Source organism: Cnephaeus nilssonii (genome assembly GCF_951640355.1).
Source record: "Cnephaeus nilssonii genome assembly, chromosome: 2".
In the NCBI taxonomy this organism is placed as follows: Eukaryota; Metazoa; Chordata; class Mammalia; order Chiroptera; family Vespertilionidae; genus Cnephaeus; species Cnephaeus nilssonii.
The window spans coordinates 72,000,525-72,144,703 of record NC_137073.1 but is presented as its reverse complement, the minus strand read 5'-3'; the positions used below and the strand labels follow the sequence as shown (position 1 = coordinate 72,144,703).

Below are 144,179 nucleotides of genomic sequence, written 5' to 3'. Positions count from 1 at the left end.
GCTCATGTCTGCAGAGGATTCTTAGGGAGGATCCCCCAGAAAGTGCTTCAATTTTTCTTGCCTGGAACCAAAGCATCTTGATAAAGAATTTATCTGATTTCATCCCTTCACTTCATGAGGAAACTAAGTGGGTTTTGCCTAAAGTCACCCAGCAGGAGGGAACAGATAGGCAAGAGCTCGGGTTCCCTCCGTCTCTCTTTAGGTTCTTCTCACCAGACTGACAATGGCTGGGCGCAGGGCACAGGAGCTCTGCCCACAGCTTCCAAAACTTGTCTTCTCCCCATTTTGGGTGCTGAAAGCTAAAAAGAATCTTCAATGTCTCTGATATAGTCCATTGTCTTCCTCTGCTCTTTGGGCCTGAGTTACTGAGCACCTACTAGGAAAATAGCTCTGTGCTAGACTGAGAGGGTTTTGGCAACCAGAGACATGGGCCCAACTCTCGGCCCTCAACCTCTGCCCAAAGTTGTGCTATTGTGCAAGTCCGGCTGCCATAATGGCTGGCACCTCCAGGGAGTGATACCTTCAGAGGGATTGGGACATCCTCGCTCTCCTCACCTCCTCAGGGCCCTTCCTTGTGACCATGCCTCTTCTTTTCAAAGCTATTCTCTGGGCACAGGCTTGCGTCAGTTCTCACCCAGACATATATCAGTAGCCTTCTATCAGTTCTTACATCCTTCCTCCCTCCCATTTTAGGAGATGTTTATGAGAGCAGGTCATGTCATACTGACTTTTCTCACCTTCCGTAGCTTCCCATGCCAATGGAAGGAAGTCAAACCTAGAAGCCAGAGACTTCCCAACCTTTACATCTGGCCTTAATTTCTATTCCATGATGCCTCTATCTCTCTCTCCCTCTCTGTTCCTTTCTTTCCCTCCCTCCCTCTCCCCATCTCTTCCCCTCTCTTCCCCCATCTCTCTCTCTCTCTCTCTCTCTCTCTCTCTCTCTCTCTCTCTCTCTCTCTCTCTCTCTCATTGTGCTTTCCATCCTCCCCTCCCCTCAGCACATCATGCTCTTTTCACTGAGTCTGTGTTTAGTCAGCTTCCTAAGGATTCCTTCAGTTGATTCCCTTTCTCATTTCTCCTTTAGAAAGTCTTTTGCATCTCAGGAGTTGAGTTCAGACTTCTTGCTTAAAGAATTCTCTGCTCCTTTCCTCCTCTCCTGGTGGTCTCTCCTGGCTGCTCCCACAGCAATTGCTAATGACCTTCTTGTGCTAATGCTTCCTTTCTGTTTGCAGGAGCATCAGTCCTGGGCATGAACTCTTTCTCTCACTGAATTGTAAGTGGTTGCAAGACAGGAACCATGTCTTATCATCTCTGGGTCCCACCCACAATGCCTAGGACTCAGTGCTCAATGAGAATGTGTTGGATTCTTCCATTCAACAAATATTTATTGAATATAGAACAATAAGCATATCAGCCTGGATTGGGTGCCAGTTCTGACCATTTTTCTCATTTTCTACCAAGAGACTATGGTTCTCCTCTGTCCCCCACTTCTTTCCACTCTGTAGATTCACACATTGCCCTCTCCTGGCTTAATCAAATCTTAACATTTTGTTACAATTATTTCCTATACTATAAAGAAATAAAACATTTGTCCTGGCTGAGTGGCTCCATTGATCGTCCCATACACCAAAAGACTGCGTATTTGATTTTTGTTTGGAGTATGTATGGGAGGCAACCCACATGGAGTGAAGAAACGCCTGGACAAGAGCCCCCTTAACTGTGGGCCACTGCCTTTAATATACCCTTTCAGTTGGGGGGGAGACCATAGAGCTTCTGGCATCTGTCCTTCAGGCCTGGGGAGGAGACTCCCTCTCACCTCCACACAGCGTGGACTTCTTCATACAACCTTGGCAGCAAACTAATGTGGGGTCATCTCCCTGTAGCTCTCCAACTAGACCTGTAGATTGGTCTGGCTGCTTATGTATCCTTCATCCACAATAGCAGATTAAGTTTGCATATTTTCAAATTTTATATAAATTGTGTGCTATTGTTGTATATATCATTCTGCACATTGCTGGGTTTTTCCCCCTCAGTTTATGTTTTAAAGGTTTATAACCATATTAAATAGGTGGGAGTGAGCTGGGAGAGGTCAATGGGGGGAAAAGGAGACATATGTAATACTTTCAACAATAAGGAATTTTTTTTAAATCTCAAAAACATATTCCACTATATGCATATAGCAAAAGATGTATCTTTTTTTTCTTGGTGAAAAATTACCCCATTTTAAAATTCTGACAATGCCGCAGTGAACATGCTTGTGTGAGTCTGTTAATATGTGTGGCGTTTCCACTTTTCTCACTTTACGCTTTATGATAACCTGATGGGTGTGTGAAATGGTGTCTCCTTGTGGTTACAATTTGTATTGTTTTCTGACAAGAAGGAGTCAATCCATTGAGGCAGGAGGTCAGCAAACTTCTTCTGTAAAGGACTAGATAGTAAATATTTTAGACCATTCTCCCTCTGTCACAATATCTGACCCTGCCCTAGTAGCACAGTAAGCAGCCACAGATATTCATTCATAAGCTAATGGGTATGTTCAATTAAACATTATTTACAATTATAGGCAGCCAGCTAGCAGGCTGCAGTTTTCTGACCCTTGTTCAAGAGACGCTCTCTGATAAACACAAATCAGTAGAAAAATTGGCAAGTTCCATGCAGGCACTATATAAGACAATGCACAATGGCCAATCAATATACAAACAGCTTAGTCTTTCAAGGCACCAGTTTGTGATTAAATTTCCTCCTTGACACAGGCTCAGAAAGCCTTCAGGTACTTCTACCATGGTAGGAAGCAGACATGCAAATGAGACCAGTGATTACAGTCTCCTGGGCAGCTCTCACCACCCAGAATGAGGGAGTGTACTTTTTCTATTCTTCATTTACCCTGAAACTACCCAAGACCCTCCTTGGCACCCTCAGATGCATGTAAAAAAAAAAAGTATCCGGTAAAAACACTGCTAAGAGACAGAAAATTTCCAGACCGTTCTTCCTGAAGGTTAAAGTCTTTCTTTATGCAAGGAGAATCAGACAATGGGGTAACAGAACAGAGGCAAAGAGATTTCCAGAGGCTGTCCTGCTTGGTCAGCTGTAATGTGTTTCCTCTGAACATTGCTGACACCATACATTTTCAATGACTTGAGCTTAAAGAGAGTTTACCATTAGAAAAACATCCCACTACCCTGAAGTGTGATCAGTGCGGAAACTAATAGCTGCAGAGTTTGCAAAACACTCCATCTTCCTTGGATTAAGTCTGCAACTGGGAAAACAATGGGAACAGATGATTCACCATCAGGGTTAACAAGCAGACTTGAGAGGAACTGAACTTCTGCCTGACACACTAATGGAGGATGCCCGGGCCCTGCCCCTGGGCAGATGGGAGGACCCTGATTATGTTGGTGCTAAAAGCAGAGAAGGACCCCAAGGAATAGGGCTTTAAAATGCAGGCCTATCTCATCAGCTAAGACAATGTTAGTCCATTAGTCCTGCTCTAACATCTGGGATTCTTTCAGGCCTTCGTTATATAAAATGTCAGCTGGGTGACACGGCAGATGCTGCAGGCCATGTCCAGCTCAGGTGCAGAAGATTGGAACATAGTTCACCCCATTCCCCCAAGAAACCCATTCTCCATGCCATAAATTACCACTGTAGGATGACCCTCTCATCCTCACCCCAATGTCTCACTGAGCCTTTAATAAAATCAACTCTTCCAGCTTCTGTCTGGAGCCTTTTTCTTGGTGAAGGCTCAGATATGGCTAACACCATAGGGTCAAGACATCACCATTCTCTCCATCCTTTCCCTCCTTCCATCACCCATCAGCTCTCCAACCTACATTGGAGCCAACATCAGAAGCCCTCCTGCAAACCACCTTAGACAAAGTGACACCACACAGGGCTGCCTCCTAGCTCAAGAGGCAAAGCCAGATATGCTAGAACATCAGTTTGAGTTCAAGGTTAAAGATCCACATCAGTTAAGAAAATGACACAGCAACAGCTCACTGGACTGAAGCAAAGGTTTCTGAATTACTCAAAAGCCTATCCTATCTAATAAAAGTAATATGCAAATTGACCGCACCTCCACTACACTCACAAGCCACGCCCACCAGCCAATCAGGAGCGAGTATGCAAATTAACCCAACCAAGATGGCTGCGGCCACGGAGAGAGCAGGAGGCTTGGGTTTCCCCGGCAATGGAGGAAGCCAAACTTTCCGCCTGCCCTGGCCTGCCTTGGCCTCCGCTTAAGGCTACAAAGTTTTAATTATAGAAGATAAATAAATCCCAACAAAAATGGCTGCGGCCATGGAGCAAGCAGGAGGCTTGGCTCCGCTGAAGGCTACAAAGTTTCAATTATAGAAGATAAATAAATCCCAGATACCAGGGCCTCCGCTTGGGTCGCTGGGGGGCGTGGCCTGCCTGCAAACCACCACAGGCCCCTTGCCCAGGCCTCCCCACGCCTCAAGGGAACCCCCTCCCTGATCCAGGACACCCTTCAGGGCAAACCAGCTGGCCCCCACCCATGCAACAGGCCTCTATCCTATCTAATCCTATCTAATAAAAGAATAATATGCAAATTGACCATCACTCAAACACACAAGATGGCTGCCCCCTTGTGGTCAAAGATGACTGCCCCCATGTGGACACAAGATGGCCACCACAAGATGGCCAGCAGGGGAGGGCAGTTGGCAGGGACCAGGCCTGCAAGGGAGGGCAGTTGTGGGCGATCAGGCCAGCAGGGGAGGGCAGTTGGGAGGGATCAGGCCTGCAAGGGAGGGCAGTTGGGGGCGATCAAGCCTGCAGGGGAGGGCAGTTAGGGGTGACCAGGCCGGCAGAGGAGGGAAGTTGGGGGCAACCGGGCTTGCAGGGAAGGGCAATTGGGGGGACCCATGCCTGCAGGGGAGAGCAGTTGGGAGGGACCAGGCCTGCAGGGGAGGGTAGTTAGGGGCAAACAGGCTGGCAGGGGAGCAGTTAGGCATCAATCAGGCTGGCAGCGGAGTGGTTAGGGGGTGATCAGGCTGGCAGGCAGAAGCGGTTAGGGGCAATCAGGAAGGCAGGCAGGCGAGCAGTTGCGAGCCAGCAGTCCTGGATTGTGAGAGGGATGTCCTACCAGGATCGGGCCTAAATGGGCAGTCAGACATCCCTGGAGGGGTCCCAGATTGGAGAGGGTGCAGGCTGGGCTGAGGGACACACACCCCCGTGCACGAATTTCATGCACCGGGCCTCTAGTATTTCATAATTTTAAAGAAATATATTTACTCACTTATTCATAGCAAACATTTTTTATTCATTTACTGCCAGGAAAACATACATGGAGCAAGCATGCCTTCACTTCCCACACCCTGGCACATGGCAGACATTGTTACTCAATCAGGTACTTCTCCACTGAATCTGGATGAGAGAGGACCTGTCTCAAAATTGCATTCCAGCCCTAGCCAGTTTGGCTCAGTGGATAGAGCGTTGGCTTACAGATCAAAGGGTCCCAGGTTCAATTCTGGTCAAGGGGGCGTACCTCAGTTGCAAGCTCCTCCCTGGCCCAGGCCCTGGTTGGGGCACATGCAGGAGGCAACCAATTGATGTGTTTCTCTCACATTGGTGTTTCTCTCTGTCTTTCCCTTTCTCTTCCACTCTAAAATCAATGGAAAAATATCCTTGGGTAAGGATTAAAAAAAAAATTGCATTCCAGGCAATCATTACCAATTAATAGGGTTTGAGCTATGAAATAAGACCAATTTGCCATTCCTAATCAGTGGCACACTGGGGACATTAGAGCCTGATGTCAAGATGAGTAAAAATAAGATGCTCACCTTTGAGCTACAGCTGTGTAGCCAGACACATGGTATCTAACTATCAGTTCATATTTTGAGGAAGAAGGGCAGTGGTAGTCAGGGTAGGATGAATTGAGGAGGTGATATTCACATAAAAACAGTGGGAAGGGTAGGACAGTTCAGGTAGACAGAGCAGCACAAAGAATGTCCTCATGAATGTCCACGGTGTGTTGGGGAATGCCCATTGGTGATGGATTGTAGCACGCAAGAGGGGAAGTTGGAAATGTAGGCTGAAGCAGAACTTTGAGGGGCCTAGGAGATTGAATGTCAATCAGAAGACATTGAGGAGACAGCTGAAAGTTTCTGAATGCACTTGCTTTGTGATGAACTTTCTGCACTGGACTTACATGTTGCATTTCACCTTAGACCAGTGAGACCTTTGCCTGAGACCAGCACCCTCCAAGGGCTGGATTTGAGAGCCAACAGTGTAGAGAAGTAGCCAGGGCCTAGGGGCAAATTCCTGCCTCAACCCCTGACCCCAAGACCCATCCCAGGCAACTAGAGGGGAAACCACTACCAAGGGAATAAAAAGGAGATGTGTTGCTACCTTCTGAGCCGGAAACTGGAATTTGTTTTTCTGGGAATAAAACAGACGTATGAAATGGTGGTTTATTCAAGTTGGAATATCAGGAATAGTCAGGTACTTCGGGTAAAGTTATCCTATATAATAAAAGGCTAATATGCAAATAGACCAAACGGTGGAATGACCAGTCGCTATGATGTGCACTGACCACCAGGGAGCAGACGCTCAGTGCAGGAGCTGCCCCCTGGTGGTCAGTGCGCTCCCACAGTGGGGAGCGACGCTCAGCCAGAAGCCAGACTCATGGCTGGTGAGTGCAGTGGCGGTGGTGGGAGCCTCTCCTGCCTGCATGGCAGCGCTAAGGATGTCCGAGGGCTCCCAGACTGCAAGAAGGTGCAGGCTGGCCTGAGGGGACCCTCCCCCCCCCCCCCCCCAGTGCACGAATTTCATGCACCGGGACTCTAGTATATTAAATAAGCTTCTCTAGGATGACCTGGGAATTTCTCCACTTATACCATTGTTTCTGTCTGGAAGTATATATGTTTCCAAACAAATAACTTGGAAATTAATTTGGAACACAGTCTGATCAGGAGTGGGAGGCACTCTGTATTTTTATTGGTCTCCTGGTCCCTTTGGATTAAACATGCAGCATTGTGCTTATCCCAGATGCAACTATTGATTGATGTTTAAGTGACACCTTTTCAGTAATGAGCTGAGAGTACTTCCTGGAAAGGTGTGCTCTTGTCTGTCTGGGACACCTGCCTGGATGGTGGAAAGGTCTCAGCTGGGAGTTAGGAGCCTCAGGTTCTAGTTCTGAAGCTGCCATACATTAGCTTTGTAGGAAGCTGCCATACACTGGCTGTGAGCAAGGGTGAGTGGCTGTGCTACACCTCTGAGGTCCTTCCATTGCCAACATCTGATGATTTATGACTTTATGGCAACTAGATCACAGATGATGAGAGAAACTTTCCATAGCTCCCTTTTCTGGTCAAAATGCAGTGGGAAGAGTCCAACCACTTTATTAGGATGTCTTTATTTTTATGACTTTTCCAACAAATGCATTGCTTTCTTTAGTTGGCCTGGGTTTCGAGGACATCAACTTGGCTATTACATCCACAAATGCTCTTGACAACAGGCAACAGAGGATGTGGGAGCTAGGAGCTTTGAAAGGTCTATAACTTACAGTTCCTGTTGGGATTTTGATTTGATGAATCTGTTTCACTTTAATAAATTACTGAGGTTTCTCTTTCTCCTAAATCTTTTCTTGTGTCTTTGTTCCAAAGCAGGCCAAAGAATATGCTCTAGAAATTGTCCATCTCCCTGTTTTGAAGGTGAAAGATTGCCATTGCCGGGTGTCACCCTGAAAAGGTGACCTCTCCTATGAGATGTTTCTGTGGTTCCAGGCCTACTGTGAGCATTGCCTTTGACTTGGCAAAGGATGTCATCATTGAAAGGATATTTATAGCCCAGAACAGCTGTTCATAGACAGCTTAGGTTTAGCAAACGCCATCACATTTGCAGACTCAGTCCCAATAGCCCCAAAGAAAGTGTGATGACCCAAGTGTGTGACTGATGAGTGAGTGAAGAGTGACCACTAGTCCAGGGTTTCACAGAAATCACCAACTGGACATTTGATTATACTCTCCTCTCCTAGCTGGCCTAATGCAGCAGAGAGTACTTCTTAAATGCAAAAACCGAAAGGATAGTCTAAAACTGTCTAGGTTCCTGTCCTGGTCTAGCACTCGGGAAATCAAGGGATCAGGTGATAACAGTGAAGTAATAATAACAATAACAATAGTAGCAACTTACATTTATTTGCATCTTATTATGTGGTACATAATATACTAGATACTTAACAAAACTGTTAACGCCTGTTTACAGGTGAGGAAAAAGAGATTGTATAATTTGCCAAAGAACTTGATAGCTAAGAAATTACAGACCTGGAATTTACACCCAGGTCCACCTGGAGAAAAGGCTCATTTTATTCCACTGTGGCTCATGGATCAAAATCTTGACCTAGAGACATGGGTGTGGGTATGTGTAACTGTCCTGACTCCTTCTCTCTTACAGATCCTTGCTAAGGTTCTTTAACAGCCTGTCCTTAATTCTGCTAAAACAATTGCCACCTTCTCAGCCTGTTCCCACCTGCACAAAGACCGAATTTCTTTTCTTGGTCTTTCCTCTGTGTCTCTGGGAACATCCAAGTGGTGGCACCGGAAGTCACAGCACCCATAACTCACGTAGCTTGTGCTTTGGTGTCTCTCTGCTGTCTCGATGGGCTATGTGATGCGCTCTGTAACTTCCACTGACCTGCCAAAGTTCCTGCGTGGTGCTAAACCACCTGTCTGTGGCCTCTAACAGACATTGGGGCATCCTTTCTCCAGCAGCTTATGGGGCCCCTTGGTATCTCTGCCTACCCCAGGCCTCTCTGGCTGGAAGAAAGAGTCCTCTACCTCCTATGTCCTGCTCTCTGCGTGCTTCATTTCGCCTGTGTGTGGGAGGGGTGGGAAGATGCAGACCAGTAGCACCTTGACCGGCCAACTCTGGGGTTACAGTTCTTTCTGTTTCTCCACGCAGTCCTCAATCCAGGGCATATAAGCCTCCCAGGGCAGGATAAGAATGGTTCGTGTAGTGGGTGCTGTGCTCAGTGGACTGGGCCAGGGCTGCTTCCTCGGTTAAAGGAAGTTTTTCTCCCAGGTCCCTGGTCCTTCCCTGTAATTTGTGTACATACTTATCTGTATATGAACCCGCCGGCTCCTGGGCCTGTGGAAATCAGGAAATATGGCCAGAGGGAGTGAGGTGGTATTTCCTAACACACACTGGGTGTCCAAGTCTCAGGAGAGAAAGGGAGGTGTGTCTCTGGGCTGAATAAAGTGTTGAGCTATCTATCTGTTGTGGTTTAATCCCTGTTTACTTCTTTTTTCCCTGTTTACTTCTTTTACTGCCTCCTTCCCCCCTCCCTGATTCAAGCAGATAATGGCTAACTCTGTGCTCATGCCCCATGGGAGGTTTGTGGCAGGGCACAGGGCAAAGACTTTCCCTCCAAGCTTTGGAAACAAAAGCCTGAGTACTTAGTAAAAGAAGATTTTTAAAAAAAGACAGATTGTTTTGAAGACACAGGGAAGGAAAGAAGCAATTTCCCCAAATTAGAACTATCTTCTGTTCAGCTAGGAGGAGGCGAAGATGGAGGTGACAGAGAGGAGTTGTAAGCCCTGCTGCCTGGGAATGATGTCAGCATGGCTCGAAGGCACTTCTGCAGAGTTGCTGGTGGCTGGGTGTAGGGGCAGGAGGGAGTCCCACGTGGCCAGCAGCACAGACTGGCTAGACCGAGGGGGCCAAGCAGGTTGGGCAAGGGCAGGACTGCCTCCAAGATAAATTGTGTAGATAGAAAAGGGGGACCAGCCCCCGCACTCCCACCCCAGAGGCCTAGGCACTGCCCATGCTCCAGAGACACTGGCACAATAACCAAAAAGAAGGGACCCCAGGAAAGACTGAGGTTATGCGTTGTTCGTTTCTTTTTTGCTGTCAGCCAGGCATTGGAAATGAAGTTGTTATAAAAAATGAAGAAAGTTATTCTTACACCTCAGTTTGTAGCCTGGGCGCCGTGGCCGCTGTCGCCCGTCTCTGCACCTCTTGCGTTAACCTAGGAGAGGAAGGCTGTGCTCACACTCTGGCCCCAACACTTGGCGAGACTCAGACCTTGTGTCCTGAACCCAAGAATAAGTAGCCTTGACCATAAATGCCTTCATATTGTGCTTTCTTTTCCACTTCGATAATGATTCAGGGAAATAACTTTCAATGGAAAGCATTCAGTAAACACTGTTGAGTTTTTCCAGGACCTTGAACTTCAGAGGGATGTCACAAAGGCATCTTCAGAGACGCTGAGCGCTTGTAAGGCTGGGAAAACAAGCGCCCATAAAGAAAAGGCCTAATTCAACATTGCAAAGCCCTGTGTTTCCTGCCTTGTAACTGTGATGAAGGGTATGGTTTTGTTTTTAAACAACACCTAATCTTTAAAATGACTCTGCCGAGAAGCCCGGCATTTTTTTCCAGAATATGCCCACTGTGTATATTAAATTGACTAAACATTCAGAAGAAGGAACACAGATCAGACCCAGGAGAGTCTATTGTTCAGTGGAAGTACGAGAAAGGGAGATGTTACCAATACTGAAAATACACTCAGCTTCTGATTAAAATTCCAGATCCAGGCCCATGCAGGCCTCTCAGGAACACTCAAACCATTGGAAATAAAATGGAAAAAAGCGATTACCGACTGGCATCAGCATCTATTTGTTTAATGAACATTACATGGCCTGGATCCTATTACTAATGTTTCTCTCCTTTGACATATGCCCGCTGATGAAAGAAAGTTCTTTTTTGGTTGCAAAGTGGCCTTCAGAAGTTGGATGCTCTGAGCGATGACAAAGGCAACATCTTTTTCTTCTTGCTCACGAGGAGAGTTCTGGCAGTTTCCAACAGGTCGTAAACACATGAAATGCTAGTGGCTTGTTAGATGCTTTTCTTAAAGTTGAAAACATTTTTAAAATAAATCTTCCTTATGTCTACTTTTTTCCACATTCTCAACTCTGACATTCAAGTGCACTTCACAAACTGACATGGATTAACATTTGAAACCAAATTCAGAAAACTTTCATGGGTCCAGACTTGACTGACCCTTAGAGAATTTGCAAGGGGTTAGGCTAGGAGGCCACAGGAAAGCTTATCTTAGCGTTCTTACAAACAGATGGATGAATACTGTAAGTAATATCCTATATAAAAAAGGTTAATATGCAAATCGACTGAATGGTGGAATGACCGGTCACTATGACACGCACTGATCACCAGGGGGCAGACACTCAATGCAGGAGCTGCCCTCTGGTGGTCAGTGTGCTCCCACAGGGGCAGCGCCGCTCAGCCAGAAGCCAGGCTCATGGCTGGCGAGCGTAGTGGTAGTGGTGGGAGCCTCTGCCGCCTCCACAGCAGTGCTAAGGATGCCTGACTGCTGGCTTAGGCCTGCTCCCCATGGCAGGACATCCCCTGAGGGCTCCCGGACTGCAAGAAGGTGCAGGCCAGGCTGAGGGACCCCTCTGAGTGCACGAATTTCGTGCACCGGGCCTTTAGTTGTTAATAATAATGTTTACTTGAGAGCAATTGACATAGTTTTTAGATATCCCCCAGCAATTAGCTGTTTTGAAGTTGTCTGTGTTTTGGTTGTTCAATTAGAGCACTGACATTCACTGGCTCCTTCTGGAAAGGGTCTCAGGGTTGGTTTCCCTGATATCACTCCTCCGTGGGTTTCAACTGGCTCCCGGGACACATCTGTTCAAGTTCCTTTGTAGGCTCTTCTTCCTCACCCACCTGCCTAACTGGTGGAATTACTCAAGGTCCCATCCATGGACTTCTTTTTTTTTCTCACTCTCCACAAACTTGCTGGGTTATATCAACCACAAGGGCTTTACTTATGATGATGCTCACATTTATGTTTCCAGCCCTGATTGCCGAAAGCCAATTCCAGCATGTCAGCAGGGCTGAATCATCTGGAAATGGCTGAGGGCATTTCCCCAAACCTGAAAGGGATGCACAAATGATTGCTTGCTCCAGACAGCTGAGGGCATTTCAATCTACATGTTATTGCCTCCTACTGGCCAAACACCTGAACAGCCAAAGGCAATTCCTCCAATCTGACAATGGATTCTGTATACCAAACCCTGGCCTTTGATGTCTGTCTAACTTTGCCTTAGGACAATTTGTGTGAATAAAAAGCAAGGGGTCCTGAGACAAGGGAGAACTTAGTTCCTTTAGCTAAGTCTTCTCAGGCTCCCCATAATGCCTTCCAAAATTATGTTTCATCTCTGGACTCTTATTTAATTTACACACAGCACCTTCTCCAGATTCCTGAACCCTTCTAGATGCTGGATCAAGAGCCCTGGCATTACCTGACATCTTCCCTGAGCTCCCTCATGAAGCTATCTCAGTGGGTGGCCTCACAATCTACTGCTAGCCTAAACCTGAAACCTGGACACTGTCCTTAATTCCTCCCCCATCAGTATCCTAATATCACCTTAACCATCCACTGTCTCTCTCCCACTGTCACCAACTTATTCCTGCCATCATCATTTCTTGCCTGGATTTCCATAACAATCTCTTAACTGGTACATCTGCTTCCAGTACATTCCCTGCCACCTCACCCCTGAGACCAGAGGGATCTTTCTAGAGTACAAGTCTTAGATGTCATTACTCTGCTAAAATCACTTAATCAGGTCACTGCTCTCAGGATAAAGTCCAAACTTTGTACAGCCTAACAAGGGCCTTTGTGATGGAGACCATCATCTCTCACCATAATCTCCTCTATTTTTGCACACCTGACTGAATGTGCTCTGTTTACATCTTCTTTCCTCTCTGCTTAGAGTACCTTTGTTCCTCATCCCTACGCTCTCCTGGATCTATTAAGCTTTTGGTTAAGACATTACCTCATGCCCTGGCCAGGTGGCTCGGTTGGTTGGAGCATCATCCCCCACATCAAAAGGTTGTGGGTTCAATCCCCATTCAGGGCACATATGGGAGGCAACCAATCGATGTTTCTCTCTCACATCAATGTTTCTCTCTCTCTTTCTCTTCCTCCCTCTTCCTTTCTCTCTAAAATCAATAAAAATATATCCTTGGGTGAGGAAGAAAAAAACAAAGAAATCACCTCCACTGAGAAGCTTTCTCTGTCTTCCCCAAACCTCTCCTATGTGCTCCCAAGTGCTCCTTGTACTTCCCATGTCACAGCATTTAACATGCTGAATTGCAATAGCAGGTTTACTCATCAGTTTTCTCCAATGAACTACAAATACCTTCAAGGAGAGACATGTCTTGTTCATTATCTCCCCAATGATCAGTCCATTCTAGATGCTCAGTAAATATTTGAAAGGTAAATGGATACAATTATCTTAAAAATCTCTTTCTCAGTTTCCTGATTCTAAATTATGAACAAAGAAGATCTCATCAGCCCAACATGGGTCAGTTTCTACCCCTGGTCAAATGAGCTGAGTTGAGGTTGTGAGGGGAGGGGTGGACTCTCTTAGAAAAGAGTGTGGGGTAGAAGCAATGGAAGCATGCTGACTAGAATTATACAATGTCCTTCACTGAAATAATAAAACTACATTTTATTTTAAAATCATACATTGTACATCTTCCCCTAATCCCTACAGCCTCCTCCCGTTAGTTCATTATAAGGAAGTGAAACTGTACTTTCATGATAGCACATACAATAAAATTTCTATAATCACTTCTCAATAGTCACTCATCTATCCAGTCACAAATATTAGTAAGTGCCAACTATGGGCTAAGCTAGGTATTGGATCAATAGTGGGGAAAAACAAAATCCTTATTCTCATGGTGCTTATTTTTTAACATACACTAATGTATAATTACCAATTATTAAATTTACTATGAAAGAAAATAATAGGGTGATAGAGAAAATAATTGGGGGATGTGATTCAGATATGGGGATCATGGAAGACTTCTCTGAAAAAAATTACATTTAAGCTCAGACCTCGCTTCTTTATGAAGAATGACTGAAGGTACTGAGTTAAGGAAGGTAGGGAGGGCAAGAGTAGAATTGGAGACCTCAAGGTATTATTATGGCAATCTCAGCAAAAAGCTAGAATACTGGTAATGGAAGAGTAGATGGATTCAGGACATGTTTGGAGATGGAACTGTTTGCACTTCTGATAAGTTGGAACAGAGGGAGATGCCAAGAATAACAGTTGGTGTAGAGTTTAAGCATGTGGATCCTGATGTCAGATAATCTGCGTTTAAATCCTAGTTCCACCATTAGTAAGCTGTGTAACCTTGGGCAAATTACTTAACCTCTCTGTGTTTTCGTTTCCTGATCTGCAAAGCAGATGATAATAGTAGAAGTTCCCTTACAGATTTGTTAGAAAGATTAGACTGGTTGTTATATGTAAAACATTTAAGACATTGTCTGGTCTATTAGTAGGTTTTCTTACAAACTAAGAAAGAGGAAAATTTTCAGGTCTCTGACTTTAGCAGTGGAGTAATGCAGCTGAGATTTGTCGAGATGGGAAAGACCAGTGGAGGAAGAGATTTTGTCAGAGTGAATATCAGAGTTCAGCTTTAGATACAAGTTTGGGATTGCTGCAGACTTTTTGGACATCTTTGGATAGGAGTCTGGTCTTAGAAGAGATCCCAGGGCTGGAGATGTCAGTCTGTGAGACTTCAAAATTTTAAAGACCAAGAATAAAAAAGACAAACAAAGGAAAGTGTGTAAAGTGAGTGAGTAAAGTGTAATAACAGGGCCAAGGACTGAGTCATGACACTTCTCACAGCTGAGCAGAGAAGAAGCCGACAAATGATTTAGGCACATGCACTCACATTAGACAGTGGAACAAAAACATAAGGAACTGAAACAAAGGACCTCCCTTCCATCTCTAGTTAATGGAGCCTAAAAATCTAATTCTTGGTTTAGTCTAGTTAAATTGATTTTGTGGCCTCTTCTGTTACTCATTTTAAAGCCAAAGATTGAAAATAAAATATGGGGCATTTGGAGATTTAGGTGCTTTTGGTGGCTGGATCTTCAAATGGTGGTGAGAACAGAAGGCAGGACATAGTTAAACTTGAACCAGATGATGAAATGTCTTACAAACTGTTAAGGAGCTTACCATAGATTTTATAACAACGAGAAGCCATTAAAAGGTATTAAACAAGCCCTAGCTGGTTTGGCTCAGTGGATAGTGCATTGGCCTGAAGACTGAAGGGTCCCAGGTTCAATTCCGGCCAAGGGCACATGCCCAGGTTGCAGGCTCAGTCCCCAGTGGGGGGTGTGCAGGAGGCAGCCGATCAATGATTCTCTCTCATCATTGATTTTTCTATCTCTCTCTCCACTCTCCCTTCCTCGCTGAAATATATATATATATGTATACACACACACACACACACACACACACACACACACACACACACACACACAAATATAAATATATATATATATATATATATATATATATATATATATATATATATATTAGAGGCTCGGTGCACGAAATTCGTGCACGGAGGGGGGGCATGTCCCTCAGCCCAGCCTGCACCCTCTTCAATCTGGGACCCCTCGAGGGATGTCCGACTGCCCGTTTAGGCCCGATCCCGGTAGGATCGGGCCTAAACGGGCAGTCGGACATCCCTCTCACAATCCAGGACTGCTGGCTCCCAACTGATCACCTGCCTGCCTTCCTGATTGCCCCTAACCGCTTCTGCCTGCCAGCCTGATCACCCCCTAACCACTCCGCTGCCAGCCTGATTGATGGCTAACTGCTCCCCAGCCAGCCTGTTTGCCCCCAACTTCCCTCCTCTGCCGGCCTGGTCACCCCTAACTGCCCTCCCCTGCAGGGTTGACCACCTCCAACTGCCCTCCCTTGAAGGCCTGGTGCCTCCCAACTGCCCTCCCCTGCTGGCCATCTTGTGTCCACATGGGGGCAGGATCTTTGACCACATGGGGGCAGCTATATTGTGTGTTGCAGTGGTGGTCAATCTGCATATTACTCTTTTATTAGATAGGATAGAGGCCTGGTGCATGGGTGGGGGCTGACTGGTTTGCCCTGAAGGGTGGGGGTTCCCTTGGGGCGTGGGGTGGCCTGAGCGAAGGGCCTGTGGTTTGCAGGCTGGCCACGCCCCCTGGCGACCCAAGAGGAGGCCCTGGTATCTGGAATTTATTTACCTTCTACAATTGAAACTTTGTAGCCTGGAGCAAAGACAAGCCTGGGGCTCCCTCCTCAGCCAGCAGCAATTTCTGTTGGAGTTAATTCACCTTCTATAATTGAAACTTTGTAGCCTTGAGTGGAGGCTTAGGCCGGCAACAGGATGGCTTCTTTTGTTACCGCAGAAACCCAAGCCTCCCTCCCGCTCTCGGTGGCTGTAGCCATCTTGGTTGGGTATATTTGCATATTTGCTCCTGATTGGCTGGTGGCGTGGCTTGGCTGGTGGGCGTGGCTTAGGCATAGTGAAGGTGTGGTCAATTTGCATATTACTCTATTATTAGGTAGGATATATGTATTTTTTTAAAGTGAATCATGATCATTTTGCATTTTAGAAAGATCACTTTTGAGCAGAGTAGAGAATGGTTTGGAAAGGAGCAAAACCAGAAGCCTGGAGGCCAGTGCTGTACCTGCAGCAGGATAGAAAAGGCCATCAGGGACGAAGAGCCCGTCAGATTGGAGCGATGACCACAGTGAGGAACAGATGGGGCTAGGTGATTGAGTAAATAGAGAGGGCTAGAGAGGAGAAGACACCCAGGCTTCTGATTACTTTTCAGACTAGTTTGCGCCTTTAAACATTTCCCAAACATGTACTTATGCTTTACACAGCATCCTCAATGCTTTCTGGAACGATAACCCTTTAATTTTCAAATATGTTCACATCCTGTCCCCCGATGAATGCACACAGTCATTAAGTAGCTCAAATGGAAAATAAACATGCAGATTGACTTCATTTAGGCTCAGTTCTCTGGGCCCCAGGCCTGGGTAGAGGAAACTAATTCTATTACCTAAACCACAGAGGCTGAAATCCTCCAGACAAGGAAGTAAATACCCCAGTGATTGACTTGGTCTCTGCATCATTTAGCTTAACTAAATATAAAAGTGTTAATATGCTAGACCTTATTTACAAAAGAAAATAATTTAGCTCATCATTATGAGAAAAAGCCCATGTTTCAAATAGCATTATTTTTGTAATAAGCAAAAAGTCCTCTGACAAATTCTGTTTAATCCATTCAGATCCCTGTTAATAGGGAAGATTTTCTGATGACCTAGCCCAACACTGGTGGCTGCATGCTGACTTGATTTGCAGCTATACATAAATATACATACATAATAGATGGCTGGACGCTCAAGGGCCCAGGTGAAGGCATTTTTACTTCTAGATATCTTTCCCATCTCTATCTTGCTGTTTACAATTATCCTATTCATCATTCTTTTCTTCTCACACTTCCCAATCCTCTCCTGCTGGCCTCTCATGAATCTATTCCTATCCAGCACTCCACTGAAACTTCTCATCAAGGTCACAGATGACCTCCGTTTTGCTAAATCCATTGGTCAAGTCTCAGTCCCTGTCTTAAATTACCCATCAGCTGTATTCACTGCAGTCAATCACTCCCTCTTTCTTGGCACACATTCTTCATGAGGCCTCAAGAACACTACATTCTTTTGATTTTCCTCCGATCTCATTGCTGCTTCTCTCCCTGATCTTTTAGTATTCACAATATCCCTGGACTCATTTCTTAGTTTTCTTCTCTTCTCTATGACTTAAACCCCCTTCCTTGATGATCTCATTCTGTCTCATGGTTTTAAATAACATCTTTACCAGTATCCTGATGACTCTTCTATGTGTATCTCCAAATTTGTATCTCCTGAACTCCAGGCTCATATCTACTCAAGTGTTTACTCATCATCTCCACTTGGATGTTTGAGACACCACAAACTCAACCTTTCAAACACAGAACTCCTAATCCTCCTCAAAAGCTATTCTACTCTGTCTTCCCTGTCTCAGTTGATGGCAACTTGATCCATCCAGTGCTCATGTCAAAAGTCTTAAAGTCACTTGACTTCTCTCTTTCTCTCACAACTCATATTTAATCAGTCAAGAAAACTTGTTGATAGTACCTGCAGAATATATCCGGAATCTAATCCTTCTTACCACTGCTAATTCACTTGAACTACTGCAATCTCTTAGTAGCTACGGTACTATAACATAGTCACAACTTGTCTTCCTGCTTATACCCTATCCCTAGTGCCAAAGCTCAAGTAATCCTTTAAAAAAGTAATGGTGATATCACCTCTTTACTCAAAACATTGTAAAAGCCAAAGGCTTACAAATGCCTACAAGTTCTTACCTGGTCTGCTCTCAGCCCTAAGCTCACTAACCTCATCTTTTTTACTTTCCCCTTTGCTCATTCCCTGTTTATCAGACATGCCAGCAAGCCTTACCTTGGGACCATTACTCCACCTGTACCCAATGCCTAGAAAGCTCTCTGTCAGATATCTGAAACCCAACACTTCTTTCAAGTCTTTGTTCAAACATCATCTTCACAATTGAAGTCTACCCTGCCATATTTAATACTGTCACTTGCCACCAACCCAGCACTCCTAACCTTCTTATCCTGCTTTATTTTTTTCTTTTCCATAACATTTATCACTTTCTACTATATCATCTGCTTATTAATTAGGTTCATTATTAATTGCCTCCTCTGCTATAATTTAAGTACCACAGGGACAGAGACCTGTGTTTTGTTCATTGGTATATCCTCGGTACCAAGAACAGTGCCTGGAACATAGGAGGCACTTAGTAAATACTTGTTGAATGAATTTTTTAGCCATAGGGTTCCTATTACAGGCAAATATTATTGGGACAGGTGACACATTTAGCTTCAAGCTTCCAATTGAGCCACTAACATATCTCATAAGCTAGAACTGGAACTGCAAGTGACATCTCTCCTTTCCAGCTCACTCCTTCAACATATTCTTTGCACCAGTGTTCTGGTCTTCTCCTCAGGATGGGGAATGGGTACAGTCAACATCACTTGCTTAGGTTTGTCCTCCCTAGAATAATTTGGTCCTTTTCCTCTTCATTTCTCTGGGGTCCTCATTCTGACCCAGTTCTGCAAGTCCATATAAGTGAAAAAATGAGAAGTGGTGGCTCCATTAAAAAAAAAAAAAAAGGAGATTCCTAAATTAGGCCAAATCTATAGCCTTGAACAAATCTGATTTAGCTTATTGACATCTAGAGAAAATACAAATGACCACTAGACTTTTATAACAAGAGAGAAGGATAAGGGGTAGTAGGAAACCCAAGCAAAGAGCTGGGATGGGAGCTCTGTGCTGCTAGAGGTTACATGAGGGCACTGGAAGCAAGAGGGAGATGAGCATGGATGGAAGGAATGGACCACCTCATGGGGCAGCCATGGTGAGACACAGATCTTATTTTGGCTTAAGCTGGACTCCTGTGTTAACTCACCAAATGTTTTATGGGGCCACCATAGTGCTGCTGGATAGCCTGGAGGAAGCTGCTCCAAGAATTCATGGAAACACCCACTGAAGGAGAAATGCCCGTGTAGAAATGTAGCAAATAATCTTTCTTACTAAAGCTTTTCTGAAGATTCCAGGCCACTTCCACAGTGCTCTCTATACTATAACACTCTAATAACCATATGGATCAACTAAAGAGGGGCTGAGTTCTTGCTTCATTAAGTGCTGAGATCTTGCGCATAATGAGTCCTCAAAAACTGTGCTTCTTACACAGCACTGAATTTAACCCTGGCCCAAAAAAAGAAATCAACACTGAAAAGATCAAATCATAGTAGTGGGCATGTGTAGGCATTCGATAACCATTAGCTCCTGCTTCCTACCTCTCTTGTTCTCCTCTGGTACCCACCTCCCCCCGCCCCCCAACCTCCTTTGAAATGACTATGTTCCTTGTTTGTCTCGTTCCTAGTGTATCTGTATTTCTTATTTGGCCCCAGATGTCAGATTGGCTTGCATTACTCCAGGATGAATCATTTGATTTCCTGTCCATGTTCCTAACCTTTCCAGCTCCTCTTGTATCATTTCTCAGTCATCCCTGCTGTTTACAATACCTCTCAATTTAAAGCCATCTGCAAATCTCATTAACGAACCACTGATCCCTCTTCCCCACAATCACAGGACATGTTGAATAAAACAAGACCTAACATCAATTCTCTTCCTTCCATTTGAGGTACTAGAGCCCTAAGTTACTTTAACTTATTACCATTTTTAATATGACTATATTATGCATTTGCTCCTATTCTCTGCAAATCTAATGTGAAAATCGGGATTAATCATTTTTAAATTGTTATTCACTTTACAAAAAATTTAATACCTTTAAGTAGTCATATATTTCTGAGTACTCTTACTCTTTACTTTACAAAAAAAAAAATCACTCAACTTTTCAAGGCTAGGTATAGACTTGAATATAGGTAATGTCCTTTCGCCACTTCAGTTTATAAGAAATTGCTCTTTAGTAGAGTTTTGAGAATAAAACTTGAATTCTTCTATTTTAATAGTGAGCTTCTGAGGAACCCACCACTTTTATCACTGCTGATTCACTGGATCTTGGCTTCAACTTTTCTCACTCCTTTTCCTGATATACTAAAAATGTTTTCAAATCCTATCTAGTCTTCCTTCCTCAAAAACTTTTTGAACCTTTTCAATGTTCCAAGCACTGTGCTAGGTGTGGGGATAATAGAGCTCCATCTTTTATGATGTTCTTGGTCCAGGAAAGAACCTGAGGGAAATAACACTGTTGGCACCTGCCATATTCTGGATCTGTGGTGTGTTGTCCCATTTAGACCACATGGAAGCCCCATTTTACAGATAAGAAAACAGGTGGCAGAGAAGTCCAGAGACTTACCTTTTATGTGGAATATGAATAGACAAGTCACAGAAATACAAATGGACGACAGCCATATAGGGAAACATATTCAACCTTACTATCAAATAAATGCAAAATAAATAAATAAAAATATTATATTTTACCTATGAAGTTGGTGAAGAGAGAAGGAATGTGTGAAGCTGGTGGGATTGCAGTAATAAGACTCCTCCATAGGGCTGCAGAGAATATAAAGTAGTTCAATCTTCCTGAAAAACAATTTAATATGTAGCAAGGACCATTACAAGAGGAACTTACTTTAATGTCCCTCACAAGGGAATGAAATAAACAATGCTACATTTATACAATAAAATTACACATAGCTTTTAATAATCATATAGAATATATAATGACCTACAAAATTTTCTGAACACTAAGTGAAAAAGCATATTACAGAATAGTACATACTATGGGATTACAATATATACAGGGTTGTTTATGTGTGCAAGTATATATATTAAAAAAAAAAAGACTGGAAGCATAGATACCCATATATTAACAGGGGATTTTCATAAGAGGTGGAATGGGGCTCTTTCTATTAGTATCTTCTAAATTTTATCATTAAAGAAAAACACATAAAAATGTTCATTCAGATTCAGTTATCCCACTGCATTGCAATAAACAGTAATGCAGACTACAAATCAAGTAACTTGCTCATATCACCATTTTGGTAGCTTGTGTTAAGCCTGGCTTTCAACTCTAAAGTACACTGTCTTTCTACATACCATTCTTCATCTCCATAGTTCCAATTATATCATACCTAAAGTTCTTTTCCTCTTAATTTTTACACCTGCTATACCTCTTCTCACCTTTTTCTAAACCATTCCAACAGTAAAATAGTCACCCTCTGAATTAGTTGCTATATGTAATATAAAATGTAAAACATCTTCATTAGATAGATGAAAAAGGAAATTTCCTCCCTCATGATAAAACTGGGACAACCCAAATCAGAATAGGCACAATCTGACAGTCTTCAAATAAGTCAGTTTGCTTCTTGCATTTAAAATAAAACTGAAATCTGTTTGGCCTTAACTGTGATATTTGGTAAGTGCCATCTTTCTACACAAAAAGATTTTTTAACTTTTTCAAAGTGGGAATTCTTGAAAGGATCACCTTTCCCAAACTAGGATCTGAGCAACCAATCCTTAATTGTATTCACACATGTTAACATTTTCCTATTCTTTTCACTCCCTTACTAAAGAAGTAGGGTAAATGTAATAGCCTCTCTCCCACTTGGAAGAGTACTTTTGGAGCCTTGAGTTGGCTGTGTTAGAAATTAGAAATGTCTTTGATGATGCACAGCTGTCTTCATTTCTTAATCACACAGGTCTAACACATTCCAGGAGGCTGACTAATGTACCTGGAGAAAGGGACCCTAGTTTCTCATTCTTTCTCCTGAAGTCTTGTCAGATCAAGAAGGGACCAGTTTCTCCTTTGCTCTACAATTGGAAACTCTCTTACAAGATGATATTGAGTCAGACAGATCCTTACATTCCCCACCACCACCTCCTTCTTGTTCTCCTATCCAGTTCTCTCACACATATGGGCAGCACTCCGTGATCTCACTGGTTCCCTTGATCTCATATCTTTCTGCTGTGGAGATTAACTTAGGACAAGATCCCAATATGGCAAAACTTAAGTTTTCCTACCAATAGCTTCTATTATTGGCAAAGTAAAAACAGAGCACTGTTTATCTTGTAGCCTACCATCACTGGACAAGTAGTTACCCAGGAATTTCTGAGCACTGAAAATGGTTCCAGACCAAAGTCAAGCCTCTGAGCTGGGCAATTAAGAACCAAAGTTTCTGAAGTTCTTTGTTCTCTGGTTCTCTGGTTTGTGACTCCAAATAGTTGTCTTCCCTCAAAAGAATTCCATTATTCCATGATACTATTCTTTCCTACTCTTTTGCAGGATAAGTGACCATTGTCAACCACCTCAATCCACCCAAGGACCGTTCATCTGGAACCCAAAGTTCATAAGCAATTAAGATTTGTGTTCTTTAGGGATAGCTGGTATGTCATGTGAGAAAAATACGTACTTACCTGAACAGCTCTACTTGGAAGATGCATTTTACTATATGTAAATTATACCTCAATTTATTTTTTTAAATATATTTTATTGATTTTTTACAGAGAGGAAGGGAGAGATAGTTAGAAACATCAATGAGAGAGAAACATCGATCAGCTGCCTCCTGCACGCCCCCTACTGGAGATGTGCCCGCAACCAAGGTACGTGCCCTTGACCGAAATCGAACCTGGGACCTTTCAGTCTCCAGGCTGACGCTCTATCCACTGAGCCAAACCGGTTTCGGCTATACCTCAATTTAATAAAATACATTCTAATGAAGATACTCATCCTCTCAGGGAACCTGCCCTTACTTGACTAACAGCTCTACCACGGTTCTCTATACCCATATATCCTACCCTGGCCGATGCTGCTCAATGGTTGAGCTTCGACCTATGAACCAGGAGGTCACATGCCCAGGTTGCAGGCTCAGTCCCTAGTAGGGAGCATGCAGGAGGCAGCCAATCCATTATTCTCTCTCATCATTGATGTTTCTATCTGTCTCTCCCTCTCTCTTACTCTCTCCGAAATCAATAAAAACATTTTTTTTAAAAAAGCAGAAAAAAACATATCTTCCCCACTAACTAAAATTGCACTGTTTTTCTCAGTGTATGTTTTCCATTCAATTACCTGGGACATTGCTGGACTATCTAGGTGGGCAAAATGGAAACTTTTCAAAAAACGTATACAGCCAAAGGGATGAGATAACTGTAGCCCTGAGAAGTTGTGTGAGTTGTCTGAGGTCATGCACATACCAGTGGCCTAGGGAGCAGGCCTCTAACCTCACTTGGCCTGGGTGGAAAGAGCACAAGTGATCTCAATGCACCACAGAAGAATAAACATTTTATAAAGAACAATCCCCTATCTAGCTCAGTCCCAACACTGAGTAACTGTTTCAACCACCCAAAAATTCACCTCAAGGAATAAATAACATCAAGTCAGGATTTAAAAAACATCCAGGCAACTTGAGATTTTATTGTGAAAACAGTTATTGTGACATTATATCCAGTTTCTCATTTATCAGAATAAATTCTTTACAACATTATCTTCATCACCACTTCTGGGCATTTATACATAGTCTCTGAGTAAAATATACTCACACTAGACAAAGTTAGAACATTGAAATTATGACCAAAATTACTTATTTTAAGATTGTTTATAACAAAACCATAGTATTTTTACTGGAACTGATTTTTAAAATGTTTACCATTCAAAGATAAGCTTGGTGGAACAAAGCCAATAAGTATGTATACACATATATTTCTTACTTATCTTCTTTGCTGTCCTTCTTCCAGAAAGCTAAAGTTACATTCCAAACACCTCAAATTTCCACTTCAAGACAAACAGTAAAATGGAAAGACATTACTTCCTATTTTACAAAATAAGACATAAAGTCAAAAGAGAAATAAAACTCATCTTTATGCAATTAACATAAAAGCTTGAGTACACCCTTCCATCGCCAAGAAATAAAGATGCCAGCATTGCAAAAGGAGCCATCAGTGCAAAAAACGAATGGCCAGCACTACCTTCTCAGTAGTTCAGGACTCGCTAAAGACTGATGCAAATTCTGGCATGTAATTTTCCTTGATCTCCAAGGATCTGGGATATATAAACTCAATGATTAAATGGCATTTCTCTGACTTTGCATGAGGAAAACTGAAGAATCAGAACAAAGGTTCAACTGCTTTTCACATGGCTAGATGTTCCCCATTACACAACTCAAAACCCAAAGGCAAGCTTTCCATCAAATGCACTCCAAAGCATGGCAGGTGTTCCGAATCTGCAACTGTACACGCTACAGAAGACAAACAAAAGCATCCTTGTACCTGATGAGTAATCTGGTTTTATACTGGAAATGAAATCAAACATATTTAGTCCTCTGAAATTTGGAGGCTAGTGAGGTTTAAAATTTTGGGGATATAGAAACTGCTGAGAATTTAATAAGAACTGTAAACCCTCATGCCAGAAAATTCACACAAAAAATACACAATTCTTATTTAGACTATGTTTTCAGGAATGTCTATCACAACTTGAAAACATTAACCTTCCTTTGCTTTGTTCCTAAAGCAACTAAACTTTCTAGGACACTGTGTGTGTATGTGTATACTAGGTGTACCAGTTAATAATGCGGATTTTTTTCCATAGATGGAGTTACACATATGTTGATATATATGCAATTTGATATGTATGCTATTTTGTTGTATTGACAGCAAATATTCAAATTTAAAACTTCATATGTCAAATTTTCTGAAGGTGTTAACATCATAGATATTTTTACGCTTAAAAATGTCGAATTTCATGCCAAAAAAAAGAGCATTTGTGGGAAGCTTTAATTCATTACTTTTATTTTGAAGAAAAAGTTATTGTATACTTCGGGAAGCTTATGGTGAACATGCTCCATCTCAAGATACTTGTGAATGCTGGCTTAAACACTTTAAAAGTGATGATTTCAATGTGAAAGACAAAGAACGTCCAGGTCAGCCAAAAAAGTTTGAAGACCAACAATTACAAGCATTATTGGTTGAAGTTGCGTGTCAAACTCAAAAACAACTTGCAGAAAGATTAAACGTTGTTCAGCAAACAATTTCCGATCATTTACAAGTAATGGGAAAGATTTTAAACGAAGGAAAATGGGTGCCACATCAACTGAACGAAAGACGAATGGAAAACCGAAAAGTCATCAGTAAAATGTTGCTTCAATGGCACGAAAGAGTCTTTTTTACATAGAATTGTGACTGGCGATGAAAAGTGGATTTATTTTGAGAATCCCAAATGCACAAAATCATGGGTTGATCCAGGTCAACCATCAACATCAACTGCAAGGCCAAATCGCTTGGGAAAGAAGACAATGCTCTGTGTTTGATGGGATCAGGAAGGTGTGGTGTATTATGAGCTTCTAAAACCAGATGAAACCATTAATACTGATCGCTACCGACAACAAATAATCAATTGGAACCACACTTTGATCGTGAAATGACCAGAATGGGCCAGAAGACACGGCAAAGTAATTTTGCTTCATGATCACTCACCATCACACACTTCAAAACCAGTTAAAGACACATTAAAAGATCTTGCCTGGGAAGTATTAACCCACCCGCCATATTCACCAGACCTTGCTCCTTCAGATTACCACTTGTTCTGATCTATGGCACATGTACTTTCTGAGCAGCACTTCAAAACGTACGAAGAAGTGGAAAATTGGGTCTCTGAATGCTTTGCCTCAAAACAAGAAAAGTTCTATTGGGACGGTATCCACAAATTACCTGAAAGATGGGAGAATGTGTAGCTAGCAATGGACATTACTTTTAATGAAGCACTTTTGATGTTTCTCTTGAAATTATCATGTTTTCTTTGATTATAAAATCCGTCATTATTAACCAGTACACCTAGTACATACTTACATATGTGCGTGTGTATACATACTTATGTGTGTGTATATTTTATCCAATATAATAAAAGGGTAATATGCAAACTGACCCTAAGGGCAGAAAGACCACAACGACCGCTCAACCATTCACTATGAGGCGCACTGACCACCTCTTGGTCCCTTTCCCTGGACGGCAGGCTCTGATTGCCTGATGGCAAACAGGGAACTGGAGGTGGGTGATGGTGGGCAGCCATGGAAGATGGCCCTGATCGCAGGCCAGGCCTAGGGATTGTACCCGTGCATGAATTTTGTGCACTGGGCCTCTAGTATATATATAAAATAACTAGCTTGTATGTGACTTTAGTGCTATAAATACCACCAAAACCGGTTTGGAAGATTGTTCTGGAATTCCAAGTTGATTTCCTCTGTCTCTTAGATACCTATGAACTGGTTAGGTTTCTGAAATCACCAGTTCACAAGCAGACTGGGATTCTAGAGAAAGGGGCTCAACTGGCCAGGGGTCTACCATGTGCCTACCTAACCAACCAGCACACCCACAGCCACCCATCTCTCAATTTACGGTCCCAGGGAGTCCTGACCTGTCTCTTCCCATGTACCACCATTCATTAGAGCAGCGGTTGCCAACCGGTAGTCTGTGAGGTCCGAAAGGTTGGCAACCACAGGTATAAGGAAACCTTTGGACAGTGGTCACCAACTGGTGGTCCATGGACCACGGGTCCATGAGGTCCAAAAGGTTGGTGACCACTGCATTAGAGGGGCACCAATGGGAAACCTTCACAATGAGCACAAACACCCAAAACATTATAGGGCAGCATTTCCCTAAGTGTATTTCTCAGAACACAAATCTCACAAGACACCTATTTAAAGAAATCCACATAAAAATAAAATACAGGTACTCCTTGGAGATTGAAACCACACAATAGCCTACCAAAGGTTCTGAAAGGCCTGCAGTTACTTAACTTTGTCTAACCTGACACTTCCCAAATTTATTTGACTTTGTTTATATAATAACGATATATTCTGCCAAAATACACCTTTAGGAACTACTTCTCCAAGAAACTAAAAGATGTCTTTTAAAAAATCTTACAGTATAATTTCAAATCAATAATGAAGATACAAAACTTATTTTCCTGTATAAAGAAACTACTTTGTTTTGCTCTGAATACTTTTCTATCAAAACAAAATAAAAAAAACCATTCTCCTCTCTATTTAAAAACGTCCAACTCAAAGTTACCCTTTCTTGTGTCATTGTTCAGGAATGTTAATTCTCATCATTGGCCCCTTCATCTAGAACAAATATCTGCTGTCTATTTTTGATTCTGAGATTACCTCTCTACCTCAGTCACAATAGTTTTAAGTCTAGGGCAGGTAATCTGCATCCCAACTACATCCCAACAAGAGTTTGGGCTAAATTATTTTGCAAACCCTTAAAAAAGTATGAAAACATTGAGATGCAAATTCCACAGAACTGAACAAGAAGAAAGGCAAAAGATATCATTCCTAACACCAACAACATATATAAAAGACCATCCTCACAACCCAAATTATACTCTGTGGCTGTGCTCAGGATTTCAATTAATAAATAAGAAAACCAAGACAAAGTCAATTACTAAATCCCTGTGAGCCTAAACAAAAAGCATGCAGGCCTGCTGCACCTTCTTCATTAGAGCGTGGCCCCAGTTCGTTTCCTAACTCTGTGCGTTAAGAGAGGTAACACATGCAAAGCAAAGGACTACCACCTGGAGACACGGAACTGTTTTCAAAATACTTTATCCTCAAGAGTAAACCCAGGTACCATAGGAAGAAAAAGATTAAAAAGTTTGTCTTTTTTATGCCTTTTTCATACAAATCATAAAAGATGACAGTTGATATGGGATCTTTATCACGTGGGAATTACCTGACAATTTTCTAATACTATACCACAAACAAATATAAACACAAACATAGTCCCTTTTACATTCTCCTCCACCATCACCTCCAAAAGAAAGTAGGTCACAGCATTTTGTGACAGGCTGATCACAAGCTCTCTGTCCAGTCTGGAAAGCTGTTCCTAGGTGTGCAGCATCTCTGCGGTGGTTTGTGCTCAGTGATAGCTTCCTAATATCTCACTGGCTTATACCAAAAGAGCTCAACTAAGTAAACCAACATATAAATTTTTACCTCTCTAAACTACATTTTGCATCTTAGGAGAAGTAGTCTGGAAGCATCATGGCCTATGTAGTGTAAGGCTAAAGGCAGTACAGAGCAGGAATGACCAAAAGGAAATAAATCATATTTAGTCATCTTCTTTACTAAGAAAGGACAAATACTTGTTACTGTTAGAGTTGGTATAGCTCTTTCTCCCACAAATTTTTTATTTTTTTAAATTTTAATTTTTATTGTCCTGTGTTACATGTGTTTGACAATTGTAAGCCACTTCAAATGCTTTTTGGAAGTTTTAATACAAATCATAATGAAAATGACGAACCCTGACTGAAGCATAAACAGATGTCAGGTCAATGTGCTAACCAACCTCCTCCAACATACATCAGTCCTAGAGGACAACACAGAGCCCTCTGGTCATGATTTCCAATATAGAATATTCATATGGATTTCGGATTGCTGGAAACTAAAGAAGATTAATGCATAATGTGTGCACACTCACTCTCTCCCACCTGTTGCAAAACTTATATGAAATTCATTAGTTACTTTCCCTAAATGCATCCAAAGAGATGAACAAGATATTGAAGACCACCTTGTTTCTCACTTTCAAGAAGAAATATTTACAAGGACTTAAAGACTCCTACATAAATAGCTACTGAAATACAGAACAAATTGAGAGGATGCAGATCAAACACAGCTGAGCTCACATGAGACAAGTCTTAACTGCAAAGCTGTTTTCTTAGCCTGTGGGTTTCTGCAGGACGAGATAAGGTTTGCTGAGCACCATAGTAATCTTTTAAGACACTAATCAAACACATGGTCCTATATTTTAAAAATCCCAGAAGTGGTTTTAGGACAACAGAAGCACCTCAGCCACTAAAGTAAGATTCTGTTATAAGTAAAATTACTTGCACAGCAAATCCTTTAACAGTTCAGCATCCAATAAATAGAAAATATGCTTTAAAATGTACTGCTATTCCCAATTATTCCACTGGACCCTTCAACTATAGTTAAACTACATAAAAAAATAATTAGTTGTCATGAAACTTTTAACTACATGATATGCTTATTATGAAAGAGCACTGGAGTGAGCCTAGCATGATGAACTTGGACCGGCACACAGTAGGTACTTCTATTACTCTAGTGGGGTTCCTTTTCAGTAGTGCCTAAGGGGCAAATTTCAATAAAACTTTACAGTCTGGCATAATAACGATGCGCAACATATTCAGTTCTCCTGAAATCAATTCCAGAAAGAGATGACCAGAGTTAAAGATATACTAAAATACAAAGGTCTAAAGTTGCCACATTCACCCAATAAACTAAAAGAGCCCTTACTAACATAGATTGAACATGTCAGCAAATACTAATGTAATACTGAAGTGCATATAGTCAGATATATATTTATATAACCACTTTTAATATTTACATAAGGTACTAACCCCCCCAAACAATTAGTCTTATGAGAGCATACTTAAAAAGCACATTCCTCATTGCTTTTTATAATTAAATACAGGCTCTTCTATGGAAGTAAGTAGAATATTAGGATAATATATTTTTCCTAACGTCTAAAATAGGCATCAAATTTCTAAATAGAAGAAAAAGGCCTCAGCCATAGGACCACATATTAGTTATTCATACTGGTTTAAGAAAACTAAAATTAATAAATTAGCTTGAATAAATTAAGAGTGCACATTCAGAACAGAATTGTAGCTTTTGGTCAGCAACATGTGAACCATGTTTTAGCACAACAGAAGCACCTCAGCCACTAAAATAAGATTCTCTTATAAGTAATTTTTCCTTGCAAAAGGCAAAAATCTGCCAAGATTAAGACCGGTTGTTGTTGTTTTTAAATATATACAGTACATTATGTTTTCTTTTCCTCTCAAGTTCATTTAGTATTTATTTTGGTAGTATTTAAAGTGCATTGCCAGCTAAAAGACAAGCTTCCTAATTTAAAAAAATAGATGTCACAGAAAGTTTCTCTTGCTTTAGAGTCTTCCTCATACCTATTAGCAGCATTTTCTTTTTGTTTTCACACAATTAGTATAAGAGATTACTGCAATGATCATATGACTTTGGACACAAAGCAGGCTGTCTGTCAGGGTGATAGCCGTTGTAAGGAATTGCTTTCTTCTTCTGCTGGAGTCAATTTAAGTGTTGGCAGTTTCCGAGGAGGAAGTTGAGGGCTTTGGCGAAGATTGTCATCCATCTGTGGAAAGCACAAAAGGTACATCTGACTAATGGCTGTGGCACCCCTTATGTGGACTGCGGCTCCCCATCCAAACTATAGCCTAGAAGAGTACAGAACCATATGTCTCTAAAACTGCCAGAAAACCTTTTCCTTGCAAATAATCTCTCAAGAATTCTAAATGTCATACCTCAAATACCAGCTGACTCGGTATATGTAAAAAAGCCATATAGCTCATCCTTGGTGCCTTCACAATATTATAGTAAATCCACAAAATGAATGTTCTATTTAACTCAACCATAGCATGACTTGGTTTAAGAGGTCTTCTAATAGTAAAAGCAATACTTCTGTTATTAAGCTCCACAGTTTACACAGTTTGTACATATACAATATTTCATTTGTTCTTCCCAACATCATTGTGAAGGGAAAAAAACAGATACAATCACTCCCTATTTTACAGATTAGCAAAATGAAGCTCAGAATGGTTAAGGAATTTGCCTTCAGTTGCAAAGCTAGTATCAGAGCTGACATTTGAACCTAAGTCTTCTAGAGAAACAAATTAATATGGAGCACATTGAAAACATGTCCAAGGGTTTCAGACTTACCCTAAGGAGTACATTAGCATCCCTGGAAACACTAGGAAAGGGATTATTTAGAACTGAGTCAGATCTTAGAAAACTGCCTTTAACCAGAGCACCCTGCAAACAGGGCTCTAGCCTCCAGTCCTGGAGCGGAGCTCACTGTCAGTTTCACTTCAAAAAGACAGCTGCCATCAAAGATTCAAAGCCAACAGAATATAGCATCTTTTTACCCACTTGATATGCACGCTTTTTAGAGTTTTGAACAAAACTTCCCCTTATCTTCTCAAGATGCTCTTATAAAGCAGAGTGCAAATATTTCAGCAGAGGTATATGGGACTTATAGTACAGGAAAGAGAATAAAAGATTAACTTTTAATCTGCCAATGAAAAGAGTATCTCCAGTGAACTCTTTGAATCAATTGTGTTAAGATATCTTCTTTTCCTTGCCAAAACTAAGTTCCTGAAACAGAACTCCTAAAAAAAAAACAAACAAAAAAAAAAACCCTCTAGATTTTCTGTCCAAACAGTGAGCAATAGTAGCCATTAGGATTTGTTGCTCTAATGGCTTGTAGCAATCAGTGAAGCGAACTGAACATCAGGTATGAAGGGATGGAGCAGTGCTGAAATAGGGTCAGAAAACTTTCATATATTGATGATGACCCAAGATGAAGTGTACATGAATTTGCCCCATACAGAAAATGGAAACTATACTGGACAGCATTCACTTAGCAGATAAGTGTCTATAATAGTTTCAGTAATCTTTCCATTATCCATACTTAACAGAATATCTTTCCTCTCATGAGAGTTACTGGTTTGGACAAAGAATTAAAACAAACTAGGCTTTTACTTAGCTTACCCAAACTTTAGTAATGAACTCTTACAATTTTACTGCTCTGTTTTACTCACTTCTCAAGTTCTAACACATAAAATACAATAAAAAGAAACAGAACTGTCATTCTAGAGAGTGGCAGTTATAAACCTAGCATTACTAGTAATGGATACATAATCTCATCCATGAGTTAGATGGCTGACTAACTACAAAGCCCATGCTGGATTCCAATTTCTAGGGTTCAAATAACCTCTCTAACTCTTGTCACCTGAATGACCTTGGGCAGGTGACATAAGCTACTCTTGAAGCTTCAGTATCTTCATCTGTAAAATGGGAATGATAGAGGACTTGTAAACATAGATTAAATGAGATAATTCATATAAAGCTAATACAACATAGTGCCTCTTACTGCTAGACAGTGTTATTAGTGTACACTGCCCCATTAGTTTGTGAAAGAATTAAGTATTATCCATTTGTTTAAGGATAAAAGCAAGTTTATCAGACACTTGCAGGAGGGGGGTGGGGGAGGTAGAAATGCATAACTCTCTTGTAATTTCCCATTAGAATCACCCTTGAAATTTTTATTGTTGGCTCTCTTGCCTACCCAGTTCCTCAATATCTCTCTCACCAAATGAATACCCCAAAATGGCAAAATATCCACACTGATAAAAAAAAATTGTGGACCACATTTAGAACAGAGAAGGACAGGAAGGAGAAAATATAAAGCAGTCCATGTGGAAGAAAGAACAAGACATCATAATACAATTAACAAGAAAAGATAAGCACAGATGCTTCCAATCTCAAATATTAACTTAGAGACAAGCAGACAAGCAAGCAAGAAGTATTTTTGTCTTTTTTTTTTTTTTAAGCCAGGCTTTTGGTCTCCTAATTTGAAAAATACTAATTGTGTGGTAAAAGTAAACCAAATACCATCATCAGATCTTTCCCTAAAGTTATCAGGCCACTTCTGACTTCAAAATACTATATTATACTATACAACTTTAGTAAATGTATATTTAAACAGCTTTCTGAAAAAAATTAACTCTTTTTAAAGGTAAAGTTAATTCATAACCCAAATTACAATATTAACTACAGAAAGGGAAATACTAAATTACTACTTTAAAAAACGATTGAAGTAAACTTGACCTTTTCAATCAAGTTGGATTCCTTATTTACAAGCTGTGTGAGTTTCTGCAGATTTGCATCTACCGTTTCTTGTCCAGCAGGAGAGATGCCTAAGAAGCCAGGGACAGAAATCAGTAAGACAGGAAAATTTGAAAGCCTTTAAAGCTGTTTAGATTAAAAGAATTTTGAGTCTATCCACCCTCCCAAGTGGCCCACCCTCCAAAAAAAGGCAGAGAAAAACCATTCTGCATTCAAAGGCAAACTTAAGTGGGAAAGCAATGCTCCAAAACCAAACCGTAAACAAAAGCACTAAATTTGTCCACAGAGTAGACAAAGTAACAAAGTTGGCCAAGTGGGTTGCAGCTAGCCAAAGTAATTAGTAAAAAAGCATAGCCTCTTCATTTCCTTCTCAGATTTAAGTAGTGCCTTTCCCCCAACCATTCCAAATATGTTTTTAGTTACTATTTGGATAGCTTTCTAAGGCAGTGACTCCAAACAGGTATCCATCCACCTGACACCCAAAGTATTTGGAGGCACTTAAAAAAGAATACAGATTCCTGGGATCTATCCCTAAGAACTCTAATTTGGTAAATCTGATAGATGACCCAAGCTTTTGTATTTGTCCTGTAGACAGGTTTGCCAACCACTGCTTCAAAGTAACGAAGTTGCCTGGCCAGCTGTGGTTCAGTGGTTGAGCATTGACTTATGAACCAGAAGGTCACAGTTTCGTTCCTAGTCAGGACATATGCCCGGATTGCAGGCTCGATCCCCAATGTAGGGCGTGCAGGAGGCAGCTGATCAATGATTCTCTCATCATTGTTTCTGTTTCTCTCTCTCTCTCTCCCTCTCCCTTCCTCTCTGAAATCAACAAAAATATATATTTTTAAAAAGGACAATTTCTGCCAAGTCTCCCAATACAAATTTAGTATCCCAATCACTTAAGCATAAGGCCTTACACTCCTAACAAATCATTTCCTAAATGACAGGTGCCCTCCCTCTGTTTACTATACCTCCAGTCTGATGCAATCAGTTTTCAAGTAGTAGAATCATAGGGGTGTACCTCACCAAAATCAATCTGCTACTGATTTCTGTTCACGCAGGAAAATGCTAGAAGCAACATTTAAAGTAATTGCCCATTTGCATTAGGAAAAATGCTATCTAAAAACACCTCAATAAATATCTGTAGTTTAAACTGTTTGAAGAAAATGACCCACTTCAAAGGGGCAATATTTAAAGAAGAACAAGAAGCAAGCAATGTATAAAATCCAAAAGAATAGGGGAAAAGGCAAATATTCATTCCTCTATTTAAATAAGAACATATGGGAATAAAAATAAAGTTGGAGAAATGCAACTTTTTGAAGCGCTATAAACCAGCATTTAAAGACAATACACAAATTTCTTTAATAAGTAATGAATCTTGCTTATGTGTCCTTAGGAGAATTTGCAAATCCTCTATACAAACAAAGATCAGCTGGACAGGGGCCGCCTTACCTCCAAGGCTAAGCCTAAAATAAGTGTTTAGGATGTCATCACAAAAGCGACACAGGTTGGAGAGCTGTTTCAAATGTTCTTGTAACTGAACTTTAGGGAAGCGTACTTTATAAAGAGGTGCGAGAAAACCAAACACATAGGCATCCAAGGTAGAAGGCCTAAAAATAAATTCAGGATTTTTTAAAATCACATAAGAAAATATTAACTTGGGATTATAAAAAAATTTTCTCAAATATATTAATCAATTCTGAAGTATACAATTTAGTGTTTTAAAAGGTTAACTATCCATTATAACATAATAATGATGCAAGTAGAATTTTACTCAGTTGTTTTTTAATACTCTCACCATTTATTTTATTTAGAAGAAAATTCAGTTGCAAATTAAGATGCATTTTTACTCACGAGTATTATGTAGTAACTGGAGACAGGATGGAAATAGTCTTAGATGTTTTCAATACACATATGCAGTATATTAAGTCAATGTTAGATTACCACCAACAGAAGGTTTCCCCATAGTAAAAAACCATTAAATGTTTTTAAAGTGAAAAAGTCACTTTTGGGGGAGTGGGAAGACAAGAGGACTTGCTTTAAATAATTGCTCATAGAATATATGCACACAAAACATCAGAATGATTTTTAAGAGAATGCACTCACGTATCTCCAAAGAAAAACTGAGATGTTCCCAATCTGTTTGACAGAAGATTTAGGCACTCCTTGGCATCTCTGTATATCTAATAAGGATGACATTACATCTCAGAAGTAGGACAGATACTCTAGAACTCCTTTTTAGGTAGGTATCTATGGATTAGTTCATCTCTGCGATCTCTCTTGTCCCTCCTCAGGAGGGCCCTAGCTCTGACAGTAATCTCGACCATACCTGTGCTTCCACTTCTCGGAGGTGGTAGAGGGGAGGCTCTCCTCTGGTCAGGAGAATCCTAGTCAGTGCTCCCTTAGACATTCTTCCAGGAAGGATCAAACTCAAGGGAAAGGGAATTCGTGAAGCAAACCATGGCTTTGTCACCGTAAAGTAATTGTCAGTCTCAACCCAGAATGTGTGAAGCTGCAAAAGAAGAAACACTGTAATTATGTTCTTTAATTAAAAGGTCACTCTATTGATGTGCAAGTTTTTCATAAATATCTTTGTATAAAATGACTTCATACAGATTTTCCAGTTAGAACAACTCAAGGATTAAACAAGATTTTAAATTGTTGGTTACTATATCTCAGGCACCCAGAACCAGGCCTATTACATAGTAGGTGCTCAATAAATATTTGCTGAATGAATGGATTATAGTTCACCCAATTCTATATATGGAACAACAAACTCCACCTCCCATAAAGAATTTTTATTTCCAAAATGACATTATTTTTCACTTTATTGTTTTTCATACTAGCTGAATGTCTAACAGAATCCAGTTTCACAGGAACATGAAAGAATCAAGATTAATACATAAGTGAAATTTCCTCTCGTAAGCCCTTTTCATTATTTTTCTTCTGAACAGACTAAGTGTATTTTTGGTAGATCATTAAGATATTGTAATATTAAGCAATGCTCACCACTGCAGGAAGAAGTTTCTCTTCAAGGAGAGCAATGTAAGCCAGGGTATCTGCCCCTTGTCTTGCTGAGAGTTCATAATCAGCATTATATTTCTATTAAAAAGTATAAAATAAACAGAACACCTCAGACGTCAAGAGTATCCCCAAATAGTGAAGCTAAATAAACTAGGATTCCTATTTATTCTTCCACAAAAATGGTAAACATGATATTAAAAGGGGGAAAAAGAAATACAAATTTAGTAACAAATGCTACTTAATGCAAATGTACAGTATCATGCACACAGTAAAGTCAATAACTTATGATTTGTTATTCACTACTACTATTTCAGTAATTGTTAATGACCAGTTTAGTACCAACTTATTAAAAGAAGCTATTATTATTTTTGTTAACAGTAAGGATAAAGTTCTAACTGGTTACATTTTTCCCCAATGAAAAAAGAAAAACTTCCAATTTAGAAAAATTCTAAATTTTGTTGCTGTGAGATTTCTTTAAAAGAAAAAAACAATGGCCCTGGTTCATGTGGCTAGTTGTCCCATACACCAAGTGGCAAGTTCAATTCCCAGTCAGGGCACATACCCAGGTTGCCAGGTTAGGGGTTCAATCCCTAATAGGGGTGCATGTGGAAGGCAGACAATCAATGTTTCTCTCTCACATTGTTGTTTCTTTCTCTTTCTCTCTCTCCCTCCTCCACCTCTCTCCCTTCCTCTCTCTAAAAAAAAAAAAAAAAAAAAAAAAAATCACTAGAAAAAATTTAAAGTATTGGCAAAATCAATGATAACTTTTGCATTTATATGTCTTAACATATTTATACATTTTTAACACATTATAAAAATCTTTACATGTTCAAATATCTTGACTACAGTACTGCATGAAACATTTAACTATAACTATCAGTTAAGTGTTTTTTGAAAACTAAAATAAATAGTTGCTAGTTGGTGGGACTTCAGATGTCATTCTTAGCACAAAATGTGTAGCAAGTATGTAACTAAATTGACAATCATGTAAATAAGTGTAATAGCAAAGATGGCTAAATTGAATCTGCTTATATCTAAACTTCAATAAAATCCAAGAAAAGTGCATGAAAATATAAGTGGACTATACCTCACTTTATAACTTTCAAATCACAGTATAACTCATGACTTGAAAGTCTTTTTATATTAAACTCCAGGTATCCTCAGGTGTCTACTAACTTAGCAAAAAATATTTTTTTAAAAATCTGCAAACCTTACGATGTGTTTTTTTAAAGCAACATGCAGGGATCAACAATCTACTTCTTCAAAGAGAACCACCCACCTGTTTTCTTAAAAAGTTCAGTATTTTTGCTGGTTGAGAGACAATCTTGTCTTCAGTGGTCAAAATTGGTACATCTCCTATAATCAAAAAAACGGTCTACATACAAGGAAACATTTTGATCTCCTCTTAAGATATTCCAATCCTCTAAAAACTATACCAATTGCACATTTGAAGGGGGAAATGAGTAAGCTCATCTTAGTTTTTTGCAATTTCACAAAGAGCAGTTGGATAGAACATTTTCATTTCTCATCATTTCCACTGATTTGGCTTGCACTTTTAAGTATTATTCAGAATGATCAAATCATAAGCAAAGCACAGCCAAGGTCATGGTAAAAAAAACAAAAACAAAAAAACCACCTAAAATCCCAAGGTACTCCATGGCTGTATGCCTCAGCGCTGTAAAGGGGGTGGTGGGGGGAGGAGGGGACTTAAAGAAGGTAGAAGGGGTGTTAAAAGTTTACACTGTACCTCTTGAACCTCTCCAGGTGTTATCTATGACACTGACTTTCAAGGGTGCGCCAGAAAATTTGGCGTAAGCCTGAAACAGAGTTTGCAATAAAACATTTTAGACTGAGTACGTAATGCAAATCTGCAGAGCTGCTTTACTTCACAGCCGGGTTCCGAAGACCGAACCTCTGGACAAGGGGGCGCGTCCCTTCCCCGATCTCTAGCCCAGGGAGCACGCGCGCCACTGCCCGGCTTTCGGGAACCTTGTTCTTTCCCAAAGGATCCGGCGGGGACGAGGGGGGCGGGGGAGGATGCGGCGCGGGCCCCGCTTCGGGCTCTCACTCCACCGCCCAGATAGCTTTGCAAGGATGAGATTAGCTCGGGAGCCAGGAGGAAAAGCGGGAGGCCTCCCGCCACGCCTCGGTGGGGTCACAGGCCAGGTGTAACTCGGCTGCAGGAGCCCAGGGCGGTCCAGCGCCCGGCCCTCCTCAGCCCGCAGGGAACCGCTCCAGGCCGCCGGCGCCCGGCCCGGCCAGCTCCGCGCCTCTGGCCCCGCCCCTTCCGGCCCGCCCCCGGCCCGAGCAGCGGCCTCACCATGACCACCAAGGACTCGCTGTGGACCGACGGGAGCCCCCAGCCCCCTCCCCAGCAACTGAGCTCCAAGGGGGCCGCCATCTTGCCGGGGCCAACCTCTCCTATCCCGGAAGTACTTCTGCCGCCCAGTTTCCGGCAGGTGAAAGTGAGGGGCGGGGCTAGGGAGGGAAAGGGTCCCTTTGGGCTCTGCAGAGGTACCGAAAGGACCACAGGTGGGTTAAAAGCACGCTTAGAATCAGCTTGGCCTGGGGCTTAGGAGTCCTGGGCCTTCAGTCAGACCCATCAGTCACTGTATAAATATTTATTGGCTGCCTAAGGTATCCCAAACCCTTTGAACCTTACTACCCTGGGCCTAAACTAACCTGTTTGTAAAATAGGTAAAACAGCTTATTCATAAGAGTGTTGTGTTTAAAATTATGACAGGGGGAAGCAAATTTGGCATACAGTAGGCACTTAATAATTGCTCAACCCCTTCACCCATATATTTGGCCTCTGCCTCTTTCCACGCCCAATCTCAATTATGTCATCCTCCTGTTAATTTGCCCCACCCTACTGGAAAGTAACCCTGTTCCTGAAATTTGTCAGGTGAATTCTGCCTTATTTCAGGATGAATTATGTTTGTTCCTTGCCATTGCTCCCTCAAAAATGAGCTTAACTGTCACTTTCCCAGGGATGATTTTACAAAGTTACGGACTTCTAGGTTCCTGCAGCCCCTTGTACATATTTCAATTGTAGCTTCTATCCCTAGATATAGACCTTTTGCTTTTCACTTCAGGAAGCTCTTAAGACGGGACAAGGCTGGCTTCATACTAGTAGAAGTGAGACCTGTGCATTCGAATAGGGCCCTGTGCTTAAAAGGACCCAACTTCCTTAATATTCCGCTGTTATCATGATATTCTTAATAATTTTGAAAAAGGGACTCCGCATTTTTATTTTCAACTGGGCCCTGCAAATCACATAGCCAGTTGTGTCTGTGAGCCTAATGGGCATGAACTAAGTGTTTCTGGAACATCAACTAACAATTCCTCAGAAAATTGTTAAAAAGAGAAGATAGGTCTTGAGAATGCCATGATCCTAACATGCTTATGGGGTCCTGGAGTTAGGACTTGGGTGCTACGTCTTTTTTTCTAGAAAGCACAGTAGTCTTTCTGGAATACCCTCCCAGTCATTCCTCTCAGTTTTCTTGCTTACCTCTGCCCAGCTGAGATAGATGGGTCCCCTTCAACAATTGAGAGTGCAAAACAAACCTCGGCAAATTTTCATAAAGTTACAATTCAGCAAATAATTGTAGGCACTCCCTTACTGTTTACATATCCATCTAAATTACAGTGTCAGCCTGCTAAAATTTTTTTGTCATGTTTCAAAGGCAAGAGTTCTCAGAAATAGGAAGGAAAAAGTATGTCAAAGGTGGAAATCCATTAGTAATATGGTGTAATTGGGAGATAGTTGTATATATATTATTAAAACTAAATATCAAAACATTTATTGTGCAACTACTGTGTCCAAGACACTGTGAGGCTCTGGGAGAATACAGAGATAAATAAGTCACCAATTCTATCCTCAGGAGTTTATAGTGTACAAAGGAGACATACAACTAGGTGTAACAAGTCATGTTATCATGAGTGAAGTTAGAGATATGAATAAAATTTTATGAAAGCACAAAGCAGGAATGATGCCTCCACTGTGAGACTAGTGGAGGCTCTCTCCTCAGTTTTCAGTAAACAGAAGGCAATCCAACTTTCAGATTCAAGTAATGGGACTTCCCTGTTTTGAAGATCAAAATTCCAAGGCATAAAGTTCAGAATTCATATATTACAATCATGCATTTTAAATATCATACACAGAGAATGTGGCTTCCCAGAGTCTTGTTTGTAGGGTGGAGGGGGTTGGAAATGGATGCATATTCCTTGTGGATACATAATTCCTCAGTTCAGCCTTCTTCCTTATTGATGCTGTTACATATGTCAACTTCATTCGTTTTAAAGAAAAATTAAATTTCTTCTCTTAGCATTGAATTAAGACAGAGAATAGCATGCTGTTGCATCTAATGGGAGAATCCTTCTCACAGGTTTATTTGTGCCTGTTTAATAGCAGTCTTTTATTGCTGCAATTCCTTTTGAGAATCTATATTTGCTAGATTAAAGTTAAAACCAGAGTGCTGCTGATTTCACAACCAGGTTGAATATTGTTCCAGGGAACCACACAGAAAGCTGAAACCTTCAGGAATTACGCCTGGTATGGGTAGTTGGCCCCTGTGTCTTTTTCTGGCTGCTAAAGAGTATTGTTCAGAGTTCATCAAAATCATTTCAGATTTCTGCCAGGAAGCATACTATCTGCAAAACATTCATGTATGAGTGGGATGACCTGAATCACAGCTTTTTAATGAGTATTCCAGACAATGTTTTCCCTGCAAAAGAACTATTATTTTTCAAGAGATGGACAATAAAAATGACTGCATGTAGTCATAGTCATCTAAACTCAGGAGACCTGACCTTGGCTTCTATTCCTACCCCTCATGTATTTCTTAACTTGGGAGCCATGGTGCAGGTTCTACTAGGATCTGTTTAACTGGGTGATTGAGCACCTGTGAAATGGTGCTATAGGCAAAGATGAAAGGTTTGTGGCAGTGCTCATGTAGTATGATCCCTTATGGAGAAGTTGAACTAGAGAGCCTTGAAGGGCCCTTTCAACTCTAAACTTCTATAATTCAATTCCGTGTTTAGATATAGAATTCTTGGGAAGGAAAAAAGCAAGCACTGAGTGCAAGTCAGGACAGCTGGTTTCCTGACTGAGTCTCCAATTAGCTATATGAATTTGTGCCAATCATTTTATCTTTAGTCTTCAACTTATTCACTTAAAAAGCAAAGGTGTGGAGGGTTTTTTTTAGCTGTGAAATACTATCCTTCTATGTGCAATGAACATTTAATAATAGATGATATTCATGGAGCAATTTCTATATACCAGAAATTGTTTGAAGTATCCAAAATAACTCATTGGATATTTATAATGACTCCATGTGGTAGGTACTATTATGTTCCTGTATTTCCAGGAAAGGAAATTAAGGCATAAAGATGTTCATTAACTTGTCAAGGTCACCTAGCTAATAGGTGATAAAACCAGGATGTAAATCCAGCCAGTCTGGGCTTACACTCTTAACCACTATGTCATACTGCCTATAGACTTCTATGTAATTCATTAAAAATCCTAGTTTCACTCAAACTGGAGTTATCAATGCCATAATATTGCCATTATTACTTGTTTGGGTAGTATTAAGCCATTAAACAAGTTCACTAAGCAACTTCTGTATTTGCAGCACACTGTAGGCTATCAGGGAATAAAAATGCATGTTCATAGTTGATAAAACAAGGCCTACACATTTGAAGTAACTGTAGATGGTTGGGAGGTACCATTTTGTCAAGCAGATCACAAGTCTAGTGTGGTTTTAGACAAAGGCTTTCATGTGCTGCAATGCTTGGCAAAAGCCTAGGGGACGAATTAGGACTTTAGCTGACCTTGAAGGATGGGTACATTGGATTTAGATTGGCACAGAGGAAGGCATTCCACATGGACTACGCTGCAGGAGCCAAGGCATAGAGATGGAATGACTATGGGAAAGAATCTGAAGATAAGTAAATGGATGCTGGATTCAATAAAAAATTTGGAGAATGATCAGAAAAACTGTTGATTGATTAACCTGAGAACCAGACGTGGTGATAGTGGATGGCCTGGGTATATAGAGTTTTGAGAAGGTAAAAAAGAAGAATAAACATCCAAATACAATATTAATGGATTCACATTTTCATAGATGAAAGATGGAATGCTATTGTTGCATAGACAATATGAACCCATAAATTGTATTAAATTAAGCAAAATGTTGTGATAAATGAAGAAATGCTGCTGCATAGTGTTAGAAGAAAGTTACCTGGCACCCTTGCACTGAGCATTTTTCATTGACTAGGTTGTTACAAATCAAACTGCAAGGGATCCCATAGCTACTCCCCACTCCAGGAAAAAATAATAAAAAACTGCAAGGGATAACTGAAGAAATTGGTATTAGAGATAGGGACGGGTGTAAGATCACGAGGAATATGACACAGATAAAGGAAGGAAAGATAATGGACAGGAACAGAAGATCCAAAATAAAGTTTTTGCAGGAGATGACAGAGTAAATCTGCATACATTGAAGGCAAAATTGGCTACTTGTGGACAAAAGCCTTAAGATGCCAGAGAGAACAGGGATGGGGTCCTAGAAATTACCCTACAAGTTGAAAGGCTGAGATCAGTAGCTTGAGCAGTGGAGCTGGCATTGAAAATGAGAGACGTGCTTTCTCTCTGACACTGGAGGAAGTTTCAAGGGGAGCATGGGATGCTGAGTTAGCGCAAATCAGTTACCTGCAAATTTCCCTGTTACATTAGGAAAACTTCTTAAAAGCCTGAGAGAAAGAGATTTGGGCTTTGAAAGAGAGAGAATAATTTAGAGAATGTGCCAGGGAGTTAGTAAAAAATGAGTGCAAGAATTGCTGACGGTGGCAAAGGTTAAATTTAAATTAGTATGAAGGAGATAAATCAAGTGAGAACCATAGGCAGGCTAATAATTAGGTGCCCTTTCAAACAGATATTCTTTAAATATTTATTCAACCTTTTTAAAAAAATGGAAATGAAGTTAGCAGAATGTAACAGGATCGATTTGCATTTTACCAATTCTGTCTGTTAGAAGTCCTATGCGGTGACCTGTGCTTAGTATCCCTTAAAGTTGGGTCCTGAGAACCATGTAGGGAAGAGGGAGGAAAAGGTCCTAGGAATTGACAGAGATGGAATCTGTAACTTCAGCAGCGGGGCTCAGCCATCTGTAAGTCTAGCTAAGGTAGCACAGTTGTGTGGAATCCTCCTATGGTGCTGTGCTGTCCAGAAGTTTAAGTGGGGAGCCAGGTTCATTTACTCATTTGGTATCAATGTTATCAGGCAGTGATATAGATTAAAAGTGATTCATTTTGCTCCTCTAGCATAGTAAGCCTGTTGTCTGTATTTTGTATTAAAAAGAATTAAATGAAACAAAAATAATATCTTCTGATATAGTGATCAACTTATGTAAAAACAGGAATATTATATTTTAAAAGTGAGGATGGTAAAGGGTCCTAAGTGGAAATAAGGTTTCTATACTTCATTCAAAGTGATAAAACACATCATATACCAGTAGACTGTGATAAGTTATATGTGTATATTGTAATACCTAGAGCAACCATTAAGAAAGCTATACAAAATGACATAGTCAAAACCACTAAATAAATCAAAATAGATTTCTAAGAAATGTTCAAATAACCCACATGAAAGAGAGAGAGAAAATGGAATAATTAATTGACTAGCAGGGATCGAACAGAAAACAATAAAATGACAGATTTAAACTCTACAAAAATCACTAATTTCTGCAAGTGTAAATGGTCTAAATACATCAATTAAAAGACAGATTGGCAGAGTGAATGAAAAACAAACAAACATGCTATCTACAAGAAACTTCAAATATAATTACATAGACAGGTTAAAGATAAAGGATGGAAAAGCTATACCATGCAAACAATGATCAGGAAAGAAAAGTAAGAGTTGGCATATTAATATCAGATGAAGTAGACTTCAGAGCAAAGAAAACAACTGCTGGAGACAAGAGGGTCTCATATAACAATAAATGGGCCAATCCACCAAGAAGTCATAGCAATCCTAAATGTGTGAACTAAACAACAGTGCTTCAAAGTACATGAAGCAAAAACTGATAGAAGTGAAAGAATAAATAGAAAAATTATGGTTACAATTATGCCCCACTCTCAGCAATTGATGGAATTACTATACATAAAATAAGCAAAGCTCTAGATAAATTAAACAACAGGATCTAATGGACATTTATCAAATGTTATATCCAACAGCAGAACACTCATTCTAAGAGCTCATGGAACATTCATCAGGGTAGTCCATATACTGAGTCATAAAGCAAACCACAAAAGAAATTTTTAATAAAATAATGCAAAATATATTCTTTGACCATACTAGAATCAAGCTAGAAATAAGTAACAGAAAGACAACAGTAAACTCTCAAACACTTGAAAATTCAACAACATACTCGTAATAATCAATGGGTCAAAGACAAAGTCTCAAAGGAAAAAAAATACAAATAATTAAATAATGGAAATACAACAAATTCTATTAAGAGAATGAAAACATAAGCCACAGACTGGAAAAAAATATTTGCAAAACACAGATGTATTAAAGGACTTGTATCCAAACATATACAAAGAACTCAGAAGGCCCCACAAGAAAATAAACAACCAAATTTAAAACTGGGGGAAAAGATGTGAACAGACACCTCATCAAAGAGGATCTACAGATGGACTAAGCATATTTAAAAATGCTCAACATCATTTGTCACTAGGGAATTGCAAATTAAAGCAACAATGAGATGTCACTATACACCTGTTGGAATGGCTAAAATGGAAAAAGAAAAGAACAAAAACCTGATAATGGCAACTGATTTACAAGAGTGTGGAGCAACAGGAACACTCATTCACTGCTGGCATGAATACAAAACTGCAAGACAGTTTGGCAATTTCTCCTGAAGCTAAACATTGTCTTACTATATGTTTTAAGTTGAATTCCCCTCCCCCACCCCCCCTACCCCCGCAAAAGGTACGCTGAAGTCTTAACCCCTAGTACCTGTAATGTGACCTTATTTGGAAATAGGATTTTGCAGATGCAATCAAGTTACGATAAGATCATACTGAATTAGAATAGACCCAAATCCAATTACTGTTGTCATAAGGAGAAGGAGACACAGACATGTACAGAGAGAAGATAGCCATGTAAAGATGGAGGCAGAGCCCAGCCGGTATGGCTCAGTGGTTGAGTGTTGCCCTATGAACCAGGAGGTTATGGTTTTAATTCCCAGTCAAGGGCACATGCTGGGTTGAAGGCTTGATCCTATGTGGCACCTGCAGGAGGCAGCCGATCAATGATTCTCTCTCATCATTGATGTTTTTCTCTCTCTCTCCCTCTCCCTTCCTCTCTGAAATCAATAAAAATATATTTTTTAAAAGAAGAGGGAGGCATAAATTGGAGTGATGTACCAACAAGCCAAGGAATACCAAGGAATGTGACAACCACTAGAAGCTAAGAGCTTTATTGTGCTGAGCACATGAGTACAAGAAATATCCAGAGACTTCAACCAGATGGCAACTAAAAATGTGGACCATTTATCTTCATGAACCTTTGTATTTAGGACATCTTTTCATTAGCAGGCCCTGAGATTTAAATGTTTTCCCAGAAGTACTGCTGAGTGATATTCAGCTGACCACTGAGTGATGTTCAGCTGACCACATGGCTCTCCACAATTGGTAATGATGAATAAGATGTACAGCTGGGGTTAAGGAGCTCTCCAGGACACAATTTTAGCACTAGATAAATTCCTGGAATTGATTCTACCTTGGGAATCATCCATATGATCTACAACTAATCCAGCATCCTCTATTTTGGCTAAGGACACATTTCAGAGTTTTCTTAAAGAAAAAGAAATGCTATGTTTGAATGTATATACAGAGGTGAGCAAAAGTAGGTGTACAGTTGTGAGTACACCAAACAGTTTATTCTTGTATTATTATTTTTTATTTATTATATTATTTATTTGTATTACAACTGTAAGCATACTTTTGCCCATGACTGTATATTCAAATATATTACATATATTCAATTCAATGGAGGAAATACAAATGAATTTATAGGTATACTAGAGGCCCAGTGCACGAAATTCGTGCCCTCAGGGGGGAGTACCTCAGCCCAGCCTGCACCCTCTCACAGTCTGGGAGCCCTTGGGGGATATCTGGCTAATGGTGGGCCTAAGCCGACAGTCAGACATCCTTAACACTGCCTTGGAGGCAGAAGAGGCTCCCGCCATCGCCGTTGTGCTCACCAGCTATGAGCCCAGCTTCTGGCTGAGCAGCGCTCCCCCTGTGGAAGCACAGTAACCACCAGGGGACAGCTCCTGCATTGAGCATCTGCCCTTTAGTGGTCAGTGCACATCATAGTGACCGGTCGTTCTGCCGTTCAGTCTATTTGCATATTAGCCTTTTATTATATAGGACTATAGGCCCAGTGCATGGATTCGTGCAACAGTGGGGTCCCTTGGCCTGACCTGCGGGGATCAGCTGAAACCAGCAGTCCTACATCCCCCAAGGGATATAGTAGTGCGCAAAGCAACAGGTGGCCGGAGAGGAGCCCAAGCCCGGGCTGGGTGCCACACCGCTCCCACTCATCCCGGCCCTGCTGCGCCCGCCACTGCCGCCGCTTGGTAAGCTCGCTGCCACTCCACTGTGGTCTCCATGCGCCCGTCCTAGGGTGATACCAGCGCACCCATGATTGAGAAGTGGCCACAGGCTCATGCCCAGTCAGTCTCGATGCTGGTCCCAATCCTGGTCCCAGTCCGGATTGGAGAGGGGTGCACAAGGGGAGTGTCCATGGGAGAGGCTCGCACCGCCGCAGCTGCGCTCGCCAACCATGAGCCTGGCGTCTGGCACCCGTTGGTCAGCTGAGTGGTGCCCTACTGTGGAAGCGCACTGATCACCAAGGGGCAGCTCCTGCATTGAGTGTCTGCCCCCGGTGGCCAGTGCACATCATAGCTACTGGTCAAACAGTCGAACGATCAACCGGTCACTTAGGCTTTTATATATATAGATATGTATAATGTACATATACACTTATGTTATATATAATATAATTATAATTACATCTTACATAACATTTTATATACTTATATGACATAATTATACTATATTTAATATATTAATTATATATTATAATATAATTATGATATTAAATATAATTATGTTTGTAAAGTATATTATGCAATAATTTATATGTATATAATTTCTTTATGTTTCTTTTAGTGAATTAGTCCCATTTACTAAGAATAAAACACATTAAATTCACAAGCCTCATTTTTAATGGTGGCAATTAAAAAGTTATGAACAAAGTATAATTTGCTGAAATGTTTGAAAATTAGTTTGTAAAATAATCCTAGTTATTTCCAGAACTTAAGTCATTCCATGGTTGTTCAGTTTTGAGGGAGCTGTAGCAACTTTTCCAGATTAATAGGCTACCAGTAATAATGGAGATCAAATAGGCACTGCCTTGTGAAATCCTGCCATCTGGATAAGTGGGGTTCATTACTGAGGCATTCTTCACTTTATACATAAGTTGTTTTTATTTTTTTAAGTTAATATCTGTGTGTTTATTTTATTTTTTTAATATATATTTTATGATTTCAGAGAGGAAGGGAAAGGGAGAGATAGAAACATCAATGATAAATCATTGATTGGCCGCCTCCTGCACATGCCCTACTGGGGATGGAGCCTGCAACCCGGGCACATGCCCTTGACTGAAATCAAACCTGGGGCCCTTCAGTGCACAGGCCAGCACTCTATCCACTGAGCCAAACCAGCTAGGGCTATACATAAATTGTTTTAAATAGCAAACTCGCCTAGCATTTAGAAATTACATATATATAATTCTATCTATACACAATTATATCAGTTGTGTAAGATGACACACAACTGGTCTAAAACCCACTTTATTCCTATTGAAATGTCAACCATTACATCAATGCTTTAAATGTCATCTTAGACTAAAAGGCATTAGTGGATATTTTGAGTAATGGAAGTGATTTAGAAAGATGAAAGAGTCCAATGAGTTTGAAATGGTGTCACAGGGCAGTTTTACATCTAGATTGTTCACAACTCTTAAAATCTTCTGCTTCCCATAGTCATCAAGGTATTGAAGCAACAACATTAGAATCAAGCCAAAGTTATATTGAATAGGTATATAAGAGAAAGGAATATATGTTGACCACTTGGTGAAATGTCTCTGTATGTAAATACTTGTGAATTACTATTAATTTTGTATTACTGTATCTACTCACACCATATGGTAGCCCACACATAAATGTGCCCCTGGTTTTCTATTTCAAATGCAGAACTAAGTCTTATATCCTCACAGCCCTCAGCAAGCACATAATAGATGCTCATAGTTGATGGAGTTCCCTTAAAGGGGAGGGAGGGACACAAAACATGTTCAACTATTTAAAAAACAGAACTTGTATTGCCTATTCAGTTTGCAATGTCTGACTCATCCATTGCTTCCCATCACAATGTCTACCACTCCTTATAGTGGTTTCCACTGACGTCTGTTCTATCTTTCCATTGCATCTTCTCCCCCACTTTTGGAATCTTCCTTCTTTTGCTGATCCCTGTCTCCATAAGGTATATTCATCCTTTTGCTTCCCAATACTTCTTTCTGTCACCATAGCCTTCCATTTCACACCTCTGATTTCCATCATAAGTATGGGACAGTAAGACTATTACATGAATAAACACCATTTCCCCCTCTTTATTGGAGTAGATAATCAAGTGACCTTGAACTTGCATCCAAGACTAATTAAATACTGAAAACCAACAGGATAAAGGAGCATGAGCAAGGCAAGTCCAGAGGGGATTCTCTTGGGTATATTTTCCACTGCGGAACAGTGACTCATTATAGCCAGAGTGGTGCTTCAAGAACATGTATGTGTGTACAAGGGTGGGTGGAGGAAGGCTTACAAGGCAGGAATTGTTGTAGAACTTCTTCAGGCAAAAGAAATATTCCCAGAGGATCTTCATTTTGAAAATTTTATTTTTGCTGATCTTTTTATGTGTAGATGTATTCATTATTACATGGACCTGTTTTTAAAACAGTTGTCTCTTTACATTTATTTTTCTTCAAGATAATTTGTATCTTTAGCACAATATTAAAATATTACTCTATAATTCAAGGTCATATTTGCACTGAATAAATTAGCTTAATTTTAGTGTCACATTGACTAGGAATATTAAGTATATGAGCACATGCTCCTAGTGCTTGGAGCACCCGTGGAATTGCTAGGTGATCTTTGGATGTATTGGCATAAACAACCTCTTCAGAGGAAGGAAGATGTTGTTTCTTGACTTTCCTTGAGTTACAGAGTAAATTCCTCATGATTATTTGAAACATGAAGAATGAAGTACTTCTTGAATATGTGACAAATAAGAAGAAACTCTAGGCATTCTAGAGAGTGGGGAATTGCTTAGCATTTAAAGAGATTCTAAAATATTACAGGCCTACAAATTGGTTGCATAGACGTTAATTTCAATCTGAAATGCAATAAATAATGTTCATTAGACATAAAAAAAGATAATTTGTATTTGCAGATATGGCCAACAGTTTATAAAAATTAACACAGACCAGTTGACTCTCAATTAAACTGCTCATCTGGTCCATAAGTATCTTTCTTCTATTTGGATTTCATAAGCCAAATGGTGTCTTAAAATTGGCAAATGTACTCCCAATTCTGTTGAACATATTGAACATATTTTTCTATGGAAAATGTTATGAGTACAAAAACAACATCTAGAGGTGACTGTCAATATATATTTTCTTTGCATGAACTTTGTATTTGTTTCTACGTTTTAAAAATACCTTAGGAGAAAACCAAGATGGCGGCATAGGGTAAACACCTAATTGTTGCCTACCACAACAATTTTGAAACTACAACTGGAAAACAGAGCGGACATCGTCCAGAACCACCAGAAAGCTGGCTGAGTGGATGCTCTACAACTAGAATAAAAGAGAAAGGGACGCTGAGCTTCGGGAGCTGTGGGGGTGCAGAGATCTGTGAGCGCAGAGAGGGCGGGCAGCTTAATACACAACTGGCTTGCTCAAGGCGCGCGGAGAGGGCGGGCACCAAGTGCGCAGCTGGCTTTCTTGTTCGGGAGGAAAACAAAGCCTCCCTATTACACTGATTTCCAGCGCCGGTTGGGGAGAGGCCGGCCTGTCTGGCAGCAGGCGAAACTCAAGAGCAGCCTTCTCTCAGAGGGGGCAGCCATTTAGCGGGATATGGAAAACAAGGCCCTCTTAGGGCGGGGCTGACAGGAAATCAAAGCTTGTCTGCACCAACCTGAGACCCCGCCCCATCCAAGCCAAGCACAGAAGCCCCCCCAGTGGCTAGCTTTCTCGTTCGGGAGAAAAACAAAACCTCCCGACCGCACTGATATCCAGCTCCGGTCGGGAGAAGCCGGCCTGTCTGGCAACAGGCGAAACTTGAGAGCAGCCTTCTCTCAGCAGCCATCACTGAGGGACATTAGGGCGGGGCTGAAGGGAAACCAAAGCTTGTCTGCACCACCCTGAGACTCTGCCCCATCCAAGCTGAGCACAGAAGCCCTCCCAGTGGAGACAGTGCTGATACTCACAGCCAATGAGCTTGGAGATCAACTCCCCCCCCCCCCCCCCCCCCCGTGATACCAACAACAAGCAAGGCTTAACTACAACAAGACTGCACATACAGCCCACAAAGGGGTGCACCAAGAGGGTCCACCACAGGTAACTGGGGAGGCTGAGCTACTGGGCTCTGCTAAGACACCTAACACACAAAGCAACTCCATCAACTCAGGGAAGCAGCTAAAATGCGGAGACAAAGAGGCAGGCCATAATTAAAGGAAATGGAGGAAATCAAAAGACTGGATATAGAGTTCAAAACCATGTTTATAAGGTTTTTCAAGAATTTCCTAGAAAAGGCCGATAAATTAAATGAGAACCTCGAGGATATGAAAAGGGATCAACTAGAAATTAAGCATACACTGGCTGAAATAAAAAATATTATACAGAGACCTAAAAGCAGACTAGAGGATCACAAGAATCAAGTCAAAGATTTGGAATACCAAGAAGCAAAAAACACTCCTCTGAAAAAGCAAAAAGCAAAAAGAATACAAAAAGTTGAAGATAGTGTAAGAAGCCTCTGGGACAACTTCAAGCGTACCAACATAAGAATTATGGGGGTCCCAGAAGAAGAGAGAGAGCAAGATACTGAAAACCTATTTGAAGAAATAGTGACAGAAAACTTCCCCCACCTGATGAAAGAAATAGACCTACAAGTCCAGAAAGCACACAGAACCCCAAACAAAAGGAATCCAAAGAGGACCACACCAAGACACATCATAATTAAAATTCCAAGAGCAAAAGACAAAGAGAGAATATTAAAAGCAGCAAGAGAAAAACAGTTAGTTACCTATAAGGGAGCACCCATACGATTGTCAGCTGATTTCTCAACAGAAACTATGCAGGCCAGACGGGAATGGCAAGAAATATTCAAAGTGGTGAATTGCAAGAACCTACAACCAAGATTACTCTACCCAGCAAAGCTATCATTCAGAATTGAAGGCCAGATAAAGAACTTCACAAATAAGAAAAAGCTAAAGGAGTTCATCACCACCAAACCAGAATTATATGAAATGCTGAAAGGTATTCTTTAAGAAGAGGAAGAAGAAGATAAAGATAAAAATTATGAACAACAAATAGGTAACTATCAACAAGTGAATCTAAAAACCAAGAGAATAAAAAATCTGATGAACAGTACTAACTGGTGAATATAATAGAATCAGGGGCATAGAAAGGGAGTGGACTGACAATTTTCAGGGGAAAAGGGGAGTGGGGGGTGCGGGAAGAGACTGAACAAAAAGCGTACACCTATGGAGGAGGACACTGGGGGCGGGGTAAGGGCAGAGGGTGGTGTAGGAACCTGGTGGAGGGGAGCTATGGGGGGGGGGGGGAGAGGAACAATTGTAATAATCTGAACAATAAAGATTTATTAAAAAATAAATAAATAAATAAAAATACCTTAGGAAAAAGTTGGCTAATAGAATTAGCAGTAAAATTATTGGATTCCTTCTCACAATAACTCTAGGGATAGTATTATACTCGTTTTATATATCTATCTCTTTCAGTTTAACAAACATTTTTTGAGTTTACTAAAAGCTGGCACTAGTGATACCAAGATAAGTAAGATGTAGTTCTTGTCACTGAATGGTTTATTGAAGAAAATAATATAACATCCATTCTGTGTGGTTCATGCTGGTGGGGTAAGTTCAGGGTGTTATGAGATTATGGAGGAAGGATAATTCACCCATCTGCAGAGGGCTTGGAGATGAAGCAGTGTCAGGTAAGCTCCCTGCAGGCAGCTGACCAGGGGAGGAGTTCTCGGCAGACGTAATAGCTTCAGTAAATCCATGGGGCAGAGAAATAGTGTATGTGGTTTCAACATTCAAGAGGGCAAAGTGAGCAGTAAATAACGATGAAAAATAAGGCCACGTAGTCAGAAGCCTATGTAGCCATCCTAGGGAATTTGGACTTGGAGGCACTAAGAGTAAATATCTTACCCCGAAAAGTCATTACATGAGGATTTTTTTTTACCCAGTTCTGTTTGTCTCCAAAATCTATACTTTCTACACTAAATCATACTTACTTCATGGACATTCTCAAAATTAACTATTTACCAAAGGTGTAAATAAAATCATATTGTAACGAGGAAAAGAATACTAATTTGGAAAATAATATTATTTGGGAAAAGCTAGTATTATAATCCTACTTTCAACATTCTTTGAACTTTGAGTCGTTGATTATACATCTTTTACTCTCCTATTTTATGCCATACTATGCACTCTATTTGGTTTTGTTAACTGTCATTAATATTAAAATAGCAAACTCTCCAGCGTCTAATATTGGACTTACACTTCGTGCCTGCACAATAGGCACACAGCTCTTTGAACATCCAGCTACTGCCTTCAGTAGCTGCCTGACATAGATGTGCACCTGAGACTAGACCTTCACATCAAGGGCACTTCCTTCAAGGCACATCTACTGGGCCTGATGGGAGCAGAGGTCTCTCCCAGTCCTGGCATCCGGGATTGACATTCCCTCAACGGATGTCAGGGGAGGCCCAGTTGCTAAGGATGACTCTGCTGCCCCTAAACCATTAGCATTTCCCAAGCAGGAACAGAGGCCCAAGGACTATGCCCTCGGCTGTGTTTACCAGTCATCCTGACCCAGGAGGGCGGGGAAGTACCCCTCTGGATGACCTCTTGCTCTACCCTAATGTCAATGGTCTTCATCCTTTTTTACCAAGTCATTTAAATAGAAAGGGTGCAGAAACAGTGAACTATAATCACTTGGTGCGGAGCAGAGAGAGAACATTTTATATTCAAGAATAAATTGTCCAAGCAGTAAATGTCATTGGGGTGAGTCCTATAATGAGTCAGGAGAAAAACAGGACAGTTGAGAAACTCTAGAAGGAGAAAAAAAGGAAAGCCTGAGAACTAAACAAAAGAGCATTAAATGCATACAGATTCAGAAAAAGACGTCTGCACACAATTGCATTGATGGGGAAGCCTAACTGGTAGATGCCCCTGCCCAGGAGGTGGGTGGAGGAACTATTATTTCAATGAAAGTTCATTGCAAAACTTTGTTTCATATTTCTCTTTAGAAGTTTAATTAAATGTCCTGATTCTTATCATAAAACCAGGGAATGTAATTTTTTCAGTAAGAACAAGTTTGGTGTGTGTGGTGTTTGTTTTTTTTTTTTTTTTTTAACACTTTGTGTTATAGCCTGTAACAGGTGAATGAGCTGCAAGTTAAATATTGTGGTTAATTCCTGGGATGAAGAATGAAGACTGGAATTTTCAGGAGAGAGATAGAGAAAGGGCTTCAATGATTTGTTGTAGCTGAATAGTAGGAATGAATGTTTGTTATATTATTCCTTACACCTTTATAAATGCCTGAAACATTTCATAACTTTCAAAAAGTGAATTGGAGATTGGGGCAATATTTAGGGAAAGGAGAGAGGGAGCAAGACAGGTGTCAAAGGGGTAGGAGATGAGACCAAGAGAAGAAATAAGGGAGAGAGAAAAGGAGAAGGGGAGATTTTGGACCCCCTTTGCTTTGTGAAGGGTTAGGTTACAGGTCACACCATGCTGTTTGCTAGGTATTTGACCTATCAACTATTGCCCTGATTGAATAAGCTCTCTAACCATTTCTCACCAAATACGAGGTCAAGCAGCTGCCCATGGCACTCTGATCTCTACAACCCAGACACAAAAGAAGTTCCTCCAAAGAAGAAAAAATGGATAGCAAATGCAATTCCCTCAAAAAGAAAAGAAAAGAAACAACGAACATATAGTAAGTATGAGTGAACCTAAAGCAGCTCTAAACTAGTCCCTTTGGGGGCAGAAGCAGATGCCTTAGCCAAGTTCAAAGTGAAATCCTGTATCCCTCAGGACCCCTTTCTTGCCATTACATATAATTTACATGCAAGTTGTCTGCATGGTTAATCTTCTTCTGTAGCATCTGGTGTTTATAATCAGAAACAGATTGGTGAGAGATTTTGGAGTTCTTCATATATTGTGGGTTTTAAACATTTCTCTTCAAGTCTGTTTATTTAAAAGTTAAAAGTGCAGCTGAGTACAGGGAGATATGTGATGGGAAGTAGGGGGACAGGTCATTCATACTTGGGGCTCCCCTAATGTGGCATAATTGAATCACAGCCAGAGAGGCAAAAATAAAGGAAACTAAAAATGATAACTCTTTTAAAGGACTTTGAAAACCTTCCAGCTTAGCTTCCTCACTTTCTACCCACAGCAGGTAGCTTCCACAAGGAACCCTAACTATAACAGCTGAGCTGAAATTGGAGTTAGGTCTTTTGAAGTGTTGTTCAGGGTTGTCTTAGGGTTTTGGTTTTCTCCCCAAATTGAAAAAATGGAAAAGTTTTAGGGATCAGCACTGCATTTGACTGGCCTGGGGAAATCAGGACTCTATACCTCGGGGCTAATGCTTTCAAATGTTGGTGACATGGTGCAATTCATCATGTTCATTCTCAAGCACAGGTCTGGGACCCTGTCAGACACATCATGCAGGCTAGGCCTTGGCAGGACACCAGATTGGACCCTTTTTGCTTCTCACCTGCTGGAGTTTCCCTTTCTCAATGGCCTGTGGATTTGACTTAGAAATTCAGAAAAATCTAGAGATAAACAAATAGATGAAATATGAGAGAAGTGTTTACCCATTGGGGCAAAGCTGCAACTTGGAGCATTTTATGTATGTGGTAAATAAAAAGTAATAATCAATTAAAATTAGAATAATAATGACAGCTCAGAAATGACAGTGACTAAACGAAGTTCATGTGGGAAAGTTGCCCTAGATAAATTTTGGTGTAACAAAATTCCGGTGAGTTTTCCTTGTTGTTTTTCTTAGCTCCTTGTGTGAATATTTATTTTAGTGCCTCAATATTACTAAACAGAAAATTCATAAAATAGTATGAATGTCTTCCTTGTTAATGTAATATTCTCCAGCTTTTTCTATATTGGCATAAAGTAATACATTATGGATTTCTTAAAGTTTAGCAGCTTGTGACTCCATATGTAATAAAAATAAGTATAGATAAAGGTTAATGTAATTAGTAAATTGGCAGTTATCTGAATTAACTATTCTTTACATTTTAATTTAGCAGACATGACATATTGTGATTACTTTAAGTCATCTTTAGTATGATATTCCTAAACCACAAAGCATCTTCAACTTTGTAAAGAGAGCCTGGCTAGGGAGGAGGGGCACTAGATGTGAATTCTGGTGAGTTGTAGTCTGGGCCAGGTTCTGCCGTGTGTTGGCCTGAGCGGGTCACTTCATTCCCTGAGCTTCAGAGTCCTGTTTTACGTTATGAGGGGCACCGATCCCCCTTCTGCCTGGCTGGCGCAGAGCTGCAAGAATCCAGAGAGATGGCACATGTGAAACTTGTTTGTAACCTGGAGCACTATGTACACGTTTATACTTTGTGGCATTGTTTTTCAAGTGAAGGGTTTTGTATGCATTTTCATTTTCCTGAAAAATAATAGTTTCCAGAAAATGAACTTGGAAACTCCTTTTTTGTTGTTATAGCTATAAAATATCAAGAGGTTTCAATTCCCAGTTTGGTCAACTCTCCTCTGCTCTAGTTCTTTTTGGAGCTTGACCTCTTCCCTCAGATTCTCTCATCCGTCACAGTCAGATCGGAAACTGTTCCTCCCACTGGCGCTCAACACCACCCTGCTGGCACGGTCCACCGAGAAAATGTCTGAAGTGGAAATGGCTGAGGAAGGATTCTAACTACAGTTGCAAAGCTGGCTTAGAATGAAGGAGGCATGCCAGTCATTCATTCGGGAAATGTTTACTGGGCACCAACTATGCGCCAGGCATGCTTCTGGGGTCACAAACAAACAAAACAGGCAAAAAGGCCTTCTCTCATGGAGCTTACCTTCCACAATATGAGACCAAGGACATCCAAGTCCCAGGAGGATCAGATAGGAGGGAGAATGAATGATGCCCAATGAGTAACAGCATGAAGCCCAGGAGGTGTTCATCCTTATTCATAGCTCCACAGCCCATAGACATGCACAGACCCAGACTTGACCATGTTGGGACTGGATACTAATAGGCAGTAATCAAGCTTATTTTTTCTTATGCATTTCATTGACATATATAATAACATGGTTTTAAAAGACTAAATTAATTTAACAGTAGTAGTTTTTTTTCTTGTGTGAATATTTATTTTAGTGCCTCAATGCTACTAAACAGAAAATGCAGAAAATAGTATAAATGTCTTCCTTTTTGAGTAATAGTTAGTGTCATTTACCACTGGTGCATCTGCGACCTTAAAAGGAGAGCCTTCATGCTGTCCTGAGTTACCAAAAGCAGAGCTTGGTGCCAGGGCATCCTTGCATCTCCCGGAATTCGTCTGTACCATGAAGCCAGGTGGCTAGTGTTCAAGGTTAGCTCCCCCTAAGAAGCAGACATCCCTCTGCTACCCACTATGTGTGCCCGTTCTGTAGGACTCAGCAGCTACCCAGATCCTGGTTCTCAGTCAAGTTCGGATTCAACGCTAGAATCCTGTCAATTGACACAGTTCTTGAGGTCCATCTGCTTCAGGGGCCCATCTTATCTGTGAGTGAAACTGAAGCTCAGAGAATTGATGAGAAGCCCAGAGTGAGCCAATGGCAGAACCTCAACCAGAATTCAAGTCTTCCAACCTCAGCTCATGTTGACATAACATTTATTTTTATGAAAGACAAATATTATAGTTTGGGTCTTATTGTCACTTTTCTTCTGGTGATGTGAATGGTATATTGGATTTTATCTGAGACTAGAGGCCCGGTGCATGGATTTATGCACCGATGGGGTCCCTTGGCCTGGCCTGCACCCTCTCGCAATCCAGGACCCCTTGGGGGATGTCGGAGAGCCGGCTTCAGGGCCGAGGAGGGACTGCGGGAGGGACCACAGGAGGAACCTCGGGAGGGCTCCAGGGCGTGTCCAGCCTGTCTCGCCCAGTCCCAATCAGCCGGAGCCCAACAGCAAGCTAACCTATGAGTTGGAGCGTCTGCACCCTGGTGGTCAGTGCGCATCATAGCGACTGGTTGAATGGTCGAATGGTTGGACACTTAGCATATTAGGCTTTTATTATATAGGATTATCAGTACTGATTATTCATATTCTTCTCAAATAATAACTACCGTACTTAGTTTTATTTTGAGGTTGAAGAAGGCAATAGGTGCTCCTGCAAAAAAAGAAATTGAAAGACCCTGATTTGTATATTTGGGGTAAGATCTTAGGACAAATTGGGCCTAGGTCCAGAATAAATGTGGACCATTCCTATCAGAACATAAGAGCATAAAAATGTTTACTATATCACATCAATGTTAACAAAAATCAGATTGATAGACTTTTCAAAGAAGAAACTAAAGATAATCTCAGGCTGTGTTCATAGTAATATAGTCTTTCTGAAAGATAATTAGCTTGTTTACATACCACATTAACATAATAGATTTTTTAAATCAGTGAGCATCTTTTAATTAAAATCTGTGCTTTAAATGAAGATATAAAAGCAGTTCCACAGTGAAAAACTAAGGCAAATGTCTCCATCTAAGGTAGGTCTGCCAGATAAAATACAAGATGCCCAGGTTAATTTGAATTTCATATGAATAACATAATTTTTTTCATATAAGTAAAAACCAAAAATCTAACTCAGCTTCCTGTATTTTCACTTCCTAAATATGGCAACTATAATCTAAGGGGGCAAATTTTGCTTCCAAATACCGCTCCTGAATAAAATCCAAAGTATATGATAGCCAAGTAATTTGGAAAATAATTTTATATCTCACTGAAGCAGGGTTCCCTGACCGAGGCACAACTGACATTTGGGGCCAGATAATTCTCTCTTTTTTTAAAATATAGTTATTTATTTATTTATTTATTTATTTATTTCAGAGAGGAATGGAGAGGGAGAGAGAGACAGAAACATCAATGATGAGAGAGAGTCATGGATTGGCTGCCTCCTACATGCCCCACACTGGGATCAATCCTGCAACCAGGCATATGCCCTGACTGGGAATCAAACCGTGACCTCCTGGTTTATAGATCAACATTCAACCACTGAGCCACACTAGCTGGGCAGGGGCCAGATAATTCTTTGTTGTGAGGCTGTTCTATGTATTGCAGGATGTTCAGCAGCATCCCTGGCCTCTACTCAGGAGATGCCAGTACCATCCCTCAGTTGTAACAACCAGAAATATCTACAGACATTGCCAGGTTACCCCTGGAGTCAGGTTATGCTGTTTGAGGACCACTGTTATGAGGGAGGAAACTTAAGTAAGTGTGATACATGTACTTTAACAGAAAACTAGCCTGTTCTGGACTTGAAGACAGAAGAGAAAGCCATACTCTGTTCTCATTTTATGTATGTATGAATGAATGTATATATTTATTATTTTTTAATCCTCACCTGAGGATATTTTTCCATTGATTTTTAGAGAGAGTGGAAGAGAGAGGGAAAGACAGAGAGAAATATTAATGTGAGAGAAACCCAATGATTGGTTGCCTCCTGCATGCGTCCCATCTAGGGCCTGAGCCAGGGAGGATCCTGCAATTGAGATACGTGCCCTTGATCAGAATCAAACCTGCAGTCTGACACTCTATCCACTGAGCCTAACCGGCTAGGGCTCTGGTTTCATTTTACAGCACCTTGGGAGAGACACCAATGAGAACTGATGGGAAGTGGTTGAGAGGTTGAAAAGCTGGTGGATGTGGGATTGTTTTGCAATCTGAGGCACTGTTAGAGAAGGTCCTGCTTTTCTAGGGCTTTGAGAAGAAAAGGCCGTAGGAAGTACTTGTGAGAAGGCTCAGGTTCCCATCATAGTCTCATCCAGGCTCTGAAAGAACAGTTAGTACAGAGTCTGCTGATTTCTGGAAAAGGAGTGTTTTATTTGGATAGCAATAAGTGAAATTCCAACCTAGACCACCTAGCTGAATAATCATGCATGTGTGTCCAAAACAAACAAATTGCCAAGAGATGTGTAGAGAACCAGAGTAGGAAACTGTTTACAACATGATTTTCAGAAAACAATTTGACAGGGAATTTTGCTAAAGTGCTGTTGCTTTTATTTTCCCCAAGAAAACATATGAATTTAGTTTGCTGTCTAAACCAAAAAGGTAATGTGGTTATGCATATTATGGAGAAGTTTTTAAAGCATTACCTTTCAAGTCCTTGTGACTCTAATTACTGTTCTTTGGTTATATATAGAGAGTCGCTATTCATTCCTTCCTGCAAGGACTTTTCAGCTCTAATCCTATTTTCCACTCAAATTCTGCATGGCTGCCAGATTGGAGTGAAAAATCAAATCCACTTCCAGTGAAGAGAGACTCAAAAGAATAGTAGTTCAAAGAAAATTCCAAAGAAAATGCATGAATTTCTTATTCTGCCTTTATTAGTTTGAAATCTACAACTTCATATTTTGTGAGGATAATGCAAAAAAAATTTTTTTGAGTCATTCTAATTTTGCTTCCTGCATGCCCTCTACCCACAACCTGGGCATGTGTCCTGACCAGGAATCAAACCAGTGACCTCTTAGTTCATGGGTCAGTGTTCAACCACTGAGCCACACCATCCAGGCTAACTGAGTCTAACTAAATGTAAGAGATATATATTCCTATTATGCCAAGGCAATTCTGCTGTAAGGGTGAAGAAACTCAGTTCTTGTCCTCAGTTTTTTCTTTAGGCAAACAATATAAATGATGCCTAAAGATGCAGCAAAGACCAATTGCCCTTAAGATAAAATCCAGAATCCTTACAGCAGTCTATAAGGTTCTAAATTATCTGATAGGAATAGATAATTTTCCCCAACTCCTAGGGTAAGATCCTCTAATATACAGACCCAAAAATAGAATAGCTCAAATAAGACAAAGTTGACTAATCCCTCTCATGACAGGTTAGAAGTATGCAGATGGTCAGTGGTCCAGGGTTCATGGGGAGCTTGATCCATGAATTCATCCACTGACCCAAATACTTTCTATCTTGTTGCTCTGAAGTCATTCTCCTTATCCATATGTTCAAAGCTGGCTCACCACCACCCTCCTTGTGTTCCAACCTGTAGAAAGGTAAGCGGAGAGGTGGGCAAGTAGTGTTCTTTTAAAGATGTGTTACAGGGTGAGTTTCCTAGGAAACAGACTCTGTGGTGTGTATTAGTGTATAGGAGGTTCCTTAGGGAGTACTCCTGAGATCAACACCTGTGGGGGGCAGAGAGAAGGGGGGAGGAAGCCTAATTGAGCAGAGGGAGAAGTTAAGCCACAGGATAGTCTTAAGGTCTCAACTGACCTTTGGGGGAACACTGATGAAGACATGGCCCTTAGAGTTGGGATTTGAATTTGGGCCTTTGTGTCCCTTGACCAGCCTCAAGCTACTCCAGGAAGGGGGCATGGCCTTGGATGAGTCAGTCTCAGCCTCTAGACAATATGCTCAGCTATTGGGGAAGAAGGGGAGAGTGGATATTGGGGAACAGTCACAAGAGGGAAGGAAAATCGTTGCTTCAGTTTGTTCAGTTTATTGACTATTTTAAATCTAAAACTATTTTATCGAGGAAGCTACCCACAAAGCCCAGAGGCAGAAAGAGAGCTAAAAATGGGGCAAGAACTGAGAGGTGATGTCTTGAGTAATGATGACTACACACAACTTAGCTAGATTTTTGGAATGAGCCATCACAGATTCCCCAGAGCTCTGTAGGAAGGGGTTCCTGCTCCCTCCAACCCCAAGTCACGAGGAGAACCGAATGAAGCAGTATCTGACTTTGAGCTCTATTTCTATTTCTACCTCTGGAATTAGATGCTTTTCTAAGACCTTCTACATATCAGAGCAAGTCACTTAATGTAGAAAATAAAAGGTACTGAAATATGATTCTGCTTCTATAAAGAAAACAGTAATTATATTGACCAAAATCAGATAGCACTAATACAAATTTATTAGGTTGTATTAGTGGTACGTGGGTATTTGACATAATAATTGTGTGTGGAAAGAAAGGAAACTAAGAAAAGCTTACTAGTAAATGCCTGCTTCCCCTCTTTCTAAACAGAACAGCCGGACAAGTTCCTGCCACTGACTGGACCAGGGATTGGAACCTTTTCTGAAAAGCGCCATCTATAGGCTAAGCACAAGGAGATCAGCAGCCTCCGAAGAAGCCCGGTAATAAAACTCTTACCAATCGCAGCCCTGTGTTAAGTAGCATGGGACCAAACAGCCACTGATCCTCTCGTGAATTTGGAATATGACAGAGAGAGGAGCCAGTATGCAGGAACAGGGAGTCATAGTAAAACTATAGAGACAAAAACCGAGGGAGATGAGGGACCAATTTCTGACTTCTACAATGGCCAATGGGCTCCTGAAAGTGCTTTGTTTTCTTCTCTGAGGGCAAATTCCAACCACAGGTTGAAGCTAAGATGCTTATGAAGCCCCAGGGCTTCTTACTGAGATAGCCCCCCACCACCCAAGGCTGAGGATCCCTGTGCTTCTCTTGCCCCAGCATCCTGACCTCCAGCATCCATCACTTGAAGCCATCTGAGTGACTCCACAGCTAATAACTTAAACATGCCTAGTGAGAAAGTCTCCATCCCCACCTACAAGTTTACAGCTCAGGAAACTTCATTCCTACTGAAGTTGTGGTGTTAATATTTTCAGATTAAAAGGTATCTTTAGGAAATCTCCAGTTGGTCTTTCCACCGGGACCTCATCCTAGACTCTCCTGCACAGCCCTCGACTCTGCCAAAGATCCTCTCTCCTCTCCCCTCTGCCTAGTCCCCCTCCTCCCACACACACCAGTGCTGGCATCCATGGGACTCCTTAGCTGCATATGAAGGGGCCTACGTAGAGTCCTATCTATGTCCACCTCTGGGATTACCCATAGTCAAGCACATGGGATGGGGCGGGAGGGGGGTGGGTGGGAATTCCACAGGCCTGGGTCTAAATCTTAGCAGTGAGGCCTAGGAAAAATCATGTATCCGCCCCAAGCCTCCAACCCCTCATTTGTAAAATAGGAACATAATAAAAGTATGGACTTTGGTAAGAATTAAGTGAGGTAAAATTAGCTCTTGGCACAGGGCCTAGAATATAGTAGGTACCCAATAAATGACAGCCGTAGCAGTAGCTACCCCATAAATAAGCCTATTTGGAGGAAATTTACCCTAAGGTAAGATGAAAGTGAACTTGACCCAGTAATAAAACGTCACAAGTAGAGATTCTGAATATAGATTGGTGCCCAGCTCTTAGCGCTGTCTCCTGGCCCAGCTTCCCAGTAATTCATTGTCAAACCCCATAGAGAGGTGGGGTTATAAGTAAATTATGAACAGAGCTGTTTCATTAAAAACTCATGGAAGCTTTTGGGTGTTATAAGGCAGTGTTACTTTGGCACCGCCACAACTTCCTAACTATACATACTCCACCTAACCAGGAAAGAGTCAAGTCTCTCAAACTGCACTTCAAAATGCTGCACAGCTTTGGAATCTCACAGGATCCAAAGCATCAGAGGGTACTCAGCAGATTGGCACTGGTATCCAGCAGACATGACTATGGTCCCCAGCTGATGGGACAACAGTGCCTAGTAGACATGAGTATGGCTCCCAACAGATAGAATAATGACCTCCAACAGGCATGACTGCAGTCCCCGCAGGCATGACAGTGATCCCTAGCAGGAGTGCTGGTATCACCAGAAAGAGCGCTGGTCTTTCCTCCCAGTCTGCTGCTGACTCTCTGGGGGAAGCAAATGAGCACCTGTGAACCTCAGCCTATCCATGTATAGAAAGGAGGGGAGAGACTGTACTCATAACTGAGAGGCCCTTTCTTTGATGATTTTATTCCATCACTTCCAGATTCAGATAAAACCAAGGGCTTCCTCACACTCCTTCCCTGTTGAAATGTGTAACTCCCAAGAACTTGGAAATGTTAGCATTCTGGTACGTCATCTTTTTGGGTTTTTTTTTGTACATCATCTTTTTTTTTTTTAATATATTTTATTGAATTTTTACAGAGAGGAAAGGAGAGGGACAGAGAGCTAGAAACATCGATGAGAGAGAAACATCGACCAGCTGCCTCTTGCACACCCCCTACCGGGGATGTGCCCGCAACCAATGTACATGCCCTTGACCGGAATCAAACCTGGGACCTTTCAGTCCGCAGACCGACGCTCTATCCACTGAGCCAAACCGGTTTCGGCTGTACATCATCTTTTAAGGGAAACTTTATATCCTTTAAAATACTAGTAATTAAAATTCAATACTCAACCTTAGAACATTATCTTAATTTAGATGAGAAAAGATGAAGCAAGGAAAAGGTGTTACCCTATCATGGTTTTATTTTTGGCATTAAAACAAAGATCCAATAGGAGATGGGCAAGTTTTGTTTCTTAGTGCTGAGTTGGTGGCAGCAAAAGCTAAGTAGGACTTGACTATCTAAGGTATGAACTTCTCCTAAGTGACCTAAGTATCAAATGCAGCCTAGATGAAGGATGCCCAGTGGCTTGCATGGCCTGGTCACAAGCAGGAGACCTTCTGTAAAGGTCTACAAGTCCCTGGGGAGATAGGAGGGCACATTCTAAAGGGCTGAAGCTTGCCTCACTGTTGGGGGTGGGAGTGAGATAATCAGCAATCCCCCCACCACCACTGCCTCCTGCATGCCCCCTACTGGGGATCAAAACTGAAACCCAGGCATGTGCCCTTTCCTCCTGGTTCATAGGTCGATGCTCATCCACTGAGCCACACCAGCCGGGCCATCATGTGTTTTATTGAAACAACATCATTCTCATCATTAGTAAAATGAGTGCTGATTGTTGACAGTCATGAAGCAGGTCCCCGGGAGGCCAGGTGTCACAGGGAAGACTGGCAGACTCCTTTTCATGGCGAAAGCACCAGAGAACAGGCTGGGGATTCAGTCTCAGAGCTGAAATTCTTCTCCTGTCAGTGTGTGAGGGAGGCTGAGGAATCATCAGCAGACTAACACTATTGTCATTAAATGGTGTCTCTTCCGAGGTGAACATCAGCAGCAGCAAGTCCTAGACAAGCTACAAGGAAGCCAATTTAACCGAAAGTTGCTCGGCAAGCAAAAAGGCTGATGTTTCATTGGGTCAGCTTATAATTACCTGATGCATCCACTTGCACCATGTGGCCTGTCTTCCTCTTGGACCAGAAGGGTTGTGTTTGGGGCCGGGACAACCTTTCCCTGGACAGTACTTGCATGTCCACCACCAGCTTTTGCCTCACTGACTCTATCCATGCTACCATTCCCAGACATCAGTGTATGACCAAGTCCCTTTCTGACGGAGACAGGCTTTCCTTAGTTGTGTTAAAACCTTTCATGAGGACAGGTTAAAGTCAAGTCTCTGCATTGCATGAGATGTGACTGCATACTGGGTTACCCATTACATGTGCTCAGCTGGCAAAAGGCTATTTCCTTCCATAGCCTCATTCTCAGGGTCACCCCATTGTTGCCCTCCTCCCACGTAACACCTATACTGTAGTCTTAAAATGTCATTTTGTTTTATTTCATTTCATTTTTATTTTCTATGTTCTTTAGAATGTCTCCACTGATTTTTTTGAGTGGGATTGCTCTGGAAAAGGTTGTTATATTTAGCATAAGTTGAATCAAGTGAGATGACAAATTCAATTGCCATAATCAGCTTTAATATATCAAAGGAGAGCAGATTATTTCCCCATTTCAATTTCAGAGACAAAACTGTGTCCATAAATGATGAACAAATACACTTACATTACTACTACTAGCTCTAAAAGTTGGTCAGTAAAGTATTACAACATGAGGTAATAAGTTTTCATTTCTCTTTTTCATAATAGATTTTGCTTGTCTTGTTAGAGGTTTGCACTAGCAGCTGCTAGAAACCCACCAACTTGGACAAATTGCTTTTAATTCCAACCTTGGATGAACTGATTCAAATAGGATGGATTAATCTATTCCACACTCTCTGTGCTGCTGCTAATGAAGAAGACTACTGAGCAAATGAAATATCTCTCACATTTTCTTTTGTATTGTTGTTGGGCTTGGGATGCTCCAGACCAAGCTACTCTATGAGGTTGTGACACTTCCCTTAACACAAGCCTCCACTTAACAACCAGGGAAAACCTTTCCCCTGGATAGCTGAGTAGATTATCATCCGTTTCTTCAGTTGCATGAGCTCCACCTCAACTGATAAACAGGAATATTTATAAAGAAAAATAGAGAAATAAAGGAAAAGTAAGCAAACGTTATCTATTGTGCAACAAGCAAACCTCAGGATCATAGCATTCCATGATACCTCACAGCCCATGACTACAATAGAATAATTATTCCCCAGTGTCAATGGCAGGTTATTTTTATTCCGGGTCCTTACTTGGCCTGAACCAGTCCCCCAAATTCTCTATTTTTCTGATCTGTATTGTGACCAACATATCTGGCTGGACCTGTATACAAAGAGTTACCCAGGAGTGAGATTTCTCTGTGTTTATATATAGTAACACAGCTTCCACCCTGATTTGGAAGCTCAATTTTTGCCCTAGGTTACCACGGGAGCCAAAAGCACTAATTCTGCTTGCAGTCAGGGTACTTAAAATTTCCTCTAAGCCCTACTGTCCTTCCTTTTTTTAACAAGAGGGTTTGGTGCCACCTTTCTCAGAGAACACACTCTAATTGTTCAAAGATTGTCATGGCAACCTACTGCTTCCCCACTCCTCTCATTTAGGCTCTGGGCAATAGATTTTTAAGAAGCCAATTACAAATAGTAATACCTGAATGAGAGAGAGAGAGAGAGAGAGAGAGAGAGAGAGAGAGAGAGAGAGAAAGGAGGAGGAGGAGGAGGAGGAGGAGGAGGAGGAGGAGGAGGAGGAGGAGGAGGAGGAGGAGGAGGAGACAGGGGGAGGAGACAGGGGAGAAGGAGAAGGAGAAGGAGGAGAATTAAACAACTATGTGCCGGCACTTGTTTAAATATTTATATTTATTCTCTCACCTAATAAGTGCTATTGGCATCTTTACTCACCTTACAACAGGTACCATTAGCATCTCCATCTTACAAATGACACCCCATCTAAGGAATAGGGCCATTAAGTAGCCTCCCAAGGACATACAGTGATGGAGCTAGGATCACAGCCAGATAGTATGGCTACAGAGCCTGCTGCATTCCTGCTCATTTTCATCAGCCCTTTGCAGAAATACTTCAAATTCACAGCATCCTTGGAATTGGCTTCAGGAAACTGAAGTAGATCCCCAACCCTGGAATAAACAACTGCTGTTAAGTGAGAGCCACAGTATGTAAGGCACCATCCCAGACCTAATTCTCATACAACTCACACAGTAGGTGTCATTACCATGTCCCAGTGAGGAAACTGAGATATCACCTGCTCCCCAGACAGGAGTTTAGGGGACCTCCCCAAGGCCATACGCCTAGTAAATGACAGGTGGTATGGCTCTGTGTGCCCTTTCTCCTGATTAGACAAGCATCCCTCCATGGACAAGGCTGGCCCTGACATACTGTGCTGGTGACCACAGCCATTTTTGAATGGTCTTTGAAAAGTGTAGAGGAAGAACAAGCAAATACTAGACTACTGAGTTTTTGGCTTCACATAATCTATTAGGAAGAAATCAGTTAAATTCACAACAAGAAATTCATTGAGGGCCTCCCTTCACCTAGTCTGAGCAGGAAGCAGGGTTGGTGCATTGATCAGATGCCCATTCTCCCCAGGGCTCTGCAGCAGAGGAGAAGGGAGCTGGGCTGGGTCAGGGACCTGAGAGTGCATCCAGGCTCTGGCATTTCCTTGGGAAGCTGTTCACCCTCCCTGACCTTTCGTTTTCTAGACTGTACAATGGGAATTAGGACCATCCTCACTGTTGTGTAATTAGGTGAGATCACATATAAGTCAGGGCTCTATATCCGAGATATTTAAAGTTGATTGCTATTATTAATTAGGCTAGCTACTAAGATGCTTCCACAGAAAAGAGAAAAAGATGGTGTGGCCCTAGCTGGTTTGGCTCAGTGGATAGAGTGTCGGCCTGCGGACTGCAGGGTCCCAGGTTCGATTCCAGTCAAGGGCATCTGCTCAGGTTGCAGACTCAATCTCCAGTAGGGGACATGCAGAAGGCAGCTGATCAATGATTCTCTCTTATCATTGATATTTCTATCTCTTTCTCTCCCTCCCCCTTCCTCTTTAAATCAATAAAAATATATTTTAAAAAGAAAGGTTTCACTCTCCTTTAAGAGAAAAAAAAGATGGTATGTGTGTGCGCATGTGTGCTTATGCATGTACATGCATATATGTATATATGCATGCATGAATGTGTGTACAGTCCATATGTATAAGTAAGTTATGTTGTACAAATGAAAATGAAAAAGACTAGCTGATGAAGTGTGCTAGGGCCAGTCTGCAGGCTCCTGATTTTGGCTGCCACACTCTCAGGTTTGCAGACAATGTTGAAAGCTTGCTGCTGTGACCAAGATAAGAGGAACAGTAACCCTGGAAGGACTAGCACACGGCCTGTTACCCCACCGCCACGCCTCAGTCTTTAGTTAAGGTGGCAATGGCATGGATTTACACATTACACACAGTTTCATTCTTATAAATTACTTTCAGAATTACTGCAATCGTAGGCGTAGGCATTTAGGGAGCTGCAATGGACACGGAGCTCCACCCACAGGGCCCTGGGAAGTGAGAGCTTATATTCCAGGGAGTGCGGGGATGGGGATGGGGGTGAAAGATGGAAGTATTAAATGGGACATGGGACTCTGACGGGTACTTTAAAAGGAATGATCACTCAGTCCCCCTGGATGAAATAAGCTTGTCCTTGAGGGATCCTTTACTGCCTTCCTACCTTTCCCCCCATAGTCCTTCCTCACCCCCTTTCTCTCTTTCTGTTCCCCAGTTCCTCTGCTGTATTTCCTCACCTCTGTTTTTTCTGCTAAAACTTTTACTTTATTGGATTTGTCATGCCTATTTTCCTTACCTGCTGTCAATCTTTGACTGCAGCAATGAAAATAATCAAATCACTAGCAACCATATCCACACTGAGAATTGCTTTTACGAAGGGACATGTCAGAACTTCATAAGGTAATCTCTTTCTGAGAATTGTATACGTTGGATTTTTAATTGACATGTATGATAAAACTGCAATGCCTTGTGCCCCTCAAGTCATAGATCTGAGTACAAAATAGGTGGGTAAGGAATGGAATATCAGCAACAAGGGAGTCCACTAGTGTTTGCTTCCTCTTCCCACCTGCTTTTCTGCTTAATGAGTAAGTCTAACATAATGGATAGGATTGCCAGAAAACGTAGGGTCTAGAATAGGGGTCAGCAACTTATTCTGTAAAGAGCCAGAGAGTTAATATTCTAGGCCTTCGCAGGCCATACGATCTCTGTTGCAAACATTCAACTTGGTGGTTATGCCACAAAAATAGCCATAGACCAGTGAACATAGCTGTGTTTCAATAAAACCTACTGACAGACCTTAAAACTGGAATTTTACATGATTTTCACATGTTGGAAATCATACTTTAAAAACATATTTTTCCAACTATTTAAAAATGTAAAAACTATTGCTAGCTTGCTGACTCTGCAGAAACAGGCCGTGGGCCAGATTTGACCTGTGTGCCACAATGGGCCAATCCCTAGTCCAGAACATTTTATATATTAAGTGTATTCTTTATATTAAACCCATTGAAATTGAAGTTATTTGTCTCTTTTTGCCCATCCACTTCCCCTAAGTCTGTTAACTTTTTTTAAAATATATTTTTATTGATTTCAGAGAGAGAAAGAGAGAGAGAAATATCAATGATGAGAATCATTGATTGTCTCCTACATGCCCCACACAGGGGATCAAGCCCACAACCTGGGCATGTACCCTGACCAGGAATTGAACTATGACCTCCTGGTTCATAGGTCAACACTCAACCCCTGAGCCACGCAGCCAAGCTGTTAAGTTTTCCTCCACACTTCCCTCCTATTCTGACTTAGCAGTACATCACTCTCATCTACCTTCACTTATTTGTTTTTTCTCCCTATAAACCTCACAAGAGAATGACAAAGACCCACCTGTAAGCACCCAGCACTGTGGTGGGCATAACACAGTGCAAGACACAGCCTGTGGCTGACCATGTTGGCACGGTCAGTTCTCCATTCTCTTCTCCCCCTTCCTTCCTAGTCCAGTCCAGTCCCACAACAGAAGCTGAAAGCATCAGTCCTCACTTTCCCAATCCTTCCTGGCAGACAAGACGTGGGGATGTCTGTGACCCACTGTGACCTGAGGAGAAGTCTGTTTGGGTGTTTCTTGGAATGGGTTTCCTCTGTGAAGGGTGTGGTGGGGGGGGCGGGGTGAGAGAAAGAGAGACAGAGAACAAGCCTGACCCTTTCCTTGTTTTCTACTCTTGGATGCTGTCATGTAAAGAGATGATGTCTGGAGCTGCAGCAGCCACCTTGCATCCCGAGGGGAGTCCAAAAGCTGACCCAGAGGCATGATATTGTTAATTCACTGAGCTACTACTACAACGCTCTGGACTGCATGTTATAGGAGATAATAAACCCCTGGTGTGGGAATTCTGTTACTGTCTTACACAGACAGCCTTCATTTTTGTAAAGCTTATATTGTTAGAGGGTTGATGTGATACATAAAATGCAAAACTATTAGAGGAAAACACAAAATAGTTTTAGTGCCCCTTGATTAAGAGAAAGCACATATCAACTATTCCCTCCTCGGCAGCCCTAACCTATCTACATCAAAATATGTTCATATCTCTCCTAGTAGTTCCTGGCCTATCTCCACCTTCCACTTCACAGGCAAGCTTCTTGAAAGTTATTTTACTTCATTATTACTCTTACTATCTCCACTTCCTATCCTATCGTCCTCATTCCTCAAATGGCAGTACTCTGCTTTTCTTTCATCCACACTGCTCCATCAACCTGCTTTCAACAGAGTCACCAATGACTTCTGTGCTGCCTACCCAAGCACGGTTTTTACCTCTTATCTTGTTTGACCTCTCCACAGTGTGGATACTATTCACCAGGCCTCCCTGACACCGTACTTGGTTGATTTTCTTTTCCATCTTTTCATCTTTATTGCTGGCTTCTCCTTATCGACTCGTCTCTGAATGTTAGTGTTCCTCAGTGTTCTTTCCTCATCTTACACACTCTTCTCAATTAGTCTCATCTATCCCTATGGCTTTAGTTGCTACCTATAAATTAATGATGCCCACACCTATACACCTCTCTCCCATGTAACTAAATGCCTAATGGACAGCTCCATTTGAATGTGTTGATGATGCCTTAAACTCAACATGGCCAAGCCAAATCATCACCTCCCCCTCATATCTCAGGGAATGGCACTACAACATGCCACGCTGCCCAGGTCAGAACCCCAGACATCAGGATGGGTATCTTGACGTCTCCCTCCTTGGTCTTGCACATAACATGCATTCCCTCGGCTTGCAATGTTCTCCCCTTACTCTGTCACATGGAGAATGCCTCCTCGTCCTTCACGACCCAAATGAAGAGGCAGCTCTTCTAGGAAGCCTCTTCCAACGCTCTCTGCCTATAAGTTGCTTTCTTCTCAGCATTTCCTTCTTTCTTAGGACATATGTCTATGACAGCTTTTATCATATTGTTTATATCACCTGCTTGTCTGAGTAGACTATGAGCTGGAGAACAAGAACTGTCTCACTTATCTTTCTATGCAGGGCACAGTCTAGAAGGTTGTCAATAAATATTTGTTGAATTAATTAATGAATGGACACGTAGTAATTATTTGTTGGATAATTGATTACATTAATGAGAAAAACATTATAATTAAGCTTTTATGCCTGATAGGAAAATATTCTAACACAACACCTTTGTCAATGATTGGATAGCAAACCCACATAATTTTTTTTAAATATATTTTATTGATTTTTTACAGAGAGGAAGAGAGAGGGATAGAAAGTTAGAAACATCAATGAGAGAGAAACATAGATCAGCTGCCTCCTGCACACCCACTACTGGGGATGTGCCCGCAACCAAGGTACATGCCCTTGACCAGAATTGAACCTGGGACCCCTGAGTCCGCAGGCCGACGCTCTATCCACTGAGCCAAACCGGTTTCGGCATAATTTTTACATTTAAGATTGAAAAAAACTGAAGATATCCAGATCAGCTGCTTTAGGGCTCATTTGTAATTAGCAGTACTGAGTTTCCTGATGACAGTTAACTACTAAAACCTTTCATGTGTTAGTTCTTTCAGTTAGGTTAAACATTGCCCTGAGGAATTCAAGTAATATTATTCATTTGCTTACAAACCTTTTCCCCCTTAGATTAACTTCAATCCAATTCAAATCAAATTAGCCCAAATTCAAAACTCCAAATGAATAGAATTTTAGCACATTCTGCAAGTTTGCTTTATATCTCATTATTTCATTGCACTCTGCATCATACTTTCGTAGCAGATACATTCACACATCTGGCACTAAATTGGGTGGTTTTCCTGGCTTAGTAATCATTATTATCACTGGACATTGCAGGAACTGCCATGTGGATGGATTAATGTATCCTTTAATGAAGGAGAGTAGTCACTTTAAGAAATGCTAATTGTCAAAATGCTCTCTGGACTTCTAGTTCGGTAGGCATAGTTACTATTTGTAACAAATGTCCTCACAATTGCATTTCTGGTTATTTTTCTAAGGAACATTTGCACCGTTTTTTAATAAAGTATATTAAAGAAGTTTCATGAGAGGTTTTGGTTAGAAACATGCACACCCTCTATCTCCTTCATGCTCTCCTATGTAGACATGCCGTGGCTCATTTCATACGGTGACTTCAGTGTAATGTGGCATCAAATGAAACCTGGATTCTAATTATGTTAGACCTCAAATGGAAAAGAGCTCTGAAAATAGCTGGGAAATCTCCAGGTCATTAGCTGTAAGTAGAATCATAATTGGTGAGGGGTTACTCTAGCACAGTTTGGAAATAAGCTGATGAGTTAATCTTCCTGTTTGTGGCAGATAGCGTCTGAAACTTTGAAAGAAATTACTTGAGACATAAAGGCAGGGATAGAAATACTTTGCTGGATCTTCTCTTTCGTCAAGATTGTTTCAGAGGGAAAAGTTTGCCATTGTTCTGAAAAAAAATTTTTTTTTTAATTCTAGTTAATCCACATTATTTTGGGGAGCTTTGCCTAGGAGGAAAACTAATTTCTTATGTTCCTTCCCTCTTTTTCAGGTCCTACTCCCATACGGATCTTTTGGGAGGCTGGAACCCAAGTGGGCAGACAGGAATGGAATGGAAAATAAACTCTCCAGAAAGCACCACCACCCTGGAAACGGTTCTGTCCGAATGGGTTCTTTGAGAGGTGTTCCGTTTCCATCAAAAACGCAAAAACTTTCAAACGTTCACTGTTCAGGTCTCAGAACCAGCGGGGGAAAATGTTCAACATTTGAGGTCTTCAAAAGAAAGCTTGAAGAAACGAAAGAAACAGATTGCTCTCTGGACCACTTCAGGAGAGAGTTCCTGGAGAGCCTTCAGGGTTCGTTCCGAAGGGAAACCAAGATGAGCCTTAAAAGTCTGTCCAAACGATGTTCTCAGACAAAAGGAGTACAGGAGACGGGAGTCTGATGGTGCCCAAAGCTAGGCGTCAGTGTCCTTTCTTCCCCCCTTCTCCTCCTTCATCTCCACCCGGTCCTGCGCGCCTCCCCCAGCCCCCTGCGGCCCATCCTCTGCTCCCCCTCCTAAGCCCCTGGGGGTCCCAGGGGCCTCCACGCCCAGCAGCGGACCCAGAAGGTCCCGGGCTTCTGCGCGTCCGCACACTCACGCCTCCCTCTCCGCTGCCCTGCTCCTCGCTCCGGCCGCCCCCTCTTCCCGGCAAAGGGGAATCCCAGCCAAGGGGGCCGCCCCAGCCGCGGCCCTCCCCCTCCTCCCGGGGACCCGCCGGGCCATAAAGAGCCGGGCCGGGCCGCCCAGCCCGGCAGCCAGCGCACCAGCTCCGCGCAGCGCCCGGACGCCAGCGCCGCCCCCGACGGCACCGTGGACGCCGGCCCCGCACCAGCCCCGCAGCGCGCACCCTTCACCTGCGCCGCCCGCCCAGGGTCCCTCGCAGACCCGCGCGCCGCCCGGGGACACCGAGGCAGGGCCGCCGCCGCCGTCGCTCCCGGTCGCCCGCGGGGAGCAGGGAGAGCCGACATGCTGGCCCCGCGCGGAGCCGCCCTCCTGCTGCTGCACCTGGCCCTGCAGCCCTGGCTGGGGGCCGGCGCCCAGGCGCCCCAGGGTAAGTGGGCGCGAGGCGAGGCGAGGCGGGGCGGCCGGCCCAGACCCCCTTTCGCGGAGCCCAGCGCCGTCCCGCGTCCGCTGGGGCGAGTGGAGGGACCAGCGGGGCGGCGTGGCTCCCGGGGCCTCGCTGGGCACCTCTCTGTCCCTCTGGGGCCCAAGTCAAAGCATTCTGGGTATAGTATTGCTGAGACTCCGTTATCCACCAATGAAATCAATTCCGTAAACTATAGTTCCAAAACTTATTTTCAGTCTAGGCAAAAACGTGGGGTTTTCTCCAAAGCTGACCCACCACATGGCTCTCGACCTCTAACATGCCCCGCCTGGAGTGGGGTGAAACCCGGGTTCTGTCCCCTGAGTCTCAGTCCAGCTGGCCCACCCTCTCCCTTGCCCCCTAAATCCTTCCGTGGGGCCAGAGCAGTGTTCACCCAGATAGTCTGAGACCGACCTCCCAGAGAAAGGCGCAGCATTATTCCATTGGCCCCGCCACTCGCCTTTTTCTGCTCTAACTTTGCTTGGACCCCAAAACCTCCTTAGGGGGTTGGCTTCGTCTCTTGATTCCTAAGATAAACAGAACAGGAAGGGCTGAGAAATCCATCTTTCTCTATGAAGAAGTAAACATTCGATAAATACAATAATTGAAAAGACATCTGGATAAACCTCAAACCTCTCTGTGAGATGGGGTGAAAATAACCATTAGGCAAAAAGCACTTAAGCTTTAACAGATTTTTTTTCTGTGTTTGGTAAAGGCCGAAAGGAAGAAATTGTTTCAGCAAGAAAAGATCTTAGGTGATGGCCTTCATCTGTTTGAAATTGGTGCCCTGGGTGATTTATTACTGATTAAGGAAATACAGCTGGAAGAGACACAACTCAAAACTTACTCCTCACTAAGCTAGAATGAAGCTTGCCTGTGAGGGCACTCTCTAACCCCTTCCCCTCCATTGCAGTAATCACCCGCTTAAACTTTGCATTTCACCAAATAATGCATTTTGATTCCAGATCAGGCAACCAGGATTGTGGTTTTAGGGGATACTGTACTGCTTTTAGTTTGCATAGATATATTTGAAATGCTATAGTTTATACTATTTATTCATTGTGACCTTGCTTCTAAGAAGGTAAGAAAAAGCTTTTTTAAAAAAATTGAAGTATAATTGACATATTAATTTCAGGTGTATATTCAAAAATTGTAATATTGAAAAATGATCACCACAATAAGTCTATTTAATACCCATCACCATACATAATTACAGATTTTTTTTCTTGTGATGACAACTTTTAAAATCTACTCCCTGAGTAACTTTCAAACATGGTACAGTATTATTAGCTGTAGTCACCGTGCTGTACGTTACATCCCAGGACTTATTTGTTTTATAACTGGAAGTTTTTACCTTTTGGTCCCCTTCACCCATTTCACCTCCTCCCCCACCCAGACCTCTGGCAACCACAAATCTGTTCTCAGTATCTATGAGCTTGGTTTTTTATTTTTTTGGTTCCACATATAAGTGAGATCATACAGTATTTGTCTTTCTCTGTCTGATTTATTTCACTTAGCATAATACCCTCTAGGCCCACCTATGTTGTCACAAATGGAAGATTTCCTTTTGATGACTGAATAATATTCCATTGTATATGTATATCAGATTTTCTGTATCCAATCATCCATTTGTGATACTTAGGTTGTTTCTGTATCTCAGCTGTTGTAAATAATGCTGCAATGAACATGGGAGTGCATATATCTTTTTAAGTTAGTGTTTTTGTGTTTGTTTTTAGATAAGTACCCAGAAGTAGAGATGCTCAATCATATAGTAGTTCTATTTTTAAATTTGAGGAACCTTCAACCTGCACCAAGTTACATTTCCACCAATGGTGCATAGGGTTCCCTTTGCTCCATGTCCTCACTGACTGTTTCTTATTTTTTAATTAGCCTTTCTAACAGGTGTGAAGGGATAGCTCATTATGGTTTTGATTTGCATTTCATTACTAATGTTGAACAGCTTCACATATACCCATTGACCATCTGTATATCTTCTTCGATTTTCTGCCCATTTTTAAATCGGATTGGGTTGTTTTGTTTTTTGCATGAGTCCTTTATATATTTTAGATATTAACTCCTTGTCAGATATATGATCTGCAATATGTTCTCACATTTAATAAGTTGCTGTTTCATTTTGTTGATAAATCTCCTTTGCTGTGAAGAATCTTTTTTTTTTTTATGAGAAAGTTAGTTTTTTAAAATCCTCACCCAAGGATATGTTATTGATTTTAGAGAGAGAGGAACAAGGAGGAGAGAGAAAGAGAAAAAGAAATGTTGATGTGAGAAACATCTATCAGTTGCCTCCTATATACACTCTAACCCAGTGATGGCGAACCTATGACATGCGTGTCAGCACTGACACGCGTAGTAGCCATTTCTGATGACACGCGGCCGCATGCCGAGGATGAATCATTTGCTGTTCCTGAGGATGAAACATTTGCGACTAGAGTCATGGAGTTAGTTTTTTCCTCAAAGTGACACACTACCCGAGTTATGCTCAGTTTTTTGGCGAAGTTTGACACACCAAGCTCAAAAGGTTGCCCATCACTGCTCTAACCTAAGATCAAACCCACAACCTAAGTATGTGCCCTGACCAAGAATTGAACCCACAACCTTTTTGGTGTCAGAAAAGTCGATTTTTCACATATTTCAAAAGTTTTCTTATTGTAGACATGATTAAGCAGGTTTGAATTTATGGGTATAGTATTTTGCGTTATATGAATTTTTGACATTTGAACACACAACTTCCTGGTGTGCTACTGGTATGGATTTTGCTTATGCTTAGAGAGAGCTTCCTGAATTGTGGAGACTTGAAATTAGGCTGTACTTTCTAAATTATCTAGTTAATGTAGTTGCTGTAGATTATCTGATTAAGTCAAGTTTCTGATAGATTCTTTTATTGCGTTAATTACTCTTGCAATTATCAGCTCAATTGGATAATTTGCTTATCTCCTTCCTCCTCTGAGCTAACCTTGTTAATCTTATTAGTATGTATGAATTCAATTTTCATACCATGGTAGTTGGGCTCATTGATAGCAGTAATTTCACCTCTAACACTAGAAGGTTGTGCTTAGATCCTGGTGCTTTTACTAAAATGTAATAACATTAAAAGAAAATTGTATATCTCATTTCCTTTTCAAAACACTCTCCAAATTCATTACTAATTCCAACTCTGCCGCTTGAGAGAGAAGCCAGTGGATTAGATGAACCAAACAGATTGAAGTTCGGCAAATTTAGCTTGAGCTAAATTATGGACGTGATCATAGTCAAAACAAGAATCAGCAGTTCTTGAGTTTAGTTATGAATGCAGTTCTCTCACTTTAAACACACATCCCTTTTCCGAAGATGCCTTGTCCTGAAAAGAACTTTTAAACATATTGCCATATTGCCCTCACTGGTGGAAATGTAACATTTCCCATTCTCTGCAAGTTTAAAAATTTCTGTTTCTGTTTTGAAGTAGAAGTCTTCTAGTTTGGGGAAAATGGAGTGCTAGGGGAAACATAATAGATATTATGCTTTCCTACACGTCTAGTAGTAAATTCATTATTGTGTAAGGTTCTTTGTACCCGTGAAAGAAACGATACAGATTCAGTCTGAAGACAGGTTGTCTTTTAAAAAGAGTAGACATTCTTTTTTTTTTTTTTTTCCTAGATTTTCCAAAAATTGAAAGGGCTGCCTAAAGGGCAAAGGGAAGCAAGAGTGGACATTCTTACGTTGGTTTTTGCCTGTTGGCTTTATAACTTTTATTTCTTTTTTCTTATTACAAATGCAATACCTGTTCACTGTTAAAATAAAAAAAGCAGGGGGGTGGCTGGACTGGGTAAACAGAAGGACATTTAAATATTTATAACTATACAACCCAGAGACAGCTACTATTCCTGTTAGTATTTGTTGTGTTGTCTTTCAAATCTTTTTCTATGCAAGTATATATTTCAAATGGGATCCTGTTATATGTATAGTTTTATAATCTCTTTTTTCCACTTAATATATCATAAACATCTTTCCATGTCTATAAGTAGTCAGCTGCACTTCCTTTTTAAATACATAATATTCCACTTTTTGAAAGGGCCAAAATGTATTTATCCAGGGCTCTAAGATAAGTTGTCCCCATTGTTTTGATATTACAAATAATGACAGCCCGGCCAGTGTGGCTCAGTGGTTGAGTGTAAACCTATGAACCAGGATTCCCAGTCGGGGTCCAGGAACATGCCCAGGCTGCTTGGGCTTGATCCCTGTGCAGGAGGCAGCCACTGGATGATTCTCATCATGGATGATTCTATCTCTTTCTCCCTCTCCCTTCCACTCTGAAATTAATAAAAATATATTTTAAAAACCCATAAATTGTTGAACAATTGCAATGCCATAGGATGGCTTAATCTCTGTTGAGCCCTTCTTTCTCCGCCAAGGACACTGTTTTCATAACGAAGTGCTGTGCCCACAGAGCCTCCGCTTTCTCATCTCTCCCATTGAATTTTGACATAATTCTTCCTTCACAGAAATTCTCGAATTACCACTGGTGGTGAATATCTTTGTACCTAAGTAATTTACCATGCTATCCTTTATTTCCTTAGGATAACTTCTGTGAGTAGAATTCCTAAATCAAAAAGCATGTATGTCTTAGGGCCTTTGATACTGTTATTTAAACTGTCTTCAGAATAGTTATACTAATTAGATCTTACCCACCAGTATATGAGTTTCCACTTGTCTGAATCCTCATCAACAGTTAGCTATTATTGCATTCATTGTTTATGCAATTTAGTGAAAATATTAAGTTAGCAATTCCTTCATCATTAGTTAAGCATATGAACATTTACATATATAATTATTTGCCATTGTAACTCTTTTTCTGTAAATTGTTTTTTTCATGGTTTTTGCCCATTTTTCTATAAGGATGATTATTTTATTGATTTTTAAGAACTATGTGTAATTATGAATACTACACTTTTAGTAACCAGATTATTGTATCCAGGAGACAGCTATGGAACTGTTCAAACAATATTTGCATAAAACAACAGAAATGCTAAGTAACTTATAGTGAGTTAGACCCAAATTTGGCCACTGCCTTTTAAATAACTCTAGATGTACTCTCTCATAACTTTCTTAAGTATTAAAAAGTTGGAGAGAAAGTGCTGCTGGTGTGAACAAAAGCAACTTATTCTAGTTTTTGTAAACCAACTCTATCAGTTAAGATACGGTTAGGAAATAGAGACCACATTGTTTTGTTTGGGATTTTTTAACAGAAATATTGGAGAACTGTGAGTGCATGAAGGGAACTTAAGTCGCACAAAGGAAGCAAACCATTGTTCTGACACTTTGTCTCCCACCACATCCATGCGTTCTGCTGCGTCCACTGTGCCATTTATCACTGACCAGGAAAATACAGTTGGCTCTGGTCCAGGAGAAGATTGGGGAACCCCAAGGACTCCAGGAATTCACTGGATGGGACCTAAGAAAAGCCATGACTTGGATGCTCTCGCCTGTTCCCTTGTCCTTGAAGCCTCCAGTGCTTTGCCCAGTGGGCACGTCCAGAGCCACTTCTTCAGCCAAATGCACTTTGGGACTTGCAAACTCAGTCTTCTCTTGGAGGTTATAACCTAGTGATAAATGTTGTGCTATATCTCTTCTGGTTCCAAATGGCCAGCCACTATAGGAGTGATAAGACCTGGGGAGTTTGGCAATGTGGAAAATGACCACATTCATTTACATTACTTTATAGCTTTCTGTCCATTTATGCCCCCCTCAAAAAAAGGTGTTTGCCCCAAAGTTAAATATTTTACTGATTATCTCTTTCTCTCCATTCTCCCCAGTCTTTGACCTTCTCCCATCCTCCAGCCAGAGGCTGAACCCAGGTGCCCTGCGGCCAATCCTGACCGACCCCACCCTGAATGAGCTGTATGTGATCTCCACCTTCAAACTGCAGACTAAGAGTTCGGCCACCATCTTCGGCCTTTACTCTTCAACTGACAACAGCAAATATTTTGAATTTACTGTGATGGGACGCTTAAACAAAGGTAAGCACATTTGCAGAAATCATTTTCTTAAAAATCCTCTTTTTCTATTCCAGGATTTGAGGTATACTTTTCTTGAGATGGTTCCCTTGGACAGTTTTTTTTTTCCTCGTCCACTATTTATTTCAGTTTTCAATACCAAATTCTTCTCATTATACATTTACCTATACAGAGAGAGCGAGTTGATATTGGGAGAAAGAATGAAGAATTGCTTGTGGCCAAAATGCCCTCTGATATTGTCCCTTTTGTTATTCTGGATCCAGTTCTGGAAGGGACAAGAGCCAGGACAATTAGGCCGTTATCTCAGTCAGCTCTGGCTGCTTATAACAAACACCATAGCCTGGGTGGCTTGAACAACAGACATTTATTTCTCACAGTTCTGGAGGTTGGGAAGTTCAAGATCAAGTTGCCAGCAGCTTCAGTTCCAGGTTAGGGAACTTGGGTCCTGGCTTGTAGACGCCACCTTCTCACTGTGTCCTCTTATGACCCTTCATCATTGTGTGCCTTTGGGGGAGAGAGAGCTTTTTGTCTTCTTCTTCTTAAAAGGACACTAATGCCATCATGGAGGTCCTACTCTCATGACTTGTCTAAATCCATTTAGCTCCCAAAATCCCACTTCCTAATACCATCACACTGGGGTAGGGCTACAACATATGGATTTGGGGGGACACAAATATTCAGTGCATAACCATTTGTATGTTCCCTTGGAAGCATGTGGCTTTGCAGACCTAACTTCTAGCTCTGCAAGCACCTTCCTGGACTTGATGAAGAGACTATACTTCAGCCAGTAAAACTAAATAAACTGCTCTTTTCCATCTGTTTCATGCCAATTTACACAGACCTGTCATCTGTTTGGTCCCTTTACTGTCAAATGTTTTACTGTCAAAATGAGTTACTACAAGTACTAAAAATTACTCTCAAAGAATAAGGTCACTACTTTTTCGTCTCTTTCCCTTCCACCTATGCCTTGGGGACACCTGTTCCTGCTTATTGAGGAATGAGACAGATATGTGTTTTGCTTTTAATAATAAAAAATGGGCCAGTCCTTCTGGCTAGATTTTATATTTATTTCGGTTTGCTTTACAAAGTACATAGATACTTACAGTGCTCTAGACTCCTAGTTTCTAATCGTGATGGAACACTTAAGTCAGCAGGCGTTAGGAGCTGGAAGACATGCCTAATTCTTAGCTTTCATGGGACTGTAGAGTTAAAAGCAGGAAGGAATGAGGTTTGAACCCCCTCTTTTATGTCAAATGCCAACATCCTCTTTTCCTTTTCCCACTCCACTCACAAGTCTGATTTCTCTGTGCCTCACAGCCTCTCAGGGGTGAGGTTTCCCATAATGGAGTCTGGGGACATGGTTCATGACTCTGCATGGTTCATGTTTCAACCATTCCTCCTCCCTTTGCCCCATCAGCAGCCCTGATGGGAGGCAGTTTCGCCTGTCTCCTTGCCTTGAATCAGCCCCATTTTGCCTCACATCTGTTGAAGGAACTGCTCATCTTCTAACAACCCAGCCACTCAGTTTCATCTAAAGATCAGTAGCTTCTCATAAAACTGTCTATTTAAATGCATGGAAGATTTTTCTTTTAGCTCTCTCAGCCTAGTGGCTAAAAGGCCCTCTGTAGAGTGAGAAACTCTGCTTCTAGCTTTCCCCCCTCCCTGAATCTCACCCTCTCCTCCTGAACTGGCCAGTGTGGATGAACCCATTGTGGAGAGTCCATTGCCTGGAAACACAAAGAAGCAGCTTACCTTGAACTGATTCTGTTTAGTAAGCAGGGGTAAAGCTAGACATATGGGCAGGTTGATTGATAGAAAAGGGGATTGTTAGTGTGTTTCATTTGAAGAACCAGCAGTCATGTGATTCAGCTGTAAATCCCAGCTGATCACCATGTTAGAGGAGAAGATGAGAGGAATGCTGAGCACCTCTGCACCCTCCAACCTATTAGAGGCAATCGGTAGCTCTTAGAAAACATATGTTTAAAAAGAGTTTGAAAAGAATCCAGAAATGAAAATTCTCAGAAAACGAAGAGGAATTTATACTAGTATTACAGTTTGGAGAGTGGAAGAATTTCCCGTAGAAAAGTTCCACTGGAGCAATGGGAAAAAGTACAGAGACTTACCATCACTGGTGAATCTGAAAGTTCTAGGAAGCGGCAGCAGCCCCTTCTGATTGAAACAAGAAAAAGTCTGAGTCCAACAGGTCCAAGGAAAAGACATGGCATGTGGTTGTGACTCCCCGTTGTGGTATTCAGGTGGCCTGACGTAGTTTATGGAGGGTGCGGGAAGAATCTTCTCCCTAGAAGGTGAGTCCCAGTCATTGATCAACTGGCAAGGCTCAGCTGATCTGTCCTCTTGATTTGCATGGAACACAGTGAAAGTCAGAAGAAATCAAGATGTATCTCTATTGACTTAAAGCATATGAGTAGGAAATGGGACCCGCCTTCCCTCCGCTAAAGGCAATGAATTGGGAGTGGGTGACCACACAGATAGTGTTAAAGAGCAGGGCCCTTGGAGAGCTCCTACAATAAACTAAAGTGTATCCCATGAAGACTGTGAAGCAAGCATAAGTTTGTCACTGGGCAATCTCCAAGTCATCTTAGCCTGGTGGCCTCATTGTTATTTGCAGAGCATAACTTGGGTCAAGTTATGCCTGACCCCTGAGAACTTTTGTGGCTTCCCATTCCAAACTGAATAAGATTTAAACACCCCAGCTGTGCTTTCAGGGCTTTTCACTGCAGGACCCCCACCCAGCCTTTCCTCCTTCCAACCCTCCATGCAGCCTATACTTCATCTGGATGGACTGGCTGCCATTCCCTGAACCCAGGCATGCTGTCTTTCCTTCTCCATCCTTTTGCTCTTGACCTCTGCTCCCTCCATACACATTCTGAAACATCATCTCCAGATACCAAAATCCTATATATGCAAGACCTACCTCAATCTCCTTCTGACACCTTTCCTTATGTGACTTTGTATCTCTGTGGAAGGCACTAATCTTAGTTTGTCTTGTACTTGAATTACTTCTAGGTCTTTTCTCTAGTAGGTTGTAAGCCCCCTCAAGGCAGAGACTGAGCATCCCTTAAATCATCTTTGTGTCTACTGCTGCACTGAGCACAGTGCCTCATACATGGACGTGGTTCATGAGCAGATTGAACAGAATAAATAGAGGCTGAGAAGAATAGCCTTGTTTGTTAAAGAAGACATACACTATTGTGCAAATTCTGGAAGTACTGAGTGTCTGGCATGTTGAGATCTGATTCAGATTCATTTTAGAATGAATGAGTGCTGAAGACCATTTGGATGAGAATAGAAAAGAAATATAGGTAATACTTCTGATAGAAATTATTTATCAGATTATTAGTAACATAATCTTGATAGAAATAAGCATTCTACAGAAGCCATCTGACTGAATAGATGATATGATTGATGCTTTTGTATTATCTGGCATGGAAGCAAATTTCCAGTTAGTAACCTGCTTTTGAGTTACAGTTAAAAATCTTACAACTGTGCCACCATGAATACATCTCTGCTCTTAGCTTCGATTGCTATCTGTGAAGTGGGGATGAGATAAGAGCTGCCTCACAGGTTGATTGCAAGAAGTGACTTATATAAAATATAATAACTTTTTTATATTGTGAAGCTCAATAGAAATGTCAGGTTCTTCTAGAACAGTGGTTCTCAACCTTTCTAATGCCGCGACCCTTTAATACAGTTCCTCATGTTGTGGTGATCCCCAACCATAAAATTATTTTCGTTGCTACTTCATAACTGTAATTTTGCTACTTTTATGAATCATAATGTAAATACCTGTGTTTTCCGGTGGTCTTAGGCTCTACAGCAGTGGTTCCCACAGGTTGAGAACCGCTAGCAGGGTCGCCTAAGACCATCAGAAAACACAGATATTTACATTACGATTCATAACAGTAGCAAAATTACAGTTATGGAGTAGCAACAAAAATAATTTTATGGTTGGGGGTCACCACAACATGAGGAACTGTATTAAAGGGTCGCGGCATTAGAAAGGTTGAGAACCACTGTTCTAGAAGGAATGAAAGAAGAAGGGAGGGAGAGATAGATATCTCTGTACTATTTAAGCAGCTGTCTTCCAAAGATGATGATTGGGTGAACTCTTAATGAAAGCTTCCCCTTTAAGAAAAAGCAAGTGAGAAGAACTGCTTCATTTGTTGTTTTTACTTCTTTTCCAATTACAGTTTACATTCACTATTATTTTGTATTTATTTCAGGTGTACCACATAGTGGTTAGACAAAGTGTTCCCCCTGATATTTCCAGTGCCCACCTGGCACCATACATAGCTACTCCAATTGGCTATAATCCCTATGTTGTACTTTACATCCCCATGACTATTTTGTAATTACCAATCTGTACTAAGAACTGCTTCTTGAGTCTTAATTTGATCTCCACAGCAGAACAACTTGGTGCTGTGAAAGTGAAGGGAACCCCAAGATTTTGCAGTAATTACTGGAGCGTGTCAGTCCAGCTCCTAAGTAAGCGTAAGGGTATGAGATGTCAGATAGTTCAGGGCAGTGATTCAGAAGGCTATGGGCTAGAGAGAGATAGCTTTGGAGAGATGGGAGAGTTTAAAAATTAGAATTTGGAACCCAATAATAATGGGTAAAAAATGAGGCACCTCAGATATTTGCAATAATATTCATGGCACCCTTATGATATACCAGGACTGTGCTGAAGACTTGTCAACACTCATTTTCCCTTTTAACTTTCACAATATTCTTATGAGGTGCCCTTGAATGAGCTCAATTTTAAAGTGGCTATATGCAAAAAATGAAAGAATTTTAGTGAACTTTAGGACAAATGCCCAGAGGGTTAAATTATTATTTATGTATTTATGATTGCCTGGAAAAGAAAGCTGGGATTATTTGATGACAAATGGGTTTACTCAATATAAGTCATGCTAATCGTTTTTTGTATGTAAAGTTTCTAAGCTAACAGATCAAAAAGATGCTGTGAGCATAATATATATTGACTTCAGAAAAGGTATAAGTTACTCATTATACCTTTCTGAATAATATTAAAAAGAATGAGCTAGATAAATAGTACTGTTAGGAGTTGGTAAGTTGCCTTATAGAAAAGTATCTAGTGGTTTTGACAAGCCTCTATCTTGGGCATTTAACTGTTCAACTTATTAGTGATTTAGGTGAAGACATGGATAGTATTTTATCATGTTGGTAATTGGCACAAAGCTAGAAAAAATGGTTGAATATATTGAATGCTATGATTAATATTTATAAGGCCCTATCAGACTGGAAAAATATGCCACCATCAGTCAGATGAAATTTAACAAGAAAAAAATGTAAATCTACCATCTAGGAGTGAAAAGTAAATTGCAGAAGTGCAGGATGTGGGAGATCTATCCCAAAAGAGTTCTGGTCAACAACATTAAGAACCAATCAGTGTTGAGCACAGCGCCTGATGTAGTAGTTGCTCAAAAATGTTTGCTGATTGAATGGACAAACAGAGACAGTGATGCAATGGTTTTAAAAAGTTTCTTAAATTATAGTTTTGTTAATGCATATATGTGACCGTATAAGGGAGCTAATAGTCCCACTGTACTCTGAATTGTCCAGGCCACATCTAGGATATTGTGACTAGTTCTGGACACATTTCACAGGGACACTAACAAGTCAAAGATTACCTGGAGCCCCATTTTTCACCACATTATAAGTCAAAAAGTGAAAGAAAATAGAGAAATAAAAGAGCCAGAAAGAAGACGTGAGAGATAAAAGTTGACTTAAAATATCTGAAGAACATCATTTGGATTTAGAATAAAATTAAATCTGTCTATAGCTCTGAAGAGTAAAATTAGGACCGTTTGGTAGAAGTCAGAGGAAACAAATACTGGCTCTGTGTTAGACAAATCTTAGAGGGAAATCCAAAAGTGAAATGGTTTTCTCCACACAGTGATGAGTTCCTTGTTACTGGAAATGTGGTGGTAGAGGCTGCATTTGTATTGAGGGGATTTGTGAAGTGAGATGTTAGGCAGGATGTCTTACAATGACAATATTCTGTGGCTCTTCTAAGGGTAACGAGGTTCCATGGACTCTTAAGAAGTTGCTTTTCAGCACTCTCCTATACCATGACCTTGGGATTCTGTGCTTATACACCGCTTTGTCACCTACCAGATAGTTGTGTACAGTGACGAGTCTCATAATTTCTCAAAATATAAAGCTCTCTGCAGATGCTTAATATAATTGCTGTGCTTCTTTTCTGTGGATGATTTCTTTGCTGTGTGTGTGTGTGTGTTCTGTACACTTTGCATTTGTTCAAACCACTTTAAGAAAAATTTAAAACACACAGATTACATTTATCACACTTGGGACTCACCCAGAGTACTTTCAGGAAAAGCAATTTGATGATTTACTTTTTATATATATGTCCAAAGCACTAAAGTTACAAAGACCTAGTGTATAGGGCATAAAGATAAATAAGCAAAGGTGAACGAGAATATCCATCACAAGAGACATTAATGGCAAGAAGGCTTTTTAAAAATGTACAATTATTTAAGAAGAAGAGGAAAGGTTGACACCAATGGCTTTCATCATGTATTTAAAAGTGTGAAAGAGCAAAGCCATTTGCCAGGCAGAGCAGAAATCCCGAGTTTGCTGCCTGCAGGCCAGGTCACTCTGAACTTCTTTGCCCAAGCAGACAAAATATTATCATTTCCAGTTCTTGATAGCTGGCACTCTGCTTCATTGCTTTGACATTCAACACAAAATATTTTTTACTACCAGGTCCATTTAAAAAAAAAAAAAAACACCCCCTTTTGAAAACTCATCCCCAAGACAGCAATATTTCACATCTTTATTACTTGGGTTTGCTTTTTCATCTCCTGCCAGTCACTGAGATGGGATTTAATCAGGTTAGACGACATAGTTTCTCTGTGAGGCTAGTACTCAGACATGGAAATGCAGCCCTAAAATCAGGCCCCAAATTGTGAAGTACACAAAAGTGCTAAGTTTATAAGGACAGGGTTTATATAAATAAACCAATAGAAACTGTTCCCCACATTTTAAAAAGGATTGTGGGTTAAGCAATCAGCGTGGACACATGAAAACTCTATTTTATCTGTTTCTTATTAAATGAATACTTGTATTTGGTACTCACAGATGCTATGGTACATGGGAAAATTAGTAAGAAATGGACTTCTAATAGAGAAGATAAGAAATAAACACAAATATACCTACATTTGTACAGCAGTTTATAGTTTTACATTTCCCTTCAGTGGTTTTATTTTGTTTGTTTTATTTCAGTTTTTAAATTTTTTTTCAATTACAGTTGCATTCAATACTATTTTGTATTAGTTTCAGGTATATAGCATAGCAGTTAAACAATCACATACTTTACCAAGTATTCTCCTGATATTTCTAGTACCCACCTGGCACCATACATAGTATTACAATATTATTGACTGTATTTCCTGTGCTGTTCTGTACATCCCCAAGACTATTTTGTAACTACCATCCCTTTACCTTTTTCACCCAGCCCTGCAACCACCCTCCCCTCTGGCAACCATCAGTCTGGTTTCCATATCTATAAGTATGTTTATGTTTTGTTTATTCATTTATATTATTCTTTAGATTCCATACATAAGTCAAATCATTTGGTATTTGTCCTTCTCTGACTGACTTATTTCACTTAGCATAATGCTCTCCAGGTCCATCCATGCTGTCACAAGGGTATGATTTACCTTTTGTATAGAAGAGTATTATTCCATTATGTAAAGGTACCACATCTGTTTTATCCACTCATCTACTGATGGACACTTGGGTTGCTTCCAAATCTTGGCTATTGTAAATAATGCTGCAATGAACATAGGGGTACATATATTCTTTTGAATTAGTATTTCAGGTTTCTTTGGCTATATTCCCAGAAGTGGAATTGCTGGGGCATAAGGCAGTTCCATTTTTAATTTTTGAGGAACCTCCATACTGCTTTCCACAGTGGCAGCACCAATCTGCATTCCCACCAACAATGCACCAAGGTTCCCTTTTCTCCACATCTTTGCCAACACTTGTAATTTGTTGATTTATTGATGATAGCCATACTGATAAGTGTGAGGTGATAATCTCATTATGGCTTTTAATTTGCATTTCTCTGATGATTAGTGATGTTGAACATCTTTTCATATGTCTATTAGCCATCTGTATGTCCTCTTTGGAGAAGTCTCTCTTTAGGTCCTTTGCCCATTTTTAAATGGGATTGTTTGTGGGGGGTTTTGGTGTTGAATTTTATAAGTTCCTTATCAATTTTGGGTATTAAACCCTTATCAGATGTATCATTGGCAAATTTGTTCTCCCATTCAGTGGGTTGTCTTTTCATTTTGTTGATGGTTTCCTTACAGCGCAAAAACGTTTTAGTTTAATGTAGTCACATCTGTTTATTTTTTCTTTTGTTTTCCTTGCCTAAAAGATATATCAGAAAAATATTACTAAGAGAAATGTCCGAGATTTTACTGCCCATATTTTCTTTTAAGATTTTTATGGTATCAAGTTTAACATTTAAGTCTTTAATCCATTTGAATTTATTCTTGTATATGAGGTAAGAAGGTGGTCTAGTTTCATTTTTTTACACATATCTGTCCAATTTTCCCAACACCATTTATTGAATAGATTGTCTGTACCTCACTGTATGTTCCTCCTTCCTTTGTCAAATATTAATTGACCAAAAAGGTATGTGTTCATTTCAGGGCTCTCTATTCTTTTCCATTTGTTTATATGTCTGTTATTATGCCAATACCATTTTGTTTTGATGACTATGGCCTTGTAGCATAAATTGATATCAGGTAACATGATTCCTTCCACTTCGTTGTTCTTAAGATTGCTGTGGCTATTCAGGGTCTTTTGTGATTCCCTGTAAATTTTTGGATTATTTGTTCTAGTTCTGTGATATTCACCATTGGTATGTTTAAAATATTATTTATTTAATTTTTAGAGAGAAGGGAAGGGAGGGAGGGAGGGAGGGAGAGAGAGAGAGAGAGAGAGAGCGAGAGAGGGGAGAGAGAGGGGGGAGAGAGAGAGAGAGAGAGTGAGAGAGAGAGAGGGGAGAGAGAGGGAGAGAGGGAGAGAGAGAGAGAGAGAGAGAGAGAGAGAGAGAGAGAGAGAGATAGGAGAGAGAGGGGAGAGAGAGAGAAACATCGACATGAGAGGAAAATATCTATGTGAGAGTGAAACATCGATCAGCTGCCTCTTGCAGGCTCCCTACCAGGGATAGAACCTGCATCCCAGCAACCCACAACCCGGCATGTGCTGTGACCGGGAACCAAACCAGCAATGTTTCAGTGCATGGGAGCATGCCCAACCAACTGAGAGCCACACCAGCCAGGGCCACCATTGTTATTTTGATAGGAATTGCTTTGAGTGGTATGGACATTTAACAATGTTAATTCTTCCTATCCATGAGCACAGTATACACTTCTTTTTTTTTGTATCTTCAATTTTTTTTTTGGTGTGTCTTATAAACATAAACATACTCAGTCACCTTCTGCACACCCCCTACTGGGGATCAAGCCTGCAATCCAGGCATGTGCCCTTGAGTGGAATTGAACCCAGGACCCTCCAGTCCTCAGGCTGACCCTCTATCCACTGAGCCAAACGGGCTAGGGCTTATTTTATTTTTTTATGCTGTTGTAAATGGGATTGTTTTCTTAGTTTCCCTTTCTGATAGTTCATTATTGGTGTCTAAAAATGCTACTGATTTGTGGATATTTATTTTGTATCCCACTATGTTACTGAATTTACTTATCAGTTCCAGTAGTTTTTTGGTGGAATTTTCTATATACAGTATCATGTCATCTGCAAATGACAGTTTTACTTTCTTTCTGATTTGGATGCCTTTTATTTCTTCTTGTCTGATTTCTGCGGCTAGGACTTCCAATACTATTCTATATAATAAAAGGCCAGTGACCATGAAGGCATAATGACCAGAACGACCAGTCGCTTTGAGGTGCATTGACCATCTCTTGGTCCCTCCCCCGAGCCCGCAGGCTCCAATTAATGGATGGCCAACGGGGAACTGGGGTGGGTGGTGGCAGTGGGGTGGGACTGGGGACTGGCGAGCAGGCAGAAGATGGCCCTGATCACAGGCTAGGCCTAGGGACCCAACCCACGCACGATTTCATGCTCTGGGCCTCTAGTGTTGAATAAGAGTAGTGACAGTGGACATTCTGTCTTGTTTCTGATCTTAATGGAAATACTTTTAGTTTTTGCTCTTGAGTATTATGTTAGCTGTGGGTTTGCATATATGGGCTCTATTATGTTGAGATGTGTTCCCTCTATTTCTGCTTTGCTGAGAGTTTTTATCATAAATGGGTGCTTGATTTTCTCAAAAGCTTTTTTCTGCATCATATGATTCATGTGATCATATGACTTTTATCCTTCATTTTGTTTATGTGGTATATCATATTAATTGATTTGTGGATATTGTATCAACCTTGCATCCCAGGAATGAATCCCACTTGATCATGGTGTATGATCTTTTTAATGTATTGCTGGATTTGGTTTGCTAATATTTTGTTGAAGATTTTTTTATATCTATGTTTATCAGATATACTGGCTTATAATTTTATTTCCTTGAGGTGTCTTTATCTGGTTTTGGAATTAGGATAATGCTGGCCTCATAAAATGAATTTAGAAGTCTTCCCTCCTCTTGAATTTTTTGAAATTGTTTGAGAAGGAGAGGCATTAGTTCTTTGAATGTTTGGTAAAATTCTCCAGTGAAATCATCCAGTACAAGGCTTTTGTTTGTTGGATGTGTTGTGGTTTTTTGTTTTTGTTTTTTTATTACTGCTTCAGTTTCATTATTTGTAATTGGTCTGTTCATATTTTCTGTTTCTTCTTGATTCCGTTTTGGGAGATTGTATTTCCTAAGAATTTATCCATTTTGTCCAAATTGTCCAGTTTGTTGGCATATAATTGTTTGTAATATTTTCTTATAATCTTCTGTATTTCTGTGATTAGTTTTGCATTTTCTTATTTGACCACCACTGAAAACAAAGTGAAGTCAGAAGGGCAACTTTTATTAACTCCATTTAGAAGCTTAAGAAATGGACACTGGTTAAAATGAACAAGTTGGGCTCACATAGCTATTAAGTATCTGAGCCATAACTGGAATCTGAGTCCTGAAAATGTACACCTAGGGAAGCACTAAGGGAGAGTAATGGGAATATGAATGAGGCAGATACCTTTCAACCATGGGAAAGAAGGAAGACTTCAAGGAATAGGGTGCATTTGAGCTGGATCTTGGCTTCAGATACATAGGGATATGGAGAAGGAAGGAGAGCTATGGAGAAGGGAACATGCCACACAAAAGGAACAGGATGAGGGAGGCTGGAGAAGGCTAGAGAGGGGCGAAAACAGAACAGATTGTTCATCTTGGCTGGGCATCAGCAGCATGGAGAGTCATAAAGTGGTGAGAAGGTTGGGGTCAGTGCTGGGATAAGGAGCTTAGCCATTATTTAAGAACCACTGGGGAGCTATTGAAGGATTTTATTTACTTGGTTGCATGTTGCTTTGAGAAGACAATAACTTGGTCAGAAGAGGCCTATCAGAAGCTCCAGCTGTCAGTCCAGAAAAACTGCAGAAAGAGACCTTAAGTAGGGAGGTGAGTCAGGAATCTGACCGAGAAACCCAGAGATGGAACAGAGCAGAGGCAGAAATGCCATTTGAAGATCTACAGCCTTTGTGCTGAGTTCTCTTTACTCGCCCTGCGGGAGAACCAGGAGGAAATCACCAAACAAACTTTGAATGAAGAGCGAGCAGAACAGAATGTGCCGCAGCTGAAGAAACAGCGCGGTACCGGGCGATGGTTTTCCTGAGAATGGTGCCTCTCGGGGAGGTGGAGGGCGGAGGTGTGGTGGGCCCAGAAGACCACTCCTTCCAACCTCAGGGCACTGGCTTCTCTTCTCCTTGGAGGGGGAAATGATTGTCTTGCTCTGTCGTGTTTTGTTCTCTGGTCCCCCACTGCTCTGTGTGTGTGCTGGGCTGGGACAGGGAGAGCTGAGCACTGGGAAAGGGAGACCTGGGGTGAGCAAGGCATCACATCTGTTGTCTCCACTCGGAAGGTGCTGCCTCGGAGAAGGTCACCCAGCAGGCTGCAGGCTCCTGGGCCAGGGCTTCAGCTGCTTCTGGATTCAGTGTGACTGATGGGAAAATATTGAGTTTTCTGAGCAGGTGCCTATCTGCCCTCGGGGGTAGTTTTACTGCTCTGAAGATAAAATAAGTATAGAAGCACTGAAGTAAGGAATTTGCAATAAAATAAGAAAAATGAAAAAATGGGAGCCATAAGAGAAATGAGAATTATTGGATTAAGTATGAAGAATGGTAAATGTCAAAGCACTTGATAATATTTCTGCTAACAGTCGTTGTGAAGATGGAAGTTTCCATAATTCTTCTTTTCCTTTTTTTTCTTCTTGCTATTGTCACAAGACCTAGGAGCAAAAGGAATTTGTCACTTTAGTGTTGCATTGCAACACAAAGCAAGGCACAAGTACCCTTACATGGTAGTGTGAACACAATAGTAGGTTTTGTTACTTGCAATAAATCTTGAATTGCCACTCTATAAATCATTTATATTTTATATGTGAAAAGCTTTAATGCAATCATTTAATTATTCATTGAAAGTTCATATTTACAACATTTAATGTACACCTGTTATGTATAAAGTATTCCACTAGGTACTAGTTATAAAATTAAACTTAGCTATTCAATTATGAACATAAATCACACCCACACGCCATGGAAAGCCTATTATAAAAGCAAGCGAGATACCCATGAAAATGTGTTCTTTGAATTTCCCAGAAATCTCAGCTTGGGTAGCAAAACCAAGAGTATTTGTTTTAAGCCACTCTGTGTATCCTCTTAAACTGTTAATATGAGGAACAGAGGTTGTGACCATAATGAGAATAATGAGATACTGAATATACGTGTCTACGACCTAATTGAAGTCTGATGGTCTAAGTGGCATTTTTATTGACCTATTAAAAACTGCAGGTATTTGCAAACTGTTCAAAAGAGTTAAAAAAAAACACCAGTTGAAAAGTTAGTGCATGTTTGGGTTTAATTTGTCCCTCTTTGGGTTTTGTATATGTCTCCAAGTTCCAGACATGCAGTTAGTATTATAAATTTTCAACAATACTCAATAAAGGGGTAAAAATTTCATTCTAGTCCATATTTAAAACACCTCAAGAATTTTAATTCATGTCTATTTTCTTCCCTCCCACTATTTTCTTTCTCTTAACATATTTATTTTTAATATACCATATTTATTTAAGTCTTACCAATGCTTTACTTCAGGAAACATAGTATTGTTCTATAGTCTAGTTCAAGCATGTCAAACTCAAAGGCTAACACGAGCCAAATAAACAAGATTTAAGTTTATGTGGGCCACAAAAAAACAAAAGCTTCAATTTTCATAGAAACATAGGTTTATTTCAATAGAGACATGCTGAATACAGAGGGCTGAAATAAAGGAGTAATCATTAACATAAAATAATAGAACATTTTAATAAAAATAAATATTTTTTCTTGAACATCAACTTACCTGACACTGAATAACTGCACAAATTAATAAGTGTAATGCTAACAAATATTTTTCTTGTTCTCCGAAAGTGAAACATTTCTTGTTGCGCACACCAAACAAGTCTGTCCAAGACTAATGACATGGCAATCGGCTGCTAACATATTCGCTGCTAGTATTAGTGGAGAGAAATGGTGAGCCTGTGCGTAAGGCACGTAAGGGAAATGCATGCAACACGATTATAATAATCAGTCATTAGTGAACGTTGTTGTTCGTTACTCATAATCCTATCTAATAAAATGGTAATATGCAAATTAACCATCACTCCATCACAAAGATGGTGGCACCCATAGCAGCCAGGGCACTGGACGCTGGCAGTGTTGCCCCGACGACGAGCCCCAGCGTCCCGCGTGCCCTGGCCCACGGAGGGAGGGAGGGCAGGTGGGCGGGCCTCTGGCCAGAGGCCAGCCGGGATTCAGGATGCTGGTGTTGTTGCAGGCCAGGCTGAGGGACCCCCCCCCCCCAACACACACACACACACACACCGTGCATGAATTTCGTGCACCGGGCCTCTAGTTATGTATAACAGGATATTGTAAAAATTAAGTTACAAAATTTTAATTAAAACATTTCTTACATACCGTTATATTGGCTGGGCCACAAAAATATTCGTTGTGGGTTGCATGCGGCCCCCGGGCCACGAGTGTGACATGCTTGGTCTAACTAGTCTGTCCTGCCAGGTCCTATCAATTCTTATCTCTCCATAAGCAAATAGTGGTGACAACATATGCAGAAGAGGTTTTCTATGTGACTCCTCTCAGCATCTCTGTACAACACAGATCCTGATGCCAACTGGCCCTCTCCAGTCATGGTCAAATGGAAAAACAAATTTAGTCAGAGTTTAAAAGAGGTGGGAACATCAACCTAGAAATTCTAATGTGGAAAAAGCCTTAAGGTTTCACAGTAGGGATTATTTTCTTTGGCAAATACTGCCACATAAACAAATATTCTTGGCTGGCTACTCAATGGGGCAGCACCAGGTTGGCATTTACACTCTGCAGAAAAGATACTGAAGGAAGAATGGTCTGAATACTTGCTACAAGTCATACAGATTGACAGCAGCACATTCTGGGTATACACATGTAATTCATTTATTTGTTGCTGTATAAGTAATGCATGCTTCTTGTAGAAAATAGTCAATGAAGATGAGCGAGAGAAAAAAGCACATCATCTGGGCACTGACCATATTAACATTGACATTACCTCATAATTTTCTATGTATAGGTATACTAATATACATACATATGTACACATTATTTTTCTGAATGAAACTACAATGATTCATAATGTTTTTGCACTCAACAAAATACTGAGAATGTCTTTTCATGTTTGTAATTAAATTTATTGGGGTAACATTGGTTAATAACATAAATTTCAAGTGTACAATTCTATAACACATCATCTGTCTGTTGCAATTGTGTGTTCACCACCCAGAGTCTAGTCTCCTCTGTCACCGTGTACTTGACCCCCTTTACCTTCTTCATCCTCCCCAGCCCCCTTCCCCTCTCGTAACCACCATACTGTTGTCTGTGTCTATGAATTTTTTTTGTTCATTTGTTGCTTTCTGTTTTATATCCCACGTATGAATGAAATCATATAGTTCTTGCCCTTTTCCTCTGACTTATTTCACTTAGCATGATACCCTCTACAACTATCCATGTTGTCACAAATAGCAATATTTCACTCATTTTTCTGACTGAAGTTACTCCTGCCCTTTCACAACCTGCCTCTACTGCTGATGTTTCTGCTGCTGCCTCACCCGCTTGCTCTGATATGCCCACCATCAGATGTTTCAGTGTGTGGATCCCTCAGACGTGTTTGTGTGTTGGGCAGGGGATCCTTTGTTGAATTATAGTTGTCCAACTTGTAACTTTTCAGGGGAGAGACCAAAAGGTTCTCACACACTGCCATGATGCTGTTTACTCTCTTTTTGTGTTTTTAATATGTAATAATTCCATAGCATTCCATTTTATAGTTATACCATTATTTAAGTAGCCAGCCCTCCATCTCGTTTTGGATGTACATGCTGTATCAAATGTTTGTTATAATATTTCTGAAGTGAATGTTCATGTCCATACAGATTGGGATTTTCTTCCCTAGTGTCAATTCCTACAAGTGGCATTGCTGGCCCATAGGATCTGTACAGCTTTAAGGTTTTTATACACATCACTAAATTGCCTGCAGAAAAGTTATACTAATTTAAGGCTATTACACCCTGGGCAGTTGAAGACTTTGACTCTGACCTTTGGAGCTGCAATTATGTGTTTACCACATTAATTATCCAGTGACATTTACACTCAGTATTTGACCTTGTTCCTAGGATTGTTTCCGATGATGAACTTGAGCTTGGTGCTGGTATCTGTGGATGGACCTAGAGGTGTTCATGGTGGATTTACTAAAGCCTTGGAAGCAAATTATTTTGCTCTTTATAGCAAACCTCACCCAATGGGCTTCATCCCAAAGGCTCAGCATCCAAGAACAGATTGGACTGTCCATGCCTACCATTCTTTTAGTCATGAAATAACCACCCTCAGTTTCAAATTCTAGTCCTAGCACTTACTGTGTCCTTGAAGCATGTTCCTTTACTTACCTGAGCTTCACCTTCATCCTCTGTAGATACTAATTTCCTAGGATTGCAATGAGTAGAAATTAAGTGTTTAAAGCAACTAAGGGCAGCCCCCAGAACCATGGTGGTACTCAGTAAACGTTGGGTGAATTAATGAACTCACGCCCTAAAGAGCTGACTTTGATTTAGTGGATTTTTCATGGGTTCTGTTTGCTCATTGTACTTAATCACTATCTGATATTATATTGTTTATTTTCAAATTTGCTACCTTATTTTCTGTCTCTCCATGAGCACACCACCTGTGGAGAATAACCTCTGGCACACAAGATGATGAATACTTATGGTTCCAGTGACCCAGCCTTGTGACCTGGAAGCCCTTCAGCACAGAACCGCCCTGTCCCCCTTATCTCATTATTTACTGATCTGTGCTTGGTTCCAGCCATCCTACGTTACCTGAAGAATGATGGGAAGATCCATTTGGTAGTTTTCAACAACCTGCAGCTGGCTGACGGCAAGCGGCACAGGGTCCTACTGAGACTGAGCAATTTGCAGCGAGGGGCTGGCTCCATAGAGCTCTATGTGGACTGCACCCAAGTGGATTCTGTTCACAATCTCCCCAGAGCCTTTTCTGGCCTCACCCAGAGTCCTGCGTCCATTGAATTGAGGACTTTCCAGAGGAGGGCACAGGTAGGAACCCACAAACAGTTCTTCGAAGTGGAAAGATGAGCTGCTGAGGCTCAGGGGACACAGAGGTGTGTGTGGAGGTTATGAGTTGGTCTAATTCTGGCTGCATGGTAGAATCACCTGCCAAATTTGATAAACCACAGATAGAGGGCCAATCCTGAAGATGAACTGAATCAGAATCTATAGGGATGATGCCTAGGCAGCAGTGTTTTTTAAAGTAATACTAGTACTGATTTTAATGTGAAGTCAAAATTGAGAACTTCTGCCCTGGCCAGAGTGGCTCCATTGGTTGGGCATGGTTCCCCACACTGAAAGGTTGTGGGTTCAAGTCCTGGTTAGGGCACATACCTCGGTGGTGAAGATGTTTCTTTCCCTCTCTCTCCCTCCCCCTTCCTCTCACTCTAATATCAGTGCATGTCCTTGGGTGAGGATGTGAGAATAAAAAAAATTGAGAACTGCTTTTGATGATAAATGGAGACTTTTGGGATACAATTTTCAAGTTGGAAATAAATTACAAAAATTTAAAGACTATCTTAGGATAATCTATTTTTAATTTTTCTATAGTTACTATTTTTTACCATTTTTTAAAGAATGCTTGGAAATGCCAAGCAATAAGAACATTTTTCACAAGATCTTATCAGAACATCCCTAACAAACAGGATCTTATTGCCAACTTATTCCACATGCCCTTAAAAATTCCATCTCCTCTGTATTCTTTTTTATGCTATGATGATGGTAATTTTTTCATTGTATCACTGCACCTACTACAGAAATTGCCACATGTATTTATTTTAGAATTGCGTGCTAGGAAATACTTCTTTTCCTATAAAGAACTACTATTCTTTGTCCTTTCCATTAATTATAACTCTAACTGGTCATAGTTCCTGAATTTTATCTGATATGAAAGTCAGTGCCAAAATCAGTAACTATGTTCATCTGTTGTGGCCCATAATATTGTTGTCCTCTAGCTCTCAAGTCTCATTTTCCATTTCTGTTTTATTACATGTGCTTTAGTTACAAGCTGCACTGAGCCCTATGAACAAAGAGGCAGGGTGTAAGCAATAATTTCCATCACAGCTAAGAATACTGAAACGTTTTAGATAATATTTTTTAAAAACTATAAATCTGATACTAGAATTTTGTGCCTAAAAAATAGGAAGCATTTTTAAGCAGAAACTCCAAGAAAATTAAAATCCAAGTTTTTTTAATTTTGTTTTTTAGAGATACATATAACTCTATGCATATATTTTTAGTGTAGATTTATATAAGAGAAAAAATGAATACTAAACTTTATTTCTGAACCCCCTAAGTAGCCAAAATCAGAATGAAAGAAATTATGTCACTGACCATTTCAGAAATTAGTGTCTACCATCAAATAAGTCAAATTTCTAAAAGCCAGGAGTCAGCCATGACAAGGTCATCAGAAACTATGCTTATTGGAAATTTCTCAGAAGTCCTAGCTCCTTAGACTATCAGCAGGGACCACAGTGCTCTATCTTTAGTCATCTACTCAGTCAGTCAGTCAACAAATAGGCACATTCTAGGCAACTAGTCCAAAACAGTCGTAGTTCTGCCTCCTTTGACCTTATAGTCCAACTAGGGGCCCAGTGCACAAATTCGTGCACCTTGAAAGGAACTGTGGGCCGCGAGGCTGCGGTAGGCACAGGGGTAGGTCTCGGCCCATCCCCTGCACCCCTGCCTGGTCCCTCCCACCGCAGCCCCCGGTCCCCTGTCTGCCAGCAGCCCTGCTCCCACCACCACCACTCCCACGTGCTGATGGTGTCAGCCCACTTGCACCCACTGAAGGCGCGGAGCGATTGGGGCCAGCGCTATCAGAGGGTGCGAGTGGCAGCTGCTGCCCTGATCACCCCTCAGAAGCAGGGGGAGGTGGAGAAGCCCTCAGGGGTGATCAGGGCCAGCAGCCACCGCTCACACCTGCTGATGGCGCCAAGTGACCGGGACTGGTGCCGGGCACCAGCAGCAGGTGTGAGTGGGGCCAATGCTAACAGTGGGTGCGAGCGCTGACAGTGGGTGTGATTAGCGGCTCTGGCACCGGCAGCAGGTGCAAGCAGGGCCATCGCTGGCAGCAGGTGTGAGAGGTGGCTGCCAGCCCCGATCACTCCTTAGGAGCAGGGGGAGGTGGAGAAGCCCTGAGGGGCCATCTGAGCTGGCAGTCACCGCTCACACCCGCTGACAGTGCCAAGCGATCGGGGCAGTGCCGGCAGCCGGTGAGAGCACTGGGCGGGACCATGGCACACGCAAGCAAAGAATTTTCAGTAACCACCAGAGGCTCGCCCTGATGACAGCAACCGGCGCCCTGCCTTGGTCTGGCGCACTGCCCCCCCCCCCCCCATCACCTGCTCCACCATCCCACCATGGTCGACGCCTGCCATGTTCCGCACACACCCCCTGGTGGTAAGCTCACGTCATAGCAACCAGTTCAGTTGTTCCACCATTTGGTCTATTTGCATATTAGCCTTTTATTGTATAGGATGTCCAACACACTATCTGTTGCAAAGCACATGTTGAATACATCTTAACTTAGCTTTAAAAAGTAGAATTCCCCTGAAAATCCTTAGCATTTTAAAATAAAAATGATAACTTTACATTTGCAGATAACATAACATTTCTCTGTCATATATAGATATAATAATGGATTTGAGTAAGTTACAAAATAAAGGGGTGAGGAAACTGGCTTTGTGACTAACAATGAATGATTGACATGAACCAGTAAAGTGAAAATATGATGCCATCTACCTAATAATCATAGAATATACTGTTTATTCATTCTCATAAGCCAACAAAATCCGAGACTTTTCTAAAACCTGCAGCCAGGACATCCTAAAAACAATACTCTTTAAAATCGGAATGAATAAGTAAAATATTTATTGCAGTCTAAACTTCATAAACAAATTCCAGATAATTCTTAAGCAGCTCCTCAAAATAACTGTTTACCGTGAAGGAAAAAGCCTGTCTTCTTCTCAGAGCCACTTTCATGAACTCTGAGGCCAAGTTGAATGTCAGCATTTTCCTCGGCTCCTGGCTGAAATTCAAAGTTGCTTCAGTGAAAAGGATAGGGCTGGCAGGCTTTAGGAAAAATGCAAACCCACAACATTACATAAGACGTCAGGGTCCAAGTGTACAGGGCTAGTCTGTTATGAAAGTTGTGTGAATATGCAGACACGTTGGCTTTGAATGCACCAGCACTGTGTGGTATGAATCTGATTTCTCTCCAGGACTTCTTGGAAGAGCTGAAGCTGGTGGTGAGAGGCTCGCTGTTCCAGGTGGCCAGCCTGCAAGACTGCTTCCTGCAGCAGAGCGAGCCACTGGCCACCACAAGCACAGGTGTGGGCTCTTGGGCACTTTGCACACCTTCTTCAACACAGGCAAACCCCCAGGCCCCTGAATGGGCTGGGTCCCATCACCCAAGGGTGGGCTGTCCACAAAGCGGTCCTACGGGAGGTATCTCCAGAAATCAGGCTCTTATGCCAAAATCCAGGGCAAGGAATATTTTCATTGCCCTTTTTTATTTTATTTTTATAACGCCCATGGATTTTGAAGTCTCCAGTGGCATCATGACCATTATTTTTTAGATGAATTACACCCAGTTAAATTCCTATACCCTAGAATTTTGTCATAATTATTCTCTGGGAAATCATTTGCTTTGAGTGACTGTAGAAATGGCTGTTGCTGGCTGCATGCTCCTTACCTTCTGTCGTTGCTATAGGAGACTTTAATCGACAGTTCTTGGGGCAAATGACACAACTAAACCAGCTACTGGGAGAGGTGAAGGATCTTCTGAGACAGCAGGTAACAACCGAGACATACCACCAGAACAGCCCCGAGGAGCTCCGTGCGTGAGCTCGTGAAGCAGCAGGCTTACAGCACGGCAGCGGGCAGACCTGCGGCCCGGGCCCTGCAGCCCGCCCCACGCAGCCCACCCCACGCAGCCCGCCCCACGCAGCCCGCCACCCTGGGACTCTTGACACAAAGGCTCTGGAAATGGGGGACAACCATGTGATAAACACACCAGGGCTCCAGGCAGAGGGGGAGCCATCAAGGGTTGCTTTAGAACTACTTTAAGAAGTATTTAATAGCTTGCTACACATAGATTCTTTCATTCCTGGACTATGTATCAGGTGCTCCTTTCAACCTTTTTTTCCCCCCTCTTCCCATTTCTAAAGGTCAAAGAAACATCATTTTTGCGAAACACCATCGCTGAATGCCAGGCTTGCGGTAAGTGCTTTTCTAGTAACTGGCTCATTCTGAGCTGGACAAGCAGATGCAGACTGATGAAGGGCCCGGGCCGGGGTGAGGCAACATTGGCTGCAGTTTCTGGAGGTTTGGCACAGAGGTGGAGGGAAGAGAACTTCATTGAAAAACCAAATTTTATTTAGTGTCAGTTATGTTCCCTGGTGGTGAATAAGCCTATTGTTTTTCTTCTAGGTCCTCTTAGCTTGCAGTCTCCAACCCCAAACACACTGGTGCCCCAGGCACCCCCGGCACCCCCAGCACCCCCAGTGCGCCTGTGTGACTCCAGCTCGTGTTTCCGCGGAGTCCGATGCACCAACACCAGAGATGGCTTTCAGTGTGGGCCCTGCCCCGAGGGCTACACAGGAAACGGGATCACCTGCTCTGACATTGATGAGGTAAGAGTTCAACTGGACAGGGTAGAGGCTCCCTAAATATCTTGCACCCCATACAGCTAATGGAAAAAGAAGCCAGGCTGATGACTAAGGGATGACTTGGGTTGTCCTCCCAAGGCTACTTAAAAACTACTTCCTGATGAGTCCCTCGAGACCATGAGGCACTGTGAGCAGTGGGAGGAAGGAGGCATGACACATGGTTGTGGCTGTGTTCGTAATACATCTCTCTGTGTCTCCCATTCTTCTACTTGTCCATGCTGCTACAATATGGAGATTTCAGCTTTATACTCTAACATTGATTATTTTTCTTAAGCAGTTTGTGATTTTTTTCCCTACACTTTTGCAAATGTGGGAGGGGCGAGATCTCTGTAAGGGTCTATTCCAGAGGTTGCAACTGATTTCTTCAAGCTTCCTAAAATAGAAAAGCAGAAGGGAGTCTCAAACCAGCGAGACCTGTTGAGGCCCCATAACCTGTGAGTAACCAAAAGTGTCAGGGATGGAGCCAGAAAGACCCACACAACAAATACAGGCTGGTTGGATGGCTGCCAAATCTGCCAGTGTAGACTGTTTCAAGATCATGGCTAGCCAGTCAGTAGTCTAGTCCCCAAGAAGTGTTCATAGTAGGTAGCAAGGCTGCCATCAGAATGTGCCTTTCCCCTCCCAGCCAGCCAGAGGAAGGTCAGAAGGAGAAATCGAGGGGGTGAGGTACATGCAAGGACCTTAGACACACACCACCACCACCACCACCACCACCACCACCACCACCACCACCCCACCACCACCACCCCGCCCCCTTGTTGGTTTGTGGTAGCGCTCCACTGATTACCGCCCCAGGTAGTAAGCAATTAAGATGGTCTCTAGTAATCCCTCAATTGCAGAAACATCTGTACACATTTCACAACTGCATCTGGTTTCTATCTGTGAGCTGGAATTTTTCTCCTTTTGAAAGGGCCAGAAGTGGTCGTGTTTTTTACATTAGTTGAACTGGATAAAAAAAAAAAAAAAATCTCCTATTCTCCAAGGGCCTCGGAACTGCCATGGGCTTGCTAGGGCCCAGAGGCAGGCCCAGACTCTGATGGATCACATCTAACCGAGGAAACAATTGCCCTCGCTTTGTGTTTTTCAAGGTCTTTTCTTTTGAGTAGTTGGTTCAGTAACGCCTTTGGACTCACCTAACAGCCAGCCATCAAGTGGCCTGAGAGCGCTGTCCTTTCATTGATCTCTAAATTCCAAGTTAGAATATCAGGGACTTGACCCTGGGAAGTGGAGGGATTAACATTAAAACCCTTTCCACTTGGCTGTGCATTACTCTGTCATCCAGCAAAGCAACTCCAGATTGTGTGGGTCAGGGATTCCTAGGGTTACCATGACATTGGAAGCCTTTATTTCCTTTTACCATTCTGATCACCAAAAACTGATCGTTAAATGAATAAACAAGCTGTGCAGGTAGATAAATGAAAGTGTGAGAGTGTTTTCTCCAGGGGACTAATGACTTTGAATTTTTTTTTTTCTCTCCAGTGCAAATACCATCCCTGCTACCCCGGCGTGCGCTGTGTGAACTTAGCTCCTGGCTTCAGATGTGACGCCTGCCCAGTGGGCTTCACAGGGTCCATGGTGCAGGGTGTGGGGATCAGCTTTGCTAAGTCAAATAAACAGGTGGGCTGAAGTTCATTTTTGCCTTAATTGCCAACCAAGAAACTCCGGTTGGTTCCTACCTCTCTCTGTATAAGCCTTCACCTCCTTGAGCAGCCAATGCCATGTTGAATCTCATGGGGCCAGTGAGCAAATTAGGCGTTTACCAACTCATTTCTGAGTATATGTTTGTAACGTTTAGTAGGGAGGAAACTCTTAAATTGGGATGACAGAGCATCACTAGAGAAACAGTGAATGAGGTAGCTCTGAAGATGGCCATGATCAGAAGCTATTTTAGAGATGAGAGGATTTCAGGAGTAGAAATAATTCCCTAAGGAAACCCACCCTCCATCTCCCCCACCTCCCACCCCCTCTTCTTCTTATATAAGCTGTAAATTGCCGTAAGCATTTGAGTACTTTGTGACAGTCTCCATTTATTTCCAGATGCTCTATATCCTGGTCATTATTTAACTGGCTGACTGTGAAATTCTTTTTGATGTTTTCAGCCCTTAAAAATGGTTGGTCTATAAATATATTTTACTACCTTAGGGAAGTTATTAGCTTTAAAGAAGGGCAGGTTCATTATCTCCTAGCTGCCTATCAAGGGATTCCAGAGGGCATCATTTTTTTTTTTTTTTTTGAGTAGAAAAAGGAGGCAAGCTAGACAGGTAGGAATGACAACAAGCCATTAGAGTAATGACCCAGAGTTCTCCTCCAAAGACAAAATCTCCAGGACTAAACCAAGGAAAATAGACAAAAAGAAATAGAAGGTGCTTTATGTAAGTTATTCAGGAGCACTTCCCAGTAGATTTCCAGCAATGTGGTAGATTGAACTAAGTAGAAGGGAGTCACCTTGATAAAATTTAACAAGAAATTTTAATGCATCACCAATATCAAAAGAAGTAAAAAGAAATGTTTCAGGTTTCGGAAACAAAGAGGGAACTCAAAACCAGAGGTATGGGTGGAAGCTAATGTCACAGCAGCTCATGGGAGTGGCACTGGGTAGAGGTCCCAGGGGTGGGGGTCTGGGGTTTTAGCACCTACAAGAGTACAGCAGATGCAGTCTTGAACCAGAGGAAGATCTAACCACCCTGAACAAAGCCAGGAGCCTCAGAGAGCTATGTCCCCCATTACAAGGAGATGAGGAAACTTCCCAAGCCCCCAAAATCAACAAGGAAGCCTGATGGCAGTTTGGGGACAAGGTTAACACAAATGAAAACCAACCACAACAAATCAAAGCTCCAAGCTTATATCACATACAGTTGTGAGCTCCATATCTGTGTTACACATATAATACAGATATGCAAGCCAAACATTAACATGAACACCGACTCTGGAGCAGTAAAATCCCCAGAGCCCTGGATGATGCCAAAGCCACACCACTTTGTGAAGAGACTCCAAACTCAGCGCCAGTGGAACACCCACAGGCAAAGGCAGGGCCACTGAGGATGTGCTCAAAAACAAAAATGGTAATTTATATGAAGATGCTACCATGGGAAAATGTGATAAATGTAAGTTCAAAAGGGTAAAGAAAAAAGGAAGGAATAGATACCATACTTAAATAATAGAGCAATGGGCGAGGGGTGGGGGGGGAGACGCATGTTTGAGAAATATCCAAGTAAAATTTATTCAGTGAAAAATATAACCATTGGCATTAAAAATGTAATAGATGAGCAAGACAACTAATAAGGAGTTTATAGATTTCAAAGGTGGAACTCAGGAAGTCAGCTAGAATGATGCACAGAGAAATAACGATGTGGAAAATATGAACGAGAGGTTGAGTCAACAGAAGAGATTAATGAGAAAGTCCAATATTTATTTAATTGTAGTTCTAATGAAAGAGTAGAAGGCCCCGGCTAGTTTGGCTCAGCGATTAGAGCGTCGGCCCATGGACTGAAGGGTCTCGGGCTCGAGTTCCAGTCAAGGGCATGTACCTGGGTTGCAGGCTGAGCTGGGGAGTATGAGGGAGGCAACCAGTAAATGTGTCTCTCACATAGATGTCTCTCTCCCACTGCCCCTCCTCCCTACCTTCCACTCTCTCTGAAACGGGTGGGGAACATCCAGCCTGCGGGCTGTATAAGGCCATAGAAATCATGTGGTCTGGCCCTGCCAAGGCATCAGGGGTGAGTTAATTAAATGTTTGACCAAATATAGCAGGCTAATTTTTAAATTGATAATTTTGTATGGCCCGTGAATGAAAGAAGTTATAAATGTGAAAAATGGCCCTTGGCAGAAAAAAGGTTCCCCACCCCTGCTCTAAACAATCAATGGGAAAAAATACTCTCAGGTAAGGATTTAAAGAAGAAGAAAGAAGAAAGCAGAAATCAGAAAGGAAAAAGTAGAAGGAATAGGAGCAGAGGGAAGCTGAGAATTTTCCAAAAATTCTCAGGTAGAAGTACATTGAGTCCCAAGCAGGAGAAAGGAAAAACTTCCTAACTAAAAGGGTTGTGGGACAGATTAATCAAACAAGTTGTCTTTTCTGAACCACTTTAAATACCAATTAGGCAACTATCACTTGAAATTAGGTTAAGTACAGACTGATGCAAACACAGGGAGATGGCTAAAATAACACGCTGATTTCCATTCTGCCTGAAATTTCCTGTCTTCACTTCAGACAAGTATCAAAACACAGCAAAATTTATTTGCATTTCTACTTTAACGAACGTCTCTTTAAATCCTTCTGCACTAGGTCTGCACTGATATTGATGAGTGTCGAAATGGAGCGTGTGTTCTCAACTCTATATGCACTAACACTCTGGTAAGTATTTTTCATGGCTGATGTGATCAAAGCAGACCAGTTATTAAACCAAGTGTATGTTTATAAATCATAACCCCAAAACACACATAGAATACATGGGCATAACTTATTTTATTGGCAAGTGAGTTTGTGCTGAAAAACAGTTTTCAATATGTAAAGTAATTTTATAAGTATAATTTATGACTGCCAAACTTGTTTATTTACTCTTCTGCCAAAGTTGCAGTGTTGGGCTTTTAGATAAATACTAGAGGCCTGGTGCATGAAATTCGTGCATGGGGGTGGGGGGTATCCCTCAGCCCAGCTTGCACCCTCTCCAATCTGGGACCCCTCCAGGGATGTCCGACTGCCCGTTTAGGCCTGATCCCGGTAGGATCGGGCCTAAACGGGCAGTCGGACATCCCTCTCACAATCCAGGACTGCTGGCTCCCAACTGATCGCCTGCCTGCCTTCCTGATTGTCCCCTAACCGCTTCTGCCTGCCAGCCTGATCACCCCCTAACCACTCCCCTGCCAGCCTGATTGATGCCTAATTGCTCCCCTGCCAGCCTGTTTGCCCCGAACTGCCCTCCCCTGCAGGCCTGGTCACCCCTAACTGCCCTCCCCTGCAGGCCTGATCCCCCCAAACTGCTCTCCCCTGCAGGCCTGGGTCCCCCCCCAACTGCCCTTCCCTGCAGGCCCAATCGCCCCCAACTTCCCTCCTCTGCCAGCCTGGTCATCCCTAACTGCCCTCCCCTGCAGGCTTGATCGCCCCCAACTGCCCTCTCTTGCAGGCCTGGTCCCTCCCAACTGCCTCCCCTGCTGGCCAGCTTGTGGTGGCCATCTTGTGTCCACATGGGGGCAGCCATATTGTGTGTTGGAGTGACAGTCAATTTGTATATTACTCTTTTATTAGATAGGATAGAGGCCTGGTGCACAGGTGGGGGCCGGCTTTTTTGCCCTGAAGGGTGTCCCAGATCAGGGTGGGGGTTCCCTTGGGGCATGGGGTGGCTTGGGTGAGGGGCCTGTGGTGGTTTGCAGGCCGGCCACACCCCCTGGTGACCCAAGCGGAGGCCCTGGTATCTGGGATTTTATTTATCTTCTATAATTGAAACTTTGTAGCCTTGAGCGGAGGCCAGGGCTGGCCAGGGTGGGCAGAAAGCTTGGCTTCCTCCATCGCCAGGGAAACCCAAGCCTCCTGCTCACTCCGTGGCCACAGCCATTTTTGTTGGGATTTATTTATCTTCTATAATTAAAACTTGGTAGCCTTGAGCGAAGGCCAAAGCAGGCCAGGAAGCTTGGCTTCCTCCATCGCTGGGGACAACCCAAGCTTCCTGCTCTCTCCAGCTCCGTGGCTGCCGCCGTTTTTGTTGGGATTTATTTATCTTCTATAATTGAAACTTTATAGCCTTGAATGGAGTCCAGGGCCGGCCAGGGTGTGCGGGAAGCTTGGCTTCCTCCATTGCCGGGAAACCCAAGCCTCCTACTCGCTCCATGGCCACAGCCAAATTGGTTGGGTTAATTTGCATACTCACTCCTGATTGACTGATGGGCATGGCTTGTGGGTGTAGTGGAGGTACAGTCAATTTGCATATTGCTCTTTTATTAGATAGGATGGTGACAAATATTATCATTTTTGTATTTTAAAAGAATGAAGAGCTTCTTGGTTTATATTAACCCTTTGCACTCGCTTGCTTTTTTCTCGATTCCTTTATTCTAATGCTAACTGTGTCGAGTCACACTCAACATCCGAGTGCAAAAGGTTAATAGTTAAGTATTCCAGAATACGAATTTTATTGGTGATGACACAGTAAATTGTATTCATTATTCCCATAAAACTTTTGAAAGTCATTTGTATTAAATTAAAATGCTCAGCATTTAGATAGTCTAAACTGTGAATCTTCATCCCAGGCAAACCCCCTGACCTGGCCCCAAGGCCCCCTTTTCTCCGACTCTTAGTGAGCCAAAGCGGCCCAGCCTAGGCTCATTTCCCCACCTACTCCCTCTCCGGTGCTTCTCCTATCCTAGTTCTTCCTTGTTTCACTGTCCCCAGTTTTAATAAACTGTCCTCTAAGAATAAAATAATAATAAAATAAAAAAATAACATTTAAAACTTCAGGTAAGGGTTTTATTTCTGAAAGTTTCTATCAGTTGTTTCCAAAATGATTGGTGTAGCAACTAGATTGTCAATGAAAGAACTGCCGAATCCATTTATGACTGCTCCTAACTTACTGTATGTCCCTGGGAAAAGTCATTTAATCTCTAGATTCCTAGTTTCCTTGTATGTAAAAAGCATTTTAAAAATGCCAATCCCACCCTAGCTGGTTTTGCTCAGTGGATAGAGCGTTGGCCTGTGGACTGAAGGGCCCCAGGTTTGATTCCAGTCAAGGGCACATGCCTGGGTTGCGGGCTTGATCCCCAGTGTGCAGGAGGGGGTGTGCAGGAGGGGGTGTGCAGGAGGCAGCCAATCAATGATTCTCTCTATCATTGATGTTTCTAGCTCTCTCTTCCTCTCCCTTCCTCTCTGAAATCAATAAAAAATATATTTTTTAAAAAATGCCAATCCCTTATTTTAATCCTCACAACAACCCTGTCAACGGGCACTATTATCATCCCCATTTTACAGCTGAAAAAACTGAAGCACAGAGAGGTGAGGTGATTGGGCTAAGGCCACACGTGTCACAAGACTTCCAGTGTGGCTGCAAAGTCTGTGTTCTTATCCACAGGCTCTCCTGCCTAGGAAATCACAGGGATTGATAGCTTTTTACCAGGACACCAGTAGTCTGCACAAATAAATTCGGGAGACGTTGACATTAAGGTAATAAAGCCACCCAGGGAGAAGGAAAGTAGACAGTGGGACTGTCTAGAAACTCCAGAGAACCTCAGAAGATAAAGAAGCAGGCATAGAAAAAAGAGCAGAAGCAGAGAAAGGAGAGAACAGACCAAATGAGGCACATGCTTTGAACTTGGCAATTCAGGGGGGTTCGTCATTAAAACCATTGTGTACTTTATGTGGGTCTCTTTCATAATATGTAAACTTTATCTCAATAAAGATTAAAAAAAAAAAAAAGTTGCTCCTGGTCCTAGAAGTGCCATTGCAATGGAGCTGACAGCTCATTGGTAGGTTTCTTCCATAGCAGCCCACCTCATCACAATTGTCAGTGCGAGGCCACCAACATTTATTTCTCTGGACCCTGTTCCTTTGTCATCAGTTGTAAAAAAAAAAAAAAAAAAGTGGGCGGAACAGTAAAAGAAAAATATTTTAACTTGTGTTTTAATCAAACCATCTCCCTTGTCCCAGCGCAAACTCTCTAACTTTACCTCCCAGAACATGATGGGAACTTTCCGCCCTTCTCCCTCGCCCTCAGTGGAGGTGGGCAATCAGAGTGGTGGTTCACCGCTTAGCCCTCTGCCTCCTGTTCTCCTATCCTTTCAGGCCTACATGGCCTGCTGCAGCTTCCAATCTGGTGGCGTCTTCCCCAGTATTCCCGCCATCTTATAAGACATACACGTAAGCAGAGAGACGGCATGGGTCTCACTTAATCCAGGCACCACTGAGTACACGTGAAAGTAAACAGTCACAGTACCTCTTTGCTCACAGTTCTGAGCTCCTGGTTTATCATCTTATCTTTGCTCCTTTCAGGGATCTTATCGCTGTGGGCCTTGTAAACCCGGGTACACTGGTGATCAGACGAGGGGCTGCAAACCTGAGCGGAACTGCAGAAACCCAGAATTGAATCCTTGCAGTGTGAACGCGCAGTGCATCGAGGAGAGGCAGGGGGATGTGACGTGCGTGGTGAGTTGTGTGTCACTTGCTTTACCATTTTACCTTCCTCCGTTTTAAACCCCACCCCGGTTTCTACTTGCTTCAGGGCAAAAGTACTCAAACATGGAAACATTTTCATCAAGATAAACATAGAATGTAATAGCAGGAGGGTCAGCTGAGTTTGTGGGGAGCAATGAGAAGGTCCTTTAACCCGCAGCTGCCTCTTCTCTCCCTGCTGGCCGTGGGTGGACACTGTCCCCTTGGGCAGCTCAGTGGTGGAGTCCCCGCTCCCAAGCACCCTCGGTGGAAGGCCTGAGAAATGTGCAGCAGGAGGCCAAGGAGCCTCCTTCCCTCCCTTCCATCTACTGCCCTAGTGATTTATTTGTATAACTTATTAGCCTCCTGCTGCCATTTCTAACTGTCCTCGCCCTTAAGACATCCACTTTCAAAATCTGGCCCCAGGCGGTGGGTGGCAGGGGCGAGGTGGTAGGCTGCTGTAAACCCTCAGAGGGAAACCTCCTGTCTCCCACGGGGGCGTGGGAAGGTGGGACAGAGCCGTTCTCTGTGTCTGCCTTCCCCCAGGTGCAGGAATAGCCCAGTGGAGGTCACTCTCCTTCCTGTGTGTTTCCCAACCCTGGAGCCGATCCGGGGGCAAGGTGGCTGGGCAGGGCAGGGCAAGTCTCAGCCTGACGTGAGTCTCGTGCCACGCTGGTGTGCTGGGCCCTTGGGGAGGAAGGCTTGTTCCTATCATCCATTCCCAAGCCTCAGGCTCCAGGGTCTTGGGGATTCTAGGCACTGAGACATCAGCCATGTGCAGCCGCTCACCTCCTTCTGTTGCAGTGAGCCAGGCCCTGGCAGGCGACCCTGAGTCTGACATTCACAGGTTCACAGGGAGCACGTCCGAGTGGCGGGATGGATTCCCGGAGACTTCTTCCCGCTTCTCTATACCTCAGACTTGGACTTCCTGAAGCCCCCAACATTTCCTTCCATGAGCATATCCCTTTTCAAATAGGAGAAATGAGAAGATTCAAAACTAAGTTAAAGAAATCAATATGATGCCATCAGCTCTCTCTGGCAACACAAAGTCCTGATGAAGGAGCAAGCCGGGTCATGGGGGGAAAGCCAGTTTCCCCAATGCCCACTGACTGGGCACATTTATCACCGTCGAGAGGGAAGTGTGTATCTATATTTAAATCCTCGTTTTCTGTGAACAAATTAACAATTTCCCTGGGATGGTGGGTGATCGGGCTCTTAATATGTTTTTGAATTTGTAATAAGGCGCAATGACAGATGGTAAAAGATTAATACACTTGGTGTGACTACTAAAATAATTTAATCAGCCAGAAAATGGCTCATTAAAAATGTATTTGTTCCTAGAGGAAATTTTTTCTTCATTAAAATGAGTCAAGGTCCATACCCCATAGCTGAGCTTTTCAGGCCTTCTGACGGCCCCGCGGAAGCAACTGAGCAGACATGGGGGAGTGCGGGAGGGGGTTTTTGGAAACCTGCCTTAAATCTCTGGTCGCAGAAGGCGAGTGCAAATGATTGAGAACAGGCAGGCTGCCGCTTAGGAAGTCACTGGTCTTAAATCGCCTTATTTTGATTAGCGAGGCCAGGAAACGTAGCGTTTACTCATGTGAAGTTTCTTTTCCCTTGGCCCTGACGCTGTTCCTCAGACTCCTTTTCCTCTCCCTGCCCTTCTAGCTCCCGGTGGTTTCCCAGGGCCCTTCTCCCATGTTCTTCTGTCTGCCCCTCCCGTGGGCGCCCAGCCTGCCCCTGGGCTGAGCTCCCAGGTACCATCTCATCCCCAGGACACCACTCACGGAATGATTTCTGCTCTCCTTGGTTTGGCTATGGACTATCAGAGGCAGAACTCAAAGTGCCCGTTAACCAAATATACCAGTACAAGGCAGAAGACCCCTGGCTTGGGTTCGAGTCCCAGCTCTGAGGCCCTGAGCAAGGGACCTAACCGCTCTGAGCCTGGTTGCTGCTTGTGTAAATGGGATAACAGGGACCTTGCAGCAACATCGTAATGATCGGAGACCATGGCTGTGGCGTCTGGTGTGGAAGGACTGGTGTTTTACTGCCTGTTGTGCTGACAGTGAGGCTTGCTCTCAGTGGCTGGTGATGGCCGGACACCTGGGTAGACTTTTCCAGGGAAGTGGTGAGCAGCACACAGTCCCAGCACTGTGCCTCAGGACACCGGCTCCTGGTAAAAAGGGTATAAGTAGAGGTCAAGCACCTTAGGAGGTTCCTCCTCTGGTGGAAATTGACCTAGAAGACTGTTAGACTCAGAGAGATGACTGTGGTCCAAGAATGATAAGGAAAGTGCCACGTTTCCCCGGGGAAAAGAAATTGGACAATCACATGGAGAACTTTTGACAGTAACTCAAAATTACAAACACCTTTGAACTAGGAATTTCACACTAAGAAACCAGTGTAGAACAGCACGCATACTAGAGTTATTTGTTGCAGCATAGTTTTCCATCTAAAAAATGTTTACAACCTAACACCCACCAGCAGAGCACTGGTTGAATTCATTGAGGCACATGCATACCACCTTATGTATGGTCTATCTGTTGCCATTTTTAAAAAAGACAACTCTACATGAAGTGGTATGGAAAGAGCTCCAATGTATAATGTTAACTTCTAAAAAATCAAGATGCAGAATGGCATATATATGTATATGCTACCAGTTGCGTGAGAGGATAGAGGAAAAGAATGATGTGCATTTGCTTGTCTGTGCGTAGCCTGTCTCTCAGCGTGCACTTGGGAACTGATTACCTTGCTTGCCTGAGCGAAGGGAACAGGAGTGGGAAGTTCCACTGTATCCCCTTTGCACCTATTGAAGTTTGAACCATTAGACTATTGAAAAAACAATTTAATCGTTTTAAAATCCTTCCCAACAAGGCTGTCTGGCTCTGGGCCCCACTCTGGGGACGTGCACACAGGAGCAGAGGCTCTTGTCAGCCACCAGCCGCCCGCCCGGCTCCGCTTCCCAGGCCTCTGACAGGCTTTCCCTTCACAGTGCGGAGTCGGATGGGCTGGCGATGGCTATTTCTGTGGAAAGGATGTGGACATTGACAGTTACCCAGACGAAGAACTGCCATGCTCTGCAAGGAACTGCAAGAAGGTATGGGGCGGGGGGGGGGGGGGGGGGGGGGGGGGCAAGTAGGAAATTCTCTCTCTCTCTCTCTCTCTCTCTCTCTCTCAAACACACACACACACACACACACACACACACACACACACACCCTGTGGCTTTCTGAAGCCATAACTGATATGGGGGAGAGGTTCTAAAGGTTCCATTGAAATTTGCATTGTTAGAGGGGCTGCTTCTCACCTGTAGCAAAGCAGCGATCAGTAGTAAAGTCAGGCAGCCACGGTGGTCCTGAGGTTTAGTTTAAAACAGATGTAGACAGGTGGCGTGGGAATTAGGGAGAAGTTGGTAAAAGGGTTAACCAACTGGTTACAACCAAGGGTTATAACCTTCAGTTATAAGATAAATAAGGTCAGAGGATCTAAGGTTTAATCTGGTGACTATAGTTGATCACACTATTATAGAGTTGAAATTTGCTAAGAGAGTAGAACTTAAATGTTCTCAGCAAAAGAAGGGGGAAATATGTGAGGTGATGGATCTGTTAATTAACTCAGTGGGGGAATCCTTTTACAATATGTACATATGCAAATCATCACATTGAACACTTTAAATAGCTTCACTTTTGTCAATTATACCTCAATAAAGCTTTAAAAAAGACATATTAGATGTCTCTCTGAGCTGTGTTTCCCCCTTAGGACAACTGCAAATACGTGCCAAACTCTGGCCAAGAAGATGCAGACGGAGATGGCATTGGCGATGCTTGTGATGAGGATGCTGACGGCGACGGGATCCTGAATGAGCAGGTACCTGCTTTGTGGGGAGGGCCTGTGAATTGCCACATGCCAGGGATGATGGAAGAAAGCCCTTGAAGTGAGCTATTTCTGTTAATCATCCCAAAGGTTAGTTTCCATGGCTGCATTCCCACAGCACTGCAACTTTTTATTCTAAGATCATCAAATGTTTAAAATATAAAAGTTGGGCCTCCTGAGTTCTGACAGCTCATGACCATGGGGTGGAGGTTGGCCAACATCCACCACAGAACCAAGTACCCGGTAGGGAAGCAGTAACAGTTGGAGTACGTGTTCGGTCTTCTGATCCTGTAGGATAACTGTGTCCTGACTCACAATGTGGACCAAAGAAACAGCGACCAAGATATCTTCGGGGATGCTTGTGATAACTGCCGGGATGTCCTAAACAATGACCAGAAAGACACCGATGGGGATGGAAAAGGAGACGCCTGCGATGATGACATGGATGGAGATGGTGGGTTTGGCTCGTTTTGTAATGGATTGGGGACTCTGGTCCTTTTGCCCTGTTGTCTTTGAGGAGCAGGAATAGAATTTCCGACTAGGAGGGCCTTCCTAATGGTGGTTGCATGCAGCCTGCATCTGGGGACCCGAAGTCCACTTGTGTCTGTGGAAGGAGACTCCACAGCCCACGCCCCTATTTAAGAACCTGGGTGTTCCTGGAACTCTACGTCATTGCCAGAAACCTTGTAGGAAATGCTTCTAGCAGTATGTTGTCAGGGCTGTGTCTTTGTAGGGCAGGGGTAGGGAACCTCCGGCCCACAGGCTGTTTAAGGCCTGTTAAATAATTTGGGCTGGCCCTGCTGAGGCATTAGGGGTGAGTTAATTAAAAGTTTGACCAAATATAGCAGGCTAAATTTTTTTCTTGTTCTTAATCCTCACCTCAGGATATTTTTCCATTGATTTTTAGAGAGAGTGGAAGGGAGCGGGAGAGACAGAGAAACATCGATGTAAGAGAGACACGTCAATTAGTTGCCTCCCGCACATGCCCCTGACCGGGGCCAGGGATTGAGCCTGCAACCAAAATATGTGCCTTTGACTGGAATCGAACCCAGAACCCTTCCATCCCAGGGCTGACGCTCTATCCATTGAGCAAAACTGGCTAGGGCTAGCAGGCTGATTTTTAAGTTGATAATTTTGTATGGCTGGCGAGTGTTATAAATATCCAAATGGCCCTTGGCAGAAAAAGGTTGACCACCTCTGTTGTAGGGTATCTGTCTTCCAGATTATACCTTTCCCCACTCCCCACTGTCCCCTCCCTCCCTCCCTCTCTCTCCCTCTCCCTCTCCCTCTCCCTCTCCCTCTCCCTCTCTCTCTTCCCCTCCCCCTCCCCCTCCCTCTCCCTCCATCTCCATCCTTTGACCTTACCTCCACATAGCTGCTGGGAAAGTGGTGGCTCTCTGAGGGTGGCCCACGCCTGTGAAGGCCTGACCTCTCAGCCCCGGAAGTGTGTGTTCCAGACCTGTCTGTGCTGTTCACCTGACTCAGGGACGCATTCCTTTCTCGTAGGAATAAAAAACATTCTGGACAACTGCCAGAGAGTTCCCAATCGTGACCAACGGGACAGGGATGGCGATGGCGTGGGGGATGCCTGTGACAGTTGTCCTGATGTCAGCAACCCTAACCAGGTTAGTGGGTCACAGGGGAACTTGAACTCTTGGCTGAACTCCTCTATGCAAAGATGCCTGTAAGACCAGTGTCTCGAACAAACAGCAGTGCCCAGCAGCTCAGTTCCTTGCTGTTGTCATATACCTACCAGAGCAGAGGTGGCAAGCTGCATACTTGGTCGTGGAGGGGATAGGAAGACCATTACAGGAGATCTGAGCCCCTCTGGACTAATCTCACCGGCTGTAGGGTGCCTGTGAGGTTGGGTTATGAGTTTAATGATACCCAAACCATAACATGGAAATTAACCAGGGGAAACCTTGTGTCCTGTTAGTCCCCAAACCCCTGCACCGACTATGAAGGGACATTTCAGATTAAGTTCAGTCTGTGAGGTGCCGTTTCCCTTCCCACTCCTCCTTCCTGTCTGGGTAATTGGGGGTGACGTGTCATGTATTTTAAAGCCTGAGAGAGGGGAGTCGTTGTTGCCCTCTGTGACTCGCTTTCACTCTGGCTCAATTCCAAACTGCAGAAGCAAAGCAAAGCCGGCTTGCCTTGTCCCCGTGCCTATGGCTGGCTCCCTTCCCACCCGTGACAGGGCTCCATGTCTCCACCTGCCACCGGGCGGCCCCAGCACCCTTCTGATGAGCTCATCTGGTGTGTAGGCAGCCCACCCGTGGGCCTGATATTTTGGAAGGCTTTTCTGAAAATTCCGCATTGTGCCTACACCAATATGGTGTTGTCCTTTTGCAGTTTTACACCGTCCTGATCCCAGAGAAATAATCCTGAGACCCAGTGATGATGGGCCGGGTCTGCCTTCTCCGGAACATTCTGTGCACACAGGCCCAGGGATAAATAACATGCTCTGTTCTCTTTACAGTCTGATGTGGACAACGATCTGGTTGGGGACTCCTGTGACACGAATCAGGACAGGTAGGGGCCTCTCCAGCTGCATAGGGCCAGAGGAAACATCTGGAGGGTTTCATCCTTCAGAGCTTTCTGCTACTTGGGGATCTCTCTGGGTAGATGGAGCTGCTGGTGGGACAGTAGCCCTGACCCAGGTCAGGGCCACCTCCCCTCCCTGAAAGTTGTGTATTAGGGGGTGACGGTATCAGGAGTGCCACTAGGCACTCTAGCAAGGGAAGGTTTATTACGGGAGAGGCAGTCTAGCATCATACTTCAGAGATGGGCTCCAGAGTGACACAGCCAGATACAATCCCAACCCTTCACTTACAAACTTAGGCAAGTTACCTAATCTCTTGCACCTCGATTTTCTCATCTATAAAATGGGGGTGACAATAGCATGTAGCTCATAGGACTACTGTGATGATTACTTTGTGAAAAGTGTACACTACAGTTTCTGTTGCATAGATAGCACTCAATAGATATTAGTTCTTCTACTATTATATTCTCTCAGCTCTGGAGAGCTTCACCCACATCCCAAAATTGAAAGTTGTCTGTTTGCTGTGGGACCACTGGTTGTTTTTTTTTTTTGGTTTTTTTTTTATCATCATCCTTGGAATTTTTCATTCCATTTCCCTTATGTGAGTGGAACTATTCAATGTAGATGAATTTTGTCAACCCAAAATTGAAAGTTGTCTGTTTGCTGTGGGACCACTGGTTGTTTTTTTTTTTTTGGTTTTTTTTTTATCATCATCCTTGGAATTTTTCATTCCATTTCCCTTATGTGAGTGGAACTATTCAATGTAGATGAATTTTGTCAACCCTGCTGGCCCCACGTGGTTAGAGTTCTAGGTCAAGGGCTGGAGCAGGTGCTGCAGAAACATCACCAAAAATGCAGACATGTGCAGCTCTGCCCTAGCGGCTACTGCAGAAGCAGGCTCTAAACCGTCCCACCTCCGCGGGGAAGCATGGCACAGGTGGCAGGGCAGGGATGCGGGAGGGAGAGGACTCCAAAAGGCAGAGCAGGTGGTAACATAGCTTCCCTTCTCAACCTCTTCCCAGAGGTTGCCCTCCAGGTGGACCTTGCTCAGGGTCAGTTCCTGTAAAGTCCCATCTTTGCCCTGTGCTCAGTGTCCTTGTGGCACAGTACACACTGGCTACCTGAACGTAAATGTACTGCTCAGTCTCTCAGAGTCTCAACTTCTCCATCTGCAAAGGAGAGATCGTTGTCTCTCAAAGGTTATGGTGAAATGAGAGAGAACGTAGGTAAAACTCCCGGCACAGTGCTGGTCCTCGGGTGCCCTGCAGGAAAGGTGGCTGTTGTTATCACAGCATGAGGAGAGGCAAGTCAGACATAGCCTGACATAGGGCGTGTCCACTTTTGGGTGGAAGGTGGAACTGGTACCCTGATAACTTCCCTAAATGATGTCAAGAATGCTCCCTGTTGCAGGTCATCCTGCACTCTGAGTGCCATCTAAATAATTTCTGGAATATCCTGTCCCACCAGCCTCTAGATATTTGCATAGAATAAATGACTCATTCTGCTACATTTTAATCCCCACAGCTTTGAACCTTGGGGAGGAGGCTAGGAACATTTTTGCATGAAAATGTTCGGGGCTGTATAGAATGGCTGCTAATGGAAATTGTCTTATGACTTACAAAGCAGCCCTGGTACCTGCGCAGGGATTCCACCGTGTGAGCTGTGTCATCTTCTGCTTGCCCGGGCTGGCCTCACTTTCTTTGGGACCCAGCTGGGAGGCCTGGCCTGAAGGGCATAGACTCGTCCCTGGCTTCCCTCCCCTGTCCTATCCCGGACAAGGTAGGGCCAGTTCCCAGCCCAAGACAGGCCCTGGGTGGAGCCAGGGGAAAGGAGTATGTGCTGATTCAGGATAGCCATGGGGTGTCTGTCAAGCAGGGAAAGCTCTGGGGACAGGGCACTAGGCCTGGAAGGGAGGCGATCAGGTGGGCAGAGAGAGGGGGCTCTGAGAAGTGCTGCAGACCAGGACTGACCCGAGCCCACACGCTCCCCTCTCAGAAAGGGGTTCCCTATTTCCTTTGCCATTCGCAGCTGATCCTTCTTGGGTCTACTGGCCAGGAAGGTGGAGAGTAATAGAAAGGAAAACATTGTAGGGCTCCCTACGACCAGTAGAGATTTTTTTCCTCTATTAAAGCTGAATATGCAAAATTCTAATCATTTAATCTTCATAACAGCCTTATGAAGGAGGCTCTGTTATTATTTCCATTTTACAGATGAGGCACTGAGCCATAGAGGGGTCCAGTACCCTGCCTGGGGCCCACCTGCTGCTAAGGGGCTGAGCAGTCTGGCTCTACCACCCCTCACTCTGTTTCCTGGGCACATTCTCAGTCATGGATCAGCTAGTAGCCTCCAGGGGCTATAGGAGCATCTCGGCACAAGATCACAAACTTGACCCTTATTTCTTACCTAGGAAGTGATCTGTTGTTTCATCACGTGGAGGAGGTGGGAAATGGTCTCTGAGGCCTACAGGGCAGCCTTACCTAAGGACACACGTGTCTGGTCAAAGACCAGGCGTGGCTAAAACCCCCAACCCAGACTCTCCCTCCTGAGATCTGGACCCTCGCTGCCCTGTGACTCCAACTGCCTCTCCTTCCTCCCACAGTGACGGAGACGGGCACCAGGACAGCACAGACAACTGCCCCAACGTCATTAACAGTGACCAGCTGGACACTGATAAGGATGGAATCGGTGACGAGTGTGATGATGATGATGACAATGACGGCATTCCAGACCTGGTGCCCCCTGGACCGGACAACTGCCGGCTGGTCCCCAACCCGGCCCAGGAGGACAGCAACAGTAAGCGAGCTCAGCCCAGGACTGCACAGGACTCCCGGGCTCCCTTCGGCCAGGCACAAGGCGGCACACCTCTCCCAGGGCGCCCGCTTCTCTGAGTAGCCACAGCTTGTGTGGACAGTAGACATCTGGTAGTTTCCGTTCTCCAGCTGTCAGACAAAAGCTGCTGTGCAATTCTGAGGAGCCCTCGGAGGAGAGCACGTGGGCAGGGAGCAGCCACATGCTCCCGCTCAAGGAGCCTGGAGAGCTCTCTGCCATCTCGCTTCCCTCTCAGGAGCCACAGAAAAGGAGGAAAGAGAGAAGGCACAGCAGCCAATGGCTTAGGTAGGGTCACAAACTCAGGTGTCTGCAAGGGCCAAGCCAATAAGGAAAGGTGTGCACCAAGCCAGAAATGAGACAGCAGGTGAGGACTGTGGTGAGCCATGAGGGCCCACCCATCCACAGCTAGGCAGATTCTAATATTTTAGTACCATCAGCTGGACAAAACGTACTCTGGGCCAGATTCAGCCTCAGAACCACCGTGATCTTGGAGATAAATTTTGGTGACAATTTCCATGTTTTTTATACATAGAGAGTTGTATAGAACGTTCTATAAACATTTGCTTATGTAGGGTCAGGCTTAAGACCCACCAGGTGGTGAACCCCACTGTTCTCAGAGGACACCCAGGGTTTCTTGTGAGGCCCGTTTTGAACAGTTCCCCTTCACTGAGGCCCCAGGAAGTTCTTTTGGTCACATACAGTGGGCTCACCAGCCCAGCACCAGGACTGCAGGGGGGCGGGGGCAGGCTCAGACGTGGCTGAGGTCAAGGCCTCCTTTCCCACTGGGTTGAAAACCCTGTCCTGGGGTGGGCCTTGGGCTTCCTTCTGTTCCTTGTCCAGCCCCCCTTCTCTTCAGGAGTGGTGGTGGGTGCCGGCCTTTATAAGTTCCCCTCTCCCTCTTCTACCCCGCTCAGATGACGGCGTGGGGGACCTCTGTGAGACAGACTTTGACCAGGACAAGGTCATCGATCGGATCGACGTCTGCCCGGAGAATGCTGAGGTCACCCTGACCGACTTCCGGGCCTACCAGACGGTGGTCCTGGACCCTGAAGGGGATGCCCAGATCGATCCCAACTGGGTGGTCCTGAACCAGGTGGGTTACATGGCTGCCAGTGTCTCAGCTTTGCCTGAACACAGACACAGGCCCTCTGAGAGCAGTAGGTAACGTTTAGAGAGGCTGACGGCGAGCCAGGCACATTCCTCATCACAGCTGTTCCTCACAGTAACCCTATGACAAGGCACTTTCACTAGCGCCATTGTACAGGTGATGAGATCAAGGTTTGTAAAGCTTAATGATCGCTCGTGGTAGCACTGCAGGTAAGTGGCTGAGATCGCTGAATTGGGACCCAGGCAGTCTTACCCCACAGCCATGCTCCTAATTTCTCCAGTAGACTGCCTCCCTGTGTAACTAAAGGAGGAAGGCACAGAGAGGCTTAGATTTTCCAACATCACCCAGCAAGACATTCATTAGAAGTGCATGTTCTCCAGTTGAGGCTTTATTGAGTCAGCTTACGTGACAGTTTTAGCAAAATTATTTCTCTTCGGCTTTGAGCCCAAACAAGGAAGAACAATCCCTCAGATAATGCAATCTTTACGTGGAGGTCAGACATCGCTGACCGCTCACCCACGATGCCTGAGGTTCGGGGCTCACTCTGCCCCTTTGAAGAACGCTCCTCACTCCTTCAACTCTCTCTGCAGGGCATGGAGATTGTGCAGACCATGAACAGCGACCCTGGGCTGGCAGTCGGTATGTCCCGGGCCTTCAGTACCACTTGAGTAGAATTCATTCTTCCCAGCTACCCGTGTGGCTTTGTCTGCTTTTCTAACTATATTCTGATCTCCACAGGATACACGGCTTTTAATGGAGTTGACTTCGAAGGGACCTTCCACGTAAATACCCAGACGGATGACGACTATGCCGGCTTCATCTTTGGTTACCAGGACAGCTCCAGCTTTTACGTGGTCATGTGGAAGCAGACAGAGCAGACGTACTGGCAGGCCACCCCATTCCGGGCTGTTGCAGAACCTGGCATTCAGCTTAAGGTATGGGTGAAGTTACTCATCTGTTTATCCTGTGCCCTCACCCTCCTTTTAAATTCCATAGTCTCCCATGCGGCAATGGTTGCATTCATGCTAGTGTTCAAGTCAGGGAACGGTAGAGTCCACCCGGGTCCTTGCCTTCATTCCTATGTACGAGCCACATTCTAACTTCTGGATGGCTCTAGCAGTGAGACCGTCAGTCCGAGTAGGACCCAAGAGGTGGAGAAGATTTGGGGGTACATCTCAGGCACACTGTGGAAACTGTTTCCTCAATGGGGCCTCCTTTATACAGGAGGGCTGAGAGCTGCCTCTCCTCCTGCTGGAGAAAAGACATTTCAGAACCTTCTTGGGGCAAATGTGGGGAGCAATGGATGTATAGCACGAAAAATATGGGATGGGTTGTGCAGTGGTCGGCAAACTCATTAGTCAACAGAGCCAAATATCAACAGTACAACGATTGAAATTTCTTTTGAGAGCCAAATTTTTTAAACTTCTTCTAACGCCACTTCTTCAAAATAGACTCGCCCAGGCCGTGGTATTTTGTGGAAGAGCCACACTCAAGGGGCCAAAGAGCCGCATGTGACTCGCGAGCCACAGTTTGCCGACCACGGGGTTAGTGGAATATTAGCCAGTGCTGGTTATTAAAGGGCTAGGATCACCTCAGTAGAAATGGCATCTTAAGGATTTATGCTTTTGTCCAAATCCAGGGCAGCCAGATTGTAACCATGAACTCACTCACTGCCCCGTCACCACCCCACAGATCCAGGAAGGGTGGCCTGTGTGTTCTGTTCTAAATCCCTGCTCCTGTCTTTGTCCAGGCTGTTAAGTCTCAGACAGGGCCAGGGGAGCATCTCCGGAATTCCCTGTGGCACACCGGGGACACCAGCGACCAGGTCAGGCTGCTGTGGAAGGACTCCAGGAACGTGGGCTGGAAGGACAAGGTGTCCTACCGCTGGTTCCTGCAGCACAGGCCCCAGGTGGGCTACATCAGGTAGGCCGACGACCCTCTCACCTTGCGCCCGACTCAAAGCACACCCTCATTCTGCATCGCAGAGCAGGGTTTCTGAGACCTTGGGCTATGGCTCACTAAAAGAGGTGGGAGGAAGACTCAGGCTGACCCTGTGGCTGAGTCTCCATCCACACCTCCCGTGATCCCCTGCGCCCTGTGTGATCCCTCACTTGTGAATATTTCACATTGCCGTGAGTCCTTTAGAGTCCTCCTTTCCTCCTGGACATAAGCTCCATGAGGGTTGTGCCTGTGTCTTATTTCATCTTTGTCTACCAGCACCCGGCACAGTGCCTGGCATGTTCCACACGCGCATGCATGGGTTTTCATGTAAGTCAGTGGTTCTCAACCTTCCTAATGCCGCTACCCTTTAATACAGTTCCCTCATGCTGTGGTGACCCCCAACCATAAAATTATTTTCCTTGCTACTTCATAACTAATTTTGCTACTGTTATGAATCATAATGTGTTTCCCGATGGTCTAAGGCGACCCTGCTAGCGGTTCTCAACTTGTGGACCACTGCTGTAGAGCCTAAGACCATCGGAAAACACAGGTATTTACATTAAGATTCATTAACAGTAGCAAAATTACAGTTATGAAGTAGCAACGAAAATAATTTTATGGTTGGGGGTCACCACAACATGAGGAACTGTATTAAAGGGTCGCGGCATTAGGAAGGTTGAGAATCACTGATGTAAGTCAATGTAATATGCCTTATTTCCCTATAGGGCTATTTTTAAAACAAACTAAAAACTATTCTCAGAAGCTAGGACGGCTTAGGACTATAGCTGTGGAATTTAGACAGTTACTCACTTTCTCATTCCTCCAGCATATGCAGTGTGTTTACGGAGCGGCATGGATTACAGTCTCCCGATACAGCAGCCTAGAGGGGAAAAGGAAATCATGAGGCTAATTCTTGGAGACTTCACATAGAATGTGCTGTTTGTCTCACAGTAACATGGTCTTGTTCTCAGCCCTGTTAAGTCGAAGGCCCATTTTTTTAAAAAATATATTTTATTGATTTTTTACAGAGAGGAAGGGAGAGGGACAGAGAGCCAGAAACATCAATGAGAGAGAAACATCGACCAGCCGCCCCCCACACACCCCCCACTGGGGACGCGCCCACAACCAATGTACATGCCCTTGACCGGAATCGAACCTGGGACCCCCTCAGTCCGCGGCTCTATCCACTGAGCCAAACCGGTTTTGGCCAAAGGCCCATTTTTTATAACATATTTTAACCCCCTCTTCTGTCTTAAATGGAATCATAGAAAACATAACCTGCACATATAGTTTTAGAAAATCAATTTGATCCCTAACAATAGAGAAATACTTTAAGAATACTTTACAACCAAATCATGTAAATGCTTGAACCTAACCACACCAAAACACACAATGAGAGAGAGACGTGCACCCATCCCTAGAATCACTGTGAAGGTGACATTCTAATAATATGGATTGTGGTGTCGGTGACTTCAGTATTACAATGGTGTTGCCAACTGGAATGTGAATTTCTAAAATGGTGAACAGCCTCTTTTTTAATCTTAATTTTTCAATTACAGTTGACATTCCATATTATATAGCATAGTATAACATAGGTGTATAGTACAGTGGTTAGACATTTCTATCATTTACGAAGGGAGCTCCCCCATAAACCTAATACCCGATTGACACCATACATGGTTATTACAATATTATTGATGATATTCCCTATTTTGTACTTTATATCCTTGTGACTATTTTGTAACTGTAACTACTCTCCACCTTGGATCTGTACTTCTTAATCCCTTCATCTTTTAGTCCCGCAACCATCAGTTGACGTATTCTGTATCCATGAGTGTGATTTTTTTTGTTGGTTTTTTAATATATTTTTATTGATTTTGGAGAGGAAGGGAGGAGAGAGAGATAGCAACATCAATGATGAGAGAATCATTGATTGGCTGCCTCCTGCATGCCCCCTACTGGGGATTGAGCCTGCAATCTGGGCATGTGCCCCTGACCGGAATCAAACCCGGGACCCTTCAGTCTGCAGGCCGATGCTCTATCCACTGAGCCAAACCAGCTAGGGCCATGAGTTTGTTTTTGAATAGCTCTTTTTTTACTCAACAGTTTCTCAACTTGCCCTGGCAAAAAAGTAGGTTTACAGTTGTGAGTATGCAAAACAGTTTATTCTTGTATTATTATTTGTTAGTAACTGTAAGCCAACTTTTGCCCATCCCTGTATTTAAAACAGTGCAAAGAATACATGTTCACAAGTAAAGGGAGTTAGGATCTAGGCCCGGGTAATGATTCAGCAGGCTCCTCACCTACCTACGTGGCCTCTAGGATGAAGGGCAGTGTTGATTGCTCCCTCCGGGGCCTTGTAAGCAACCCCGGCGTCATTAATGCCACAGTGACAGGATTTCTAAAACCCTGCTGTAGGGAGTGTCGCTCCTAATGAAAGTCACTGCTCCGAGGTGCCACCAAACGAAATAAATCAGACCTAAGGAAAGCAGCCTTTTTTAGGCATGGATGGCATCTCGCCAAGGTAACTCTCAGAACCATGAAGCCACAGAACTTCTTGGTCCTGGGTCATACTGTGATTTCTCTGTAACTGATTAACAAGTACCCATCGGGTGTGACTCTGCCCAGTGTCTTGTTAGGCCTTTGGAGACACAAGTTGGGAAGACATGTCTTCCAATCTAGTAGGGCAGGGGGCACAGTCCAGGTGTGTGAAAAACAGAATAGGAACAGGAGCAAAGATGCGCCTAAGCAGTGGGAGCCCTGGCCTCAGGATGGGCACCTCACCTCACCTCGGTTTGGGTTTCATGGACTTGCTCGGGCTGTGTTGTCCACAGGGTGCGATTTTATGAAGGCTCTGAGTTGGTGGCTGACTCTGGAGTCACCATAGACACCACCATGCGAGGAGGCCGGCTCGGCGTCTTCTGCTTCTCCCAAGAAAACATCATCTGGTCCAACCTTAAGTATCGCTGCAATGGTAATGTACCTTCTTGTTACTGCGCAATATCGCTAGAAGTAATCAAGTAATGCACCTCATTTTTATGCACACTTTCCTCCCAGAAGCCCAAAGTCTACGCCACACATTCATTACAACCTGGTCGTCCCTGTAAATGAAGTAAAAGGTAGATCTCATTTTTCCTATTTGACAGATGAGGACATTGAGACCCATGGAATTTAACTTCTTGGCATAGGGTTTGAGGTTCAGTGAGAAATTCAGTCAGGTTTAATTTTCTTGCAGCCTTTATTTGCATACAGCTCAAACATAATCAGACTCAACATTTACTCTGCCTGCTGATTTTCTTTCAGCCTGTGAATGAGCCCTCCTGGGCTTCAAGGCAATGATCCCCCAAGCAGCCTGAAGTAGGAAATGGCTGCAGGGCCTGTTGGACAGGCTGACAGTGCCCCCTACAGGCCGCCTGCACTGGGTGAGGTGGAGCAGCATTCCCGTGTAAGGACCCTCTCTAACGCCCTGTGCCTGTTTTTGTCCGCAGACACCATCCCAGAGGACTTCCAAGAGTTCCAAACCCAGAATTTCGATCGCCTGGATAAGTAAACTCAAGAAGCAATTCATAACTGCTTTTCCAAACACTAAAGCCTTATTTTTTTTAACTTACTACAACTTTCTTTATATACACTGTGGCTTTCTTTTACCACCCCAAATGTATCAAACTTTTTATATGAACGTAGCAATAAAGAAGAGATAATTTCTAAAAACGGTGTCACTCAGACATCACTTACACACCATCCAAGCCTGGGCCACAGGTATGTTGTCCTGAGCATCCACGTTGAACTTGCAGGGGGATCTCTGTTCCTCAGACCAGGTCAGTCAATAGGACTGAGCATGTGTGGAAAACAAGGCCCAGGCCAAAGGTCTCATCTTCGATCACTCCAGTTGGCATCACACAAAAACCTAGCAGTTCCATGCTCACCTCAGCAGCCTCCTTACCCGGAAACGTGTTCAGAGGCACCTTCCCTATGAAGATTTTTCCTGACCAATCCTGGGGCCTAATTCTTTCTGATACCCTCCTCCACCCACACACCTCCACAGCGACTTCTATACCACCAGCAACAGTTACGCTTATTTATATGTATATTTGGCTCCCCCTAGTGGCACATAAGCTTACTGAGCATAAAGGACAATCAGTAGACCCAAATGCCTAACAGTATAGCCATCCTTTGGTATCCACTGGGGATTGATTCTAGGACTCCCTGTAGATTCCCAAATCTGCAGATGCTCAAATCCCTTATATAAAATTGCAAAATATTTATAATGTAAATCATCTCTAGATTACTTATAATACCTAATGCAACGTAAATCGTTGTTATACTGTATTAGGGAATAATGACAAGAAAAAATGTCTACATGTTCAGTACAGACCCAACCATCATAGGCCTAACTACATAGGACACATCAGCAACAATGTAACTCTCCTTCCTCCCTCCTCCTCTCCCCGCCCTCCCCCCATACTTTCAATCTGTGGTTGATTGAATTCACAGATGCAGAATTTGTGGATACAGGGGGGTGACTGTACCTGGCATGTGGTAGATATCCAGTAAATGTTGGCTGCATGGATAAATGCCTCAAATAACAAGGACAATAGTGTAGGTGGATCACATAAGCCTTCCTACAATTTAAAAAGCTGCTCCCAACATATGCTTAACTATGGTAATATCAGTAGCATCGCTATATGTACAGGGCAGAAACTTGCCTAATTTGTGTGCTACCCTTTCTTCCACTTTATTTGTAAGGCAAAGATCCAAGCCAATTTTTATAAATTCTTTAAGAATTTTGTTTCAAAGAATATTGCTGGGTAGTAATATTGTCTCCTATTCCAAAATTCCTGGAAATACCTTAAATCATAAACACTCTCACCACAGTTTTATCATTTCAATAGTCAGAAAATACAATGACATATGCATGGCCAGTATGAGATATGGAGGATTTCAGGACACACCCCCTCACATGTAAAGCTTGCAGGTATATGCTGACTCAATTCAGGACATTTGATCTCCTTCATTACAGTCTTCATTGCAACAAAATAGATGGACCTGGAGGGTATTATGCTAAGTGAAATAAGTCAGAGAAAGACAAACACTGTATTTCACTAATGTGTAGAATATTTTAAAAAATAAGCAAAACAAAAATAGAAACAGACCCATAGATATAGAGAACAAGCTGATAGTTGTGTGTGTGAGAGAGGGGTGGGGGGAGGAGATGGATAGGAAAAAAGTTAAACGATTTTTAAAAAATAATAAACTCCACAGATGAGTTCTCCAGATGGATGGCAGAGCTCGGTCCCTCCCAATACGGCCATGAAAAGTCACAGCTCCAGCGCAAAGTACCCTGGAAAAAGGATTCATTTCACTCCTTTATCTAACCTGTGCTCAGCACACAAGTCTCCCCTTCACTAAGTTTAAGTAACCAAATAACATCAAATTTACACGTTATAAAACAATAGAAAATCACTGTCGGGAGCATATGTGTCCACAAAAAGAAGAGTTGTCCAAGTGTGAACATCTGTTGCTACATTTTGGGATTTTTTTCTAAATATTCATTAATTGCTTACTTTATAGCACCCCCTAGAGTAAACCACAGCAGACAGCCAATGTCTAAAACAAATGTATAGAAAGAAAATTTTCATTGCAAAGTTTCTCCACTAGTATGTATGTGTGTGTGTGTGTGTGTGTGTGTGTGTGTATTTTTCCCCCCCACTGGTATATTTTAATGAGTTATCCTCACACAAGGCCATCTGCTCCCACCAGAATTCCGAGGATCAGGGGTTGAGAATTAACATCTCAAAAGTCCCTTCAGTCCGGTAGTTTCAATGAGCTCCTGGAGGATTAGGACTATGCAATATTCATTTCCATGCCCCACCCTCAGCTCCTCAATCAAGTATATGTTGATTGGAAAAACCAAGGCACAAGACCAATAGCAGAAGGCTTCAAATTCTCCAAAGAATCCAGTAGGGGGCAGCAATCCCTTAAAAATAGCCCTATTCTCAAAGTCACCAAGAAGGTTAAATGAATGTTATTTCTACCACCTTCCACCCCAGTCTTTTTGTTGTTGTTAATCCTCACCTGAGGATATTTTCCCGTTGCTTTTTTAGAGAGAATAGAAGGGAGAGAGAGAGAAAAACATCGATGTGAACATCGATTGGTTGCCTCCCACACGCATCCTCAGGGCGGGGGATGGAACCTACAATCAGCCTCGAACCCAGGACCCTTCAGTCCGTGGGCTGACACTCTATCCACGCAGTCAAACTGGCTATGGCCCACCCCAGTCTTAATCAGTAATGAAGAACAGTCTCACAACTGATGGTCTCAATTGACTGTTTAACAGTAAAAGACTGGTTAATATTACAACGCATTGTAAAATCTTCAGAAAGAAAGGAGAATGTTTTGTGGACCATTTGGGATATTTTTGTGTGGTAGGGGGAGTTTTAAAGTTATTAGTTTTCAAAATCAGTACCTCTTAATGGAAACAACCAAAAACCTGTCACAGAATTTTGAGATCCATTAAAATAAAGTTTAATGAGAAAAGAAAAATAGCCCTATCCTGAACAAGCTGCTCTCTTTTAACTGAGATGATTTCTAAAGTTTATTAAAAGTAAAACAATGACTACAATTTATTAAACGCTTCCTCTACTCCTAGCACTGTGCCAACTGCTAATGGTTCAGTGCTTAAGAACTCTTATTTACCAAAACATACAACTAACCAAAAAACAACCACCACCCACAAAACAACCTAATTTGAATTACTGTGAATTATTCTCTGAATGAACACTGAAGCCTCATTTTCTTTGTTTTCTTTAGGAATTGCCTAGAGCAGTCTCTTTCCTAGTCCCTCAACCTAAATTCACATGACAGTCTTCTGTGAGAGCCAAGCAAAGAGCTATTCATCCATCGGTTCATCATTCATTCATCAAACACACACTGAGCAATTCCTCTGTGCCAGGCCTTGTGCTGGGCCCTGGGAGGCATCCAAAAGGATACACTTAGGCCAGGCTTCTGTGTGAGTGAAAACTATTTTCATTCTAATACCGATCATAACTGCAAAAGTACCATTTACTTTAAAATTGGACCTCTAGCCCTAGCCAGTTCAGCTCAGTGGATAGAGCATCGGCCTGCAGACTGAAGGGTCCCAGGTTCGATTCCGGTCAAGGGCACATGCCCGGGTTGCGGGCTCGATCCCCAGTAGGGGGTGTGCAGGAGGCAGCCCATCAATGATTCTCTCATCACTGATGTTTATCTCTTCCTCTCCTTTCCTCTCTGAAATCAATAAAAATATTTTTTTAAAAGGAATTTAAAATTGGACCTCTCGATACCTTCCCTCTGACTCTATTTATAAAGCATTTGTCTACTAGAACCCCCACTTGCTTAATCCTGAGAGTTTTTGGGGTGTTTTTTTGTCCCCACCCGAGGATGTTTTTATTAATTTTTATTTTTTTAGAGAGAGAGGAAGGGGTTGGGGGTAGGAGGAAAAGAGAAAATGAACGGGGGTGGGAGGGAACATCGCTCGGTTGCCTCTCATACATGACCGGAGCGGGGAGGGCCCCGACCGGGAATCTAACCCGAAACCTTTTGGTGTAAGGGACAATGCTCCAGCCACCTGAGCCGCATGGCCAATCCTGACACTTTCCAGCTGGGTCACAACGGGCCTTGTCCTAAGTCCCACCAGCAAGAACCATTTTCCAGGCCACAGAGCAGCTTCCCAGGCCAGCATGGGGGCTTGACAGAAGTTGAGTCAGAAACCGTTTGGTCTGCACAGTGTTTTCATTCTTGTAGGGTTTTTGTTTGTTTTGCTAACTTGAACAAACATTTAAAACTTGGAAAAGTTCACGTAAAAATCTGTATTTTCAGCTTCTCTTAAAAAAAAAAAATCAAAGGCTCTGGCCCCACTCTCCGCATTCCTGCACAGAAGCCTTGCAGACTGCTACGTCATTTACACGCCCAAGTCCCCTTTCTCCTCAGCGTCTCCTGCCTGACCCCTGCTGGGGCCCGAGCCCGAGACCCTCCCTCCACACGTCCACGGCTTTCTGCAGGGAGCAACGGAAAGGCTGGACTCCACTTTTCTGGCTGACGAGCTGTTAGGTAACTTGTCCCTAGTCCCACAGCTAGTGAGTGGCAGGGCCTGGATCTAATCCAGGGGTCCTAACGCCACGGGCAAGAGATGGGGGACTCAAATGGGGTGATGGAGAAGAGTTTAACAAAGGGGCTGGTAATGAAGGAGGGGGCAGGTTTTAGGAAACTACGTTCCCCTTCCCCTCACCCACCAAGCACAGAGGGGAGCTGTTCCCACCACCCCCGAGCAAGTGGAAAGAGTGTCCTTCTCCCTGAAGAGGGCTGGGGAGCAGTGAGGGCCATCCTGCAGAGCCCCACAGAGAAGGAACCAAGGGGATGAGTAACCCAACCTCAATTCTCTCCCCTCCCCCACTACTCAAACTTAGCTGGAACCAGGGTGCAGACCAAACCTTCATGCCAGCCCCTCCCAACAGAAAGCAGAGTGAAGGCAGGTGGGGAGTGGGCCCCACTTTCCCCCAGGACAAAGGGACGACCCCGGTGCACATGTATCCCACCTTAATTAGGCTCCACCACAGGGCCCTCCCCCTCTGGCACCGGACACCCCCCACCCCCACCCCCCCCCCAACAAAGGTCACATTGCCAACAAGGACGGGGAGGAAAAAAGACTAACAATAATAGTAATGGCTAGACTTGGAGAGTGGTCCACTTTGTACACATTACCTCTAATCCTGACAACACCCTGTAAGGGCAGGGAAGGGGCCGGGGAGGAAGAAGATTCCCTGTTTGTAACTAAAGAAACTGAGGCGCAGAATGGTAAAGGGCTTGCCAAATAACACCTATTTTACAAGTTGCAGAGGCAAGACTCTTAGCCCGTGTCACTGGCTCTGAAATCATCCTACAGAAATATTCATCAGTTGTGCACGGCAGGCCTGGGACTGCTCTCCTTCAAAAGCCTCCTTGGCCAGTGGCCTTGATGAAGGACAAGACCCAACGGCTTTTTGTTTGTTAGAAAAGAAGGAAGGAGGAGGAGGGAGGGGGTAAAGAGAGAGAAAGAGATACACATAGATCAGTTGCCTCCCGTACACGCCCCGGAATTGAACCCAGAACCTCTGGTGCATGGGAGGAAGCTCCAACGGAGCCACACGGGCCAGGGCAGACCCAACAACTCTGCACCGAGGACCTGACTACCCGGGGCTTGGAAAAGACCTCACTGGACTCCATCTTGCTTCCCAGTGCACACACGGCCTTGCTCACAGCAGGGAAACTCATTCCTACAAAAAATACCGTCGCCGATGCGTTTGGTGGCCTGTCCATTTCTCTTACCCTTTGTCACTCACTGACGTCAAACTGCCGCCACCTGCAGTTCTTTGTTTCAGAGGTTCTCTGGGACTGAGGCCACTTTTCCTGCCCAAGTAGCCCCCAGCAATGTCCCCAACCAGCCCCTCACCTAGTGGGAATGCCCTGAGCCGTGTACTGTAACACCCCCAGCTGATGGCCTCAGCGGTCACTGCCTCCCCTCCCTGCCTGATCTCCACTCCCCTACCAAGGGTTCCTTCCAAGTAGACACGTTATAATGCTTATCTCAGGGTCTGCTTCTGGGTAAGCAAAGCAGAAGTAAACGCCCCTCAGCACTGGCCCACGCAGACTTTACGCCAGAGCTCGGGAATCTGATGTTTGAATGGATGCCCTGTGCTCATCAGCACACACACAGACACACAGACATTTCCAACTTCTCTCTGAACCAACCATCCCAAAGACATCCATATCCGGCAGCCACTGCCCTCTATGAACAGCCCAGAATCCAATGAGTACAAAGAAAACAAGAACAATAAGGGAGGAGTGGTAGAAAAGCCCACAGACCTTGATAGGTACTCTTTAAATATCTGCTCATCAGAGAAGCAATGGGAAGCAGGTATAACCTCTGCTCCCAGCGCCCCGCCCCGCCGCGCCCCGCCCCGCCCCTACTCTCTCCACAAATAATGGTGCAGAAACTGCACTTGCTTGTCCCAAACGGTTCCTCTGCATCTTCAGGAGAGGGTGCCAGGAGCACGCTCTCGAAGCAGCCTGCTTGCTGATAAGCACAGCTCCACGCAGCCAGCGCAGCTGTTGCCCTGGGGAGGCCTGCCGGCTCATTAGGTGAGCACTGGTGGCCTCACCCTTGCCACCTGCCAAAGGGGAAAGTCCATTCACAGAAACTCCCTCCCAATTCAGGATCCTCTCAGGAGTCTCCCTGACAGTTTGCATCCATTTCATAAACAACTAGAGGCCCAGTGCATGAAATTCGTGTAGGGGGGGGGGGGAGGTCCCCTCAGCCCGGCCTGCACCTTCTCCAATCCAGGACCCCTCGGGGGATGTCTGACTGCCAGTTTAGGTCCTAAACCGGCAGTCGGACATCCATCTCACAGTCCAGGACCATTGGCTCCTAACTGCTCACCTGCCTGCCTGCCTGATCGCCCCTAACTGTCACCCCTGCTGGCCTGGTCACCCCCAACTGCTCCCCCTGCTGGCCTGGTTGCCCCCAAAAGCCCCCCCTGCGGGCCTGGTCACCCCACACAGGCTGTTCGGTTGTCTGTTCGGTTGCAGTGGTCGCTTAGGCTTTTATATATAGAGATAAGTGACAGGAAACTCACTACTCCATGAAGTAGCCTACCCTATCATTGGAAGGTTCTAATTATTAATAGTTTTTAATAACAGACATTAACTAAACATTTACTATGTGCCGGGCACTATTAAAAGAGCTTCACCTGTATGAACCCATTGAATCCCCACACCAACCCCATGAACTAGCTGCTACTGTCACCATCCTCAGCACAGAGAGGTTCACAGATTGCCCAAGGTCACAGAGCTGACAAGTGGCAGAATGAGATTCCAAACAAAGGAGGTCTCCCTCCAGACCATCCTGTGTTGCCCTTTTCTTATTCAGGGCAGAAACCTCCCACCACATAACTTAGCTTGTTTAGGTCCGGATTCTTGTGAGATTGTGAAGAAAGCCAAGGACCCTCCCCTTACCAGTGTGCATATGGCCCCAAATTTTTGCATATAATTTCAGGGAGTCAACCGACTCCAGCCCCTGGCACACAGCATAAGATCCACCGCCAACACACCACCACAGAACATGCCGCTTTGGAGTCTGTTTGGAAGGCCCTTTCCACGTCCTCACGTTTCCCCAGACTCCATTTTTACAGTTCCACACGCAAGTATTCAACCTCACCAGTAACCCAAGAAAAAGGAATTTAAACAAGAGTGAGATTAGAACAACAATGAGTGCTGTTTTGTACCTTTGAAGCTCGCAACCATAAAGACTCAAAAATCACGTGCCCGAAGGGCTGTGCTCATTTGCTCTGCTGACGCCGGACCTGTGCTCACTGCCTTTAGAGAGAAACTTGGCAGCACACAGGGGAGAGTGATGAAAGTACCCACACGCTCTTGACCTGATAATTCCATCCCCAGATTCCAAGTCAGTGGGTAGATGGAAATGAAAGCCACATGTGGAACAACAGTAGAGCAAACGTACCTCTAAGAGAAACAAAGAAAAAACCGAATGGCCAGCTAAACAATCGGGAAGTTAGGCATGCCCTCCTTGGAGTGTGCCTGCGCCCTTCTCTAGGGCACGTGCTTTAAAAAACACAAAAACCTGGGGCCACCATGGGACTTGCAATTAGGGGACTAGCAGGCAGCAAAACCCCTGAACCTGTCTCCAAGGCCCTTGTTCTGGTGAGCCAATCGCCACACCGTGGGTCGTTTCTTTCCTGTAACCCATCCAGACGCCAAAGCAGCCCCACCCAGGCTCTCCTGTTGCTTCTTCTGTCCTAAGCCCTTCCTGTTGCACTGTCCCAGCTCTAATAAACATACTCTCAAAGTAAAAATTTTTCAAACCAATTGGGAAATTGTAAGTTAATATAGTCAGTAACATAATGGAACATATCAAACAATGGAAAGTGTTAGGATAATAGTCAAAAGCAACCTCATGACTGCTATAAAGGAAGGGGTGGTAAGGTAGGAATATCCAGGGAGCTTCAATTTGCTTTTTCGAGACAAAAAAAGACCAACTAGAATATCAATATCTACCTGATAGAAGTCCAGAAAGGGAGAGCAGAGACAATGTTCAGGACAGAGTCTAACTGCCCGCCCCCAGTAGGGTAGGGAGGGGAGGATTTGGCCCCTTTGGGCTCTATAGGGTGAGGACACTGCCTCAACAGGCCACACCCAGGAGTGGGGTCCCCAAGGCAAAGTGATAGGTGCCGCTCGGAAGTGAGGGTTAGCTGATGGACAGCCCAGAACTACAAATATCACCAAACAGGAACACATGTTGATGCCTAGTAAACAGACATTCTTCTCTCTATTGACAGAACACCTCAACTAGGATCTTAGGATCTTATCACACATAAAATCTCGCCTGGGGAAAGGTTCTTGTGCATGCCTTTCACATGGGTTATCTCCTTAAAGCCTTACAACCAAGCAAAAAAGAAAATACTCTTACTATCCCCATTTTACAAATGAGGAAACTACCACCAGGGAGGCTGAGAAGCAATTTCACCCAACGAATAAGGAGGAAAGCCAGGATTTGCGCAGAGGTCATCTGACCACGGAGCTGGCCTCCTGACCCATACGGACAACACAGGACTTTATATGCCTCCCTCCCCCAGGAGGTTCCGAGGGCTCCCAGAGACCCAGGTTCCCCGCAGACCGGGCCCTACGAGGGCCTAAGGTGGGTCCATGGCCGTGGGAGCCCCAGCAGAGCCGTGTGCCAGGGCACGTAGCGCAGCACTCGGCTCAGCGTCCCCGGCACCCTGGTCACCCACAGGCAGGCTGTCCGCACGCCCCGGCACCCTTATTTTTACATTGGCATATACGCATATATTATTTCAGGTGTGAAACGTGATTCAATATTTGTATATATTGTGAAATGATCACCACAATAAGTCTAGTACCATCCGTCACTACATGCGGTTACAAGTGTTTTTGTGGTGAGAACTCTTTAAGATTTACTCGCCTAGCAACTCTCAAACAAGCAATACAATCTTGTTAACAAGTCACCGTGCTGTACATTACAGCCCGTCACCCACTTATTTTAAACTAGAAGTTGGTGCCTTTTGACCCCCCTTCACCGATTTCATCCCCCCACCCCCCTCTGGCAACCACCAATCCTGCCCCCCCCCCTCTCCTCACACCTCACTCAGGGGCTGCCCCCCGGTGTGCTCAGGCTGTGGGAGAGGACGCCCTGCTCTTTCTCAGCTGGGAAGCCAGGCAAAGCAGGAGCTGGGAAGTTTTGAGAGCCCCCTATACAACAGACAAGCCCCCCAGACCCCCACCCCCGTGCTTCCCCAGCAGGAGAGCGGTTACCCAGAGAGCACCTGGGCTGCTGGGAGGTTCCAGGCACAGGTGTGGGTCGGATGAGGCCTTCTCGAAGCCCTGTCTTTTCTGTCTCTCTCCCCTACTCCTTTCCTTCAAAATACTGATGTGGTCAGAGAAGTTCTCAGCATTTAGGAAACCTTCATTCTAACTCCACTGAATGTGAGATCTCTATAAAAGTTCCTGAAGTGGGTCCCAATTTCAGGCCACAAATCCAGGTGCTCAGAAGACAAACTTTTCCTATCACTGAATTTTACTTTTTTTTTATCCCCATGCCACTGACTTGGCAGAAACGTGGCCTCCGTTTGGAATTTGCCCATCCCCCCCGAACTGTCTGAGCTTTGAGGGGTGGGGTCTTCAGTGCCTTCTGGTTGCCCTTGGGTCTATAGGGTGTCACCTATTGTCACTTACTTTGTGCCCTGCACAACCTCAGGTGCACCATCCCCAAGTGTTCTGTTGTTAAGGTAACATATTACCACTAACTTAGCAGCTTAAAACGACACAAAGATACTAGCGACACAAAGATACTAGCTCACGGTTTCTGTGGGTCAGAAGTCCAACCTGGGTCTCACGGGGCTAAAACCAGGTGTTGGCCGCGCAGGACTTCGGTGGTCTTCCCAGATCATTCAGGCTTCCGGTCCAATTCAGTCCTCCGTAGCTGAGGGACTGAGGTCCCCGCCCCTTGCGGGCTGTCCGCCCAGGTCACCCTCTGCTCCTAGAGGTCTCTCTCTGGGCCCTGCACACACAAGGGCCCTCAGCTCCAGCTCCGGGGCAGCAAAGCCTTCTCCCACTTGGAAGACCTCCGGCTTCTGCTGCGTCTCGAGACTCCGCCTCCCCCTTCTGCTGCTCCATTGGGCCCACCTGGGTTTTCAGGCTGATGTCCCTATTTTAGGCCAGCTGATTAGTGACCTTAATTCTACCTGTGAAACCCCTGCCCAGCCGCACTAACGGGTGTTTCGCTGAATAACCAGAGGACGGGAGAATGGCGCAGGGGAGGGAAGGGATTCTGAAATTCAGCCTGCCCCCAGGACCACACAGACCCTGCCCCCCGCGCCCAGTGAGACATCAATACCCTTCAAGGTCATGGCCCCGTAAGGCTGAAGCTTGGCTGCCATTACTGTGGCTGTCTCGGGAAGGAACTCGCTCAGCTCTGAACCACACTAGGAGGAGAAGCTCTGGAGGCAAGGTGTCACCTCTGCCTGAACACACGGCACAAGCCATTCTCCCTGGGCTCTCCCGGGCTCCTTCCAGGCTCAGAGCAGAGGGTATTCCCCTCACACCTCACACCGCAGGAGCCACCATTCCTACTGTCTTGGCTTTTCCTTCCTCCTCCCTTCCCCACCCCATAGGAATCCTGTTTTGTGTCCAGAGGAAATCACCCTCTCCTCGAACCCCCCATAACCCAAATACTTTGGCTAGATGCAGAGTCCTGCCCTTGGGGAGAAGGGGGCGATGATACTAGGCTTTTAGAGTCTGAGGCCAGGTCTAGCTCTCCTGGGGGCCAAAGTGGGGAGATACTTGAGTTAACATTTCATTGTTTTCCTGCCACTCTCCAGACCTGGCCTAGTCTTTACGATGCCCTTGGTGCTTAATCCATCACAGGTTCCCTCCTTGGTGACTAAGCTAGAGCAGGCACCTCCCATGCAGGCTTTACCTTCACATGGCAGAGAGAGGGGCTGTGGGCAGCTTTGAGGCCTGCACCCTACTTGTCTTTTCTGTTCACTCTTCACAGCCGAATTCAGAGATCACCTCTCTATGTGGCCTCTTTCCCTCCACTGCCTACCAAGTCTGTGGTACTTTGTTATGGCAGCCCTAGCAAACTAATGCAATGTTAAATTTACATTCACAGGGTATGTGTTTTAAACATTCATTTGTAAATGTAAATATTTTACAAAGACTACAACACTTCAGCCAGTTTATATATAATATATTTGAAACCATCACCGCCCCTCAGAAAATGGCTTGGTGCCTCTATACCTGTGAGCAGCCCCCGTGCGGGGCGTCGGCCGGAGAAAACCCAGCCGCCCAGCTGGAGGGCTGGAATGATGGTGTGCCTGGACGCAGCCTGCAGATCTGCCTGAGAGCCAGCTGGCACCATTAGACAAAGAAGGCTCTGAGCTTTCTCATTAGGCTGGCGACATCCCAGCTCCCTCCTCCCAACCCCCACAAAACCATCTGGAAAATGAAAATAATATCTTCTGCTTCCTACCGAGCTCCAGGGACCCTGTGAGAGACAGGGAGAGATTACCCACTAAGCCCCCACATTCCGGGAGAAGGTTGCCCTGGAATAGGCTATTGTTGGGCCTACTTTGCCCTAAAGGGCGTAAACAAGACACTAATCCGGGCTTTCTCCAACTGCCCTGGCCTGGTCTCAGAAGCGTCTAGCCCACCTGATTGAAGGTGAGCTGCCCACGAGGCTCCCTGCAGGTTCATCCACCTGACAGGTGAGTTAGCAGTGCTATGCACACTCAGCGAGCTCTTGAGTCACCTGGGGATTTGTTAGCCTGCAGATTCTGATTCAGCCCATCTGAGCCCAGGCCCTGAGCTTCTGCATTTCCCCCTGGGGATGCAAATGTTACTGGTCAGAGTGGAAAAGCGCTAGACATACAGCAGGAGGTACTCGATCTCAAATGCATTCTGGCAGAAACCTGGACTCCCAAGCAAGCAGCCTGATGGTTGTTTGGAGGGAAGTGCGATGCTCTCCCTGGCGACTCAGAGGGGGATGCAGATCCCCTGAGCGCTGTCTGGCCAGCCACTTTCCTCACTGCACAGTGGGCACACTGCCCCAGAGTCAAGGCAGGGTTTGGCAGGCTTTCAGCCCAGCACCAGCAATTAACCTTTGGTTAGGGCTCTGGGAATCCATCGGTGTGCACAGCTCAGTTTTAGAGTGTCCCCGAGAAACCACGCAGCCCCTCTCCAGATGGGCTTCTGTGCACCTTCCCTCCCTCCAGCCCCGGCTGGCCAGGCCCCAGGGAGGATTCACGCTGGTTAATTGCACTTTTCCTGGCAGGGCTTCCAGGCTCATGAAATTCATCTCTTGCCAAAGGCAGAAGATCAGCAGACAACAGAGAGCAGGGCTGTAGCTAATCAGGTGCAATCACTTCTTAAATGGCACCTTTTTTCCCTCCTAATTATCAAAATCGTGCAACTCACTTGAGAAAATTCAGGAAATGTTGAAAACTATAAAGAAGGAAATGACCTTGCAATTCTACAATTCAGAAATATTCTGTTTTAACATTTGGAAGAAGGTTCTTCCGATCTTTTACGTGCTGAAGTGTAATTGGTAGATAGTTCCACACTGGCTCCCCTAATTCTTTGAAAGCAGGGTTTTCAACAGCTGCCTAATCGTTTTCCCAAATAGGCTTTGAACAAGTTGAGGGTAGGACTTGTTCCTTTTTACATTCTTAGAATTTGACAAACAGTAGGTGTTCCACAACAATTTGTTGAATAAATGAAAATTTCCTAAGTTTACTGTTTAGTGCATAAAAGACTATACATTTCTGCTATTTTACACTTCTTTTAAGGTATCAGTGTGCTGAAATTTGATATAATTTCAATTCCAGTTGAATCTCTGAAGGTTTGGTAAGAGAATTACAAAGAAATATCAGCAGAGGTCAGGCCATCTAGAAGGCTTCTTAGGCTCTAGCAAACCTTCAGGGGATTCCTGTCCCTGCTGACAAGTGGGGAACATTCTTTTAAAAAAAATAATCTTTAATTCTTTAAAGATTAAAAATAATAGGGTGCTTAATGGATTGGTCACAACAGGAGTTCAACAGTGGAAGAGTTAGAAGCTGTCAATTCCACACACACGTGAAAGAAATCCACACTCTGGCCTCACCTGGGACACCCATGCCGGGAAGGCTGGGGCCCAGGGGCGGAGCAGAAAGGCCCCTCTTTACAGCAGAGACGCAAAACCAGGCCCCTCGCCTGGGGCCCCTCGGCCACTCTGGCTCGTCTCTCTCCTCCTTGGAAAAAAGCAAGTTAAATTCAATCACCGTCATAAACTTTAAACCAGGCTCTCCTGTCAGAGCCAGAGATTTTCCATTCCCTCTTGTGCTGAGGATATTTTTTTACCTGGGCCTCCCATCCATAACACTGGTCGCTTCTGGGAAAGGGACAGAAATGAACATCCTCTCACGGAGCAGAGGGTGAACAGGCCCGGTCAGCCCAGATCCCTACAAATGCTGCAGGAAACTCCAGTCCACTCTCCCCATTTCTGTCTCTGGGACTTGCATGTCGTATCTCCGTGCCCTGGGGGTGAGGCAGGGAGGGCAAGGGCGTCCTCACCTGCTCCCTCCACCACTGTGGGCAGAAGCTCAGCAACTGGTGGCTTATCTCCCAGAGGATGTCACACACTCCAGCTATTCACTCCTTCACCAACATCGCAGAGCCAGGCCTCCGCTGGTTGGTGGGGGATGCCATCCACCACAGCAGAGATTTTCAACCTTGCTTCTCCTGGCTCACATAAACTAATTACTAACATTTTGTGGCACACCAAAATCTGACACACACACACACACAAAAGGTATAATTTGATTCATTCTCATCAAACGGCTATTGTCATGTTGACTGTTGTCATTTTCTAATTTCTCAGTTTAAGGGAAAAGAGATCAGTGCCTCTGACTGAAGTCAGATATTGCATGTTTTAAAAATTCTTGCGGCGCACTGATTGAAAACCGCTGAACAGTACCAGAAGACTCAGGTTCATGGAGACTGTTACCCCGCCCCCACACTCTGGCTCTGGCCACCTGAAATGGTGGAGCCCTTAACTACAATGACTAAGCATGAGCGTGAACACTAACTAAAAGGGGAAGTGACCTAGGGAATTGCTGAGGCTGAGACTCAGGGTAGACAGACCTTGTTGACAGACCACTTTGGAGCTGGGAGCTGGCCCTGCCCCTGCCCCTGCCCCTGCACAGTTCGGGACCTTTCCCTTGTTGGGCAACCTCAGTCAGTCCTAAGTCAGGTCCTTGACTTGCCCGGGAAAGATTTCAAGGATGAAACAGAGAGAATAGAGCAAGTTTTATTCGAGTCGAGAAAAAGAAAAAGGCAGGCACAGGGGCCACTGTGAAAGCAAAAAGTATGCAGCAGAGGGGACACGGGCCAACTGGAGAGGGAGGTGTGCACGTGGCCAGTTAGTTCTTGGGGTTTTATGTGTTTGGGGGTAAGGGGGGTGTCTCCAAGCTTTGTGGTGCCAAATTCTGACTCTGCCTTCTGGGTGGGAGGGGTTTCCTGTCACTAGTTGTTTCCCTTTGACCACGCCCAGCAGTGGAGGCTCCGGTAAGAGGATGTCAGCCCCCCCTTACTCACCCCACTTCTCAGGATTTTCCCCTAACTTCCTCTTCTCCTGCCTTAGTCCCGGTTCTCGCTGTGTCACTTACTGGCTGAACCACCACAGGTGGGAAATCACCTCTGAGCCTCCGTCTCCTCATTCGTAACATAGGCTGGCCTGGTCCCTAGCACATATTAAGTGCTCAACATATTAGAAACGATGAAGGCGACGATGATGTCTGACACAAACAAGAGAAAGGAAAAGTTACTGATAATTGCACAGGGCCAACTGATGCCCCTTCCGTAACTAGGCAAACTTAAGTTTTTAAAAGCTCCCAGTAAAGGAGGTAGATACAGGTCTCATTATGAACTATGGAACATACAAATGGACAGTGGCCTGCTTATACATAAAAACAGAACTCTGATCCACAACCTGGAGTAACTAGTCCAGGAAGCCAAATAATCACCTTTGTAGCAATCAACCCAAAATGGCCAGGACTTGGTTATAACTCACAGCTTCCCTCATTTTTGTCCCTACTTCCAGCTTAGGACTGACTGGAGAAAGTTAGAAGTGCCTTCTGATCAATAACATGGGGTGCCCCACTGCTAGTTATAGCTTCCCTGTGCCACCAGCAGCCAATCAGAGCCTACGGAAGTCTGCCTTTTTTCCTGCTGTAAAGCTTTCCCAAGCCCCTGTCTGCCTTTGAGTCTGCCAAGTGAGGTGGCTGACTCCCCTGCCACATAGAGGCTCAGGTAGCCTTTATTGTTCTTGTGTAGAGAGTCTTCATTTCCTTCCACCATACCTATTTTTCAGAGAAAGAAAAGAATGCTTTCGGGTCATTATTGTGAAAATTCAGTTGAATACACTGAAAAAACCAAGAGGGTGGGGTTGGGGGAGAACTAAAAATGAGTTAATCTCGACCACCAAGTAGAATTGGGACAGAAAAATACAACCAGGCAGAGATCCAATTTGGATTATAAAAAGCTAGTAAGATCAGTAAGATCAGTACTGACTATAAAGCCAGAAGCAAATGAAGAGTCAATTAAGCACTGAGGTTTTGCTGTGACAATATGCAATGAGATCCAAGATGTACTAAATATGAAGTTTCCTGCCAAGGAGAAATATAATCTTCCCTACTGGCGAAAGTCAGATTGCATGACATCAGCCAGATAACCACGAAAGAATGCATCTGGTAATACAGGCTGTCTTTAAGCTATTGGGAGACTATGCTCCCCACAACAACTAACCAACATTCATCATTTACTGATTATTTATTTATTTACTTAACAAACACATTCCATTTCATAGCCACACTTTTTAAAAATATATATTTTTATTGCTTTTTTACAGAGAGGAAGGGAGAAGGATAGAGAGTTAGAAACATCAATGAGAGAGAAACATTGATCAGCTGCTTCCTGCACACTCCCCACCGGGTATGTGCCCGCAACCAAGGTACATGCCCTTGACCCGAATCGAACCTGGGACCCTTGAGTCCACAGGTCGATGCTCTATCCACTGAGCCAAACCGGTTAGGGCTATAAATTTTAATCTAGCTTCAAAAGAAATATATATTCATTATAGACATTTCCAAAGAATAAAATAATAACTTCTATACATTAGGACACATTGATAACATTGAGGAGGAAACTGGTCTTGCAAGGCATGTCAGGGCCATAAAAACTGTGAACAATGCACTGCCCTGAGGGGGGGTTCATTATCGCTGGCCCCAGGACAGACCATGGGATATGGCCTGGGGACCCCCAACACCTGGGGGCCTTCCTGTAAGCCCATGAAAGGGGGCGGAACCATATCTGCAAGACAAAGACCCCAGAAGGTTATAAAAAGTGAAGCTCTCTGTGTGTTTCTTCACTCTGATTTGGAAATTGTTCCCAGAGTCCACTAGTGTTAATAAATGGGGTCCCTCCCTTTCTCTAGGAAGCATGCTTGGTATTTCTTTGGTCTTCTGCAACAACATATATAACAGGGGAAAAGTAAACTGCAAGCATTTTTTAAAATTTCAAGAGTGTATTATTGTTCAAAATAATTGTTGCTCTGCCTGAGGGAAGATAATATGTCCCTGCCTCATTGTCTCAGCCTTGGGTATGTGATTATGGCAAACTCCTTGTAGGAGGGTTATGTATCTCCACCCAGTTGACCTCAAGATTGTTCATGAGGCCCTGGCAGGGTAGCTCAGTTGGTTAGAGTATAATCCTGATACACTAAGGTTGCAGGTTTGATCTCGTCAGGACACATATAAGCAACCAATGAACACATAAATAAGTGGTATAACAAACTGATGTCTCTCTCTCTTTCTCTCTCTCTCAAATCAATGAATAAGTTTAAAAAAAAGATTGTTTATGAGACTTGCTTTGATCAATGCAGTGATGATAGAAGTGGAGTATGCCACCTTTAAGCAGAAGTTCTAGGAGACACCATGTGTTTCTACCATGTTCTCTTCCTCTCTTCCATGATGAGTGTAGGAGAGAAAAATAATTTTCCTTCATCCTTCTAAGCTGGGACTTACACAACAAAAGAGATTAAGAAGAGAAAAATAGAACAAAAAAATGTATTGATTTGTTGTAGGGGAGAAGAAATAATTTTTCTCTACATTTCTGAGCTCTTAGCCAAGACCCCTGTAATAAAAGGCATAACAGCAAAAAGAAAATAAATAAAAGTTTATTAACGTGTACCTCATGTACACATGGGAGATATCCAGGGAAAAAGAATAACTCTTAGGAGTGGTTCAGGACTCAGGCTTAAATATCTTCTGCCAAACTTGTGGGGAGGCCAATTATGGGGAAGTAACCAGGGAAAGTGTGGTCAAAAGAATAAGGTTTGTTATGCAGATTTAAGGTAGAGCCTTTTCCATTGATAAGGGTTTAAAGTTGCTTCTGGGGATTAATTTTTGTCCTTTCTGTAAAGAGAGGAGGAAGGACACCTTTGTAAATGTATGTTCTGCTTTTAGGCAAATAGGGGCAAGGCACAGAACTTTTCTTGTATCTGCTTCTTCTCAATTGCCTTCAGTTAAAAATAATCCTTCTACCAAAATGGGCTATTTTGCAACACTATTAGCATCAGCCTGGCTCCCAGAATGAAGAGAACTCTGAGCAGACCTGCAGACTGACAACAGATCTGTGACATGAGTAAGAAGTAGACTACAGTAGACCTGTGACATGAGTAAGAACTATTTGTCACGGTCTACCACTGAGGCTGTTGGAGTTGCTGGTTAACATAGTAGAACTATACAGTAACTTAGCCTACACTGACTGATACACCCAAGTGTTTCCTAAGTTTTCCTTATGTCTAAAGAGAGCTGTTATGCACTGATATAAATAACTTGAGTTTCAACTTATGTTTATATATTTAAATTATATATTTTAAAACTTAGTTTCTAGCCCTAACCGGTTTGGCTCAGTGGATAGAGCGTCGGCCTGTGGACTCAAGGGTCCCAGGTTCAATTCTGGTCAAGGGCATGTACCTTGGTTGTGGGCACATACCCAGTAGGGAGTATGCAGGAGGTAGCTGATTGATGTTTCTAACTCTCTATCCTTCTCCCTTCCTCTCTGTAAAAAATCAACTTAGT

General features: G+C 43.2%; 2 protein-coding genes across 3 annotated transcripts; one reads left to right on the top strand and one right to left on the bottom strand.

Moving 5' to 3' along the window:
• Window positions 1-23,803: 23,803 nt before the first annotated feature.
• On the bottom strand, window positions 23,804-38,579 carry MTX3 (metaxin 3). Of its 2 annotated transcripts, XM_079799611.1 has the most exons (9): window positions 38,478-38,579; window positions 37,905-37,974; window positions 37,437-37,513; window positions 36,143-36,235; window positions 35,463-35,645; window positions 35,240-35,316; window positions 34,586-34,743; window positions 33,116-33,204; window positions 23,804-30,581 (listed from the first exon to the last, which is right to left on the bottom strand). In XM_079799611.1, exons 1-9 carry the CDS (start codon window positions 38,556-38,558, stop codon window positions 30,471-30,473), a joined length of 939 nt encoding a protein of 312 aa, XP_079655737.1. In that variant the 5' UTR covers window positions 38,559-38,579; the 3' UTR covers window positions 23,804-30,470. The 2 variants fall into 2 exon arrangements, with proteins under 2 accessions (XP_079655737.1, XP_079655738.1); XM_079799612.1 differs by lacking the exon at window positions 33,116-33,204.
• A 35,283-nt stretch (window positions 38,580-73,862) lies between these two features.
• THBS4 (thrombospondin 4) lies at window positions 73,863-126,720 on the top strand (the record flags this gene model as incomplete). Its single annotated transcript, XM_079800278.1, has 22 exons — window positions 73,863-73,947; window positions 79,788-79,991; window positions 96,603-96,850; window positions 100,084-100,192; window positions 100,575-100,657; window positions 101,032-101,083; window positions 101,294-101,496; window positions 103,012-103,149; window positions 105,815-105,883; window positions 109,502-109,654; window positions 112,653-112,757; window positions 113,420-113,527; window positions 113,828-113,987; window positions 115,040-115,158; window positions 116,013-116,065; window positions 118,675-118,868; window positions 119,819-119,997; window positions 120,603-120,651; window positions 120,751-120,947; window positions 121,763-121,935; window positions 124,788-124,927; window positions 125,442-126,720. The coding sequence occupies 22 exons, from the start codon at window positions 73,863-73,865 to the stop codon at window positions 125,501-125,503; spliced, it is 2,883 nt and encodes a 960-aa protein (XP_079656404.1). The 3' UTR covers window positions 125,504-126,720.
• Window positions 126,721-144,179: the final 17,459 nt, after the last annotated feature.

Bases quoted from the DNA above. Each gene is read 5' to 3' on its own strand.
- MTX3 (XM_079799611.1), bottom strand. From the start codon at position 38,558: ATGGCGGCCCCCTTGGAGCTCAGTTGCTGGGGAGGGGGCTGGGGGCTC. The intron at 36,236-37,436 runs GTGGGTGGTTCT...ACTTTTTAATAG, and splicing joins TGAACTTTTTAAGAAAACAG to AAATATAATGCTGATTATGA. The intron at 30,582-33,115 runs GTCAAGTTTACT...TGCTTTCCACAG, and splicing joins AATCCAACTTGATTGAAAAG to ATGGATGACAATCTTCGCCA.